Source organism: Simochromis diagramma, unplaced genomic scaffold (assembly GCF_900408965.1).
Source record: "Simochromis diagramma unplaced genomic scaffold, fSimDia1.1 OVJJ01000387.1, whole genome shotgun sequence".
In the NCBI taxonomy this organism is placed as follows: domain Eukaryota; kingdom Metazoa; phylum Chordata; class Actinopteri; order Cichliformes; family Cichlidae; genus Simochromis; species Simochromis diagramma.
This window is the reverse complement of record NW_024387152.1, coordinates 9294567-9438745: the sequence shown is the minus strand read 5'-3', so window position 1 is coordinate 9438745 and position 144179 is coordinate 9294567. Positions and strand designations below refer to the sequence as shown.

General features: G+C 39.9%; 1 protein-coding gene across 1 annotated transcript; it reads left to right on the top strand.

Moving 5' to 3' along the window:
• The first annotated feature begins 65981 nt into the window (after positions 1-65981).
• On the top strand, positions 65982-117023 carry ajap1 (adherens junctions associated protein 1). Its single transcript, XM_040047618.1, has 7 exons — positions 65982-66708; positions 66891-67013; positions 95522-96264; positions 108578-108665; positions 108798-109040; positions 110382-110514; positions 111432-117023. The coding sequence occupies exons 2-6, from the start codon at positions 66985-66987 to the stop codon at positions 110452-110454; spliced, it is 1176 nt and encodes a 391-aa protein (XP_039903552.1). The 5' UTR covers positions 65982-66708; positions 66891-66984; the 3' UTR covers positions 110455-110514; positions 111432-117023.
• Positions 117024-144179: the final 27156 nt, after the last annotated feature.

Genomic DNA, 144179 nt, shown 5'->3' with positions numbered 1-144179 from the left:
ACGTGGATGTGCATTGATATAGAGCCATTAGTCAGGCCTCTCTTGAGAATTCTCACTTAAATATAAAGCAGCCTATGTGACAAGCGACCGCAACAGCATGAACTCCCCCTTCAAAGCTGATGTGTCTCTTGTGATACACAACGCCCACCGTTTCTCAGCAGAATGTGGGGAAAACGGCAGGTCCTATGGGTTCCTGCAATTTGTCCTAATGGTTTTACATACCTCATTCAGTGAAACAGTCACTTTGATTTACCTGAGCAGAGCCGGCAGCTGGGAGGACATTGAGATTTCAGCGGATGGGTGCCTTGTACGACAGCGATAAATAATCCAGAGGGTGTGTTTAACAGATAAATGGCTTTTTGCTTAAGTGCTATCCCTCCTGTGTAGACTGTGTGGGCCTGAAAGGGCTGCCGTGATGCCGTCCTACTCTGCGCACTGTTCATTCTCACCGCCTGCAGCTTTAATGCTCAGCTGCTTTGCTTTCTTATTCCTCTCCTGAGACCATTCAGGCACATACTAAGAAAAGTCCAACCTCCCAAACAACACACATAGTTAATAAAACTTTCAACACTTCATGTGCTGAACACTTGGCGCCTAATAGCTCTTTCACAGTGCTTTGACAAAATTTGTTTTGCCCCAAAATGCATCTCCCCTGGGATGAATTCTAATTTTCACACCAGGCAAGAAATGACATCAATTAAAGTTTTATTTCCCTATTGATGACTTTTGAAACTAAATGAAAAAAAAAAAAAGCAATTTCACTGTTTTTTTCTTCATGATCAGAAATGACACTTCTTGGGGGTAATTTTTATATATTAATCCATAAAATAGTACTTCCTTTAAGAAGTTCATCAAAGTCAGTTTTAGCCACAGTAATCCCCTCAGGGTATACTAATTCTCACAGAAAGCTAGAAAGAAAAATATTCTCATTTAAATAAGTGACTGTTTCTCACATTCTTAGTTTAATCAACTGATAAATCATTTTATTAAACTTGTACTAGCCCCTTTAGAGTAGACTTCACCTGGTAATAAATCTTTCAGACTTAATCAAGATTAATCTTTGAGAAAAAGGCGAAACTATGTGGTTGTCCCTTTGGTAAACAGTTAGCTTAAATGATATCTATAGCGTGCACAGCTTATGAGGGGTCATTTTACAGCTTATGTCTCAGAGATTTCAGCCATGCTAGTAGTTATATGAAGTTGTAATTCACTTAGGCATGTAAGCATTCACACTTAGCTACATGCTAAGTGTATGACATAAAAGACAAAATCCTGAGAGCAGCTTGGGCTAAGAAAATTTCTTATGAGGGCAAAACTATCACATTTACACACGACTTACCGACTGAGATTAACAACAAGCTCAAAGAATACAAGATCCTCAAAGAACAAAAAATAAGTTTCCAGACACCATACCCAGCTAAAATAAGAATTCATTGGGAGAGCGGTCCACGCCTGTACAAGAGTGCATCAGAAGTGGCAGAGGATATGAAGAAGCGGGGTTACGCTGTGGAGTTGCCACGCTGCGGGGACGTCAACTGGGAACAGGTTCTCACCCGAAGCACACACTGGGAGAAAACTGGTAGCTCACTCTCCGAACGTGTCCTTGGAAGGCTTCGTGGATTTCTCAGACAACAAGTATAAACTATCTTGTGTTAAGCCTCACTGGACTAAGCGGCTAAAATACATGTTTTTGCTCTGTAAGTACTGTTTCCTAATCTCAGTTTATTATAATAGAGGAAGAGGTGTTTAGCCCTTCTAATTGCGTCTTATTTAAGATTTATAAAGAAATGCCTCTACCATATGCTGGCATTGTACGCATTGCTCCCGTGACGTTTTTACTTTATACCATTTTTTTTGTGTTAGACCTGTGTCATGTAAAACAGACTATGTTGATCAGGACTGAGAGAGAGATACTTAAAATGTTCAGAGACAAGAGAAAGCTGCTGGATGCAGCGATGGAGCTCCTACATATGGTAGGATTTTTTCTCCAATATTGTAAGAATGGACACTATAGAATGACAGGGCACTATAAAGCCCCAGGAGTGGAAGTCAAGGTAACATATGTTCAGTTTTTGTGGTTATTTTGTTCTTATAGTTCAATGTTCAGAGCGTTGATGTAAGTGGTTGGAAATACCGGTATGAGTAACTGTGACTGTAGAGCAGCTTCATGGAATGTCAATGGACTTAATAACCCTGTTAAGAAGAGTAGAGTCATGTCTAAGATAAAGCGGGAAATATAAACAGATTGTGTTTCTCCAAGAAACTCATTCACAAGTACATTTTACAGCTCTTTTAAAACAGGTAACAAAAGAGGAGTTGTGGTATTGTTACACAACTCCCTACATTTTGAACTTACCAGATAAGTAAAGGATAATGAAGGCAGATATGTGTTAATTCAAGGTAAAATAGAGGGCAAAATGGTAACTCTTCTTTCAGTCTACCTTGAAAATACACTAAAAGATTTAGAAAACAGACACAAAAAGACTCAATCTGACCAGACCTTGAAACAAATTCAGAAAATTAAAAAACAAATTCTTGATATATATCAGGAAGAAGAAGAGAAAAAAATACAAATTTTTGAGACAATCATATTATGAAACGGGGCCAAGGGCAACAAAATTACTTGCTAGAAAACTTCGTAAAAAGAAAATGACGCATTCTTTATGCTCAGTCCTTGATCCCCAAACTGGGAATTACAAAGTGACCTGGAGGGAATTGACTTGGCATTCCAAACCTATTACAAAATGCTATACACAAAACCTGCACAAGCCAATACAGAAGATATAAAAATGTTTCTTAACTCATTAGATTTGCCATCAATTGGTGAGTGTCAAAAATGAATGCCTAACCAAACAGATTCAGAAAGAAGAATTGGAAATGGCCTTAAAGAAACTAAAAAATAACAAAACACCAGGTACAGACGGCCTGCCGGCTGAGTGGTATAAGGCATTTGAGGTGGAGGTGCTTCCAGTTTTGCTAAGGTCATTGAACTGGACATTAGAGAATATGTCCACCCCCCCATCATGGTCTGAGACAATCATAACAATTATACCTAAAGACGGTAAGAACAAAATGCTGTGCAGCTCATATAGGCCGATATCAGTCCTAAACCAAGATTATAAGCTTTACGCCTCAATTATATCTAATAGGCTAAACTCGTTCATCCCAGATTTGATTGATGAAGATCAAACTGGATTTGTTGGGGGCCGGCAAACCCAAGACAACATAAGACCCTCTCTCCACATAATAATATAAGAGAAAATAATCATAAAGCGGTACTAATTAGTCTGGATGCCGAAAAGGGCTTTGATTGCGTCAGCTGGACGTATTTGTTTTTGGTCCTAGAAAGATTTGGTTTTGCTGAAAACTCCATTAACAGTATTAAGACATTATATTCAATGCCTACCGCGAGAGTCTAGATAAATGGACGAGTCACGGACCGTATAAAGTTGGAAAGATCGTCCCTTGTCTCCGACTCTTTTCGCTCTTTACATTGAACCTTTAGCACAGGCAATAAGAGAAAATATTAGTATTCATAAAATGATGCTGATGATGTTCTTTTGTACTTGTCGAATCCAGACCAGTCCATCCGGACCCTTTTAGATTTGCTGGGAAGGTTTGGGATGTATTCTGGTTACAAACTCAACATGGGAAAAACACAAATTTTAAGTTTTAACTATAGCCCGTTGAGTAAGGTTAAAAAAATAATTCTGTTGATTGGTCTCTGAAAGCAATTAGATATTTATGAGTATGGCTGACTAAATCGTTAGATGACTTGTATAAAAAAAACCTTTGAGCCCGTGAACCAAAAGATTTAAGAGGATCTCACTCAATGGTCAACACTTGTTTTTGATTTTAGTGCGAGAATGGAGGTCATTAAAATGTCTCTACCTACCCAGACTACTGTATCTGTTTATGTCTCTACCTATCAAAACCCCCAAATCTCAGTTTCATGACTGGGACAAACAAATATCTCGATTTATTTGGAGGGGGTGGAAACCTAGAATTAATAGCACATTATTAATCCATAAAGATAAAGGCGGCTTCTCCCTCCCAAGTCTCTGAGATTACTACCTTGCTGCTCAACTCAAAATAATTATACAATGGTGTGATGACACTTATGGGGCCCGATGGAAAGACATTGAGAATATGTGTGGGGTCATTCCAATACAGGCCTTGATAGGAGATCAGAAGCTGGCCTACCAGAAAGAACTGAACCCTTTCGCATCTTTTACATTGCTTATCTGGTTTGAGTTAGTGAAAGAACTAAATCTAAGGAACCACATTCAAGTACTTAAATGGGTGGCTTATGACTCTGAGTTTAAACCAAACCAATTGGATTTACAATTTAAGAACTGGTCACATAAAGGCATTAATGTGTACTGTAAAATACTGGATAAGAATGGCCTGCAAAGTTTTCAAACATTACAAGAAAAATATGAGCTAGGAAAAAGTGATTTTTTCAGATACCTACAATTACGGCAATATTCGTCCTCAAAAGTGACTAAAGAAATTAATACACAACCCAATGAAATAATTAATCTGATTTCACAAACATACTTTAAGGGATGTAAGTCAGTTATCTCTAAACTCTACCAGGGCATATTGAAAAGTAGGGGAACCTCAACAGCTTATATAAAGGAAAGATGGGGGAGAGAGTTGTCCTCAGTTATAACGTCTGAGCAATGGGACAATATGTGTGAGACTGCTATTTCAACCTCATCCTCTGCATACTGGCGAGAATTTCGTTGGAAAAACTTGGTACGATTTTTCATAACACCAAAACAACAAACACTGGGAAATTCTTCATGCTGGAGGAGCTGTGGGCAAACTGTTGCAAACCATATCCACATATTCTGGTCTTGTCGAAAACTTTCTAAATTTTGGGAAGATGTTATATCCAAGATAGAACAGACTATAGGCTTTAAATCAAAACAACGGCCTGTCATAACATTTTATTTAGGAGACTCACCCGAAGAATTAACAAGCAATGACAAATATCTCCTGAAGATTCTTACTGCTGCAGCAAAAAAAGCAATTACTCGTAAGTGGCTCTGTACTGACCCCCCTGTTCTGGACGACTGGTTGAGCGTTGTTGAGGAGATTCATAAAATGGAAAAACTTACCTTTTTGTTAAGGCTGCAAGCTAATATTTATACCACAAGATGGGACAAGTGGTTGAAATATATCCGAAATTAGAATGTTTTTATTTATTTATTTTTTCTTTCTCCTGTTTGTGCCTACCCACATCTATATAAACTTCTGCATGCCTCTCCTAGGCTGCTCTTACACCTGTAGATGTGCTGTCAATTCATGAATATAAAGTCATGTTCTCACTGCCAGAATTGCTTTGTGGGAAAAAGCTGTGCTTTTCAGTCGACTGCTCGTTTTGTTATTGTTGTTTTTGGTTGTTTGTTGTTTTCCTTTTCTGTTGTAAAAAATATGTAAAACCTTTATTAAAAACTAAGCAATAATAAAATAAAAAATGTAGTAACATGCTGCATCAAAAACTTAAAATAACACAATGAAAAGCTTAGAGACGTGTTTTGATACAATATTAGAGAGAATTTTAAATTTTGTAACATGACATTAACTAATAAACTACTGCTTTGGAAATATGAAAACAAATTTAATTTTAATTCAGTTTCTCCAGCTGTCCTTTTTTGTGATAGTAACTGTATAGTATACTCTTTGCAAAAGACTAGATTCGTCATCTGAAAACGTCTGCTTAGCTTCTGCGTCCAAGCTGTAGAGACAGTTGTCATTTCTACTAATGATCCTCATCATCAGACAGGTCAGTTTGACACTGAAGTTGGTGTTTACTGTGTGTCCATGGAGAAATCACAGAGTCACATTTTGATGACTTGAATCCAAAGTAACAACTGTACTAGAAATGGTCCAGAGGTGCAGAAGAAGATGATCTTGAAGCAGAAATTGGTCATATATAAGTCACATATATTACAGGCCCAGAACTAAATATCCCATTGAGGACACTTATGGCACATGTTTTTTAAATGAACTTTCTAATACAATTTTAACAGCTTCAGATAACTATAGCGGCGTCTGACTTGACCTGCTTTCACCAGTATGACATATGACTTTAGTTGACTTGCATACCTCTGCTTTCCTTTATACTGCCAGTGACAACAGGGTGCAGGTACAGTATGCACACTGTTATTTTAAGTATAGGCTAAGATCCAAAATTTAGCTTTCCAAACAAGTAGAGAAAGAAGGCCAAATTGTGTTGCTGCTCTCCTCTGTTTTGGGATGCAATATGTGGTTTGTTGGACAGCTCCTGGAGCACAGATTAGGCTTATGCTCCAAAATCCTGTCAGTAAAATGGTCTGCCTTCACAGCACAGTGCTGAGGTACAGACTGCAGATAGGATTTGTGGGGTTATGAGGAATCACATCAATAGTCTTTTTTCACTCTGAATATGAATCAGACTTTTTTTTTAAAAACTCTGAAGGTGTTTGGCAGCATGTGGATTTTGCTGTGGCTGGACAAATACTGTACCACAGGAACAGTAATTGTAATGTGATTAATAAAGTAGTTGACCTACAGCATTTTATTTTAAGCTTCATTTGTGCCTTCATTCTTTACTTTATGAAACTTCAACAACTGCTATAATGGCTGCAAGGAAGAAACAGGGGGAGAAAGCACAAACAGGAACTAATCAGTGCACCGTGTCATAGTAAAGGATAGTAAAGCTACAGCTTTCGTTTTTAAATTAAAAATAAACTACAGTATTTCCCAGCAAACATCAATGTGTGCATTTATTTTTGAATTGCAAAAGTCTGTTCCATAAGGAGCTCTTTTAACCCGATTAATGTGTTTTATGAGTTTCATTGACAGAAATATCATGCAAAAAAAGTGAAAGGATCCATGTGTTGCTAGCATAATGGTACCTAGCCAAAACCATCCAATCAACAAATATTAACAAAAGACAAGAAATGAACACCAACACAGTATTTTAATTTATTCCTGTAGAACTGGAACATTCATAAATTTCCTTTGAAGGTCAGTGAATAGGAGACGTTATCATTAATCACTCTTACTTCCTAGTTTTAAATGATTCTGCTAAAGAACATTGGGCCCATTTTTTCTTTTTTCTTTCTTCTTTTTTTTTTTGAACAAAAATGTAAAATTGGGCACATAAAGACACTTAAATATTTGGAGTTGTTCAAAGGTCAAAGCTGCTCTGGCTGCATGCTATCTTTGGACGACAACATGCCCCGAGCCTCGAACGAAACTGATCTTATGCGACTCATACAAAACACACAATGGTTCCAATATGTTGGGCTGTGAAATTATTAATGGAGTTGATCTTCTTGATCAAAAAATTCACGGTCAAATATAATCAGTGGGCCTTCTAAGCTATTAGCTTATCCTGCCTGCCATCCACTTTCTCATTCAAGTTTCTATTAATGGTGAAATGATGTTCAGTGAACCTGCATATTAAAAGTCTCCTTGTCGTTAATTACTATGCAGGGGGAGATCAATCCAAACTACAGTCAGTTTAATGAGGGATTGCTGTTTGGACTGTAGTAAAACAAATTTATTTTGGAATAGCTTCAACAGCCACTTATTGATGAGGGCTTGTTGTTTTCATAGAGGAGTGACTGCCTTGTTAAGCGCTATGGGAGATGTCGGGCTGGAGAAGCAGATTGTGTTTCAGTCACTCAAATCAAGGCTTCATTTGTACAATGATCATGTGGCCATCAGCTTGTTAAAGCGGACCTCTCTCAGACCCCTGAACAAAAGGGGTTTCGCCGATAACAGTGAAAGGCGCAGGGTCTCTGAATCATCGGATTACTTTGACATCACGGCTGCTGTCTTTTCGTTTCTTCCAACAGATGCGACTAATGCATTTTCTCACCTATGCTTGATACATTTTCTAATGGCCTCAGACTGCCCCATTTCTTTTGGTGTGCTTTTACTTTCTTCCTGTTCAGGCAGTAATGAGAAAAAATAGCTCCTGCAGCACTGCCCCAATGACTGTGAATAGGAAAAGATGGAAAGGTGACTATAAGAGAGCACCGCAAGTAAATTCAGTTGGGGATAATGGGTCCATTTTTCTCCGTGGGATTATCCGTCTTTATAAAATAAAGTTTATTTCTCGTGAAAATAACAGCCAAGAATCAAGCAAACAAAAGGTTCAATAGATTAGCGCAGCCCTGTCAGTGTTGGTGATACAGCTCCAGGTTGCACATTGTATACTTTGCAAGATTAAGTCTTTGTGTGATGCCTAGCTGTGGGCAAGTTTTAACTGCAGTCCCATTTCATTCTCACAGCACTGAACAGCTCATAGTATGAACACAGTTCCTCAAACTTCCGCCCTAAATTTTCAAAGCAATAACTAAGTTGGAGCTAGCGCACGTCCGACGCAATGGAAGGAAAACAATCACTTGACGGAGGCCAAGCGCATCGATGGGTTTCTCTACAGAGCAGCTTTTTCAATATGTAAAGCTCATGTAAATGTAGGATTTGTCACTAGTCATTTGAGGGCGAGCAAGAGTATCGACAGAGTGGCTTTCTGCATCTGCTGGAGCTCCTCTCATTCTGTTAGAGCTTTAGTTTGGTGGAAGTCAGACAGACAGACTTTTTTTCTGTTATCAGCTGGCACTGATATTATTTATTCCCCTCATTTAATTTCCACCCACCCACACACTGTGAATAGGATAAAGCCCACACGCATCAAGCACAAATGGATACATGGAAACCTTCAACCAAAATCCAACAATTTGCAGTGAAACTGCGAGGATTCATAATTAATTTTACACCAAATTGTTTTCTAATGTGCACTAAGGTATTTTCCTTCTGGTAATGCAACAGATGAATGCTCTCAATCTTCCATCCAAAGCCTCCAGCTGCAGATTAGGATTTAGCAAAGCACTGCCGGTGAAACCCAAGTGCCTTCTGGTGGGGGGAGGGGGACAGGGACACTCATAACATCAATTTTCATTTCTACCTTTTTTATCCAAACAACACCTGTCATTGCATAATGCTCAGCTGGAGAGATATTACACAAACACTGGTGTTATAGAGTTTCTTTTTCCAATTATGAGAGGAGGACTTGGTTTAACTGTCCTCTATTTCTATCTGAGGTGGAGAAACATCATTTAGAGAACGGATCCAAATAATTATCCTACAGCTAAACATCTCCAGAGAGTGCGTGCTGGATGAGCAGAAGCATGAAATAATTTTTAAAGACTTAAAATATCGGCACAGGATGGATCCACAAAATTCAATTTATTACTAAAAAGTGAACACCATAGTAATTACCCATAACAAGTAGGCTCATTTTTACAATTACTCAAGCAAACATGCAAAAGCAGGCGACTGAAAAAATTCATACAAGAACAACAAAGATAAACTCTGCGTGCATAAACCATTTAAAAATACAGTACTCTATTCATGTACAATAACTTTAACAATATTATATATAATATAAGCTAGAAATGGCAAGTTCATGTCCCGCGGTGTTCTGTGGAGCATTGTAGTGCAGAACTATGACTGTCCAGCACATCGTGGAGTGGGTGTGAAGGATTGTTTAATATTGCCCATAACTTGCACAGCATCTTTCTTTCTGCCACCGCTGTCTGATTGATATATTAAACAATAGTAGGTAATCAGGCAAACTGGTAAAAATATGTGCCAGTTTTAGTCTGATACTGGTTCTCTGACTTTAAGTAGTTTAAATCAGCAAAAAACCACATTCCTGTCAAGCATTTGTCCATGACACTTTAGTCTCAAATAGGTTGTTTTAGGTTTTTTTTTTAATCTTCTAAGCATGTTGAGGCTGAAGCTGTTGGTTGGTTTTGTGGATCATTGGTATTCTCATTAGCCATTAGGACAAAATGCTGGCCCCTGGGCCATGTGGCAGCAGCGTCGTAGTAGGACTGTCCTCAGTAACTGCAATTATTTCTTGGAATTTAGGAGTTTATCATATAATAATTATAAATCAAAATGAATACATTAAAAAATAAGAACAGATTTTTTGATTTTTAAGCCAAGTTTCCACTGCAACTTAACAAGCATGTAGCTAGCTTGGCTATTAAGAACATGCTGTAATTTTGGGCTTATGAAAAAGAGAGTTTTGGAGTCACTGTGCGGCTCTACACAGTGTAAAAAAAAAGCATATTGGAGTATTTTGTTAATTACATAATGACAAAAGAATAAAATATCGAGGGTGTCATGGTGGCACTGTCGTCCTGGGTTCAAATCCACTATCTGACTGTGAGGAGTTTACATGTTCTCCACATGTTTGTGTTGGTTCTCTCTGGTACTCTAGTTTCCTCCAACAGGAAATGCCTCCAATTCTAAACTGGCCATAGGTTTAATGAACCCCCCTCGATAAATGTGAATTTATGTATATTTATGTGACCTAATTTATATAAGAATTTACCCTTAGTTGTGAAACTAACAATGGGACTCTGGTGCATCTTAATTCTAGCCCCTACTTGTTTTGAAGCTTAACTGGAGTCCACCTGTGCATAATTAAATCCACATTATCAGATATTGGGACAAGCAGTTCTCTTTAGTGCCGGAACAATTTAAGATTCAAAATAACAGTAAAGTTCACAACATGATGTTTCCCAGTGTGACATGAACTACGCTTTCTTGGCACCAGTGCCAAATAACACCTTGTGTGGATATTTGCATCATTAGTGGTAATGACAGAATTACAATGTTTGAGGATCTAGAATGAGAAGGTGTTGATCACTCAGCCATTTGGGATGAAGGGCCTTAGCCCAAGAGATACCTATTAATCCAAAGGTCACTATGAATGAGTTTTTTTGTTACATGAATCCACCAATCTGGGCTATTTGATCGAGTGGATAAACGTCACTAAAAAGCACACTGTATTTGTCAAGAGGAACCTAATTATATTTCAGATGATGAGATGTACAGTAAAGTCTCAGGTTGATGGAAGTAACTCTGAACAATTTGGCCACAGTTCCCAAAACAGTGTGTGTAGGAAACGAGGTGTGGATAATCGCCTCATTAATACCCAGACACAGTGGTGGAAGCATCATGCTGCGGGAATGTGTTTCTGCAGCAGAGCTGCAGAGACTAGTCCGGAGAGGGAAAGATTGATGCAGAAAATAAAGAGTAATTCTGAATCGCTTCCAAAGTGTTCGGTGTCCTCGGGAGAGGGGTGAAGATTTAAATCTAAACAAAAAGGTGACCAAAAGAACACAGCTAAAGAAGACGAGTGGCTTTAGGAAACAACTGTTGAGGACTTGTGGTGGGCCAGAGGTACAAAATACTTAATTTAGTTTAATTCAGTTCAATGTAATTTAATTTATTTTTTGCAAATTCTCATCAGACACACTGGCAAATAGTTAAACTGAAAGGCTCATAGTGAAAGTTGTCGAATGCATCATTTTTATTATAGTTTCAAACGCTAATTATGTTCCCCTGGGTATTATTTGACGATAGACTTAAAAGTTGACTATGAATCACTTTAAGATTTGAAAGACTTTAAAGGTAAAATGAAAATTGGTCTCTGGAGAAGTCTTGATACCATTAGAGGTTGCACAGAATCATGGATGACTGGCTCTCCCTTTTTCTTAATGTCAAAGTTTCACTCTTGTGAAGGGGTTTGCAGAGTCATTCTCTGATCCTAATGCCATTATGGTCAAGATGAAAAATAGATTCTTAAATACAGATTACAGAGGCACTGTGATAAATCCCAGGCCAGAATTCAGCTGGGAAACTTTCACCTCTATGTAACCTGCACCTAAGTGGGGAACATTGATTTGCTATAAAAAGCTTCACATACTCTCTCCAACTCTTTTTCCCACTGAGCAGGCTGCAACATGTGCAAGAGATTGGTTTTTTTCAGGTTCACTAGACAAATCCATGGATGTTTGACAAGTCAGTATTCTTTGGCTGTCCTGCTGGAGACAAGGTGGCTTTTATCCTTTCTGCTATTGGCAGGTTGGTTGAATGGGGATGTCAGTATCTTCATTTCACCAGCACTTCTGTTCACAACTTGACATCTCATGCTCCAGCTCAAAGAAGTTTTTGATATCTGAAGTGTGTGGCGGTCTTAAAGCTCTGTATTTGTGACCATCACAGAATAATCTTCGTAGTGTTAATGACCTTTGTAAGTTAATACTTTAATTCATGGAGACAGATATTAAAAGCTAGGAATATGTGATATGGATTTCATTTATTGGGGATAATCATTGTCCTCAGATGATGAATCCTAATGATGTGTTAGCCCTGTTCTGGTCAAACAATGGACAGTCAGTCGATCAGTTTTGAGGAATCATAGCATTTCTACAGTTACACTAAAATAATAATTGATAAGAAATAATGTGAAAATAATCTAAAATAACTTTTAAATGAGTGATATTTTAATACTATTACCTACTATAAATTCTGCTTGGGACAGTGCCATGAAAAAGCATTTGCCCTCTAGTAGTTTTTACCCATTTTTTTAGGGGGTGGAATCAATTTCACTAGCCACACTCAAGCCTGATTACTGCAAGATCTGTTGAATCAAGAAATCACTTAAACAGAACCCGTGTGACAAAGTAAAGTAGATTAATAGATCTCAAAAAACAACAGCACACCATGCCATGAAAAATGGCATCCATGGAAGATTTCCAAGGAGAAAAGCACTGCTGACCAAAAAAACACAACGGCTTGTATTGGACTTATATTTGTCAGAAACATCTTGAGGATCTTAAAGACTTTTGTGAAAATAATGTATGGACTGCTGAGACAAAAAGTTAAACTTTCTGGAAGGTTTGACTCTGTTACATCTGGTATAGAACTAATACAGAATTTCATAAAAAGAACAGCGTACCAACAGCCAAACAGTGTGATGGTTTGGGGCTGCTTTGCTGTTTCAGGATGATTTGGTGGAACCATGAATTTTCCTCTCTATCAGAAAATCCTGAAGGAGACTGTCTGGCCATCACCTTGAGCCCTGAAGCTCAAACAAACTCAGGTTATGCAGGATGAGAATGTTCTGAAAAACAGCAGCAAGTTCATGTTTGAATGCCTAAAAAATTTAAACAATAAATGAAGGTTTCGGAGTGGTTTTGTCAAATCAAGTCAGATCCTATTGAAGCTTGCCGTGACCTAAACAGACTCTCCAAAGTGGATGAATTAAAACTATTCAGTAAACAAAAATGGACCAAAATTCCTCCCTAGTGATAAGAAAAAGAAAGAAAAAGGTCTTGTTCTCATAGCTGGCAAAACCTGTTAAATCATCATTTATTTCTATTAAGAATTAAAAAACATTTTATTTTCCTATATATTTTTGCCTAACCCTTAAACAACTGTACTGACAACAAGTTTCTATAATAATTTTACATTAAATTTTGGTTTAGTGAGGGACACAAACCCCAGTCTTTGGGTGAGTATTTGACCCTTTCATTCTCTACTCTATGTGGGCTTTACGCTTCTTTAACTCTAAGTTGCAAGGCTGTGACATCTCAATATTTTGATATCATAATTTCACACCAAAATTCATCATAAATAAATAACTTGATGTCACGACTGCTAGCCCTAGCTGTACATCATTTTGAATGAAGTCTGCTTCTGTGGGCTGTTTTATGGAAGAGGTAATAATCTAAATTCTCGATTTGGAAAACTTCTGAAGTCTCGTTTTAGTTTTTTAGGTTTAGTTTCAATTTGTGGAATCCTGAGAGCCAAGAAAAATCCCCTCTAGTTACCATATGATACCAACATAATCATAATGAGAAAACATCTAAATTGCCAGATTGGGATTCTCTCACTTTCACTTTACTTCTGCTTCAGCCTTGGGGTCCTCTGCGATATTAGTTGGAAGAAATGAATTTCCAACAAAAACGGTTTTGTTACAATATGCTGAATGAAAATATAAAAAGTTTAACAATCCCCCCCAAAAGAGCATTTTGAATATTTAATGGCTCAAAAGCAATTTGAGATGCACAGTGGAAGTATTAGCTGAAAGTTGTAGAGGATGCATTTGTGCAGATATTAGGGTCATAAAAATACCAGACTCCGGGACATAAAGGGCAGCATCTAAAACAGCTCACTATTGTGCACAATCAAATTTAAGCATTTAATTGTGTCTTAAATAATGCAGTTAAGCTGCATAACCCTCCACTGTGGATAAAATGATTTGTTCAATTCTTTATGAGCAATGGGAGAGTGAAAGTAGACTGCTGGAGACTATAGGTGTATGATAAATGAAATAAGCTGACTGCATTTCCATTTAGAGCAGACAGAGATTCAAAAAGACAATTCAATAAAACTGACCCTTAGAGACTGGCTTCAGTGAAAAGGAGTCACCATTAATAGGAGAGGTTAACGTTCTCCAAGCAATTATAAGGAAACACAATTGCCGTGGTCGTACCTAAACATTGCAAAGCGATAAGGAGATGTGGGATATGCTGATGGAAAGTACATTTTCAAGGTTACAAGAGAACGTCAGGCAAAAGCCTGAAGGGAGGATATAGGGGAAAAAACATAACCAAATGGACTTCAAAGGAGTCAAAGATTATCAAGGTGAAATCCCCGTGCAGGGAGCGAGATATAATTGCTTGTCATTAAAATACAAATTGCCACCAAGAAAGAAGCAAGAATTTTGATAAGTGAACTTTATCTGTGTGGCCTTGTTTAATGGATCCTGTGGCACTGATAAAAATGTATGTTGCTCATGAAGAATTAATTTCCACCAAAAGCTGAAAAGGCCATGTTGGAGGGAGTGTGGGAAGGGGGGGTGCAATTGTGCCTTTCCTTGGTTGGAGAGTGTTTACAGTGTTTAAAAAGAATCACACTTTTAACAGCAGCTTTCCTTATGTGGAGTTTGTCACTTCATTAGCCACTGCCCTGCACCACAAAAGAGAGACTCCTCAAGGGCACTGGTCTCCAGTGTGTAGCAATAAATTAAAGAATCCTGACAATTGGTATGAAGTACTATTTTTCTTATACGCCTTTTTAAAACCTCACACATGGTCTAAAATACATCCTTTTAGCAGAGGAAGGCAGCTACCGTCACAGAACAGAATCATGGCAGAAAAATATGTCAGCATGTCCAAACACACTGCCTGAATCTTAATAACCCGCCACTGCTGATCTGGATGTTTTGGTCGGTGGCAGGTTGATGTGGCGCTTCACGCTGTTGCCTCACAGTAAGAAGGCCCTGGGTTCAAATCCAGTCTGGGGAGTTTGCATATTCTCTGCATGGTGTCTGTGTAGATTTTCTTTGGGTACTCCTGCTTTCTCCCAAATAAATGCATGGGGATTAATTGATGATTCTAAACTGGCCATTGGTGTCAATGTGAATGGTTGTGTGTGTTTGTGAGTTGGTCTTGTGACAGATTGGTAATCACCAGTGCTGCACCAACATTGATCAAATCATTTTATTTTCCCCCCAACCCTGGATTGGATAAGTGGAAGAAAATGGATGGGTGGATGGGTGGATGATAGCATCCCTATAATCAATGGAACAGACTCTCTTCTCTTGGAGGACTCTTGGTAACATAATAATGACGTTCAGGTACAAACCAGCAGGTGCTTTCTGCTGGCGTTAACTCTGTTTATCTCCAACCACGTTTTTTTGCCTGCTGCACCACATGCTTCGTTCTGTGTTAAGAATCATTTAAATCCAAACCATCTTAAGTTTAGACAATTAAACCCCAATCACTTGTCCAAATAATGCAAAAGGTGCATATTGGGCAGTAATGCATTACTAGTAAAATGATAGGATGACTGCAACTCCAAGCAGTCATTTTAAAAGTCTTGCTAACTTTAGCCACGGGTACTTGTGCATTCTGGAGTCATCTAGATTCATTTAGAGATAAATGGTGTTTAAACTCCACAGTTGGGGTCAAAACATCTGGAGGGTAACATCCTATCACTGAAGTAAAGCTGCTGCTAAATGGTCAGTAAATCCCTCCAAAGTGTGGTTGTGATTGCTTGTTGGACCACCGCGTTTTACTTTTTATTTCTTGACATTTCAAATTCAAGATAGTGGAGACTTTAATGTAATGTAATAAATGATTGATTACTGTGTTATTGATTCTAGTGATTTGTCCAACACTGGTAGGTCAGACCAGTTTACTTTTTCTCTACCAGACCTGTGTGGAGGGAAGGGAGCAAACTGCAGAATTTGAAATTGAAAATAAATAAATAATGATATAAAAATCATTGTTTGCTGTAATATTGCTGTAACAGTATCTGCAGTTAAATGGAAAGTAGGTCCAACCAAACTAATTCTGATAAGAGTTTCTAACTATACTGTTTAAATTGGGCCAGATAATACAGTCTCTAATCTCCTACATGCATACTGTGAGAGGAGAAGAAACCTTTTTCTTTTACTTATTAGAAATGAAATACCCCACAAATACCTATACACAATTTATTTAGAGTCAAATCAGCCATGCTGGATCATGATGTTGTGTCTAGGTTGGATGTCAGTTTATGCCAGTTTCATTAAACTTCTGAAGTCAGATGCACCGACATGTCCAAATCACATGACCGATTTAAGACGAGGTAAAAGTGCTTATATACCAGTTTTTATTCCTAACAGTGCAGCTCATGTGGATTTTATTGACAGTTTGATGCACATAAGTCCTACATCACAAAAATAGATTGAAGCCAACAAAATAACCATGCTTACATTGTCTATGTTGTGGACACGATGTTGTAAATAACATAATACAGTGCATATTAATAACACTGAAGGTTTTTTTTTTTTTACATATTTTATGATGTGATAGCAATGCTTTTAAACTATGTAAAATAAAACATACAAAGTCGGATTACAGTTAGTGTTACATTTTAGATCTCAGTAGATATTTGAGATACAGGTATTTGTTTTACTTTGTTATTGCAATGCACCATTTGCCAGCAATGGTTGATGCAGTTCTCCCAAAGTGCAACGTAAGATTAGGCTTAGGGTTAGCAGATATGATGCTTAGACTAGCGGTCCCCAACCCCCAGGCCATGGACCGGTACCGGTCCGTGAGCCGTTTGGTACCGGGCTGCTATAGTTGAGGCTCGGATGTGAAATTTATGGCTTTTAGGGTTTATATTGTTAACTCGGTTTCCCTGGGTCTTTTCTCGTGTTGTAGTTGTGTGTCTTATTTTGAAAGAAATAGTTACGTGTTACCATAGCAACCAGAGAGCATTAAGGGGCAGATAGGAGGATGGTACTCTTAATGTTGTTAGTGCATTTCAAGAGGATGCTGCTAATAAAGTTACACAATTACACAATGAATTTGCATTTATTATTATATTTACAAAATACCACAGTTTTTATCTTGGTCGTATCATTTTATTTTGTTGTATTTACCCTCGACACTTTAAAGGCTGGTCCGTGAAAACATTATCTGACGTTAAACTGGTCCGTGGCCCAAAAAAGGTTGGGGACCCCTGTCTTAGACTTCAGAAAGGGTTAATCAGAATATCATGACATGTAGATAGGTGGGTTAGGTGTTTGCATGTTATTATCTTTACCTGTGAGGGTTCTCTCCAGATACTTCCTCCAACACTCCACCAACATGCACATTAGGTTAAATGGTAATTCTAAATAGACCATATTAATGAATATAAGTGTGGATGGTTGTTGGTTTCTATTTGTCAGCCCTGCGACAGCAACCAGGCAAAAATAAAACAGATGGAAGGATGAAGATATACTGATTTTGTCTGCATTTTTTATGGATGTCTTCATAGGTAACCATATTTAATTCTTTAACAGTGTGGGGCACTAGTGCGGGATATGTAAAGGTTCTATGCATTTCATTGGTGTAACTTATGTATGATATTTTAATGTGCTTTGAAGCATTGCAACTTTACTTTGCAGCATTACTGTATTTCATGCCATAATAAAGGTCAAATCCAAAGTCACAGTAGGTCAAAGATGTCACAAGATTTGAAATTTCCCAATTGCAGATTATATTTGATGCAATTCTAAGTCAGATAAGTCCAGTTTCATAACCTGGATGAATAGTTCACAAAGAGTTTCCATCTGAAATTTAGATGGACAATTTGGACCATTGTTGTCAAAATTCAGGGGTCAAAATGTATTTTAGTCATGTCTTGTTTCGGTTAAGAACCAAGTAGTATACCACGAAATGTAGAAGCAAGCAACAATGTTAAGAATCACTTTAAGTTTCAGTGACCAGAAGTTATTAAAAGTTTGCATCTGTTTCAGACGCATTTGGCTGTAGAGCAGTTAGATCCAGTCCATAGAAGAAAATGATGAACATGGACTCAGATTGAGTCATTGGAACAATATTTGGGTTTTGGCTGAGCTTTCTAATTAAGCAGCAATCTCTGCAGAACATACTCCTGCAATTTTTTGAAACAAGGGGAGAGTGCAAGAGGGTCGTTGCAGCTCATTAAGAATGGTTAATGTGGTGGCCCTTTTGGTGCTGAAGACCAGTAGCCAGTGGAAAAAAACCCTGATGCATGAGAACAGTTCTCTCCCTGACCCTGGAAGAGAGTTGCTCCCACACCATTTATTGTTTAGGATTTGCTCTAAAATTTCCCCCTCACTGTGTTTGAAATCACTACTGGGAAGGTATACAGCCCAAGAGCAGGTGGCCATAAGAACTATATATCTACCTTAAATAAATGGAAATACTCTGTAAAACAGAAAAAGGTGAAGAATATAGGATTCTCTAAATACACTGCAATATATGAATAAATAAATACATGAAAAAACAGGAAAACATATTTTCATGTGGTTTGAGCCATTGCATCCTTCAGAAGTTAATTTCTCCAGTCCATCAGGTGAGTGCAAAGACTCCGTAGGCCACAGGTGTCGAACTCCAGGCCTCGAGGGCCGGTGTCCTGCAGGTTTTAGATGTGTCCTTAATCCAACACAGCTCATTTAAATGGCTAAATTACCTCCTCAACATGTCTTGGGGTTCTCCAGAAGCCTGTTAATGAACTAATCATTTGATTCAGGTGTGTTGACCCAGGGTGATATCTAAAACCTGCAGGACACCAGCGCTCGAGGACTGGAGTTCAACACCCCTGCTGTAGAACTTAAAGCACAGGTGTCGAACTCCAGGCCTCGAGTGCCGGTGTCCTGCAGGTGTTAGATGTGTCCTTGATCCAACACAGCTGATTTAAAGGCTAAATGGCTCCTCAGCATATCTTGAAGTTCTCCAGAGGCCTGGTAATGAGCTAATCATTTGATTCAGGTGTGTTGACCCAGGGTGAGATCTAAAACCTGCAGGACACCGGCCCTCGAGGCCTGGAGTTCGACACCCCTGCCTTAAAGATACAGCAAGTAATTTTTTTGAGATTATTTAATAGAGTATCTTGGACTTAATTCATTAAAAATACACAGGAGTGAGCTGGTTTGTGGAAGCTGCCATGTTGCCCCGCCATCATAAAGTGGCCAAGATAGACAGCCATCTGCCTAATTGGGTTTTATGTATATAGCTAGAAAAGGATCACATACATAGCACCCCTTATAAGTTACTTTAATTTTAAAGATCACAAATACCTCTTTCAAAGTACATATGACCTTTAACTTTTAATATATGTATATTTTCATCATCTGTTTCAGGGCTCCAACACACAAAAACGTGCACAAACATGCTTTTCTATTTCAGATATTGTTGCAATTACTTTTGAGCAGATTGGACATGCGACCCTCCCGCATGACAATAACCCTTTGACAAACAGTTTGATTACATTCTCACATCATGAGAGTTTATTCACTAAGAGCCAGACTTCAGTAAAGTTTGATCCACTTCAAAAGAAGTTTGGCCAACGAAAGCCAAACAGCAGCGCTTACCTACCGAAAACTTCAGGATAGCTTCAACAACTCACCTCAGTTTTTCTGTCATTAGAGAGATGTGAGCTTCACTGACTCATGCACTCATATTGGACTACTTCCACAAAGTTTTGCAGCCTCCTCCAGAGTATATAGACATGAACACCTGGGATAATGACAGCCAAGGTAAACAGCAGACTGACAGCCTACGCTCACTACAGATGACCAGAGTTGTCTGTCCTTCAGTTTGCTCTACAGCGGCCACCATAGCTAGGATTATGCACTTGAATTGGGAGGGGAAAGAAAATCTACTGAACTCTGCTATCGTATTTTACAATCTGTGCCTTTACAGTGTGGCCTCCTTCTGTGCTGCAAGCTGTAATCTCTGATAAATTCTCTTAGGAAGCCTTTTCTAACTGGTAAATGCTGCAGTTCCAACATTTAACTTTTAAGTACTTGGTTAGAATTTATAAAGAAGAAATAGTTACACGTTTTCCTGTTTAAGTGTCACAATTTAACATACTCAGTTAAAAGCAAACAGCCTAGATTCCATGTCTTACTTAAATAGAATTATTAGGCATTATCAGCAAAATCAATTAAAAAAAAAAGCAAGGTTCCTTTATTTTTGTATGTTATACAGCTGGATTACTATTATAGATTATTAACACATACAGTGCAGGTGCCCTTGAGCCAGGCCCTTTATCTCCCACTGGGCTGCTGACTTGTACTGGATAGCTTGCAGGTGCGTGTGTGACAGCACCTCTCTCTATATCTATAAAGACATTTTTGGCCAGCTGGCTCAGTAACTACAAATATGTTTAACAGCTTGCCTTAAATAAACACAAATTTAGGATTGTTTTAATTTTTTTTTAACTATAGAACGCTGCATATTTTCTGCTCATTTCATAAGTAGATACAACCATGTAGTAATGATTGTATCTTCTTTTCTTTTAATGGTAGAGTACAGCTCGGACAGGCTGCATTACAAGAAAAAAAATACTATATATAAAAACTTACATATTGTTCACCAGTTTCTGGAACATCAACTGTAAAATTCACACCTTGTTCCAGTTTGAGCTTTTTCAAAGGGCTCACCTGGTGCCAAGCCAGGAAAGGCTGTTGTTGAGGCTAAAATAAAGGGGAAATACTTAGCTGCGGTGTATTCGGTTACAGTGGGGCAAAAAAGTATTTAGTCAGCCACCGATTGTGCAAGTTCCCCCACTTAAAATGATGACAGAGGCGTAATTGCACCGAGGTACACTTCACTGTGAGACAGAATGTGAAAAAAAAACCAATGAATCCCACATGGTAGGATTTGAAGAATTTTTCGTCATCAGGTTGGAAATAGATTGGCTACAAAATACAACTCAATAGTACAAACCTTGTTGGCATACAGAGGTCAATCTATAGGTCTTTACAGGTTTTCACACACAGTAGTGTATTTTGGCCCTCCTCCATGCGATCTCTCGAGAGCAGTGATGTTTTGGGGCTGTCGCCGAGCAACACGGACTTTCAACTCCCGCCACAGATTTTCTATGGGGTTGAGGTCAGGAGACTGGCTAGGCCACTCCAGGACTGTCAAATGCTTCTTACGGAGCCACTCCTTTGTTGCCCGGGCGGTGTGTTTTGGATCATTGTCATGTTGGAAGACCCAGCCTCGTTTCATCTTCAAAGTTCTCACTGATGGAAGGAGGTTTTGGCTCAAAATCTCACGATACATGGCCCCATTCATTCTGTCCTTAACACGGATCAGTCGTCCTGTCCCCTTGGCAGAAAAACAGCCCCATAGCATGATGTTTCCACCCCCATGCTTCACAGTAGGTATGGTGTTCTTGGGATGCAACTCAGTATTCTTCTTCCTCCAAACACGACGAGTTGACGAGTGACCTTTGTTACTTTGGTCCCAGCTCTCTGCAGGTCATTCACCAGGTCCCCCCGTGTGGTTCTGGGATCTTTGCTCACCGTTCTCATGATCATTTTGACCCCACGGGATGAGTTCTTGCGTGGAGCCCCAGATCGAGGGAGATTATCAGTGGTCTTGTATGTCTTCCATTTTCTGATGATTGCTCCCACAGTTGATTTTTTCACACCAAGCTGCTTGCCTATTGTAGATTCACTCTTCCCAGTCTGGTGCAGGTCTACAATACTTTTCCTGGTGTCCTTCGAAAGCTCTTTGGTCTTGGCCATGGCGGAGTTTGGAGTCTGACTGTTTGAGGCTGTGGACAGGTGTCTTTTATACAGATGATGAGTTCAAACAGGTTCCATTCATACAGGTAACGAGTGGGGGACAGAAAAGCTTCTTACAGAAGACGTTACAGGTCTGTGAGAGCCAGAGATTTTCCTTGTTTGAGGTGACCAAATACTTATTTTCCACCCTAATTTACGAATAAATTCTTTACAAATCCTACCATGTGAATTCATGGATTTTTTTTTCACATTCTGTCTCTCACAGTTGAAGTGTACCTCTGGTGCAAATTACTGACCTCTGTCATCATTTTAAGTGGGGGAACTTGCACAATCGGTGGCTGACTAAATACTTTTTTGCCCCACTGTAACTCTGTCTCATATCCAAGTGAATTTCTGTTAACCTTGTAGACCCTTAAATTTGTTTTGCTGACTTGAGGCTTGACCTGTGTACTCTGTTATATTCCGGTTCTTTTGGATTCTTAGGGCCAAGAAAGACACTGCTCAAAAGTGGTCTTTTTACTTTAAAATAAAGTGGTCTCTTTATTTTACATATCTGGATATGGAGACCTTAGCACACAACACACAACCCAAGGTCTGAAGCACAAATGGAAGCCTAGTTATTTATATACTTGCTCTCTACGTCACACCACACTTTAAGTTTCGATCAAACAGCCTAGTTGGTTTCACTTTCACTTCATTCTAGCTGCAAAAGCACGCTTCTGCAAAAGCATGCAGTTTCCTGTCAGCACTTTTTGGCACAGAGTGTACTCAGAGTTAGGTCTTTCTTATATGAAGCAATATAATATAATCAGCACATAAACCTTTAAGATGATAAATTTAAACCTCAACAACTCAAGATAATAAGATGAAAAATAATGCGTAATAAAACAGCATTGAAAAAACACAAAAACCCCACCCACACACAAATAATTATTCCCTTTATTATAGTGGCTGAATAACATTAAAGGAGAGGACATCAATCTCCTAATTGTTGGTGACCCTGCTTACCAGCTTCTACTCGCAGATAAAGTTTACACAAGCTCCCCTCGCTTGTTTACACAGCAGGAGTCATTTAATGTGAACGTCGGCTCACTGAGGTTGGGATAAGTGACCTTCGGGATGCTGAAGTTGAGTTGGAGGGTATTTCTACAAAGACTTTAACTACACTTTGTGCCAGCCACTGTTACCGCATGCTGCACACTCCACAATTTCTGTCAGAAAGACGGAGATTATGTCAACAGGAGGCTGGCGACCATACTGCCATCTATTCTCAGCCTAGAAAGCCAGTCATTACCCCGTAGCCTTTGGTCGCAGTGCTCATCACATATATATCGCCAACCACTTTGCCCTCCACACAGGCCATCAGCTTTAACAGAATAGTGAATAATCAGAGTGAGAGAAGAAAAAAAAAAAAACGACTGAGAGATAAAGGAATGACAATAGGGCCTTTACAGGGAATGGGATACACAGCAATGCTGCAGTCTTCTTGGGTTGGAACAAAAAGGCTGGGGCTATAATGGTTGTCACCCATAACCCCTAAAACTCACTGACTTTGAACCACTTTTGTCACTGTGAGTTTTAGCCTTCGAATAGGCGGCCTTTGAACTTTTCCAGCAGTTTTTGAGTTGGTTGATGCTTCCATGAATTCTTGTTTCAGTTATGAAACAACTTTTAAACAACATTGTGGCTTTCTTTTAAGGTCTAGAAACATTTGCAAAAAGAACAGAGAAGTCTTAGCATTGAACTTGATTATCAGGTCCTTTTTTTGAAAATACAATTCTGATATACATAAAGAGGAGAATTTACCTTTTAAGCTTAAAGAGAAGCAAACAACACTACAGTGGAAAACATTTAATTGAGTATTAGAAGGATTAGTTGATATACTTAATTGTGAAATTCAGCAATATGCCCTAAATGCCTATGCATAATTAAACTCGTGTTAAAAAAAAGCTTAAGGGCATCTGATAAAAGTCTTTGTTTGCTACGGTTAAATGATGCTAAAGTGCTCTAACATACATGCATGCAGTAGAAATGGATCATGAGGTATAATAGATTATGTTCCATGCAATCAAGTCAAACAGAGAGAGACAGGCGCCAAAGCAGCTGAAAACAAGGACATCGCTGCACAGAGGGCGAATTCCTCCACAGTTGGCTGTTCCATGGCTCAGGGCACAGGCAAACATCTGTTGAACGTATTAAGATCTAAAACTGAGCCAATTACCAGAGAGAAACACAGCCCCTGGTCAGTCTGTCTCCGGCCCATTTCTGGTTAGCTGTTGATGAGTGCTGCTTCTACACCCCCCCCTCCACCTCCTGCAGGCGTGATTGGCTGAGTCTAGTCCAAGGACGGGGATGTAGAGAGCTGCAGCGGCAATAAAAAGCCAACCTGACTGACTCATGTTGTTTATAAAGGAATCCATGCGGGAGTGGGTGTGAGGAGGTGGACCTCTTTTGTTTATGTGTGCATGCGTGTGTCTGTGTGCGCGCTTTGTGTTTAATCTCTGGCAGCTATTTAACATCGATGTATTCATATTCAGAATGCGCTTCCAACCGCTGGGGAGTTTTAAGGCTCTTTTTCTCCATATAGGTGGCTTGATCTGAAAGGAGGAGGCAATTATTCTTGATTGGACACAGATAAAAGGCTTTGCTAAATGGGTATGTGCCAGGTCTGTTCTGCGCTGTAGCTCGTTGGATTAAAATGACAGTAGGACTTTAGATAAGAGATCCATTGTTCATGTGACACGTAAATATATGTATATGCGAAAATGCATATATGTATTATTTAAATGAAGAGAGAGAAACCGTGGCTCAGAGGCAATTTCACAGAGGCGTTATATAAGCCTAATGGTAAATGGACACCTTCTGATATAGCACCTCATTCAGCCATTCATGCATTCTCTGGACGCATCAGAGAGGAACTTTGGCACTTTGACATAGATGTATCTCATTCTTGATGGTTCTTCTTTGCCTTGAAAGTTGAATTTACTGTCATTTCTCCTCTTTTACGTTTGTGCCACACTGAGGCAAATCTTAACTTAATTTAAGAAATTCCAAACACATTTTACAGATTGTGAAGGAAATACTGATCACCGCTCCCAAGAGGATGGTAATGAGAACTTTTGGACATGGACTGTTCCATGATAGAGCCAAAAGGGGGGGAATGGGACTTATGTGAACCCTCCAACAAGGCAGTGATTACAACCCTTAATTACCCTCATTTGCAACTGACCAAAGCCCTTTGTTGCATGTCTTCCTCATTTCTATCCCATCATTTCCACGCATATGCTCTCTGTTTTTAATTTCATACAGGACATTACTCTGTTAACAACAGAGGTGGGAGGGATTTCAGTCAGTTTCGAAAACCGTGGTTGTTAATGCACTCTTTGATGTGCATTCTGCTGGTAAATTTAGCTAAAAATGATCATTTAAAGCTCTTAACCTCACTGTGAAAGTAACACGTATATCACCGCATCAAGTGCTATATAAAGGTGTCAAAGAATAGGTTGGATTGTAAATGTAACCCACATCTGGTCACCAGGAGCAGGTGTTTGATTAGCAGCTTTGTGTCCCTTCTAGTTAGTATCGTGTTGACAATTGTTAGCGCAGCAAACCTCCAGGTGGCTTTGAGTTGTATAAAGCGCTTTGAGTGCTCAGTGAGAGTAGAAAAGCGCTATATAAGAACCAGTACGTTTACCATTTACCATTTGTGCCTTACTCTATTTCAGTCTCCACAGGGTAGTCCATTATTATATAAGCGTAAACCCAGCCTCACAATCACGGGGATACACCAGCCTCATTCTTTGTTGCTGATATTACAATACAGTCTACTAAATTGTATGCTCTGAAAAATCTTAAAATCTAACAAAGAAAATCCAATATAAGCTTCACTCAGCCTCTAGCGTGAGCATGAAAGATGTGTTTGGGGCCAGATGAAGTATAACCTGGTACACGGTGCTTTCTTTGGCTCTTCTCTTTACACGAAGGCTTAACAAGGCCACCTTTTAAATTCCAAGAAAACTGACAAGGCCTTGAGCTCTGGGAGATTTAAAAGCCAGGAAACATCTGGCAGCAAAATAATTTAACGTACACATTTTACCTCTGCTCAACAAAGGATTCAGTAAACCCCCCCCCATAAGCGGGGAATGTTACTCCATTATTAAACATTTGTGAATTTCCCTAGTAAACCTGAAATACCCAAGAGGAGGGATTTTGTATTGTCTCTGAAGACTGTCTGAGCAGACAGTGCCCTGTCAAGCAAATGTTCAGACTGATTTAGTGCTCTAGGCCATAATCCAGTGCAAATAGGATGACATGTGCTAAAGCAGCAATTCAAGTGCAACTGGGTTTGTGTACAGGTCAGTGGATGTGTGGAAAAGGCCAACATGTAACCATTTTCTCTCATTGTCCTCGCTGACAGAAGACAGACATTTCTGTGTATCTGATGTGATTATCTTGGCAGGATTCCTACACAGTTGACACATGATGTATATAATGGATGGACACAGCCACTAAGATGCCACCCACCGGTTTCGCAATTACCATTTTTAAGAGTTACATTGAAGACTTTGAAAATCACCAACTTTTTAAAAAAAACTGGACATGACAAATGCTGACAAACCATTGGACACTGCACGCTCATTAGGTAGATCCTTGTCAGTCACAAAGTAGCCATCCCATAAATTACACCCATACACCCTGCCTTACAATCTGCTCTGCTCCATTTTGCCAAATGAAAACCAAGCTGTATTAAATACAATGTAAAGCTAAAAATTTAGACCATAAACTCATCAACTGTGCGTTTATTGAAGTCATAAATAAGAGCTTATGGACTCGGTCACTCATTTTGGGTCATGAATAAATAAATAAATAAATAAACATATAAATACAAAATGAAGTCTACTTTAAATTTAAGAATGGAAGATTATGAATCTGTACGTTGATTAGTTGTTAAGTTGTCAATCATAATATGTGAGCCAATGAACATGCGATGATGATGGACCAGTGGGTGATGTAACAGCAGAAGAAAACACAATATACGTTATATACTATTAATATACTTTTCTACTTTACTTGAAGGCTATGTCCATCTTTTCTATCTTTTGTAGCAACACCAACCAAATATCATCTTCTCAGCAAACATGCTATTATTATTATTGTTTCTGTTTTTGTTTCTATTATTATTAAAAGTGAACATAGTTTTAAGTATTATGACTTCACTGACTGAATACATGCGACTGGACAAATGAGGTTGAGGACGTGCCCGGGTGAGCAAGGCGTTGTTCGCCTCCCCGGGAATCCGCTGACATTTCTTTGTTTATGCTGGCCCAACACCGCTATCAAACTGCACATGCTGGTGTCTGTCAACCATATCAAACTCAGTTATACACTGCAAAGTCAGATACTTATGCTTCCACTGAAAAAGTAATTTCACACCAATTAAAAGCTGCAACAACAGAATTTACAATCCCGTATTGCAGGCCCCTTCCATCCTGCCTGGAGCACTGACAATGTGATACAATGAGGTCAGTCGTAAGCTGAGCATGATGATCATAATAGCTATTTTTTTCTTCTTCTTAGAGGGTGGAGTAATGAAATGGGAAGGTACAATCTCAAGAAATCAGCTATACATGATAGCGGGGTGTCTGTTCAGGAAAAAATGAGGCGAGGTGGGTTTCAGGAGATTAAAGAGCATTCCTTTAAGTGCAAAGTAAAATAAACACACAGCAGCTGTTGAAGGCTATCGTTGAGATAATTAAAACCTGCACAATACCTGTCTCTGCCCCATTGGGTTTTATAGCGGGTGTTAAACCGCCAGATTATATTTAATGGAAATTGGGTTGTCAGTGCAGCCTTGAAAGGTGAGGAAAAAATTAGCGCAGGTTTTCAAATCATCTTGTTGCTGTGTCATTGTTAAAGCCATTATTAAAAAAAACAGATGCGCATAGAAAGAAGGGTTATCTCCCCTGCATCCATCATGGACTCGAGCATGTATGATGCTGGACCCGTTGGACTCCAAAAATCCGTTTATTACAATATGCCAGCGGGACGCGGCCTCTTATCAAATCTCTTATCCTATTGGACCTGTTATGGGGGATTTTCTCTGTGGGAATCATATTATTGATGGTTTTCTCATTTGAATAATTTTGCAATAACAAGAAAATGAATTTCCTGTGTCCCTCGCCTGGTAGCATTCGTGCAGCTAAAAAGTGTATCAATGTTTTAATAGCTTGCCTGTGGTTGTTGTTGCAGCACTTTGAACACAGTGCAGGAAAACTATTTGAATGTTGTCTGCATGAAGATAATCTTCTGCTAATAAGGGTATTTGTCTGTCACAATGGTTTTATTTGCTCATTATTAAATGCATAGTTTTCAAACATTTACCCCATTCCACTAGTATAATTCCAGTGCCGTCTGCTTGAGGGGATTTAATGCAGAAAACACAGTCTCAGCTTTAATGCAAACACATAACATACATCTCGGCTGCTGGAAAAATAACACCATGAAGCAATTAGCATAAAGCAAACAAAACAGAAAAACACAGGAAGCTGGTGGTAGCGTGCAGATGTTCTCAATAAATATAGCAACACAAATTTAAAAGGATTCAAAAATCCAAACATCAGAAATAAAAAAAAAGAAGTCATGTGATTATATATGCTATGATTATACATGCTAATGTTAAAGTGCATGAATATAGAAGCACCATTTTTCACATAGTCATTATGGAGTTAGGGGTCTTTAGCAATTCATGAATTTTCTAACATGAAAAACAGAAAATACTGTGATTCTGCATGTAGAATCTGTCGCTACTTTTGGATCCGTCTGTGGAAGTTGGGTTAGGAAGACTTGCACGTGCACATCTGCAACTTCACTAAAGACCACTAACTTGCCCAGAAAGCAAAAATCAACTTCTCTATCATGCTGACCCGACTTTCTTGTTGTGAGACATCATCACGGCAGAAAAGTCAGCAAGCTGTGCCCTCTGAATTCACCCTTCAGAGTCATTACACACTGCGTGCGTTGCAATAAAGTGACGCAAAATTCTCCTCCTTTTTTTTTTTGAAGAAACCTGTCGTGTAGGCTATATACGTACTAAAAATCTTTGGTTTTTTTGCCAAAAAAAAAAAAAAAAAATCTTCATCAAAAAATACACAGTGGAAAAATGAAGTTGACATCAAGCAGCGGTGAGCTGGTCTTAAAGATTCTAAAGAAGAAAAGGAAGAAACAGTTCATTCCGTTGTCACAAGCAGGCAGCAGTAGGGAGAATTTCATGGTTTGATCCAGAAGTTGAAGTTCTATCATGTCCACTACCGTACATATTTGAGGTGGTCAGGGGGGCAGTTTGAGCTCTTGTTGGTGGAGTTGGGACCACATCTAAGGAGGTAGAGAGCTAACTAACCCAGAGCAGCATCTAGCTGTCTGTATGAGATTTTACATTCAGTACCGAAGCCCTTGCTGCCAATGCAGTGGTAAGATCTCTACATTTGGTTATGAAAAATCCAAACAAATAAACTGCACAAATTCATCCTGCTAAATTACGTGGCTGCTGTCAGCGGCTGCATTAAAAACAGGTGAGTTTAAAAAATATTGTTAATGCACATTTGCGTTAATGTGTAAAGACCTTTAGGCTGTCAGCAATTTCTACCATAATGTGATAAGACATCTGCAGAGGACCAACTCAAAGTATGGCATTTTAAGTTTATTATAGGTGGTTTCACAGAACCTCATTATCGCACTTTATATGTTCTCAAATGGAAAGATATCATTAAAAAGTGTAATTTAATTCAATCTTGTGCTTGATTACCATAAAAAACAATTAAAAACTCATTCTTTTTTATTATGCCTGTCAATATTAATGGAAACATCATGTATAAAAGTAAAAGCACCAACGTTCAACGTCTTACTCCCTCAAACAGAGTTTTTAAAAATAAATTCTTCAACTTTTACAAACCACTGAAAAACATAAAAAACAACCCCAGATGCAATAAATGACTGTTATAACAAACCCACTGTCTGATGTCTTTCCCTCTTTGTATTACTATGTCAACTGATCTTGGTGTTTTTTGAACAGAAAACAAATTCCCTTAATCAACCAGAGAAGAAATGTTGGTTTCCGAGTCCTGCGAGTGTCTTTGATCACTCGTTCCCTCGGTAACAGGTAGCTTTCGCGGATCTATATTAGCTAATTAGACCCCTCCACCCACCCACCCACCAAAAAGAAAAATAAAATTGAATAAAATAAATAAATAAAAAAACACAGGGAGGTTGTTAGCACATGTACAGGGTGTTCTCACACGCAGTCTGTTACTGACTCTGGTTTGGTGGAGATAATAAAAGAGAAATCATCTAAACAAGCAAAGAGCATCAAGAAACTTGACAAAAAGTAATTTCAGGTCCTGTCAACACGCCGACTTGCCCGAGACATCACTGCAAACAACAATGGGTATCAAGTCAGCAGAAAATGAGGGATAAGACTTTAGGTGTATTATCACAACCTTCTGTTTGCTGTATTCTCAGTGCTCAGCTGGCAGGAGAAACAGAGGGTACACAGAGATTTGTTGTCCGAGTGCTCACGTGTGCTATCGACAAAGCCGTTGATGACGGAGGTGTCCATTAAAACACCTCAGGCTGTGCTTCTGCCATCGTGGAAAGAGTCAAATAATTTGTCCCTCTGATGTGAAAAGAAGACTAAATCAATGTGGGAACAATGGACAGCAACAATAAACTGGAGGAATTACTGTTGTGCAACCTATGATATGTGGCAAGGGTTGAATAGAAATGGCTTTTCAGCAAAGTGCGGAGTGACGTCTTGCATTAGGGAAAATAGGGAAGATGATACGTTCATCGGCATGTGAATTTTAGAAAGTAGAAGAAAATGTTTGTATGAATTGGTGTGAGTGAATGAATGAGACATGTTGTATAAAGCGCTTTGAGTCCTCTAGTAGAAAAGCACTATGTAACAACCAGTCCCTTTACCAAATGTTTTGTACAGTGGTTTGTAGAGATGTCATCATAAATTAACTTTCATAGGACTTCCTGAGTTTTCATCAGACTTAAATAGCTGAATAACTCTTTTAGCACAGGGGTTTTGTTTAGCCTTCAATCCATTTCAGTCCATTAAACTCATGTTAATATTGATGCCTACATTGCAAAAGAAATTACCTCCACACTCATGAATATTCTAACAGGGTTAGTTAGAGGTTTTAGAGCTATCTTCGTCCAGATCTGACCGTTCTCGTCAGCCACACTCTGCAAAGATTACACACAACATCAGTCACTTTGGAAAAGAGAAGAAAAAGATAAAAATATAACTTCAGAGAGAGAGAGAGAGAGATGCTGCAATTCTTCTGTCAGCTAAGGATATCAACAATGCATGATACATTTTTCAAAGCTTTTTGTACGCACTCTCCTAAATGCATAGATGCTTTTTCATTGTAGCAACACAAAACCAGCTGAAGACACTTCAAAGCCAGAGTGACGAAAATCTGATAAAACTGAAGTTTTCTGTTGATTCAGACACATGTATGCATCTCTGCAAAATTTGGGAAACTTGTGAGTCCACAAAACAGCACAAAGGGAGCTGGTCAGAATACCACAACTGCCATTACATGATTTTGTGTCGCAAGCTGTTAATAAATGATAGCAACGTATAGCTATGAAAGGAAGATGACACCTAGATTGATGTATTATTGTAGATAAGAAGAAACAAAAACAAAATGATGTGAACAGCATTTACAACAATAATTCATCAAATGACTTCACGCAGATCAACAAAGAGTCAGCCCTGTGGCAAATTCCTAGCATATTACACCTTATCCATTTAGTCCAGCTTAATTAATTGGTTTAGAGGCTTCAGGTGGCTGCTTTCATCTTTGAAACCTCTAAAAATACCCCACACAACTGTGAAAACTGTGCAACATTTAACAAATAAGCAACAGATGCTTGCCTCGGGACATGATGGAAAAAATCGAACGGAAAACTCGCACAACTTGGATTTGTAATAACACTTTATCAGATGGGCAGAAATCTATACAGATGCTAATGTTGCTCTGAACATGTTGAGTGTAAACCAAATCTTCTGATATTGTGGTAACAGCATTTTTCCTGTTAACGCGCACGTTTAAGTACACTCTAGTTGTAATTGGGATACTAGATAATAAATCTATTGTGAAAGTAAATCTTATCCAATTTAAAGCTGCGCACATTTACACCAAAGACCAAAAAGAGTCCCCAAAGCAAATAAAAAACAATTCAAAGTCATTTAATGTATGCTAGCTTACAAATCTATAACACTGATAAAGGTTGCTAGCAATGGTAAGAGTATCCATGCTATTAATGCTCTTAAAAATATGGATTGGTATCAAATGTTATCCTCTTAGAATAAATTATGACTTGGCTTGACCATTTATTTAAGACAAAGCTCTTTAACAAGGTTCCCATCAATTTTCAAGATATTTGTTCTTAGCACTACTAACCAAATGCTAACATGCGTCACCACGTTAGTTTGCTAACAAACTATCATGGTGAACTATGCAAAAAGGTATTGTAAATGCATTTTTAATGTTTCCTCACACTACTAGTGAGCCAAACTCACAGTATTGCAGAATGCTGAATGGTTGTTAATAACAAAATTATTTCTTATGTAACTCAAAGATAGCTGCCCACCAAAACATACAGATAACACCACGTATCTTTGCTATTTCTATCTTATGTCAAAGATAAAGCCACAAAGGAAGCCTTATTTCTTGCGATTACAGCATGACTAAAGACCATCATGTATCTTCATCAGGACTGGTTCATAAATTGCTGTGCGGTAATTTATCAGTAATCACGAAGCAATAACTTGTAGTAATAAAGGTCTAGTTACACGAGGTTCTTATTTCATAGATTTATAGGCAGGTACAGGCTTTACAGTTCACAGCTGCTCGATAGAACAGGCTGAAATTAAATGAGATGGAAACATCATAGTCCCATTCAAAGCTCTGGAAATAAATGTCGTGCATAAACACGTAAAGTGGAAGCTAAATTATCTGTTAGTAATACATGAATCTCCATCCATAACAAGTTAAGTTGTTGACAATGAATATAGAAATCAGCTCATATTGTTACCCAACTAGTCACTGAATTGAATCAAACAACAAAATAAAGTGTTGCTTCATATACTGCTGTGCTACAGAGCAGTTAGTCCAAGTTTGTGCCGGTCACTTTAGTCTTTTTATTTCTTTGTTTATTTAAAAAAATATGTTTTTTTACATTGTTAAACAGTCTTTGCTCGAAGGTTTAAGAGAAGAAATTCAACAGCCAATAAACCTTTATTAATACAAGGTGGCATTTAAGTTGGCAATCTGTGTACAAAAGCATTAAAGCTGAAGTATTACTGCAAAACAGACTTTTATTGATTGAGAGAAGATGTTGGTAGTTCTTGTTTATGACTCCGTGGAGAGAAGCTGAAAGCAGCGTTGGCAGAATTTCTCAAGGTGTGGGAATATCCAGCTGCTCTGAACCAGAAATCTGCTATTTCAGTCAGGCTGAATGTTTTCTTGCAAGCTGCTGAGCTCTGTATCACACTGGCAGTATGCAAAGAGCAACTCAACCAATTCCACCCGAGACGAGACAACTCTTACTCTGATAACGCAGGAGATTGATTATTGAACCGAGCTCATGCTGCATATCTCATGCTGCGGTAGGTCAGACATTCCCAGCCGATGGCTTTAACCTCAGTGTCGCTGGAGAAGTGAGAAAATGAGATACAGATAAATAGAGACGTGGACTGACGAGGGAATGAGGCGGGTGATTATTGCATATGGACGAGACCTGAGTTAAACACGCTGTGGCACCGACAATAAAGATGGGATTAACCTCTTATTGTTAAACAGCATTTGAGTCGTACAGCATTCGATAAATCCAAAGGCCTCTTGTCACAATAAAACATTTTGTGTTGACTCCATAATCAGTATAATAATGATTTGTGGGCCCCTTCATGAAGGTCACAGTGCTGATACATTTGCTAGTGAGCTGCAGAAGTGATATCTGTAGATATGCAGGTGCTTTTCAAAACCTGTGGATTAAAAACGCACGGGAATGTTTCCCACTGGAATTAAAAGTCTGAAGTAGACGTTGGTATTTCATATTTAGTGTGTGATCTGACAAGATTGGGCAAGTGTATTCCTAAAACAATTCTGTATGCCAGTGTTTGAAACAGCTAGCATAGCTATTTCAAAAATAAAAGATTTTTTATTACAACTCGGGGCTCATTCTGTTGTCGTTCCGGCCATTAATCTTATCGACAATGACTGCACCGAACAAGTTAAAGGGACTCTGTGGAGCACTCTGCCTCTCACAGAGCAGTGACTTTTACAGGTCGGTCCCCATTTTGCTTTCTATTACAAGAGGGGGGCATCCTACTGTCGTGTGGTGTGAACACAATTTTGGATGAACAGTGAACGATCATTTACCAACACTTGACTTGGCCATGAGTTTGTTGTAGCAAAGTGCACTTTGTCTCTGGTCAGTTTTTTAATGACTACATTATTCTAAAAAAAAACCCCCACTATGTTCTCAAATTCTAAAAAAGATGGGACACAAAGTAACATTTTATTGTTACTTTACTAGAGCTTGGTCATTCAGCTGCATTCACTGTATTTTGGCGATAACCATTGGCCAGTAAGATCACTGGTTCTAACCCCAATAGACTATTTCTTAAGGAGAGGGTGTACATGAGAAAGCCCTGCACAGCTGTGGAGCTCAAGCAAAGCATCTGTTGAAGTCTGTGGCCAATCCAGCTGATATGCTAAGCCACAATGTGTTTGGATTAACAGAGAGAAAGCCCACCAATGTTCTCTTTGTGGTGATGGTTATTGGATCTAACTTCTGAAATTGACAGCCCCTTTACACCTGTCCACACTGGGATTAGTTACAGAGATGAAAGTGAGAAATGAGCCAGTGTATGGTGCTTGCTATTTCTCTTAAATTACACAAATATTACTGTCATTTTGAGCACATTATAGTGGCACAAGTATGAATAGCAGGATTTGTTTTGTTCCTTAAGAAGGCAGAGCCAGTTGTTGCTAACAATGCAACACAATTCTTGTTTTTGCACTTAAACACCGCCGCACACGTTCATAGTTGGTACTCTGCGTACAGCTTATTTAGCCAGTCACACACATCTAAACTATACTGCATTTGCACATTTTGCATCTTGCACATATCTTTGTCATGTCTTATCTATAATATCCTGACAATAACTTGAACCTGGTATTCAATACCACTGCACAATCCACTTTGTATTTTCTCTGTCCTGTCCTCATTTATCGTACAGTTAGTATTGTATAGTAAGTAATTAGTACCCTTTATCCCTTAATTTTACCGAAATTTAGCACATTATTTATTTATTAATTTCTAGTTTTATATCACTTGGAGATATATATTTTATGTACTTATAAATGCACCATGAGGGGGGGTTTGGGGTGAAACAGAATTTCGGTACACTGTATACTGCAGCGGTCCCCAACCCCCGGGCCTCGGACCGGTACCGGTCCGTGAGTTGTTTGGTACCGGGCCGCGAGAGTTGAGACTCAGGTGTGAAATGTATGGTTTTCAGGGTTTTTATCGGTTTTCAGCGTTATTTTGTTATCGTTTTTATCGTTAACTCGGTTTTCCTGGGTCTTTTCACGTGTGTTATGAATAAATCTTCTTTTTTTCGGTACCGGTACTGTTTTTATTTTGTTGTATTTATCCGCAACACCTTAAAGGCCGGTCCATGAAAATATTGTCAGGGCATAAACCGGTCCGTGGCGCAAAAAAGGTTGGAGACCGCTGGTATACTGTTTATACTGTGTATTGACAATAAAGCTCTTGAATCTTAAATACACGACAGCAATCAGACAGTTTACAAGTTTTAGAGTTTTACTAATGTTTATGTACACTGGCACCATCTTGGATTGTTCCTGAGTCGGAACGCTACACTCCATTTGCCTCAGAAGTCAAATGTTGGTTTTCGGAGATGGAATTGGAAGTCTGACTTCAGGGAAAGTTCTAATTCTTCCAGTTGAATATTCGACTTGAAATGGAGTGCACCATATGAATGTCTTCAGGAAGAATTTCCCATTTCCACAATGGTCGCCTTTTACCCCTTCTTTCATTACCAGTTGGAATAACCCTTTTAATTTGGTGACTGGGTTAATGGGGTAACCAATATGACACTACTTGTTTTACAGCGTAAGGCAGTCCTTGCTCTTGGCTGACACGGGGCGTAACTTGCAAATCATAAGCATCACATTTCTATCACATAGTCCAGGAAATACCCTAAAGACGTGTTTTCTCACTTTATTAATTAAAGCATTTGCAGCTATATATGGCAATCGCTTTCTGTCTTTCTTCATTTAGAATTTCATTCACAGCCAGAGCTGACAGTGTGGAAAACTCACTTCTGTATTCTATGTCCGCCTCGTGGTGTAGGCAAAAAAGCATATCCAATTAAAGTGAAACACAGATGACAAGTGCATCACTGTGGCCCTGTGAAACTTAATCAACTAACGTCCATTAAAAGCAGCCGGTAAGTGTAACAGCAGTCCAGTCCACTATCGCCCTTGTTGGGCCTAGTGGCTCTTCTTCTTCTTCCTTAAGAATCTGCACCATTACTTAAAAGGCTGGCACAGGCTGAGTGTTCTTCTAATATGCTTTTGATCCTGTGCCCCTCAAGAAAGTCTTTACAATTCTGAAAGTGGGCAAATGGTGATGTCTTTCCTCCTCTTAATGAGCGCGCCACAGACATTATTCTCTTATGAATATTGCTCTCAGGCTGTCTGACCTGTGCAAAATATCGTTGTGGTACTAAGTCACACGGTGAGTGGTAATGAGCGAATTTAATCACAGCTTTCGGCCTCTCGCACAACACGATATGAATTTCAAAATGAGCCATTGCCACAGCCCCGGAGGAAGCACAAGGACTTTAAGTGGAATACCACAAAACTGAAATCATATTCTGATGGCTTCTGGGCGCCCAATCAGTATTTGTAAGCATAACTCAACAACTTCCCTGTAACTAGAAAATAAAAGAATAAACCTCTGACGTGCGTCATGCCAATGTACAACCTACTGCTGCTCAGCAGACAATAAACAGATTTTTATATCACACCTAAGGCCACACAGCTTACCTACCCTGTGGTTCGTGTTAGAGAGGTACACAAGGCTCTCTAACATGAACAATGTTTAAGCCTCTTATTTAAAACAATGTTTAACAGCAGGCAAAATTCTTCGTGTACAAGCTTTCTCTTGTTTTACTGCCCCTTTGAAAACATTTATTAGTGACTGTAGCAGAATGAATATCTTCTTTAGTGTTGTGCCACTTTTAATTGCTCGAGCAGTAATCAATCACCTTATACGGCACATTATTAAAGGAGGGTATCTGCTCTCTCTTGGTTTCCTGTGTCCTGCTCACCTCTGAGACATTGGTGCCGATTGGTGGTTTTGCGGAAGCCACCTGCGGATTTTCATTTCCTCAGAAGTCTCCACTTCAGTTTACAAGTTATTCATTCTCTTGCACACCAAGGTTAATAATTTCACATGTAGTAAACGGGTGTTTCATCGTAGACTGCCGCTGCATAAGCCCCAAATAGACCACATCCTCTCGGAAACAGAAGATCTCATCTCATTGGTATGTAATGTTAGCTTTTTGTGATGCTACAGGATGGAGCTGAAGGGACGTTAACCCATTTGGTGGCTAATATCCTTACACTGAAGCCACTGCTGCTACTCTGGCCTAGATTGTGTTTCTTTTGATGTTGCTGGCTTTGCCTGTCCTTCTTGCGTTACTATTTGTGTTGCATATTCTGTTGCTTTTGCTCTGCCTTTGCTTTGTTCTTTTGTTTCAGCTTGCATTGTTTCTGTATTTGCATTTGGGTTGCGTTCTCTAAAACAATCTTTTTCATTTCTACTAATTGGCTGGGCTGGGCTTTTTGCTTCACACGCAGCTGGCTCCTATTTAAGCGGTGAATTTGTAACAGTTTGTTAGATTTGTTGTAATTTGTTGGGTCTTCAAGGCCTTTAAAATGAAATGTGTGCTGTGTGTACTGTGTGTCTGTGAAAGGTGGAAGGAGGCCCCCTTTTATAGCTGTGGATTACTAGTGTGTTTTAACAGCAGCATTAAATACAGTACAGTTAAATCTGATTGTTTTCTTGCTCATGTTTTAGACATACTTCTTTATCTTTGCCTCATTCAGACGTTGAGGCCCTAAAGGGGCAGCAGCTGGGCACCTTGGTTTTGGTTGTGGTCGTCTATGCCAGCGGTCCCCAACCCCCCGGGCCTCGGACCGGTACCGGGCCGCGAGAGTTGAGGCTCAGGTGTGAAATGTATGGTTTTCAGGGTTTTTATCGGTTTTCAGCGTTATTTTGTTATCGTTTTGATCGTTAACTCGGTTTTCCTGGGTCTTTTCACGTGTGTTATGAATAAATCTTCTTTTTTTCGGTACCGGTACCAGTTTTATTTTGTTGTATTTATCCGCGACACATTAAAGGCCGGTCCGTGAAAATATTGTCGGGCATAAACCGGTCCGTGGCGCAATAAAGGTTGGAGACCGCTGGTCTATGCCATAAGTCGAACTAGACTTTAGTGTGTGGATATGAGACGCACAAAGTGATCCTTTTGGAACTCCTTTATCCCATCCACCCACTGCGGAGCCACAGCTCTGAACTGACGTTTGAAAGCATCCATGTGAATGGACTGATGGCTTTAATAAGGAAACTTCTTAATGGGCTGAACCACTTTTCTGTTCATTAAGTATAATGGACCTGAATGGACCTGAATGAAGTTTTGGTGTTGCTGGGAGTATTTGAGTAAATACTCCCTGTGACAAATTCCCAGGGTGGAGTTGTCAGTTTTTTACTTAAAGAATTAAAGCTGTCGAGTTCTCTGTCTGTTTCTTCTATCACCACACAAAAGTATATAGAAGTAAACAAATGTTCCAGGTTACAGAACTTTAACGAATTAATCATATCATTAAAAAAAACAAGCCTTTCTGTCACTGATCAAAACAAAGGCATTTATTGACAAGAGTTGCCGTTAACCCCGCCTCTGTGTTTATCAGGTTTAATCAGCCACTTGTCCGACTACATGTTTATTGCTAAACCTTCTTTTTTATATTCAGGTAAAATAACGTTAAATTGGACAGTTTCTCGCTGTGAGCTTGGACCTTTCAATGAGTAGGCGTCTTTGTTTTCTCTTTACATTTTAATTGATGGGAAGAAGTTCTGAATAAACGATATGATGTGTGATTCAAATATTGTCTTTCAGGTTTCTCTCTTTGTAAGTCCATTTATTTTTTGCATATTTGATTTGTCTCTGGAAACTTGATTAGATGTTTCTCAGACATTTCGGTTCTGCTACAGCCAGACAACAGCCAAAATAGCTCAAATAAAATGAATACATAGTAAAACAGAGCATTGCCTTCCTGTGGGAACACATTCAGTTGGAGGCATATTAGAGGCATTTTTTTCTGCCCTCACCAACTATGAGAAATTCTTGCCCACTTGTTTACAGCCTGTCAAAACATTCACGTTTCAACTTGTTAGGCACAGTTATAGTGATGTTGTTGTGCCATGTTTTTCAGATATGTTATCATAAATCTGTGTGTGAAGTGGAATTGTTTCAGTCATGAAAACGTGGAATTTGAAAATCGCAGAATTTGAAAATCGCAGAATTTGGAAATCGTGTTTTTCTGACCTGAAAAAGTGTTGTAAGAATAAATCACAGAAATTTCCAAAGAGTTTAACTGATTTCCTTAACACTGTTTAGTCCTCTGCATACAATAACATCAGTTTCTGACCTGAGTTACTGCTCTCACTTGAGAAAGAGGAAGCACTAGCTGTCTGTGGTGGAGGTGTGTTCCCTTGCTCAGCTGCAGCCGAGGGGCGGTGCAGTGAGCTCAATGGGGCAGCACCGCGGAGGCAAGTGAGGCCACAGGTTGTGATCATCTGACTAATGAAGAGTCTCCTTTTTTATAGTGAAACCTGAGACCGGAGCGATAGGAGTGTGTGTGCTGAGACCGGCTGCAAAGTTGGTGAATCGGGTGTTGAACCGAGCGACACTGTATGTGGGAAACCGCAATAAACACTCCTCAATGGTAACACAACAACAGTGTGTTGGGTCTGTCTTTACACTATCCATGCTGGGCACTAACTATCAACTTGCTGCTGTGTGCAAATTGTATATATGATGAGTGAATCAAGGATGAATCACCCATGCTCCTCCATACATTTTACAATTCCACTTTTATGCACAAATAGGAATGAAATGAATTCATTCTTATTATTTATGTTTATTAAGAACATTTTATATTTTTAATAAATGTAAATGTAAATGTACGACTATACATAGGACTGTATAGGTTCACTACACTCATTTGACTTATATAATGACTGAAGTTGCACAACTGTAAAACTGTCTTAGACAATGTTAAGTGTAACATATAAAAGTGCTGTAATCACATTATATTTTTAAATAACACAGCACTAACTCTACTGATTCTAGTAAGAACATTAAAGTTACAATTATATCAGTACTTGTGTTAAAAAACCTTCAGTTATCTGCACGCAGGGTGGATACAATGGAAAGGAAAATTACTTCAACTTGCTTTTTTCTGAGTGCATGCCAGCCCAAACTCAGCAGCCAGAGCTTAATCTTCAACAGGTAACCAAAGCAGTGATGAGCAGTCAAGCTGACAGCCTGTGTTTCTACCTGTTCATATTTCTAAAGTAGAATCACTGTGGCTTTTGAGTCTTTTTGGGCTAATTTTCATTTTTGTCTTGTGTTGCCAATTTTGTGTTCTTACGTAAAAACTAAAAGAAACATTGTATGTCCTCATTAAGGCAGAGGTTTGTGTTGGTGTGTCAAATTAATTCAGTTTAACTGAATTCAGTTTTATTTACATAGCGCCAAATCACAACAGTCACCTCAGGGTGCTTTACTGTAAGGTAAAGACCCTCCAGTAATACAGAAAAACCCCAAGAATCCGTTTCCCCCCCTATGAGTAAGCACTTTGGCGACAGTGGCAAGGGAAAACTCAGTTTTAACAAGAAACCTCCGGCAGAACCAGGTTCAGGGAGGGGCAGCCAACATGCGGGAGGGGTTGGGAGTTAGCGGAGGGCAATAAGACAAAAGACATGCTGTGAAAGAGAGCCAGAGATTTTTTTTTAGCTGGTCAATTTACAGAGTAACATGAAAGTAATGTAACCAGTAGTGTAACAAATTACTTTCTCTAATGAGTGATTAAGTAATGTACTGCATTACTTTTAAGAAAAGTATAACGACCCTAGCACTTGTCTTAGCCACCGTGCGTGTTAATAGTGCTATGTCACAATCACATACTGCGGTAAATATTTTTAAAAACTCTCAGTCTCACTCTTTACACCCCATAATTATGATATCTGTGTTGAGGAGGAACTAATTATAAAATCAGTTGTATAGCTAATCAGTGTAATTACAAGATAAAAGTCTTGTAATTGCATTTTTTTGTCAGAGCCAGGAATGATTCTGCCCGTTTAAATTCATTTCCTATTTGTAAGCTGTGCACCACCATGCTTCTGCACCATATGTACTACGAGGACGCCGCGGGAAAAAAAATCTCGCAGAGCCCAAAGTCAATATATCACTGATGCACAGAGTTATAAAGAAGCAGCTGTGGTGCTCTTTTGTTAATTGGGCCTTAAATCAAAGGCCTAGTGAATAAAACTACATATCAAGAGGGTGGATAAGTAAAATGATTCAACAGAGCAACAATAAATACACACCATAAAAGTGGCAGAAAACCGCAAGGCTCCAGCCAATTTGAATGATGGGAGTAACATGAGAACAGGGACTATTGGAGCAAGCTGTGACAGTTCACACTTACTTTGCTTCACAGTGTTGTATTTCAAGATAATTTCCACCTCTCTCCCTTCAGCCCATCAGCACATTTGCATATCCTATTGCAAAACTTTGGCAGCCAGTGGCAGGCTTCTAATTCTGTTGTGAAACATCACTGTCTGAATCAAATGTGTGTTTTCTCCATGCTGAGCCCTGGCACATCACGCTGTAAGTGGGAGACTGGCTCTTATATCACCAAGTAACACTGACATTGACTCATATGCAGAATGATCAATACCAGTCATTGCGAAGATTAAAACAGAATGGCGATATACTGAATACAGTGTCTTGTACTGAGCGATCGGTGTGCAAGTGGTCAATAGATGAGCTTGTCCTCATTAAGAGAGCAGATTAGAATAAAAGGGCTGGATTTTCAGCTCTGACACCTAAAGAGATCAGCCCAATAAATTCCGTACCAATGTTTAACTCGTATTTACTGACATTTTATTTTATCTGTGCAAAACTGGAAATTTATCAGTGGCTCTTCCTGTAAGAGCTGCCAGTGAAGTGTTTCTGAATGCGTTAATTGCTGCAAAGATTGAAAACTTTCTGAACAGTCGGCAGCTTTTTCCAAAAGCAGCTTGGAAACTGAAGTACACATTATTATAGTAAAGCAGATAGTTAGGGCCTGATCAGGTAACCATGAGTGCATGAGCATTATAGGTTTAGGCGGCTGGGGGCTTCCCATGATGCATCTCTTTTCACTCTCTTTGTGTTTTTAAACCCCTCTGCATTTAATTATTACTTATTATTAATTGCTGGCTCTCTTCCACAGTGTGCATTAAATCCTGTCTTCACGGCAGATGGCCTCCCCTCTCCGAGCCTGGTTCTACCGAAGGTTTCTTCCTAAGAGAGAGTTTTTCCTTCCCACTGTCGCCAAGTGCCTCCTGGATATTCCTGGATACCCTGGTTTCCCGGTTGGGAATGCAATCTTTACTTTGCAAACAAATGATCTTAATCAACAATTTCATGATTAGTATATAATAATGAATTATTATTACACAGTTTATAAAGGAAATATAAAAATACGAATCTGTCTATGCTGCTATTTATTTGGCAGACTTTTGTCAGGCGTGCTAGTACCTTCTCACCAAAATCACATCTGCAAGTGCAAAAGATTTGGCATTTGTAAATTGTACATTAAGTGATTTTTTTTAAAGGCAACTAATACAAATGCTTAAGTGTGTTTAAAAATGAATCCTGGTCCTCAGGTCTGCAGGCGCTGGAAGAAATTCACATTTCGTTAGCTAGGGAGTTCACACCTGAGATTTGATTGATATGGTTAGGACCAAGGAAGACAACAGCCCATTGTTGCTTTATAAAAAATGATTGGATAGCTTTGGTGAGAGGCCAGTATATCCAGCTGTTTGACTTAGAGCTAGAAAATCGGTTTTATTTTGACAACCAATTAATCGTTTCACATATTTCACAAGTAATTGATGATTAATGCAAGACACAATAACGCCGGTGTTTTTAAAAGGCAAACCTTTTTTAAAAATGTTTTTGCCTGAAGAATCCAAAAATTATGAAAACAGAAACAACACTCACGTGTAATATAAATTTTATATATCGGAATTTAATATCCATTTTAAAAAGCTGCTAAAGGAGTATAGGACTATACAACCAAAAGAGCCTGACCAAGTTCCAGTGTGGGGAGTGAGAACAGGTTGATTGCAGACATGTCTGCAGCAGCATCATGAAGTGCTCTCAGCACATTTTCCTCGATTTTTCAGGGTCAGTGTGGTGATGTGCTCTGCAACACTGGACTGTGCTGCCAGACAACAAAGTGACTGTGTGAAATACCCAGCGCAACCCTGACGATGTGAGTCATCCAAGGTAAAGAGCCTGAGTGAGGTTGAACAGTATAACATACCTGACTACTCTGAACTCACAGGAATCCCACTAAACAATGACATATCTATCAAGAGTAAATAACTACAAACATTTTGGGGATTTTTAATAGCTGGTCAGACTTCCAAATGTTATTGTGTGGCATATAGTCTTTTTTTAAACAGAAAAATCTAAATATTATTTAAGAAAACAACAATCAGATGTATTTAAAATCGTTGTTTGGAGCTGTACGCTTGACCCAGGGTTCAATATGATCATTTCTCAAGAGGAAAAGAAACACAAGGCAGTTTAATAAAAAAGAACTAAATCCATTCAGGTTATATTTTGAGCCTTTCCACAAGACCAGAACCACTAGCCTGAGATGAAAGATCCGACATAGTTTGTAATGTACTGCAGTCGAACAAATTTCTAAGCAGTGAACAAAGAATCAAGTTACATAGACACAAATTGCACAGAGGGAGCCTTGTCCTTGCCTCTGTCTGGGGTGATGCAGCACTTCATGGGGAAATCATATCCTGTGGCTCTTTTCTGGTTATGCTGCGCTTTCCTGCGCGTGGTTATGTGTGTCGTCACAGGTAGCTCACATGATAATATCAGCAAAACAAGTCGAGCACATGTCCCCTAAGAGAGGAGGATGGCTACATTTTGGGAGGATAGTTGCTGTGTGGTTTTAGAGCGTTTTCTGATGAAACTATATGAAGAAGGACACAAGGTCGACAAACCTCTGATTGAGCTTCTTTTTTAACTTTCCTGTTTATCAGGGACAAAACCTGAATTCAGTTGTACAGATGTGTTACCATGGTTACATTTTAAAATATTTTTTTATATGCTATCCGTCCTTTCATCGGGACACTGCTCTTTGTAACAGTTCAAGATCGGCAGATGGGTTTAATAGTGGTTATAGCAATGCTCTTGCACAACGCTGCTGTTGGTCTCCTTTTCCATAACACCACAGACGAACAGGGTTAAACTGATGCTGCTTTTTTCAGGTCGTCCCGATCCGGTTGTTTGGGATACGCCAACGTGTGATTGATGGCTTTCACACCAGGCTAAAAGAACAGCTCCAAATAAGAAAAATGCATCAGGGTTTTGTTGTGTCCAGCAGCTTAGGTGTGAAAGCATTCTAAAGGATCGCACATCTCACATTGTCATCGCTGAGAGAAAAATTAATTCAGATATAAAACAAAGCACAACTGCACACACGTAGAAAGTGTCATTTTTCTGGTGAGCAAAAATGAAAACGGATTTTCTGTATATCTTTTCAGATTCAAAGCTATCGGTTCTTGTCCCCGGAGGGCTATTAAAGCTTTGAAAATTGGATTGAATTGATCACTGGTCCTGTGTGGCATCACTTAAATCAGAGGCGGGGGAACTCCAGGCCTCGAGGGCCGGTGTCCTGCAGGTTTTAGATGTGTCCTTGATCCAACACAGCAGATTCAAATGGCTAAATTACCTCCTCAACATGTCTTGAAGTTCTCCAGAGGCCTGGCAATGAACTAATCATTTGATTCAGGTGTGTTTACCCAGGGCGATATAATCTACAGGACACCGGCCCTTGAGGCCTGGAGTTCCCCACCCCTGACTTAAATGTTAACATGTCCTACAACTAGTGACAGTCTGTCATCAAAGTGTCTTATCTCAATGTGGAAAAAAGGGGAAAAAAATGTTTTTGTTGTGTCTGATGGTGTGTTTCTCAAGCTGATGGAGTGAACTGTGTGTGGATGTGCACAGGATGTGTCTGTCTGCTGCGTTGACTAATTATGTAGATTAAATGTTTAGTTCATCAGAAGTTCGACTTCAGTTGGCAGGGGAGGATGGGATAATTTGTGAAATCTTTCATTTTATCAGCTGTTTGCGGCTCATTTTAAGGTTTCTGACGTGACCCCATGGTTCCCCCGCCGCTGAATAAAATCATGATTCATTTACAATTCCGGGCTAAATTTACCTGCTGTTAAATCACTCTTGCGTATGTGCAATGTGCTATATTAAAGGCATTTTTGTACATGTTTAGCCAACATTAGATTCATGCATTCTTGCTTTGTTGATGCTAAAATGTTTGATCAAGGCTTTAAGGCGTCTTTGCGACGGTCCAGAATCTCCAAATAGACAACAAGGCAAAGATACGTACACCAAACATATTAGTTGCATTTGCATTTGTTTGGACATAATTATAACTGATTGAACCCAAAGAGAAATGACATCAACCACAGCAGCTGACGTGTTTAATATTGCTTCAGTTCCAGGGTGACACCACGGATCCACAATTCATTCATAAAGTACATGTCCGTGTCATGTCAGTTGACTCTAAGTTCTGGCACAATGCAGCTGTGTAATTTAAACAAATGGTACAAGGTGCCATCAATTGAGCATCATGGGGGCTTGAAAAGTCATGTATTTACCCTAATATTTCACTTTTGCGCTGCGCTCAATCAACCGTCTCCGAGCGTGGTGGGAAAAAGAGCGAGTGAGGAAATTGAAGGTAAAGGCTGTTATATGTAAGAATCCCCGCACCACACTTCCTGATTTATTTTATTTGCACTCCCCTGACTCTTTTCCCTCGCTTACCTCTCTCTTTCATGCTTACTCGTTCCACCTCTCTCAATGTCTTTCTCGCTCTCCCTTCACAATTATCTGTTATAGCCTGTGAGGTGATTAATGGGTTTCATTTGACGGCCTCTCCTACCCTTCACAGAGCACCAACAAATAAAACCAGGGCCCAACACACAAATTGACCCTCAAAAGAGCAGTAAAACTGGGGAAAATACGGGGGCAGCAAAGACAATGAAGCAGAGAGATCTGGCCTTTGGAAAGAAAAACATTTGCAGAGGATCGGCCTGGAACGATTTCCTCTGTAGTCTCTCTCCCAAGAGAAATCCCCCTACTGCTAATCTACAGTTATTGCTATTGCCAACGGCAGTCTCCAAATTAAAGAAGGGAGGGGGATAAAAAACACTTAGACCTTATCGTCTCTTTACTACTTGTTATAAACACTCTCTGTGTTTCTGAATGAGAATATGGCATTTCTATATAGCTTTCTTGACATTTTTGTCCCAGGTATCTGAAGGACCGTTTAAAATTTGAGGATTCGTACCACTTACTGGCATCTTAATTTGTAAGGCTGTAGCAATCCAGGCATGTGGTAAATGTATCATAATCCCCAGAGATCTCAGTTATTGACAGGAGACTAGCCAGGATCTTAACCCTGTAATTCCTCTCAGAGCAGTTAATGTTAATAGGGACATGTCACTTTATGTCAATACATGGCAGACACGTAAAAGACAAAAATTTCAGTATGTATGCAAGACTTGTGCTATATCAGCAAAATATATAGAGACATATCTAAATACGGGCTCTTGGTCACAGAGATGCTTTCAGCATGATACACATCTTGGATCCAGATGGCTTACTAGCTACTTTACTCTTCTTTTAAGAGCCACAGCCATCTACAAACCTTCTCTGCTTAGCGGTTTTGTGCATGGATCTTCTCCTCTCTCCTGCTATGCCCAGTAAGCTGAGGGCTTTAAACAGGAATCCAACAGCAAACGAGACATTTTGCTCTCCAAATGGCTCGCTGACACCCACTAACCAGTCCCTTGAGCTTTGTGAGCTTCTTTTCAAAAGCCTCTTCCATGCATTCGAACTGTCAGTGCTGACAAGTCCACTTTAGTGCACAGGTATCAAGGTAGTTGTCACAATGTATGTGGGAAACTTCATTCGGTGCTCAAGATCTACTAATAGCTGCTGGTCTCTTACGGAGATGGTTTTTCAGTCCGTCTCAGCTGTTTGCTAGCTCTGATTGACGTAATAGTTTGTTTGGATGGCTGCAACATTTCTCTGGCTCTTGTCAGTCTATGAGAACATGAATGGCAGTTGTAGCTTTTTGCCCTGAAGACAGTGCCTTGAAGTCTCATCCACTGTGTCAGGCTGATGACCTTCCTGTCCAAGATCTCAACTTTGGAGACGGGCTCTTCATACATGGTGAGTTGTCAAAGGTTTCAGGGAAGAGTGCCATACTGGTACAACCATGCTTTGAACGTCTCTAGCTGGCCAGAGTGGTCAAATGGCAAGCCAAATATCCAGCTCAGTGCAGACTGAATGGATGGGAAGTATATCCTATAGGATTACTTGCCTAACCTCTTAAATAGATTTTCCATGATGATTGACGCTGTTGCACCTGAAGCACTGAACTAAGGCTTTTTTCTCTTCTGAGCACCTTTGATCTTGACTTGGCTTACTTGAAATGCATCTGGGTTTGCTCCGCAAGCTTTTTGAGATCCTGCAGAATCTACTGACAGCCGTGAACTGAATCTGCGGTAACTGTGATAGCATCCATAAATGCTCTGATAGGTTGCTGCTGTTGAACTGGTTTCCTTTGCACTCTGGTTCAGTAGGTCACTGAGATCATGAACACATCCCATGGTAATTCTCAGTCTTGTGCTACTTCACTTCTTTCATTTATCTTCTCCTGAAGAGACTCTAGTCAAAAGAAGGTCTCTATTTCTGCTGGTGACCTGATGTTTGTCATTGTGCTCTGCACCCATATTATCTATCCATTCCTAACTTGTCCCTTTCATGTTTATATGTTATCATAAATGCCTTAGTTAATTTTCCTGTAAAAAGCTCATGTTGCCACATTCACATTGCTATGAATTGTAACGATAAAAGTTAAAAATGATGTAGTCTGCCCCTAAAGGTTACTTATAGACATGATGAATTTCGTTTAGAGAGACCTGTGGCACTCTGGACTTCAGATATACACCCCAGTTTGATAAATCTGATGTGATGGACAATTTCACAACAAGGTCACAGCTTCATTAATCTATCCATCTACCTGCCGACCTAAAGTAACATTTTGCTTCAAATATTTTTTTCTTTTATTGCCATTTTATAGGAATGTATCACTATCTCGTGTAATTAATAAGTATGCAGTCGCTGCCAAAAACATATCACTTCATGCACTGTTACAGTGAGGAGGGCCTCTCGTTTTTGCTCCAGGCCATTTTCAGTAGTCTTATCCATGAGGCATGGTGGAAAATGCCAGCCAATGACATTCAGCTCTGTAAAGGGTACATCATTCCATCTGCTTTGCAGTTCGCAGCTGTCTGACCACTTACCAAACCCTGTCTAGGAATCATTACCATATGTTCGACGTCCTTCTGACAAGTGGACCCTATGTGAGGCAAATATAAAGGGAGCCCTGGGGTCATCCAAGTACCTGAGAGCAAAAGGACAGCAGTAATGTGTGTTCAACGCTTTCTACTGTAGCTATCGGAGAGATAAAAGTGTCCAGACATGCCGTAATTCATTGTTTTCAGTCATGGGTCTGGCTCTGGGAGCTAGAGGGTAAAACATTATTTCAGTGTGGAAGCTAACTCTCGAAACTCAACAGAACTGCACCGAAAAACCTGTCAGTCTGTTTTATGCCACAAATATTTAGATTACCTCCAAAAAAAGCAAACAAATTATGTTTTGATCACTCTGGGAGCATTGACTGTAATATTTCAATCACTAAAAAAAAACAACGTCACCATACCAGAGCTGCACTTTGTCAATAGGTTTCTTCAAGGATTCATTCCCCTTACACTGTCACCAGGATGCAAACGTATAAACTATAGAAGAAGATGTGTGTAGTGGGTCTAGGCGGGTGAATAATGATGCAATGTGGATGAGAAATTCTGTACTGTCAAACCAGTGGCGAGTTTAGATAATGTACCAATTCCTACCTAACAGCGTTGCAGGATCTCCGTAGACAGAGTTTTAAGGAAGTAGTGAGAAGATACTGTTTTTTGGATTAAAAATATTCCCTAACATAAATCTAATTGAAACCTATCTGTGTTGCCTCTTTAAAACACTCTTTGACTGCTTGTGTTGCAAAAGAAGAGAAAATGGTGCAGCTGGCCAATAAATGATGCTTGTTTTTTTCATTTTGGTGGTGGTTCCTATAGCGATATGACATTAGCTATGAATAGCATCAGTAGATAAAAAGATTAACTTCTAATGAGCACTGACGACCTTTAAAAGTAATTCCATGGCATACCCCTCTTTGTAGGCATTCATATAATGTTTGTTCTTAAGGATTTCCACATATAGAATATACAGATTTAGAGTTTATTCCTCAGACAGTGAGGATGTAGTCTTTTTAAAGTTTGCAGATACTCAATTGCCATTTAACTGTAAATAGTAAACTGTAACCCACATACACTGCCCAGCATAGGTTTTCCAGCAAAAGAGGCTCTCCAATAGGCAAATTGCCACAGTACACCACAGTGTTACAAGGAAACTGAAGCAATGAGTAAGTGAAGGGGAGCTATAAATCTTTCAAATCACCCATCTTGAAACATAGAAGGAATTTATCGCCAAGCGTGGAATGGGATGGTAGCGTTGGCAATGTGGGAGAGGCAGCAGGAGTGTCTCAGTGCTTTACAAACCTCTCAATAAACATATGAATAATTTTGAGAGTCATCATTAGCGGCCCACTCTTGGTCCTAAATCGATACATTGTGGATAAATTAAAGCCACCGAGGGAGGAAGGAGTGAGCGATGAACGGAGAGCCAAACTCAAGCAATATTACAAGGTGATTAAAACAGCCTCTGTGTAAACTGATATGCCGGGAGGCTAGTGCACAATGAGGAATAAGGGTGTGTAAGACAGGCATCTTTTAGGCCGATTTGTTGAAGGCAGCATCTGTTGAAAAGCGTTGCTCGTGCCAGAGGGCTTGTGTGTCAGCACAATCCCGACTCTTAACTGGTTTCTTTGAACGCGCCGCTCCAGCGTTCACGAGAAAAAGCAAAAAGGTGAGTGCTAAACAGTGCCTAAAACCAGAGCACATATTGCTTCAGTGTCTGAAAACATATCGCAACGTACTACTACACACTCTGCAGCAAGCTGTCATGAAGTGCTGTCATTGTTTTGTCTGGATTCCGATGCTCCGTGTTGACAGGAAGTACATTTGGCCCCTGCTTTACACAAGATTAATCTAATCTGATTTGAGCCTGCGATGAATCTTATTGGATTTGTGACCCTCATTTCTCCGGCGATGTGGCATAACCCACACAGGCAGGGGAGTAGTAAGGAGGAACGCAGGTGTGGAGATGAGAGGTAAGACGAGATCAAACAAATAACCCCAATCTTAAATGCCTCTCTTCACATCCAGGATGTTTGAACGTGCGTTATGTCTGCATTTACTTAGAGGACAGAACGGCAGGGACATTAGGACAGAAAAAGGCAAATTATTTTGTTTGTACAGCAAAATCCTTTGAATTGCAGATGAAAGCAAGTAAAACCTATTAACTGCCTCATAATATGCTGGTGGCACACAGGCTCTTATCAAAACACACTATTATTCAGCCCCTGGCAGACAATAGCTCTGGTGTAGTATGGCCGGATATGTTACAAAGATGATTGCTGCTTTTGCTTCAAGGGTCCTGTTCTTTCCAAATGTCATATTTGCGTAGCTTGAGAAGAGAAAAGAAAAGTTCATAGCCAGAGTGTCTTTAATCCACTGGCTGACATTTTTTTCTTTTTCGTTTTTCTTTTAATTTTTTTTATTGCTCGGCTCCAAAGTGATTTATGCCGTCCCACTAGTGCAGCCGGAGGAATAATACCATCAATTTGCCCTAATTCAGTTTCAGTGACAAACCTCTCACACTGGGTAAACCTATTCCCCCAATCACCTCAACTGCTTAAGTGGCCGGCAGTTAAAAGCAGAAGTTTGCAGCACAAAGCCCAGCATCCCCCGCCATCACGGCAGCGATTTTTGAAGTCAGATTACTGTCACAGCCGGAGCTATCCCGCCAACAAGCGAGACAATATTGGGCATCATAGATGCGTGAAGGACTTAGAAATCTCACACGTTTAAATCAGCAAATGTAATGCAGTCTATGCTGGCTTAAAAGTCTGGACTTATTACTTGGATCTGCGACACAGTAGCAGAGAGCGCTGCCTCACCCCGAGTTCCAGTTAGTAGCCGTTCCAAAGCTTCTGATTGCATAATCCTTATCAGCAAATACAAGCACACAAGTATAGTACTACAACTGTGCTACAACAACACACTGCTACTGAAGAGCATAAGATTTGATTAAAAAAACAAAAGCAAAAACTCTCTGGAATACTTCACTGATTTAATGTAGAATTCCTTGTTATTAGATTTCTGTTCACTTGTATCAATAAAAAAAAGGTCCTCAGCAAGAAACATTGTTGCAGTTTGGTGGCTTTTTTTAAATGAACGCTTTTGTATATGAGAATGATCGTTTGCGACAACTTTGATCAAAGTTCTTGAGGCTTTAACGTGTGCCAGTGGATTCCTGTAAACGTAGATGAAATCTCTCAGCTCTCAGAATTATTTTTTTGGAAACTGAACGTAGTCCTTTATCGTTTTTTCTCCGGGAAAGCCGAAAGCTGGTGCTCTTTTGCTCTGTCCACTCTTGCTACCCCTATTTCTCCATCCGCAGATATCCCGTCCTACTTAATACTAAAGCCAACCATGTGTGATATTGGTTGTGCTGGCTTTCCAAATGGCCACAATCCATCCATTGCACTCCAGCCGTGTGTTGCTTCACCAATGGCTAGCAAACTGTGGCTACTGGAGCTAAAATATTCTTACACCAGGAGAGCATTTTTCTAGGTGACGGAGGCTGAGAAGTGACTTGAAATACATCACATTAACCTTTGTGGTCACACAAGTCATCGCGCCATTTGTCAGATGGTAAAGAGCTCGGCTCGCTGACCCGCGGAGATCTTGGCGGGTCCTGCTTTACTTTGTTCAGACTCATTTTCTCAACAAGATGTTCAGATTCCCAGTGAAGCAGATGTTACACTCTTAGAAGTGTTTTTTTTTTTTTTTCTATCCCTGCGGGTGCACATCAATCAAATAAGAGACCATTCTGCCTGGGCTGAATTTGTTGTGGACATCTAAACTCTAGCTTGACGCTTCTTCCCTCGGGCTTTTCTCTCGTACAACACTATTACCAACAACTTTTTTTTCTGCCTAGACACTGAGGAGAGAAAAAAAAAGTGCTGCACAAGTGTGACCTGGGAGAAATGGAACGAAGGATTTCTCTGCACCATCCCTATCAACCAATCAATTAGAGCATTCTTTCTGCCACAGTGCAGTTTCTGCTTCTGGTTATGCCCCGCGTACGCCTCTTTTCTGGTGTTGTTATCCTTGTTTCCATAGCGATGACTCTGGTTGCTCCCACACTCGACTTCCAGGTAGGCTCTGCTGGGGTGACAATGCTTCACTGAAGAATTTCTCATCGTTACAGCTCCTCTGCTAGACTGAAGAGAGGTATTCTAGCAGTAAGTCAATTGTCCTTGAGTGTGCTCCAATAAATTTCCATTGATGTTTCGTTGAAAGGCTCAGGCGTTAACGTTCGACATAACAGAGGGGCTTCATAAAACACTTTACACTCTGTGTTAAACTGAATTAAAAGGGTCACAGAAAACGAGACGGCGGTGGCTCTTTTTTTTTTAAATCAACACATCATAGATATCAAGCTCAAATAGGAATGATATAATCGATGCCTTCAGGCATTACGTTCCTATGCAGAGCAGCCAAATGCTTTTGTATCATTTTCTAATTGTTTTCATTCAGGGCAACAAACTTTCACATTATGCTCCTGGATATTTTTGGCCTCCTCTGTGCTCGGAGAATGCACAGCCTAACTGGAATTTAGCCCGCACCGCTAACAAATACGGTATTCTTCTTCAAGGTCAGCCCCCCCCCCCACCTCACATTTCACATCACTACACCCACCCCCTCTCCCCCTTCATCAGGCCCTGCTGACGTTGCTCAAATTCTGATTTATCTTAGCTGCCTTTGTATGATTCAACAAAATGACAAAAAAAAAGTAAGCGCTGAAGCAGGAGAGACGCATGTGCTGCAGCACATAACAGTCTTCCAGAGCCATGAAGGGATATTGCCTGTGTGATGGAGAAGGAGGATTTTTTTTTTTTTGGATAGCCATTTTCATTTAAGCATGGAAAATACTTGAAGCCAGAATGCGCAGGGATAAGGGTCTCACAGCCAGTCAATTAGTAAATCAAGCCTGATTTAATGTTCCCTCCACCATCTAATCATATAAAACACTCGAGCTCTGTGGTGATTTATCATGTGCCAGTCCTTCCCATTTCCAGAAAGGACCACACGGGCAGGGAATCACATAATCACGTTGCTTTTTCTTTAAAATCTGTTCACTTATCACAGGTAAGTGAAGGAATCCACTGCCATCCATGAGGTGCCAAATGAAAGAAGCCCATGTAGCATGAACTAGTGAAAATCACTCTTCCTTATTATATACTCAGTTGCAGTTTACTTCTTTTCAGCTTTGACTTTTCTTTCCCCAATAAAATGTCATTGTGTATTTGATTGCACTCAGAGAAATAAGCTTAATTCTGAGGAGCCTCATTGTAGTATCAAAGTCAGCGCTCACGAGCGGCGGTGCAAACTTGTTTTCTTTCAGGCCGACAAGTGAAAAGTCAGTGTGACTTCACTGCAGCTGTGTGAAAGCACACTAAAGAGTTGAAAGCACTGAATCAAGTAGACGCTCGCCGTTACAGGCAGGCAGAGCGCATTCTATGTGCAGCACAACATAAACACATTTTGTTTTCCTTTCCACACCAAAGACTACATGTAAATGAAAAGGTGAATGTGAGTTGAACCGTCACCGCTGCTTGTCTTTGAACTGAGAAGATATGACATTTCCCTGAAAATAGTTCAGTGGCCCTGGGCACCAGCCCAGTGTGCTGACAGGGTGTGTGTATGTGTGTGTGTGTGTGTGTGTGTGTGAGGGGAGGGTGTGTTTAACAATTTAACAAGAGACAGATAAAGCGAACGTCCATCTTGACACTATAGAGTCTTGCAGGCAGCGTGTCGGGTATCACAGCCTTGGATGGCAGGAGATCAATGGAGATGGCTCGTCTCCGCACTCAAACAGCCGCCCTGCTCGCACTTACTCATACTTTTATTGGTTTCACAGACCCTGTTAGGAAGAAGTCACCGAAATTATGTCAGATAAATCTCAATCAGCAAAAAACGTCTGGAAAAAAAGTCAGGTAGATGCAACAGAATGAAATATTAGTTCTCCAAATCTTTTTTTCTCTTCTGCTTGAATTCTGGTCCAATATTATTGGAAATTCTCACAATTTATAGTCATTTCTTTGCCATCATAACAGAATGCATGGGTATTTTCAATTTGCAATGGTACTACAGCAGTTTTACATGGCTGCCGAATTTGATAAATAAATAGTCCAAAATGAGCAGACCCAGATTAATCATTGTTCATAATGTAACCTGTACCCCAGTAACCAAGTGTAGTGTAAGACGGTGGAAAACAGTGACCAGAGTGACACATAACGCACAGTGGAGCTCCAAAAGCACCCTGCAACAAGACGTACTCCGGGAGCCCAAACCTCCACAAGGCAGCCCACTGTCTGGGCAGCATTTACTTTTAATGGAATAGAGTATAGTTCTTTTTAAACACACAGTGGGATGTTTGTAGTGTAGAAAAAATAAATCTGAAACGTATAAGTGAGCTCAGAGGTCAAATGTGACATGATATTTGGATTTGAACTATAATGCAATATTTAAAATCCCCATATACCAGTATCATTTTCCAAATGTTCCCAATAGAAACAAAGGCAGTTAAATTTAGGAACATTTCTTAAGGCAAAAGATCAGTGTTGGGGAGTAACTTAATACATGTACCGGCGTTGCGTATTTAAAATACAAAATATGAGTAACTGTACTCCGTTACAGTTACAGTTTAAAAAGGTGGTATTCAGAATACAGTTACTTTGTTGAAATAAATGGATTACACTTCTTTTCCTGTTTCATACGTTAGGCTATGCCCTCTTTTGAAACCTGAACAAAACACGCATTAAGATGCTCTAATGCCTGTGTCGCAATGTCACCTCGACTTGCGGCCGCATAATGACGTGAAGAAATATTTTTAAAAAGTATTATTCAAAAAAGTATTTAATATGAAGGAAATAAGGCAGAGTGTTACATGCATTGCATGTATGAAGCATGTAAATATAATAATAACCACTGCAGCCAAAAAGAGTGCCTGACGAGCCCAGTTGTAAGTAAGCTATTAAGACTCGCCTGTACACTGTCTTCATGTTTCAATGCCTCTCTCTGTCTCTCGCTAGCAAAGTTGATCCAGACAACAAAGTAAAGCTAGTTTTCAGCTACGAGCCCGACACGGAACCCGACGCATTAGCCAGAGGTCCCTTTACTACGGTTTGGAGCCGCGGACCTGTTTTATATACGCGCGGAATAGTTTTCCATACGAGATCGCTGCAAAAAGTGCAGCCTTACCTAATGTCCACCCTACTGTTACTTATTTTATATTAAGATTTAAAAATCTAGTTGGTATTGGTATGGCGAGTAACCTTCAGTAATAGTAATAAATCACACAGCAATAGTACATTCATGTAGTTGTAAAAAGCATGATAATATATTAAGTAATCCAAAGTATTCAGAATACGTTACTCTCATTGAGTAACGTAACGGAATATGTTACAAAATACATTTTGGGGCATGTATTCTGTATTATGTAGTGGAATACATTTTAAAAGTAACTTTCCCAACACTGCCAAAGATATTTGAACGTTTGACCTTATTTGACCTTCAAGAAAAGGTTAGAGGTCATATTTAGAATTCCCATATACCTTCCTTATATGCCAGGAGCACACAGGAATATATATTCTATTATCTATTCTCATCAGTATAACGTTATAGCAGTAAGAGAAATAGTTTAGTATCACTTAGACCTTCTATTGACCTGGTATGAGAGGTGTGACATATTTTAAATCTTTATATGGTGCTTTCTACGTGTCCACTACACACACCGCATGTGTAAGAATCATAGTTTTTGCATTATAAGGCTTTTTGACCAATAAATCGTTAAGCTGACATTAATGATCTTGGTGGATGTAAAACAAATTTGAATGGATTGCTAACACGACCCCACTCTACACTCACACAAAGTTTTATCAGAATTCATTCAAAACTTTTCGAGCTGTCGTGTTTACAGACGGAGTGACGGCACTACTAAAAAAGTAACCTCCTTGGTGGAGGTAATAACTCTTCGAATGGCCATGTGTTGATGAGTTCAAAACAACATCCAGGGGAAATTTGTGTGCACGGGGCGCTAGCAGACAAACACGGATGGAAAACGAATCTCCCGTAAGCATAAACTCAGTGAGCAAATAACTATGCAATGGCTAAGCTATTTGTGTTCATCATATCGAAGCTGCTGCTTGCTGATCATCCTACCCTTAGTCCCTTTCACTCCCCTTTGTTACTCGTGTAAGACCAGTGAGTAAAAGGCCTTTTACATAACTTGACCTGCTCAGCCAGCTGAGTTTGTTTTTAGTGCAAACATTATCCACTGACATGAAATAACTCCTAAATAACACAGCTGTTGCCAGTCGTTCATTATTTAACGAAGCAAAGGAAGTTCGGCAGATGAAATTCTGACACTCTATCTCAACACTGCTTCTCTTTCACTCTTGAAAGCCAAAGACGTATATCCAGCTGTTCACAGTCATACTGCACAGCGTCAGAGCCACTATAATCAACATAAATCCTGAAATATAGGTTTGCTGTTGCAAAGCTGCCTTGTACATTGTTTGCTCAACTACTCCTTGAATGCAAATATTTTATTCTGATGTTGTTCTTATAATGCATAAAGGGGTGCACAGAATTCTAATCCAGCAAACACCAAAGGAACGCTCTTCCTTTACAGGCCACAAGTTTGTGATGTGGTAATGGATAACACATACATTGCAAGGTATTATTAAACCCTCCCACATATGTTGCTTGATCCCCACTAACAGCCCACGCATGCCCTTCATGTAGGCAGAGTCAGAAGACATAGAAGACGAATTCAAGGAGATGAACTGAAATGTGAAGTCACATGTTGGGTGTCTTGATGTGAAAATCAATCAAGCTCATATCGGGGAGTTTAAAAAGTGCCAAAAAAGAAAGTGACTGGTCAGTTAGCAGTTGTTTACTCTGGCATCAATGACTCAATTTCAAAGTAGGAGATGCTTTCTTGCACCTCTTCTTGGACGATAATGACTTTTCTTTGCATTTTGTGTTGGCAATTTCACACTGCTTTCCTCTGGACAAGACTGAAATGCAGCACACCTCCTCACTCTGTTTTCTGTGCCGTGACTTAATTTAATGTGGTGTGGATAATTCAATTCACAATGAAAAACCGAAATGTTTTTTGAGTTATTAAAGACAACGGCTTGATTCATTGTCCTTCCCAACACGTGTTTTTTTCATTCATTAGTCATTAGCATGCCAAATGTTCCATACACAAAGAGTACATTGATCAGTTGTGTCTCCTTTAGTTGAATTGTGCTCTAAGAGGAAGTGGATGAGAACTATGGATGGCCTGGAGTCAAGGAGCAATATATATCAATAAATATGTAACATAAAGTAGTCTTTCTGAGTAGACTGTAAGCGAGCTTCACTTAGCTTCTCTTATAGTCCAGTGAGTGTGCACTACATAATCCAGGCAATACCTTCTGTTATTTATAGGAAAACTCAACCCCTGCTTTCAATTGAAATATTCTAATTAAAGTATTACATGTTTTATGTCTCAGACTGAATACTAAAAAAAAGTGGAGTGGACAGTTTCCACCAATCCAATCATAGCAGAGTGCCAAATCGGATTCCTTGGCCACTCCGCATGTGGCTCAGAGTTAATGCCTAAGAGCTGAGGAGAAGCAGGACTATATTGCTGCCCTTTAACAACCGGTCTATTTATAGATTTACAGACTAATGTTAAAGAATAACAAGCAGCATTTAAAAAAATGTTCTTTTTATTTGGCATTGTTTCTTATTTGTCAGCACAAAAATATGATCTCTGGTAAGTTAGACTGTTAATCCCAGCTGCCACTAAAATGTTCATCCAAATGATGTTGCCATAGTAACATCAGCTTTAGTCTCAGTCGAGCCTGCACATATTTGACCCACGAGATGCTGTGATTGTTAGATGTATGGTTGACATGCTAAAGAGTAGCTTGTGGATGTGTGTGCAGCTTATCAGAGTAAGGAGACAACACGTTAATGTGGGTTCAGCTCTGCATGTCCTCCATCCCTGAGAACTGAAGGTGGGCAACATAGCCACTCAGTGTACTGCCATCTACAAAATAATAATAATAATGATATTAAAATAAAACATTAAATGTAAACCTTCAAATGTCATCTCTTTGTCTTGATGTATTTTGGCAACATTTAAAGAACAATTTTCACTCCCGAGTGCACCTTTTATTCAGAACACTGGACATAATTAAAGTTGTAACATAGGAAAAGTATATCTACACCAATATCATAGCTTACACAGCATTTTGCGATTAAAAGAAGCCAGTACAACCTTTGTGATGTAAAAAGTTGCTTGAAGAAATCCAGAGACTCCCCTGATAGTAACTCTTTTCCTCACAGTCTTTTGGGCTATTCTGGGAGACATGTCTGCCGGCTGATTCTGATTGGCACTACTTTGCCTACTAGTAGCATGAAGAGGAAAGTAAAAAGTGCCTATGTTGCAGCACTTGCAATATATTTTATCTGTGCTTGTGATTTCAGTTTGAAATTCCCACTAGCAAAGACGTTGACAGGAGAACCTGAGATGAAATTTTTTTCTCTCTTTGATTCATAACGTTCTGTCATACAATGGAAGATTTAGAGTGTTGTGCCAGGATTTGTGGGGTATTATACATATATAGTTGTTTCATACAGATGTTTTTAACTTGATTTTCTTTCTTGAATAATTTTCAGCTGCAACAAAAAGGTGAAAACTTGATTTATATATCAAACTGTTAGATTATTAGATCACATTTTTAAAAGTAGTTACATATAATGTGATCATTTCAAATGTAAATGATTAGAAATGTAATTGGATCTGTCTGTGATTCCCTATTTAAAACATGAGCACTTTGATATTGATGAAAGGGATTGATGCTTAGTTAAATGTGGCTTTGAAGATGCAATGAATAAAGAAATACATAAATGAAAAGTTGCCCAACAAAAGTAGGTGACTAGTCTCTTCTTTTAACATTAGGAATGTTGGGACAGATACCTTATAATTTTGCTTGATAAAAATGTGTTATCTTCTCAGTCTTCTGTGTAACTCAGTGATATAACCTCTGTCCACGAACATAGTCCCACGTGAAATGTGAAAAGGTTTTATTCTTGATTTAAAAAAAAAAAAACCAAACCTCTGTATTATACAGCTATACAGCCACACTAACATTAGCATGGTGGTTCAGTTGCTAGCACTGTTGCCTCACACCCAAGAGGTCTGGGGCCTTTCTGTGTGGCGTTTGCATGTTTTCCCCATTCTTGGGTTCCCTCCAAGTACTCTGGCTTCCTTCCAGAGTCCCACATGAATGGGTTAGGTTCACTGATTATTCTAAATTGGTTGTAGGCATGAATGCGATAGTGAGTAGTTGGTTTACGAGCGCTCTGTTTAAGCCCTGTGACTGACCGGATGTCCAGGATGTAACCCACTTCTCACCCTATGGCAGCTGGAATGGGCTCTAGCCCCCTTGCAACCTTGAGCCTGATAAGTGGAAGAAAATGGACAGATGGACAGGCATCTTGCTTGGTGCTTGGCCTCAGCGTTAGAGCACCACTGAAGACTCCTATTCCCAATCAAAATCGCAATCATCAACTTGTGCCTGGATCTGATCCTCTGGCCCAAGGCAGCATGTCCTCACTGTTGAGCCGACAGCCCCATGGGAGGAGGTCCTCCATGAGGAATATCAAGGGAACTATTATATGCACACTTGGCAGCTGTGGCAAAGGTGTGGGGCTGGAAGGTGAAGGTGTGGCCAGTGGACGTTAGCTGGAGAGGCTAACTAGAAGACTGCTGAAGGAAGTCCACATCAGAGGACAGACCCATCAGAAGGCAATTAAGGAACTTGACACTGTCACCGACATAAGCACGTGGCGGACCTGCCTTGCCCGAGGATGTCATGTAATCAAAGGCTCGAACACCCAGTGTGGCTGGTGTATGCAACTGAAGATGTATTGCAGTGGTAGTAACTACATGAAAGGGTCAGGAGGATCTTTCCAGCATCACTCAAAGCAAGTGCTGTGATGAATTTTCAGGGACTGTGACACCAGGTCAGATCAAGCAAAGTTATATAAAAACAGGACCAAAAATCTCTATATGTTTAACACTGAAATAACATAATGCAGTAATGTTAAAGCAACTTGGAAACTCTTTCTTTTTTCCTTAGTGCTTCCAACAATAACTCTAATAAATGCAAACATTGAAGAGCAGCTAATTAAATAAAAAAATTTCTTGTCTACCTTTCCCATCTGTAGCTCAAAACAGAGAACAGAAACAAAAAAGTCAAGACGGTAAGCAACAAAAACTAGTAAAGTTTACTGGCTGACAGTCACTCACAATAACTCATGCTGATGAGAGGGGATTTGCTCCATGTGGTCAAGCTCTGAAACAGATTACTCAGCAGGTTTTGGGACTCTGGATAGGGGTTTCGATTTGTGAGGGAGAGTTAAAGTTATTTGACTTCCTGATTTAAGGGGCAGTGGTGGAGCATCAGAGATACAAGCTGTAATTAACATATCGCTGAAATGTTTGCTTTGTACTGATAATCAAACCAAAATGACTAATGATGACTGAATGATGAATATTTCCCTGTTTAAGGAAGGAAGAAAAGTGTGCACACTTACAATATAGTTAAGCTTTTAATTTGACTAACTTGTGGAACAGAGTCTTTTAGCCAGAGCCGAATAGCATTTTACTCACTATTTCATGTTTCCTCATAGCAGAAGGAGTTACATCACATTTCCCTGCATGTGCATCCTTTAATAGTATATTTACATCCTGTATACAGACACAGTTTCATACAACTCATTTTTGAAAAGCTCATTGTGAGAAATAAGTGAAATAAGTGTAACGTTTACCGAAGACGGTTGTCTTGCTTTAATCTTTGTAAACTGATGTTTGTGAGCTCTGCTTCATACTTGGATTTGTTTTTTTCTTTTAGTAAGTTTACAGTTTGGAAAGTAGAGGACGCCGTCCCCTGCAGCACCAGATTCTGTTTGTGAAAAAACAAGTGAGGGGCAACCAATCAGAAGAAAGCCTACAGAGACTGTAGCTTTAAATTGAGACACTTGTTTCAGACAGGGTATTAACTGAGCACCCGGCGTAAGATAAATGAGGATTAGTTTGAACTATGAGTCATGTAAAATTATTCCAGTGGAGTCCAAGAATAAAAATACGGAGACAGCACAATAGGTCTACTTCACTTTGTGAGCCTCTGTGCGCTTTCCGCTTCTGCTTCCAGTCACAGGAAACTTCTATTAAAGACAGAGCGAGTTAACTAATACATTATAAATAAACTGTACATAATTATTATCGTTCACTGGAAAACCAAATCCATATGTGTGCTTACAAGCTCTTTTCATATTCTCTTAAACATCTGTGCTTGTGGCCGTTTGTATAAACCTCTTAAGATTTCACTTTAGATTAAAGCCTTGGGCAGTTCAATTCAGTTTTATTTGTATAGCACCAAATCACAACAGATCTGGCTCAAGTCGTCTCAAGGCGCTTTGCACAGTAAGGACAAGCCTTCACAATATTATAGAGAGAAACCAAACAATTCCCTTTGAGCAAGGACTTGGCAGCAGTAGGGAGTAAAAAAAACAACAACTCCCTTTTAACAGGAAGAAACCTCAGGCAGAATCAGACTCGGGGAGGGCGGCCATCTGCCTCAACCGGTTGGGGTGAGGGAAGAGTGAAGAGCGCAAAGAAGAGCACTGAGAAGCAACAAACAACAAATACTCACCAGGTTGCTGAGGCCAGTAACAGATCAGAGACATGAGTCGGAAATACCCGCAGAAAGGTATGGGGGGGGCACAGGAGAGAGAAGACACAAGAGACATAAATGGCCTCTTCCTCGGGGAGAGACTGCATGTTCTCTGCGTGTACCCCCAGCAACACCACAGCTTTAAACTTCTGCAGCATCAATTTCACCCTTGCACACTTAACTGTACCCACAACTGCTGTTCAGAGTGACTCAGTCCAGCTTAGCAGACACACAGCAATACCCAAATCCCTCTTCCTTTTAATTCGCACTCTCTTGGCGGGGTGTTAATGGCTTACACAACAGATGTTTAGTATGCTGCGTTTAGGTCCATGTGAGCCCAAGCCACCCGCAGCCTTATATATGACAACCTGTGACTCTTATCTCGGAGGCAAAATAAGCCCGTTAACACTTTACTGCACATATGCTGCTCGCATGAAGTAACAAAGGCAAAGGCACGTGCGAGTGCGCACACAAACAGGAAAGGGAGGAAGACGGCATGCAGAAACAGCGAGTGTGGGATATGGAGTGTGAATGAGAAGGGATGAGATGGAGGAAGTGACAGAGAGAAAAAGAGTGATGACAGCTTCCATCTGCTGCGGAGCCACGGACCGCTTCCTCAGACAGAGATACCCACTTGGATCAGTACGTACGTATACACAGTAATGGAGTAATGAGGGTATTTGACAGAAGTGTGCTTTATAGCAACAATTAGTGGGGGAGGAAAGTCGCATCTTCGCGTATAGAGCAGTCACTGTTCTGAAACAGCTGCAGTTCTGATTGGGAGATGAGTGACTTTCTTCATAACTAGATGCTGATCTAGGCAACCCCAGACAGGCACGCCAGAGGCAAAGTCGGACTCGGGTTTAGACACTGACAATTGGAGTGCAAAGCAAATTTAAATTCAGTAAATACAATGGCTATACATGCTTTTTTCTTCTTTTCCAGGAAATTCTAGAGCGGCTGCAAAGGCTAAAAAACAGGTGTGATGCGTTCACCAGTTTGACACGTTGACCCCGAGGTGTACAAGAAAGGCCGGCACATCCCCTCTTTCTCTCACGCAAGAGCTGGTCTTGTCATGGGTAATATTTTCACCTATCTCGCTGTGCGGTCACATGAGCACAATGATTCTAATGAAATTGGATTTTGCCTACCGCTGATATCTTGTAGTACAGGTGTGCAAAAAGCCCCCAGGTTGACAGTTTAATGCTGCATTCGTGTCATATGGGAACGATGGTAGATATAAGCCCCTCACTAGAGAATACCTGTCGCTTTAGCTTCAGCACTCAGCTAGCAAATGTTACAAGGAAAGAACATTTAACCTCAGATTGTGGAGCTATTCCAAAGCTCGGGTGATGTGATTGATCCTGATGTTCAGAGCACTTCCTGATATCTGACATCTCATTGTAGCCATCTCTGTTTATACTGTGTATTGTACACTATGGACCTTTTTGACTTGTGGGGCAGGGAGTGTGAAAAGCACTGACAACATCAATCACAGGTGAAAAACACATGATAATCAATTTGATTACATTGAATGATGGATGAGACCCCACATTTCTAATGACAAACTGATCTAACAGAATACAGAAATGTGTCTTTTTTTCTGTCTCCTTTGAGCCTTTTAAAACAGTTAAAGTGTTACAGACTTAACTGTAACTCTACTCACGTGTTACAGAGTAGGGGACCCTTAAAGTCTTACTTCTTTGGCATACAGTGAAATAATCCCTGCTCATTGCCTGCTGTTGCCATGCTTTCCTTAAACAGAAACTGGTTCTCTGGTGAAGGACCATGTCCTAGTGGCATCAACAGGAACTACACATTCTGGATCATGACACCTGTACCAAGGAATATAGGAAGTATGAGCCAACACCAAACTGAAAAAGGATGGGAGGTGGAATACAAATTATGAATAATGGTATAAAAACGTATTTCAGTCAGGCAAGTTCTAGTTTGCTTAATACCACTTTCTTACAAAAGTAAGAAAGTGGTTCCATTATTCGTTCATTCCATTATTTGTTCCATTATTTGTTCCAGTTCTTTGGTCAATTTACACCACCAAAATAAATCAAATGAAAAAGGTTTGAAACTTCAATTTTCCATTTTTTGATTACTTCACAAATGGGCTTGTCCGTGCCTCTGGTTAAAATGTTAATGTTTCATATTGGGCTGTTGCTTCAGAATTGGATTTTTGAACAAAAAAAGGGACTCTTTTTAATTTTCCGGGCACTCCTTTGTGGTTGGACTGGATCATTAGAGCATTCGCAGAGTCTAGAGCCAGTTTAGAGTCTACAGTCAGCAATAGACCCTGTAATACAATTGCAGTATGTATCATATAGGCCAATATTACCTTGGCTAATTTATTATCACACTGTGTTAGACATGCATAAAATGTCTTCAGCCACAGGTCAATGTATTGTTGTATTATACCTTACATGTGCTGTAGTAGACTGTGTCCTTGATTGGCTACATATTTATTAATCATTTTTATTTATTTCCCAGAGATTTTTTAATCCAAAAATATTGCTTCAAAAATTTATAAAGCAAATAAGAAAAAAACAACTTCTTATCTAAACTGAACAACAAGTTTTGCGGCTTCAACGAAAGACTGTATATAAAAAATGTATCTAGTTACTGTGATGCCATCTATTTCAGCTTTTTGAAACCAGATGCTGAAGAGTATATGTGATTAAATCAGCAATCCCGCTCCATCACAATTCACAGGTTATTGCTATAAAAAAACAACAACAACAAATGCGACGTTGAACACGAACACAGTTGGGGTGAAGACCCATTAGGCAATCATCGTGTATAAGTTTCAATAAAATCTCCTTTCAGAGTAAAATCTATTCTGAAGGGAGTAGCAAGTCTTGTAAAAATTGCCCATAAAACAATAAATATGATTTTGACCTTGACAATTCAGATGGCTACTCATTAGATAATCATTGTGTAAGTTTGATTAAATTCTGATCAGTAGTATAGGAGGAAGATTAGAGGAGAGAGGGTGATTTTGACAACCTCCTTTTGCAGCCAGAGGCATTTATGCTTATTGATGTCCTTGTTGTGTCCATCTTTTATATACAGTCTATGGCTTAAAAAAATGCTATACAAAGAATAACAAGCAGTTTGTGAGCAAGCTGATATTGAGCAGTGTTGTCGATCTCTTATGCCTGGCAGAACATAGCAACACCCAGGCTAAATGAACTGGGTCGTTTCTATTTTATGTGTCTCATATCATATAAAATATAAATTATTTTATGATATGCTATCTTACAGGCTACAAGGTTATTTGGCACAGCGATTCCCTTAGCTGGCTACAAAAGTGCAGATACGTAATGGTCTCACTGTTATATGGTCTTCCAACCATAGTGTGCAGCTCTGCACACTTCTGTACTCTACTGGATTTGTCATACCCAGTCTTGCAGTCATGAATGTGCACCCATATGACGTGAGACACTCCAGCACATGACATATTTGGCTTTAAAATGACGTCACGGCAGCGTGGGGCTCAGCAGGCAGATCGTTCGTCAGTCTGAGAGAAGAGGAGCAGCAGGAGGAGACGTGCCGGTCTCCTCTCCGCTGTAATGACAAGCCCTCACAGCCACTCTCTCCAACTCCTCTGAAACAACCCTCAGCCTCCAGGATTTTCCTCCGCCGCTTCCCCTCTTCCTTTTTCTTTTCAGTTGCACCTTATTTCATTTTACTTTCATTTATTTTACTTTATCTAACCTCTCAACCACCCCCCTCCACAGAGATGTCAACAGATAATGAAGACCCCCTGCCTCTGGTGACTTGAATCCTCCCTGCTTCAGAGAACTGAACATTCTCATCTTCCGCCCCCCATTTTTTTTTTCCAATTTTCTTTTTTGGACGTTCATCTGCCGTTCAGCAATGTAGGAGAAGTGACGGCGTCATTTCAGCAATGAGGATGCCAACTGCATGCCCCGATTTCGGCTCTCGGCATCTTGCATCTTTGCCTTTTCTGCTGGGGCGACTGAAAAATGAACGATTTGCGTGAAGGCAAAGTTTGAGGGTACCTCTTTCGGTTTCCCGCTCACCTGTCCGCCTGCACGCGCCTACCCCCTCTCTCTCCTCTCGGCTGGTGAGCAGGGAGAGCAAATCATCGCCAACAGAAGAACTGACGGACAACTTCAAAGAGACCCGACAATTGTTCTGGTATTTTTAGTGGAATTTTTTTTGTTTGTTTTTTTCGGCAGTGTTTTTTTCCTCCTTTTTTCCCCCCTGTCCTTTTTTTTGGGAGGAATTTGATGTGCGCAACGTAGAAGGATATGGCTTAAATGATGTTTGCGTTGACAGCTGGAGTAAGGTCCGTAACTTGAGTGCTTTCTTCTCATCAGCAATTGCCGACTTTGGTGGAAAAACCCATCCAAATGGGAGGATACCTGGAGGACTGAGTCGGTTTTCGACAGTCGAGAGAGAGAGAGAGAAAAAATGTGGATAAAACGGAGTGTCGCGCGCAGGTAAGGCACAAATTATTTTGTTCAGTAATTACTTTGTACTTAAATTCTTGAATGATTAGGGGGGGAAATGTAGACTGTGACTGTGCATTGTAATTTCTCTTCAACAGCGTGTCTCAATTTTTTCTTTTAAATCTACGCCACTGCAAGTTATTAGAGTCTGCTGGAATTGATGAACGAATAACGTAGATCAATTGGACTGTGAAAAGCGCGAGGCTGTGGCTGCCGCTGTGTCAGAGTTATACACATATTAGCTGCTTTAGTGTTGGTAATAAAGAATATCCGGGTACAGGCTTTCTATAGATATGTTTTGTGATTTTTAAAAAAAATTTTAAGGAAGAAAATAATTGGAAAATTTCACATCCTGTACGCTGGGGGTCGCCAACAGTACGGCGCAAGCGACGCACATACATTCGCAGATAACAGACGCGTGCTCAAAGCGACACGTGTGTAGACACACGCGCGCGTGCGCGTGCACAGTCTCAAGGTTAGGTCTGTCAATTCCTCCCCACTTGTGAGAATAAACGCGTCCAGGTGAGCTCTACGTGCAATTCGTTGGCATAAAGTGAAGGTAAAATGATGAAATGAAGCTTTGCCCCCAAAATATTAAAGCACTTGGTGTTCTGATGAGTGCGTATCCAAGCACAAGGAGAGGATGGCATACAAAATATCTGTGCGCAGGGGTCAGCTTGATCACACTGAACAACACCTCCCTTATCTTTTTAGGCTACATTAAAGTCTTTTTGCCAGAGAAATTGTTTTTTAAAATGATAGATATGATAGAACTACATCCCTAAAGTGAAGATATAGAAAGTAGGCTTCAGACTCCAACTGATGAGTGAGGAAGTCCAAACAAAAGCCCTAAGTGAGATCATTCATTTGCCCCAAAGTGGGTTTATAGGTAATGACACACTGCAAAATGAGACCAAGTCTGTTTTCTTGCCACCTGCTGGATCCCATTCCCACCGGCAGCTCATATTCCTGCCCAGTTGCAGCCGTACATTTGTTATGCATGACACACGCTGTACATCTTTAGGGCTGACCTCGCAGGGTAATGGCAATGCACGTCTTAGACAGTGCAGTTGTGTGAGATGATGAAATGAAATGCCATGCCTTTAGATGGATCGGCAAGGGGCACAGAGAAACCAATTTCCATCATCGGGAATTTCCTTGTCACTTGCTCACACAAACTGGAATGTCCAAATGGGACATTGGACGATCTGCAGCCGCTGTTATGGACTGAAGTCGCTTGTTATTAGCAGTAATGTACCCTGTTTTGTAGTCAGGTATTTTTACTGGCTTGGGCCTTTTCAGGGCGCAGAAGTTATTGTGCACACAGGAATCTGTGCACATGCATTAAAGGCAATAAAGTTGTTTATGTGACAGAGATCTGTCCATTTTTCTTTAAGTTAAACCCCAATTAACAAAACTCGTTAAAGAATATTAAAATGCTCTCGGTAGTTCAGTAGCTGTAGCCGAAGCATCTTCATGAGGTGCCCACGGTTACTCTGTGCATGAGAAACCCCGCCACAGTCTAAAGTTTTGCAATGCTGTCGCTGATTATCAGACATTGATAGCAGCAGTTGGTGGCGGGGCTTTTATTGGAGTGATTTCTTTCCCTGCAGTATGGGTGGTGAAAATATTTGTTTTCCTTTGTTTGAAAAAAAAAAGGATGGATGAACTGAATGTGTACAGAGAAAGCCACTGTACCTGTTGGAAGAGACAAAGAACAAACCACCTACAGAAAGTAAATATGTGGGCGTAAATGCAACCGCACTGGCTTCAGTAGACCAGGAGAAAAAAAAGGGCTGATGGAGAGTTACAGATACAATTTTAAAAAACAAGGCTTCTAGAGATGACTACAGTAGTTACTCATCGTTCTGGGCAAACCGTCTCATTAAGACAGCCTGTGGGCTAAGGCTGGGCTTTAGTGATTATCACTATTATTTATAGACTTACTAAAAAGACTGTAAAGATGTGATGATAACATGGGAATGAATTGTAATTTGGTTCTTATTAAAGTAGCCATCCCAAATTGTAAACCAGCTGTTTGTTGGTGTGCATTCAGTTTTTCTCGTAAATGGATAACAATGAACGCTCGTGACCTGCGACATGCTTCACTGTCTGTGATGTGTGAAATCTTCCAGTCAAAGCTAAATGCTGGTAATTTGCAGCGTTATAACGAGCTTGAACCAGAGAGCATCTGACTCGAGGGTTAACCAGCGGGGATTCGGCTCTCACACACTCGGGATCTCTGGGCTGAGCCTTTCATGGATGTCACACAGTTTCAGGTCCCCCATGGCGAGCTCTTGTACAGCTGAGGCACCGGAGATGCTATCAAGCCTCGGCACACTGCGGCAGTAAAAAGCGTTGCTGACTGAGACACCAGTTGCCTTTTACGAAGGCTTTATTTGTCTTGTTTCACTTGCCTGACGGAGGATTGTAAAGCATAGATGGCTGTGTCTTTGTATGTTTAGCCTTTTCTGCTCAATAGGCATACATCGAGTGATCAAGAGTGATACATCGAGTGAATTTGACAGTAGTGATTCAGATATGCACTAAAAAAGAAAAGAGAGTGGTTTTAATGAGCTGTGAGCTGCCTAATATTGCTACACCTGGTGATAATTTCTTTGGTATTTTGCGAGTTACTCCTGTGTGAAAAAGAAAACTGTTATAATAGTCTAATTCTGATTAATATCACTGGCTTAATGAGAAGGGTTCCTCATGTATTACAGTTTGCAGTGAGGTGTTTTTTTCTTCCCCAATGAGAAAAAGTTGCACAGCATCATCAGTCTGCAGCTGGTTATATGACAAGCCGTGGTTCTCTTAGCGAGCCCTACTAAGAACTCCAGGGCTAAACATGGCATTACTGTGTTAGGGGCCATCAGATATTCAGATATTCCTATGATTTAGGTGCCATCTTAATAGCCTCTATGAGGGTTATTAACTGGGCCTCTCTGGAGCGTGATTAACCTAATTTGCAGTGAAATAGGCTGTGTTGCTTCTTGGAGATCCTATCCTCTGGAGGCGTGTGTGTCTGTGTGTATGTGAGAGTGTGTCTGCATGTGTGTCATTAGCACCCTGTGCTCAGCAGGAATCTGTTAGATCCAGAAGGACCGGTACAGGTTGTCCCTTTCTAATGACATAAAAGACAAAAAAGGCATGGACGCTGTCCATCTAAACCTTCTGGAAATACCTCTGAGAAAGAAAGAGAACAAGAGAGAGGCTAGCTGTTGTTGAAGATGTGGGTGAAACATGAACGACCTGTCACCGACTGGCATAGCAATTAGCAGAGAGGAGTCAAAGGCAGAATGGGACCGTAACTGCTACTGTGCTTTAATTTCTTACTGCAACACATGAGTGCATATCGGAAGCTTGAAATGAGAAGCCTGGAGTTTAGCTCATTAAGTTTTTTCTTTCTTTTTTTTTTTGAAAACCGAACACTTAAAATACTTGAATTTATGCGCTGGTGATCAAAAAAAAAAAAAAAAAAAATCAATAGCAATCAGAATAAGTGTTTTGCTTTGTGGAACCGGCTGTAGACCGCCAAATGACAGTAAACCTCAGAATAAAACCTCCATATTCAGATCTCATGAATTTATAGTCCGTGTTCTAACTTTATTGGCAGCAACCTTCAGCCTGATTGTGTTTAATCACCGGCTTGTCCGCTTTGTGCTACATGAAAAAAGTGTGCGTGTTTCTATCGCACTGGAGCACAACCATCCACAAAGTAAAGGAACTAACAGCACAGAACTCATACTTGATTCATGTAGTGAGCTTTTGCTGGATCAATACTGCCTCTACAAAGGATCAGACTTATCCGTCATGGCCCTTCCCACTAACTGGCCTTCTCCAGGCACTGGGGTGCCTCTCAGAGGGCCATTTTCTACTCCTCCTCCTCCACCAAAACCCCAAACTGCCACCTGCTTTATTTTGTGTTTAGCTACTTAGTGGTATTTGCTGTCAAGTTTGTCACAAGAGACAAACAAGACTTAAAGACAGTAAAGGGCTGATATGACCGAAGCATTGTCCTGTTATTTCCTTTTTCCACCATGTTTCTTTACAGCCCTGCTTATCTTTCTGAGCATGTGGGTCATGTACACTCTACTGCAGGACATTGTGCAGTGGGAGTAATTAATGGGATGATGCAACACTCTTGGCTGTTGCGCCTTAGACCCCCCATTTACACACATATACACACTCTGCCCCACCCATTTTCTCTTTTGTTTGTTTTCCTCGATGAATTATGTTCTGACCTCAGCAATGCAGCAATGTTTCTTACACTACGGCCATAGTAGCAGCTGCTGCAGCTCAGCCTTTCAGGCATGGATGGAGTCTTATTTGTGTGCATATCTTTTTGTGTGTGTGTGTGTGTGTGTGCGTTGCACACTACCAAAACATTTGGAAGATTTCATACAATATTTGCCTCCCAGAGGCCTGCTGCACCGAGGCAATCCATAAATCTCTGGAACTCTTTGGAAAGCCAACTGTGGTATTTATCTCCCTAATACTGGATATCTACTGAGGACAGCTTAACTCCTACACCTCGGAGCCTGCATTTTTACGAGCAATGCAAACACATGCCGCTGAGATCCCTAAAAATAAAATAGCTAAATAAATAAATATAAACACAGCAAGCATCTAGAGATAATCATAAACAGTACATTTTGATTTATGATGAGAAGAGCTAGGATTTATTTTAGAAGTAGAGTGGGGAAATAAGGGATGCACTGAGGCATTCGGGCATCATCCAAAGTAAAAGGTCATAACAGAAGTTCATGTTTCTACACAGATGATCAGTATCTTCCTACCAATGTTTCTGACCTTTCAATTTGATGTTCAAGATATTCTGGAACAAAGCTCTCATGTATTACAGATAACATGGAAAGGTACTGTATGTTCACTATCAGTAACTAAGGAGGGTCGCTCTGTATTTCTGGTAATTTGGAAAAAGGACAAAACATTTAGTTTCCTCAGAGTCAAGATGAAAGCCGGGCCACTGTGGAAGGGAAATTGTTTGCATAACCTGCATCAAAGCAGACAACTTGAGTGATATGCCTTTTTTCTTTTATTGCTGATCAGTGGGATATGTCAGCGGGGATTGTAAACATCTGGCAAGTCTCAAAGCTAATCACATTCATTTGATACTAGAGGCATGTTACTTGGTTAGAGTGGCATTGAGGAGGATTTAGCCACCACAGTCAACAAATTAGAAACACAACGTAGTGGGAATAAGCGATTTGGTTCCTGTGTATCTTGGCAATTGTGCTTGCCAATACAGAGCCATTTCCATGTAGGTATGTTAGTGTGTGTGAGTGCGAGTGTGTGTATACATGCTGGGTTATATTTGCCCCATCACTTAGTGTGAGAGCTGAGAGCTTGAGCACACAGCCCTTTTCACTTTCCAACAAAGGCGTGATTGCATATTCAACAGGCTGCAAATACAGACTCAGGGTATCACGGCTCTTCCTTTAAGTGGACAGAGGATGAACCCCCTCAGGTCTTCTTGATGAAATGCAAATGCTTCTGCAATTGAAATGCAAACAACGACCAACAACCATGGTCTGATTGTCAGTTTAAGTATGTGGTGTAAAGCTGAACGGGAGGGTTAGAAAATGTGCAGTACATAAATACACAGGTCAACTAATTAAGGTAGGCTAAGCTATCATATGAATCCAACTGTAAATCAATTCTCCCCTTCTGTTATAGTTACATTTTACTTCCATATTCCACTTCCCAGTGTCTCTCTGTCTCTGCCTTCTCTCCTCCTGTGTGCACATACGCAGTCTTGCTGTTCTGTCTGTTCCACCACACAATTAGTGATTAGCGCTACAGCAGGTAGCTAGTGCTGCAAAAATCAAGTGCAACATAAAATTTTACCCACCCTCTCCAGTCACATCTAATCACATTTATATGAAAAACGTGATGCTCTTCTTTCATGTTTCTGCACTTATGTCTTCAAAATAAATGACTAAATAATACAACTGTTATTGTGGGTGTTGATTTTTATTCCACATATTAATTTATAACATTTATATGTGGAATATTTTAACTATAATACATTAGAAATACTAATTTTATACATTTAGAGCCATAATTTGTTTGTAAATTAGACCATTTCTGTAATTCTGTAACAAGGGATTTTCTATCAAACAATCAAGATGTGATTGAAGTTAAAAAGAGGCTATAAATTAATTGGAAAAACTAATCTGATTTTTACATATAACGACTGTATTTATTACTTGGATTCTTTGACTGACTTGGCCATTGAAGAGTCCTAATTTTCTTTATCTCGACAAACTTCATTTGCACTGTTATGTACCATCTAATCAATTTTGAAGCATTCGAAAATCTGAACAGAATATATACTTCACATTTCTTCCTGCTACTTCTGTCAACAGTCACATCATCAATAAACAGTGGCGCCCCGGTACCCCTGGCAGCCATACAGCCACATCCTGTCACATTGCCTCCATCATGTTTCACAGATAACGTGGTATGTTTAGGATCATGAATTGTTTCTTTCCTTTTCCAAAGTTTTCTCTTCCCATCATTATGGCAAACAGTTTTCTTGGTTTCTTCCATTTTTCTTTGTTTTTAGAAGTTGCACAGGCTCTTTTAGATGTTTTCTGGCAAAGTCTGACCTGGCCTTCCTGTTCTTGAGTGTAACCAGAGGTTTGCACCTTGTTGTAAATAAACACTGTAATATTTTAAGAATGAATCAGACTGTTAATGTTGCCACTCCTAAAAGTTTTGCTGTCCCTGTGACAGGTGTGCTCTGTTTTTCAATGTCATGACGTCTTCTGTCCCTTGGACTAACATCTTGTGGAGCATATATTTAAAATGACAGCGAAAAGCTATAAAATACACATCCAACACTGTGAATCGACTTCACACATTCTGATTGTTTTGTCATGAAATAACAAGAGAGCACAGACTAGACCTGGCCATGAAACTTCCTGGCCAGTTAATGTTGAAGCTGTAAAACTTTCTGAAATAAAGCTGAAAGTATGAACTTCAATTATATTTGATTATTTGTGTGTGGTGTGGGGCGATAACTACAAAAACAGGTTTTGTTCAAAATTTATGACTCTTCCTGTAAATGCAAAAATCTAATAAAACAAACCTATAGGCATGAAAAAACAAAACAAATAAGAAAATCTCTGACAGCAAATAAACCACAGTTATTAAGAGTGAAATGGTACTTAAACATAAATACTGTTAAATATGTGTAACATTGGGGGATGAAAAATAAAAACGGAAAACATGATGTTCATTATGAGGATTGCTTGTAGTTAAATGTATAAAGATGCAAAAACTCCCGTCCCACTAATATTCCCTCAGAAATAAAAAGGCCATTGGAGTCTTTTCCCTGAAAAGTTCTCTGCACATTGGGAGATAGTGGAGGGAAAAAAAGTGCCAAGCAAAGGGAAAAATGAAAAGTGAGCAGAAATGGATTAAAATAACAATAGAGCATTTTGCTAATAGTCCATTTTGAGCTGTTGCCACAATGTAATACTGTCTGTGAGAATTATGGTGGATAAGAAAGGTGCTGATGTCTCTAGAGACATACTAATGCTTTGCATGCCTTACTTTGCGAGAATGTTAGTGTTTGATAATGGATAATGCTGACTGTCATTCTTTCTCTAAGACACGTTGCCTATTAGCACATATTAAATCCTGCAGACAGTTTTAGTAAATGAGGCTTTGCTTTCTATTAGAAAATAATTAACTTTTGTATTTGATAAAAATCTAAAGCACTATTTCAACAGTGTCTCAAAGTTCAGTGCCATAAAATGTTTCCATTGTGTCTGGGTCTGTGGGCCAGGTGCCAGTTAAAATGAGTTTTAAATGGAATAATGGAACGAACTGTGTAGCCTCATAATTCACAAATATCCTGTATGCAGCACCATTCATCAAAGCTGCAGAGAACTCCTTTCAGCATTTTGTATACCTTCTGACATTTTCAATTTGCATTATCATTAGCAGTCTATTGTGTTTATTGAACTGGAAAAGCAGGCCTGCCATATTTTTCACATGAATAACATTCATTTCTCTGAGAAGTTCAGCCTTTTAAATGGTCGTATATTTTCTTAAATGACAACTGGGTGTTTCTTTCAGGCTGTACGCATGATTACACACTGTTCTGCAGATTTTTGTTTCTTTTTCAAGAGATGATCCCAGTCAATTTAGGCATTATCTCCCTGGAGACACATTAGGCTCTTTCAGATATGCACTTCTTTGCAGCGATGACACTGCGCCTGAACTTGTCGACTTCATCCTTGCACTCTGGTCATGTGTCCATAAAAGCGATGGTGGCAGTATTACTAAATCGGATGTAGTAACTATAAAGATGACACAGTATAGTATTGGCATATTTTGCAGTATTGTACACTAAATATTAATAATTTCTTAAATAAATTAAAAATACTATGAACACAAGGTCTCATCTCTCTGATGCCAACATGTTGCCATCAGTCTGAATGAGTTTTTGTCAGGGAACACAACTCAAGGAAACTCGACTCAATTGGTTGTCAGTTGGTTGTTTACTGGTTATATTATATTCATATAGAACAGGATAACCATCCTGTTCTGCTGAGCACAGGTGTAATAATTAAATGTGAATTTCTGTCTATAAAGAAAGAGATATGCAATTTTGATTTATTACAGTTAATTGCTGGATAATAAAAAATGGATTGAATGTAATTGCCAATCTTTAATTGGCATTCAGTTGCAGACTGATTGCAGTCTGACTCTGTCTTAGGGCAACATCTATGGCAGGTTTAAATGACAGTCTTGGTGTGCTTGACAGTCATTTTGCAACGAAAAAGACATAACAAAAAATTCTGAAGGGATTTGATAACCTTTTCTTATTGGATAAAACAGACATTGATATGGTTTAATTTTAAGGACATAATTTGCAGTTAAAAACAAGGTCCCACCTCTTGTAGTAACTATACTGCATGCATTACTTTAAACACAATAAGTTTGAATACTTGCACTTGCACTAAAGAGCAGGCATGCACAGGGCATGTAACGTGTGCTGCATGTGCTCATAGTTTCTCAGTTTGATAAAGTTGTTTTGGAATAGCATTAAATACTATTAAGATTATAAACTATCTGTCTGGGAAACATATTCTTCTGCCATTTTTTTAGTAAGAAAAAAAAATCATTTATTGGAGCACACATGTACTGACCAATCATGCATGTACTGTAGCTCTCTCCATCTTATCTGTCATGAGCAACATTAACATAAAAGAAAGCCCACTTTCACAGACTTTCACAGACTGATGAAGCCTGCAATATTATAGTATCAGCTGTATTAAAGTAACCCATGTCTGAAAAGGGCAGTAGATTACACCCGACTCTAGCTCTGATCTGCCTGTCAGGTTTAAGTGATCAGTGTACTGAGGTGAGATCAGGGTAGGCTCATAGAATACTGTGGCTACGAGTAACCGCTAGTTGCAGTGATATGACATAAATATTTTAGCTGTTAATGGCTTCACATTTTTACTAATGATGCCCTCATAATAGTAGATTTTGAATTGATAGAGACTGCTTATTTTACTTATAGAATGTGGTAGATTTAACTGACAGATAAGCAAGCTACAATACTGGTTAAATGAGATGTAAGTCAAATTCATCCAAACCTTTATCTTAGTCCATCAAACAGTTATAAAGGAAACTGAGTCTGGACTAACATGGTGGGCTGAACAACACACCAGTATGTGCTTATTAAAATAACAGATGCAGATTTAAAAGCAGTGACCAGGCTTATTGCCAGAAAGCAGTCTTTGTGTGATCAGTAGCAAAAGCACATTAACTGAGTAGTCTGTACGATAGGTCAGCTCTTCATGTAAATGGATAGGAGGATGAAAGCAAATAGCTGGGGGGGGAACAAAGGTGGTGTTATTTCTACCATAAATAAAGAACAGCAGATTTCATTCTTTTTTTTCTTTTTTTTTTTTTAAAGGCAGAGCTAGTTTGATTCCACCCAGAATCGTGTGTTTTCTCCATTGTGTGGAGAAAACAGTGTGAGAGGAGAAAGAAAGCCTGAGAGACAGGTGTATTAAGGGCAGCAGAGTGGTCAGAGAGTGTATTTGAGTAAGTGTGTTTCTGGACCTTGTTGCGGTGAAGCTCCCACATATTCCCTCAGTCCCCCTGAGAGTTGTGCACTGTGTGAGCGCTGTGCAAAAAAACAGCCTCACTTTTGTTCTATAACCTAAATGTCCCAAAGGTCTGCAGCCCTATCATCTGCTTCCCACCCCACACGCACACAGATGATGAAGCAGCAGTTTGAAATTAAACCTGTCTGAATACATTTAGTCTGCATCAGATTTATTCATGCACATAAAACGTCTGCTTTTATATATTCTAGATCTTGAGTCTATTTGCTCACAGTACACAGTAGAGGTTGGGCATGATTTTCTCAAAATGATATTACAATATTTCAAGGAATTTTGTGATAACGATATTTATGATGATACAGAAAAAAAATACTGAAGTGTATTTTCCACCATTCTTTTCAAATGAGCTCGTTTATGACACACTAACTGATTCAAAGTGAGAATCTTGTGCCTTCAGTTGTCAGCAGGAGCAGATTATATTGCATTACTAGTGACATAGGAGTATATATAGCAACACAGGAAAGCCACAAAAGTAGCCAAGGAAATGTTATGTAAAAGTAAAACATAAATGCTTATCACTTTAGTTTAACAATAGCTAAAGAAACTTTACCTTTTAACTCTTCGGGAGTCTGGGATGTTGAGCTTTTTAACCAGCTGCTTAAAGTCCTGTTTTACCACCATGAAACCACATCAGTAATTTTCCTTTACCTTTCACACAACTGGCAGATGTTCCGGCGTCGTCCAATCGAGTCATTTGTTAAAGCTCGGGTCACACGTGTACTTGATGGTTTGTTTGTAGTGGTGAGCCAAGTTTGTTTTTTCCACTTCGGTGTTCCTGCATTGTAGTGTCTCCACCTTACAAAATAAAGTGTCTTAATTGACTGTTATTGTGATTTTGTATAAAAAAAATTATATTGAACTGAATTGAATTGAATGTTTTGCAAAGTACTGTGTTTGGTTGAAGTGACTTCTTTACTAAACATCAATGGAGGCTGACACATGGCCTTTGCTGTCAGACAAATTTGGCCTTGTTCTGTGTGCTAGGGAATATCATTGTATCATTGATAGTGTGATACCACTACAACACAGTTTATCACAGAAAGAGTTGCATACATACAGTAAAGTATGTAAAAAATAGAAGCAAGTTTTGAAAAATAAAAGCAAGTTTTGATGCATGAAATACATTTTTAATCTTTGTTTGCAGTCGATTTCTCTGTACATCATTTTAATCATCATTTCAAACCCAAACATATTCTGTGAGTAGTTTTTGGTTACAGCTGATCAAGTTTAGTCCATTGTAAAATTGTTGATTTGTTTACCAAACACAGATGAACTCATTTCTACACCGCCACATTTTCTAACCAGCAGTCTCTGAATATAAACTAGTACTACTATATGCACAATATTATCATCATCAGTGCCGTCATACCATGACTGACTGAGATTGACCAAGGCTTGGATGTTGGCATGCCTCAAACTAGCAATAAAAGCACCATCTCTGATCTTACTGAACTTGGTGGAAATCTGACTGGACAGAGGTACTGAGATCAGGTGTTCTAACCTGAACTTGTGGCATTCTTGCAGCAGCAGTCCACCTTTCAGCTATTTCAACAGAAGACTGCTTGTTGCTACACTGCCAGAGTACACAGCAGGGCTTTCTGGATCCCAAGCATATCCAGACACTTCCTTGGCCAGCTTTTATTTATGTCTGCTATTGAACATGCCTAGGACATGCTGGGTTGACATGTTCATCAGAAGCAGCTACAAACAATGACCACTACACAGCTGCAACGACAGACACTTGTGCAGTCTGTGCGCAGATGGGTGTCAACTTGCATAACGTCCAAGACCTCGTATTAAACATCTTTTAGTCCAAGCTTTATCAAGCTAGTATCTATAATATCTATTTAAAATACAAATTTCTGTTTCTGTTTTTGACTTGCTTATACACATACATGGAAACAACTGTTTTTAATCATGATCTACTGTATTTGTAGTCACTTGTCAATAATCACTAGTTGACATGGTTATTTACCAAAAAATAGCCAAAACAGAACATTTGTTATTATTTATGATACCAGGTCTGTTAAGATATTTTACTTTAAAATCCAGGTATGGACAATCATCGTAGCACAAATATATTGTAAATGTGTGAAGAGTCAAGTTGGTAGCAACTAAAAGTGAGAATCACCTGACACCCCATGGTATAAAATTATCACAATACTTGGCAAGATACCACATTATACCAATTTTAACATTTTCCAATATTCTATATATAGTATTGCAATAACATTCATTTAGATTTATTAGCTTTTCTAAACTGCAAATTTTGTCCTCATAGTTAAACTTGGTCAGTGTCTGTTTTATCCACTAATAAACTGATGTTATTTCACTCCAGTTTGACAGGCTACTAACACTATTACTTAAACCTGTCAGAAATGTTGCCTTAAGTTGGAGTCAGTTTGCAACTGAATGGGGTATAATTGGAACTTACATGCAATCTTTTTCCAATAATACACCAGTTAACCGTGATAAACCATCAAAAGTCACATATCTGTTGCAATCTACAGAAATTCACATTTAACTACCACATTTGTGCTCAACAACCTTCCTGTTCTATAGGAATATAACCAGAATACAGCGATGTGACAGCCAGTTGAATTGATTCCTGTAAGTTTTGCTCATAGACAAAGACTCATTCATACTGATGTTTATGTGTTGCCAATCTGTGGATTTATAAATTAGACAACAATTATTTGTAAATTGTCAACAAGCTCTCTGAGGCTGATTGCAGTCGGTCCAACTTCATCAAGCTAAGCGTGTCCACTGTCGGATGGATTTTCCGTTGAGTTGACTTAATGCAAGTTTTCTCAGCAAACATTATCTCAGGATGGTGATGCATGAGACGAGGCCTCTTGTTTGTTGTATTTTATTGCATTGAATAAAATATCGATATTTGGTGTCCTTTTATCAATAAAATCTCACCACGCAAAATACGGCAATATTATGCCTTCATTTTTTACTCACCACTAGTAGTGCTTCGGCAGTTCCACCAATGATTCAAAAAAGCCTCAAACATTAGAAGCTTAATTTTATCAGTGGGGAATATGAAGGTTTGAGAGCCTCTTTATTACACACATGGATCAAAACAAAATTTAAAAAGGTTCATAATTTTACATGAAACTGGCTTTGTAATCATTCAACCTTTCCTTTTATCTTCCACCTGCTGCTGATGTGAGCCTGTCTGCTCTGGGTCTTCTGCTGGGAGAGAGCAGGATTTGATTCAAGTTCTACATAAAAAGCCAACTGTATGTCTGGTTATAAGTCAAAGCAACATGTTAAATCTTTCATGCACTTTTATTAATCTGTCTAAAATGAGCCAAAAAAAATTATCACAGGATGTGTTTTAACCCTGTCAGATTGTCTTCCTGGAGCATTTGGAATTTTCAGGAAACTTACAGCTAACAGGAAACATTTTATAAATTTGATTGTAGGGTTTAGAAAAAATAAAAGCTTAGCTGACTAAACTGTTTCCACTCCAAACTTCCTTTGCTTTCTTGAAGTGGGATTGTATAAGGTACTTATCCATAGTCAGAATATTACCTACTGTTGGCATGCCCTCAAACAGATATGGAGATAAAGCAAGGTATTGATGTAAGCGTGTATTTTAGCCACCCACTTACAGAAATCAATATTAGATTAGGCTTAGGCTATATTTAAAACAGGCTGTAAAACATTTTTCTGCCTTGCCGTCAGATGACCATTTCACAATCGGTGTAATCGCCTTCTAAAGTCACTGGACTTTGTCAACACAGTAATTTTACCTCGGAGAATGCTGCATTTGCAGGTCAACTGCTGCCTCAAGTGATTAGCTTATTTTTCTTATTTTCTGATCACACAGTGGTGGTCCAGCAATCCAGTGCTCTGCATGGTAAAATTGCAGTTTGTGTCAACGGAGCCTGTTGACTTTGAATCAGCAAACTTTGATTGTAAGATTAACTCTGTAAGCCTCCCAACTTTGAAATATTATTTATTCTTGGACGAGTGCCGTGAGAGCAGCCAGACATTCATGTTTCATACCCCAACGTCAGAATATGTCATTGTCAGCTGTAATTTCTTATCTTGTATCTCCCTTAAAAATCTCACCTTGACAGGGGAAGTGTATAACATTGATCATATTGATAAATATTAAAGTAAATACCCCAGAGTGCGATGCTGCCAAACCTTTGGTCCTGGCATTCATGTGGATAAAATTTCACAGTTTCAAGTTTAAAAAAACTTTGCTTGATTTTTTTTATCATCTTATCTTAGCAAGCTTTCCATGATGACTCCCCCCTCATTGTTGTCGGATTATACTCCTAATGATTGGACTTTATGTTTGATTCTTCAGTAAAACTGTGAGAAATTCTGAAATACAACACTAAAAATATTTGTAAGTTTGTTTTGATCATGTGTGGTGTCTTCTCCAGTAGCGCCTTTGTTTTACAGAGAGAGCCAGTTGTTTTGAGCCTCCCAACTTGAGGCGGTTTCAGCTGCACAGGACATCTCTGCTGACCTCCTCTTGAACACAGTGATTATTCTGGGTCAGACTCTTTTAAAGCTACATGCTGGAATTAATGGAACTGGGAAGGGCAAATAGGGAATGTTATTGTGCCCTTGTTTCTCAGTGCGCTGCAGCTAAAAAAAAAAGACATGTTTTACCTCGCTAATCCTAGAGGGGTCAGTCATTTCCATTCATTGTAAATTTGTGTTTTCTGTAGGAAAGCACGTCAATTCCCAGTGTGAGAGTGATGGAGTTATTTAATGTGTGTCGGCATTGTTTTTCATGTTCTAGAGGTCAGAATTGAGTCTTTGGGGAGATTAAGCAGCACTTTAGCTCCCCAGGGCTTCATCCACTTGTGGTTTTTATTGTGAGGCTAAAATGACATTAATCCTCTTATTACTACTACTGAAACTGGAGGTCTGTTAGCATAATGTGACAGTGCATGATACATTTTATGTTATACATTTCTATCAGTCCTACCTGGCCAGTGATCTCTGTGGCAAAGGATTGTTTGATGTTTGGTGACTATAGACAAGTTAAGTTCACTACCAAGATAGTGATATTGTGTTGTGAGGTCAGCAGTGACCAAAACAATAATAACAACCAATTCTAATTACCACATAAAGATTTTAGGTTAACTGAGCCACAATGCAATGCCAATATGCCAATAACATGTTCATGTAAATCTAGAATTTATCAATATTCAGTTTGCAAGTAAATAAGGCCCTGTTGTAATCTGATACAGCAGTCAAATGCAGCTAGCTTTGCCAGTGCATCCAGTCTGCAAACCTATGTGCATTGCCCTTAGAGTAAGTCGTCCTTGTTCTGTGGCCTGGATGTTATCAGAGAGTTTTTACCCCCAGAGGGGTAAGACTACCACACAGCTCCTTCCCTGTTCTCTCCTTTCTTTCTCCATCTCTGTCACTCTCTTAGGGTAATTCAAATGCATACTCCATATACTCCCATCTCTATTTTAAGAATCTTCTCTCTCGTGTGGACATGCTGTGCTTGGGGCTGGTCGAATTGGGGAAGGTTGAATGACTGGAAACAGACTGTATGAGCGCTCACAAGCATCCCACTGTCTTTGGTGTGTTCTCAATCCATAATCCTTTAAAGTTGTTCAATCTAGCAACATAGCCACTGGAGCGACTTAATAGTTGCCCCAAAGTGTATGACTTTTAAGATATGAACCATCCACAAATCCCCTGCAGGCTTTTGCAAAAAGCCATGACCGTGTAATGTTTTTCAGACAACTTGGTTATAAATAATGTTAAAGGACTCAATACCAGAATTAATGCTTCTAAGGGAAAAAGTTAATTGCACAGACATAAGATATTAATTCACTGACTGATAATAACCTGGTGTTACTCTGCAAACATTACAGTAGCTATTATAACAGTGTTGGGAGAATGAGTATATGACCATGAATAATAAATGTGTCAACAAATACCTCCTTTTTGTTGATACATTTAATGTAAACAGGAAACCCTTAGGGACCTCCATCGAAACCCGAATAAGCGATCAGTGTAAACACAGTCTACAAACTTGACATGCTGACTAATCTGCATTGTGCTGTTATGCTCAGTTCTATTGTTTGCTTTAGCCTAGAAGCTGAAGTATCTGAAAGTGGTTAGAATACAGCAGTTTAACACAAAGCATAAATCATGGATAAAGAGGTGCCTTTTTATGTAAATGTTTTAGCTCAAGGCAAAAAAAAAACAAAAACCTTTTCACCAAAGAAAATATTTAACAGTTGGAAATGGCCTATGACAGATGTCACCTACAATCCAGTTTTGAGATCCCTTTCCAGGGCCTTAACACCCACTCACATGCGTTCAGTTGAGCTCAGTAGGTCTCATGATATAGTGAGGCAAGGTCTCATAATAGTTTCACCTGAAAACTCTGGTGATAATGACCCACACCCTTTTCCACACCTTGGCTCATGTGTTGAGGCACACAATCAATCGTTGGTCAATGACCCTCTTAATGGAAAGCTCTCAGTAGGACTTAAATACCTTTTCTTTACAAGCTCCTTAGTTAAACGAAGTTGTTATATTACTTTGCGTATTCCACAGATTCATTTGAGGTAATATTGAATTTTTTTAAAATAAGGCTTAACAAGAAAACATTTATGGCAAAATGATGTCTTTACATAAGAGATATAAACTACAACTGAGAAGCAAATGTTTGTGGATATCCATAACTGAATACAAATTGCGATCAAAAACTTAGCCATGGAAACAAAAATGAGACGTGATACGATGATACACAAATGATTAAACGTTGCCAGTTTCCCCATGGTGCAGCATGTTGTTGTGGTGGGTAGCACCATCACCTCACAGCAGTCCTGGGTTCAAATTTGCTTGCCAGCTTGGGCCTTTCTGTGTGCAGTTTCCATGTTCTCTACTTGGCTTCACTCTGGGTATTCTGGCTTCCTCCCAAAACATGCATGTTACATTAATTGGTGATTCTTAGCTGGCATGATGTGAAGGTGTGTGATTGGCTTTATGATAGCGCTGCAGTAGATCGGTGACCTGTTCAGGATGTACCCTATGACAACTGGGATAGGCTCCAGCCACACCACTCAGGTTCATAGAAGAAAACAGATGGATATCATCTTGATAAATACTATCAAATACGAAATTGTGTTACAAGCTGAAAACTTGAAGGTGTGGCGTATCCTCGGAGTGATGATAGTTGGGTGTTTATGTACAGCTCAACTTCAGTATTCATCAGATACTTTACTATTATATTTGTCCCCAAGGGTCAAACTGCCAGTGTGTAGTTCTACTGTACCATGCTGAGACCAGAAAGCACAATAAAAGTACAAAAATCAAAGTCTTTGACCAAGATACAGTGGTCGGGAAAGTCAGCAGAGGAGGCTGCTGACTTAACAAGATTGAAAATATATCTTATTGTATGTTATTACCAAATTTATGTGCAGTGTTTACATGTTTCACTGTAGCTGTATGTAGGACTCTGCTGCGTTCTGCTGACATTTATTCTAGTTTCTCTGCCCGCTACTTTTTTAAAAATTTTTGTGTGTTACAGATCCATAATCAGACAATTTGAGATTACTGAAGATGACCACAACCTTAAGTGCAATATAATCTCCCTAAAATCCTTGAGCTAATGGTACTGAATACCTTATTCAGCGATATTAGGTATACTTTATTGATTTTCTGTTACAGCTTCTGCTCTCTACAAACATTATTTTTATGTTTTTTTTTAAAGAAACCAATAAAAAAAAGGCACACACAACCTCCACTACTACCCCGAATCCCTCTGCCCAGCCAAAGGGTTCTGTCTCGGGGAACAATGTGAAAAAAGAAAAGTCAAGTTAGTTAAAAACAAGTATGATGCTGAGATGTTGTCCTCCAGTTTATGCTCATAGTCTCATTTTAACCTCTTGCTGCGCCTGCTTGGTCCAACCAGGGAAAACCACCCACTGCATTGTGAAACTTTCTGAACTGTAGCTGGTGAACCTTTTCCCCAGTGTATATATATATATATATATATATATATATATGTGTATATGTGTGTGTGTGTGTGTGTGTGTGTGTATTTACAGGTGCTGTTTTTAGAAGTGTGTGGGAGACACATGAATACCATAGTTCAACGTGTAAATACTCTATAAATTGCTCATGCTACCCTGTATAACACCAGTTACTTTTTGTACTCTTGAGATTGTTCACAAAAGGCTGAATTGGAGCACTTTTCCTGGGGCATGCAAAGCCCCACTGAGAGGTTATAAAAAAGGAAAGGAAACCACTGGTTCAGTCTAAATCTTGTCTGGCATATAGCGTCTGCCATTCCACCCAGATTTTCAGCAGAGGTGGAGTCACCTTCAATAAGGCACCTTTCAATGGCCAGCCAAGAAAATTATGTGTACTCAGTGGCAGGGCTGTCAAGACCATGCTGATCAAATTTCTATGGATGGCAGCCTGGGGATCCAGGTTGAAGGGATTGAAGAAGGCATGCCTTTTTCACCTCCCTCAGGTGGGAAGCCCATCTGCTGAGGCCTCAGATCTGCAAACTCCCAACAAGTTCTAATTAAGACCTACTTCGCACAAGTGATCACAGTGTGATGATGAACCAAGAAATGGGCCAGAGATAGTGCGTAGAGACAATTAGGTGCAATATCTGATTAGCTTCAGAGATAATAGTTTTGTTTTACTGGGTCTAACAGGGTGAAAAGGATGAGTTCAAAGAGTCAGATAATCCTTTACTAGGCCCTTGTACTCTCATGACGATAATTTAAGTACACTATAAGGAAGAAATTTTCCTCTAAATTTAGACTTTTTAAAATAGTCTGTGTGTAGTATCACTTTAATGTATTCTTAACTGTTTTATCACTCTCTGTTAAGCTTGACTTCTTCTGATTACTAAAACATCGAGGCTCTGTGAAGCATTATAAAAAGGCTTCAGAAGAGCCTTTAAAGTTGGCCTCATTCACAGATGCTGTTTCCTGCCCTTTGTTTCTTTGCTTATCCGTGTCCCACTGGCAAATGGTTTGCAGAATTGCTGCGCATAATAGCCTACACAGCACTCAACTACTTTGATCTTTTCTAGGGAAAGAGCGGAATCATCAGGCACCGGGCACTGCTCTCCTTTTTCAAGATGCTTGACATGTTGCAAGCCGTAAGGATGTGATGAGTTTCCTCTTCACTCGGATAAAATGGTGGTTGTAACCGGCCCAAAAACCGTCACGATGCTGACTGTCACGATTAGATTATTTATTTAGATTGTGGTCGTTTGACATATTTAATACAGCAAATCTGGCATTGCATTGAAATCCTTAAAAGAATTTGACAAAATAATACTGCAAATATGAAGAAGATAATGATGATGCACAGACTGACTTACAGTTTAATGTTATAAAAAAACCCTCTAAAAATGCAAGCTCCTTCCATCATTTATGTATTTATTGACCTCATTATGTGCACACGTCTATTAAAATTTTAATAATGTACCAGTTCAATTATTAAGCTTTCAGATTTGCTTTCCACCCAGTTTATACTGTTTTTATCAGCTGAGTTGGTTATTAGTGCCTGTGTGGGTTCTCATTCATCCAGGTCATGGTAGTCTAGGGTCTCACCTCTTAGTGGGAAAAGTTTGTCTTGTGCCAATTCAAGTGAGTCGACAGAAAAAACAAAATATGCAACTAACCTGACGTTTGAAATAAGCCTGTGAGTTGGTGCAAATTAAATATATTTCGGGTTTTTTTTGGTTTTTATGTTTTTTTTTACCATTGATGGAATTTGAAAGTGTGACTTTGGATTGAGATGCTTATAAACCAAAGAATTAAGCTAAGTGTTTTTAATATATACAGTGGCTTGCAAAAGTATTCGGCCCCCTTGAACTTTTCCACATTTTGTCACATTACAGCCACAAACATGAATCAATTTTATTGGAATTCCACGTGAAAGACCAATACAAAGTGGTGTACACGTGAGAAGTGGAATGAAAATCATACGTGATTCCGAACATTTTTTACAAATAAATAACTGCAAAGTGGGGTGTGCGTAATTATTCAGCCCCCTTTGGTCTGAGTGCAGTCAGTTGCCCATAGACATTGCCTGATGAGTACTAATGACTAAATAGAGTGCACCTGTGTGTAATCTAATGTCAGTACAAATACAGCTGCTCTGTGACGGCCTCAGAGGTTGTCTAAGAGAATATTGGGAGCAACAACACCACGAAGTCCAAAGAACACACCACACAGGTCAGGGATAAAGTTATTGAGAAATTTAAAGCAGGCTTAGGCTACAAAAAGATTTCCCAAGCCTTGAACATCCCACGGAGCACTGTTCAAGCGATCATTCAGAAATGGAAGGAGTATGGCACAACTGTAAACCTACCGAGACAAGGCCGTCCACCTAAACTCACAGGCCCAACAAGGAGAGCGCTGATCAGAAATGCAGCCAAGAGGCCCATGGTGACTCTGGACGAGCTGCAGAGATCTGCACCTCAGGTGGGGGAATCTGTCCATAGGACAACTATTAGTCGTGCACTGCACAAAGTTGGCCTTTATGGAAGAGTGGCAAGAAGAAAGCCATTGTTAACAGAAAACCTTAAGAAGTCCCGTTTACAGTTTGCCACAAGCCATGTGGGGGACACAGCAAACATGTGGAAGAAGGTGCTCTGGTCAGATGAGACCAAAATGGAAATTTTTGGCCAAAATGCAAAACACTATGTGTGGCGGAAAACTAACACTGCACATCACTCTGAACACATCATCCCCACTGTCAAATATGGTGGTGGCAGCATCATGCTCTTGGGGGGCTTCTCTTCAGCAGGGACAGGGAAGCTGGTCAGAGTTGATGGGAAAATGGATGGAGCCAAATACAGGGCAATCTTGGAAGAAAACCTCTTGGAGTCTGCAAAAGACTTGAGACTGGGGCGGAGGTTCACCTTCCAGCAGGACAACGACCCTAAACATAAAGCCAGGGCAACAATGGAATGGTTTAAAACAAAACATATCCATGTGTTAGAATGGCCCAGTCAAAGTCCAGATCTAAATCCAATCGAGAATCTGTGGCAAGATCTGAAAACTGCTGTTCACAAACGCTGTCCATCTAATCTGACTGAGCTGGAGCTGGTTTGCAAAGAAGAATGGGCAAGAATTTCAGTCTCTAGATGTGCAAAGCTGGTAGAGACATACCCTAAAAGACTGGCAGCTGTAATTGCAGCAAAATGTGGTTCTACAAAGTATTGACTAAGGGGGCTGAATAATTACGCACACCCCACTTTGCAGTTATTTATTTGTAAAAAATGTTTGGAATCATGTATGATTTTCGTTCCACTTCTCACGTGTACACCACTTTGTATTGGTCTTTCACGTGGAATTCCAATAAAATTGATTCATGTTTGTGGCTGTAATGTGACAAAATGTGGAAAAGTTCGAGGGGGCCGAATACTTTTGCAAGCCACTGTATATACATATATACGGTACATATACTACACCATTTCATGATCTTTGAAGCATTTTCAGTGTTGGTAATGCAGACTACTGGTGCAGAGAGTGTAACAGAATTTTAAACAGCATGATAAATCTAACATTTGCATAAATTCAGTTTAACACAGACCTGCTTAAGCATCTCTATATGATGCTTCAGCTAAGCCCACATAACATATGCTTGTATAAGAGGAAAGGAAATGTAATTACTTTAGAGTGCCATAGTCTCTGTGCTGCTGAAAGCAAGAATCCGCAAGCGCTGCTCTGCCTGAGTTCACAGACCATGAAAGAGTAAAAAACAATAGGCGGGAAAACCAGTGGTCAAGCACACACCACAGCAGTCCACTTTTCATGTCAACAATCTGACATATAGGATGCAGACGCTGTGTCTGCGAGGCATAATGGCCTGTATGAATGGTCTTTTTTTATTAACCACTCACACCCTTTGCTCAAGCATTTGATTCAGGATTATGCCGTGAATCTTTTTCACAGACTTCAAAGGCTACTCTTCATTCATTTTGGTCTTTTGATGGTATTATGTTGGTTAAGCGAGGTTTCCAGTTTCAAGGACAGGTAAATGGTATTAAGTGCTGTACGCTATGGATTACTCTCTGTAATGTTTTCCTGTTTTGCGCAACAGCACTGCATTGGCTTTTGAAGAAGAAAGTGACAGAAAATCGGAAAAGAATAACGAAAAATTCATTTTAGTTCCAGTGTTAGTGAGACAGTCACGCTGTGTGCTGAAATTCTGCTGGCAAAGTCTTCACTTTGACATTTATTGTTAGATTTCGGATGACCTTTTTGGCATTTGCACATTGGAAGCTTATGTATGGTTTACTAATAATATATTTGTGGCTGACTGTGATTTTGTCCTTATAGATCATGTGTTTAATTTGGCGTGCCTGTCAAAGAGTAATCCCCCCCTCACACACACACACACACACACACACACACACACACACACACACACACACACACACACACACACCACCCCCCCGACTGTGGCATTTGTAAAAAGCTGCAGAATAAGTTGGAAGTAGATTTACTGAATATAGTACGGCTTAAACTGGCAACGAGCAGAGTGAGAAGTCAAGCTTGGTGAACCTTCCTCCAGCGCTTTTTCATATTTGGTAATCTAAATATATTGCTCCAAAATATCACATCTTACATACACTGTTACATCACAGAGTTTCTGTTGAAATCCTACATCACTTGAGTTTGGTTAAGGATGACAGAGGCTTGACACGCACACACACACACACACACACACACACACACACACACACACACACACACACACACACACACACGTTCCTTCCATTTCTTGCATTTTAGTGTAATTAGAGTCCACACATATAGCAAGAACCACGGTTGCTGGATTGATAAGGTACAAGAAGCAGTGAAGGATAGCAGCAAATATGTTGTTTACAAAACATATTGTGCTTTATGTGTAATATAATGGTAGAAACTCCTGGAATGTGTCTACGTGCTATGCACAGCAATTTTGTTTTGCCTGATATGTCTGCGAACAGAATCCCAAGGTACCTCTTTCATCTGCTGTCTGTCAAGTCTTGGTTAAAATCATCATTCCAGCAAGTCTTTCGCTGACCTTCAAACCTGAGTCCTCCAGGCCAGCAGACATGCTAATTAACGGATTGGTCCGTAACTTCACAAAGCAATTTCATTCCCTGTATGTCTGGGTTCAAAAATGGGCCTGGCATACTGAGATTCAGGACGAAAAAGTATCCTGTAGGGTCACTGAATGATGCCTGAATAATGCATTTAAATTGGCTTTCGGTTAACTTCACCAAGTCTCCAGTAAACATGTGCATGAGATACTCCTTCTTGTGCAAAGACTGCATGTAAGAAGGGGCCCGAGAAACTCATTAGAGAGTCATTAGATGTCACAAGCTCTACTAAAGGGATTTCCTGCCATATCAGCAAGGCTTACCTATATTCTGAAGTTAGCATTGACAGTATGATAGAGCATGTGCTCATAAAATAGGACACCAGACACACAATCCAACCAGAAAGCAATCTGGTATGTTCATGCTGTGAAAACTGCAATTATTCTGCCATCTGTGCGGTATACTTGTAGATTATATTTTCATTATGCAGGATGTCAAAGAGTATTAGCAATTCTGAAATTATGCAAGTGCTGTTCTTAGAAAACATCGGTTGAAGGAAATTTATCTGTAGCATGTGTTGTTCTTGCTGTAACTTTTTTTTCCTTTTCTGTCTAATTCAACACCAATATCAACACATTGCTTCACGGTGTAGAAGGTATGTGAATGAAAGGCAAGTGAAAATACATCAGCATGTTAGTGAATCAAGTTTATGAACACTGCTTAATTTTAGATAAATTTTAGAGCAGTAATAACAGTATTTTTTAAAGATCTCTCATTATAGCTACTTTATATAAAACACTGGCCGTGACTTTTTTAAAAAGTTATGGTTTTGCTTCTTAATATTGATCAGACAGTTTAGTCAAAATAGGCTAATAAAACATAAACCTTGAAGTCCACAATGAAGTTAATCAGCCTATAGTTGACTTCTTATAGGTGCTCCTCCTTATGGTTCAAAGCATTTTGGTAATACATAATGCTCTCCTCTTTTTTCAAAGTAATTAAGAATGATTAAGCGAACCTACTGGACAACTCGGGGTTTAGTATCTTATCCAAGAATACTTAAACATGCAGGCTGGAGGAGCTAAGGATCGAACTGCCAGCCTAATGATTAGCAGATGACCCGCTCTAGCGCCTGAGCCACAGCTGTGATACTAAAGATGGTGCAGGCACAGAAAGAAGTTCCTTTTATTTTAGGAATAATGTTTGCATCTGTGCTCTCAATGTTCAGTTGACAATGAATAACATACAAAAGTTACCTACCACTCCCTAATGAATGAAGTTCAATACACAGCATGAGCTCAGTATTTGTTGTCTGTGGTTGTTATTCACTTATGTACCGCTGGCAAAAAAGAACAACACTTCCATCTTACTCAATCATATCAGAGACTTGCGTGACTGAGATCATAAAAGTCCTCTCTGCTGCCTTTTGTAGGCATCTCTCCTCAGGGTTATTTTTGCTTACATTGTTCTGATCATGTTTGAGGTACAGCAAACAAACATGGTCAAAAAATGTTTACACTGCATTTTTCCCTGCCGTAAAATAATAATATTCCTGACAGCCATTTTCCTTATCAAGTATTGCCATAATTTGGATTGGAGTGTTAAAATTTACTCACCTGAAGTGTGCAGGTTGAGCAGGTGCCAAGATCTCAGTCTGAGGTCAAGGCCAAAACACTCACAAGACAAATTATTATCCATATTTTTAACTGTCAAAAATCAAATGACCTTGTCACAGCTCTTTCCTGACCACATCAGTCAGCATTTACAGCTCAATTAAGATGTCACTCTAAATTATTTATCAGTTAGTGGTCGGCTGGTCTCTCACACCTTAAAAAATGGAACGCTGGTGATAATAAAAGCCTGTTGTCACTCTTCATGGGCAGCCTGTCTACATAATAATTGTAAAGGTCTCTAGTTAGCATGCTGGATTACCTTTGAATTATAATTGAACAAGTTCAAAAAGTGTGAAGCTCACCTCAAGTGACAAGCAGTGTTATAATATTACTGCCAGGCAGCAACAGTTTTATCTTTTAATATGTTTTTATGCCACTGAAGCGCTTTGAACCTTGTTTATAGCTCAAATCCAAAAACCACATTTTCTCTTCTTGTTTTTTACATTCGAGGCAACAATCTATGCAGAGGGTCAGGCGGAGATTAAATGTATGGGGACTGACATATGTACCGTCGCCTGTGAAATATACATTTAATTTGCTTTTGAAAATTGGTATTCTTAGTGAGTAGAAATGATTTAGCAAGGCTCTTGGCACGCTGTACTTATTTTGGCCTATTTGTGTACATGTGCTTGTAAGAAGCATTGTTTATGATCAAAGCAATTGTAGATACAACCTTAAAAAGTTTAGTTTGTCTCATCAAATGTCACCGTAGTATAGTTAGTAGGGTCATCATGATACTAGAACTTTGCACTCAACAAATACTCAATACCATTTTCCATCAGTGGGTAGAAAATTAAGAGTTAGGCAGAAATAGATTAAAACAATATTGTTATGTGCAAATGTATTTATCTACATCCCAGTTCATTCTTTTTTTCTGCTGGTGACTTAGCACCCTATTTTCATTGCTTATCAAATGCAGTTGGTGAGGTAGGCTGCCACTGTTTCTGTCAAGCTGTTAGTAGACTTTTCTCTGCTTTGATCTGGGACTTAAAGGGAACCTTAACACTTAAAGTATAAATAACTGTGTTATACTATTCAACAAGCACTGCCTAGCTCCCACATTAATGTCACTTTGTTATTATTGGATTTAGCTAGACACTGTTTTGATAATGGTTTTGGATTCAGGAGACAGACACTATCTCTACTGTTAAGATTAGGGTTAAAACTTTCCTTTTTGCTAAAGCATATAGTTGGGGCAGGATCAGGTGACCCTAAATCCTCCTTTAGTTATGCTGCAATAAGTGTAGGCTGCAGGGGGATTCCTGTGATGCACTGAGTATTTCATTTTCAGTCACCTTTCTCACTCAACATGTGTTAATAGACCTCTCTGCATTGAATCATACTTGTTATTGATCTCTCGCATCTTCCACAGCATGTCTTTTATCCTATAAACACATCTTCTCTCACCCCAACCGGTCGCAGCAGATGGCCGCCCCTCCCTGAGCCTGCTTCTGCTGGAGGTTTCTCCCAGTTAAAAGGGAGTTTTTCCTTCCCACTGTCACCAAAGTGCTTGCTCATAGGGGGTCATATGAATGTTGGGGTTTTCTCTGTATGTATTATTACCTTACTGTTGTTGTGATTTGGCGCTAGATAAATAAAATTGAATTACATTGAACCGAATTGAATAATAAACCATGGCTTATGTGGCTGTCGCATAATAGTTAAATGGCTTAAGGTAAAGTTGTGTGTCAACTGGAGGAGGCAAAGATGGTACTGTCTGTATTGAGACTGTTGCAAATGAGTATCTAATCCGGTAGTAGTTTTTGTATCGATTAGTAGCTGAGTGTTGATTATTTGGACAACTGTAATAGAAACATGATAGAGACTTTATGATTATATGATCAAAAGATGTCTAATGCTGCTTCTGACTGTTGACAGACCCGTTCAAACTTTCCCACCCATCATTACTTCTCCACAAAAGTCCTCCGTATGGGTTTAAATTGGCCAAGGACAGCAGAGATGAAAGCTGCCCATAATGAGGTTCCTCCCTTAGGATTCAATGTGTAGCTTTGTCCCAGGGGCTCCTGAAGGTTGTCTGTAGAATCAGTCTGCTATGGGGTGCAAGCCCGAACAGCCAGCTTGTCTGTCACCTTGCCATGCAGTTAATGTTGTCTAGAGGTGAAGTTTACTTAGGGACAAAATATATTTTTGGACATCATAAAATATGAAAAAAATGTACGCACATGTGATATAAGTGAAGCTTTCTGCAACGTAGTCATCATGCCTCATCTTAAAATATTGCACCGTGATCCACACTTTTAATTTGCGCCCTTGTTCATAACTTCTTCATTTAACTTCACCCAAGTTTGTCACCGTGGCTTTTTCCGCAGTGTTCACAAATGTGAAACAATAAGGCCCTTCATTTTTGTTGTCATGAAAAGACTGCCATGACACCTCGCCTTATAGGCGATCACTGTTCATTCTGACAACAAATGATAAAGAAAAGCTGCCTTGTATTAAACTGTCTGCTCCAGCTCCTCTCCTCTCTGACTAGAAGTAGGTTTTTGAGTTCACCGGGCATTGAGCTGCTGCACTAGGAAGTAACCTGCTAACTTCTCCCCAAAGCTAGCATAACTTGATTCCTCACGTAATTTTTTTCCAGATGCGTTATCGGCATCAACAGTCAGTGAAAACATTAACATATTCTCACGGACATTTTACAGAGAGCAAGTAAAATAAGGTAAATTATATAACTAAAATGCAATAACATTTAAGTCTTGAAAAGACAATAAAGCATGTAAAAAGACACAGACATAGTAATTCACTGTTCTGTATAAGAGGGCAAGGTAAGTAAAAGTTAATGTCACTAGATATCATATTGTAAGCAGTACTCAACCTCAACAAAGCTAAAATACAACATCAAACTTCAGTGATTCGATTTTATAATCCAGCCGCAAACTACGGAGACACCTGCGAGTCAAAGTGCACAGTGGTGCATATTAAAGCAGGACCCAGCGGGAGTTCACAGTGCCCAAAGCAGCAGAGAGGAGCGAAGGAATCTACGACTGAAAATAACAGCATGTACACGCCGAAACAGACCTGTTATATGTGAAGCTCACTTGTGCATTCCTATTATTGTTACACTAAACCTCCTTAGATGTTTCTCTGCACGACCAGATTTCCCTTTTGGGAATCAGATGACTTTGTGTTTTGGAGGAGATAATGCTGAAAATGATGATGATGATCAGTTAAACGAGGACTGACCTTGTGTGTTGTTGTTATCGTCACTGGGTTGATGTGAATCTGCAGCTTCGCCCTCCCTGCTTGTTACAGTTGAGAGTGAAAAGAGCAACTCCAGAATCTTTCCCATGTTCTGCAACGTTTACCCTGCGTCTGACCTTTATGTTGTTATTGAAGAATCACTTTGCGAGGCTAATTATTATCGTAGTGTAATTGGGTGTGTTTTCCAGAACTTGGAGTTGAGCTTTGCTAAGTGTGTAAATAGGGGATAATTACTGCTGTGCATCTTGACAAAAGAGCTAAAACTTGGTAGGATGGGAGACGGAGAAAATTTGATTTGTATGTTTTTAACATTTAGTGCTAAATCTAAAACGGTGCCTCTCATTTACTCTCTCTTTGCAGTCCGTCTGCTTTGAAGCCAGGCAGCTGTGTGGGGCATCGGGTGTGGATCCTGCTAGCCATGACTCACCTTACCTTGGACTTCTCTGTGTGCAGCCCTCTCAGTCAAGGTCTGGGGATCAAACTCACGCCTAAACCGGTGCCTCGCTCACGGCCTCGCTTGCAGCCCCTCTGGGATAAGCCTAACATGCTTCACTGGAGAACAGTGAGCCCGTTAGCCCACCGGCTCCTCAGCCCTGTTCCTCCGCCCCAAGACAGCAGGGCAGGAATAGTGCCAAAAGTTAAAGGTCAAAAGCATTGGAAGCCAGCACACAAAGGACAAGCAGCGTGCAAGAATTGCCGGCTGAGATACTCTCAAAAAGAGACGGGCGATCCTTTGGCTGTAATAGCAAAAGCTCCAGTGGCTTTATCAAGCGGGAGGTTGTTAATTAGAACCAGGAGGCAGCTCAAATGGGACAGCTATGACAAGTCTCAGGAGGGCCGGACTACAACAGTGGCTGGATTTATTGACTGGGGACCCACGGGGACTGATAGCATAGATGAGGATGGCAAAATGGAGCCAAACTTAACGTCCACCAGGGCTGCAACTACTACAGTGGCCACAACCACTAGCACTACAACCAGGCTCTCCCAAAGGACGTTCACTGTGGTGACCACAACAGAGTCCAAGAGCACCACCAAGTCCTCTATGAGCAACACGGAGTCTGTCAAACCACCAAAGCTAGACCCACCAGGGGACACACCAGGTAAGAGATATAAGATATATATAGAGATATGTTTTTTTTCTCTCAGTAACTGTTAAACAGACAAACAGAGTGCTGTGAAGGTAATTCTTCAAGTCAGCAGTGTCCAAACATGCTACTTAGATTTTCCTTTGCAGGTTGTCTTTTTAATAAAACATTTCTCAAGGGAACCTTAAGCGGATAAAGGTAACACATTTGTTAAATCAGCTCTGAAAACATTATAAATAAATTATGAATTGGCTTTTCTCTGCAGAGCTTTATTTTGTGATATGACAAGTTTTCCACAGTTGTGTTTACAGGTATATATACACGCAAAACAGGTTCTATAGGAATGAAACGTATGTTAATGACATTTCCTAACAAATTCATAATCTGTTTAAGCCCCAATGGATCTATGGATAATTGGCCACTCTCTGACAAAGAGTTACTCAGTGCTGTTCAATATATCTATATCACTAAAGCACTTCTGGATGGATGCAAACTGCATTTCGTTGCCCTGTACCTGTACCTGTGCATGTGCAATGACAATAAAGTTGAATTCTATTCTATTCTAAACTGAAAATCAAATGAATCTGAAATATACAGCTTTGCTTTTACACTGAAAAGGGGTTAAATGTGTGACTATCACACATTTACCACCCTTACTGGTCTAGCCAGTAACGGTCCTGGCTAGACCCCCCATGCTTAAAACCAAGCCCTGGAATGGCGCGGCTATGTCTGCAGCCTGTCCGCAGCTCGGACGCAAGAATTTCACTACATGTTGTACCCTGTTTAATTGTGTATGTGATAAATAAAGGTTGTTGTTTGTTTGATTATAAGCCTCTATAATCACCTTTTCACTGTACATCTGATGATCTGCTTTCATGACTATAATATTGCAGCTTAGAGATATAGGCGCTGATACTGACAGACTATGCCCTCGACTATATTGTAGCCCTCAGGTCTGAAATACCGGTGGTGGGCATTTTATGGGCAAGGATTTTTATGGGCAGTTCTTCTGTAATGTGGAAACACAATCCTCTCCTGCCGGGCTTATTAGATTTAGTATGTCATTATGTCTATGAGGAACATGTTTTTTTTATTAAAATGACCTATGTAAGTTATGTTTTAACAACTTAGGAACAATAACTGTGGTAAATTAAGTTTTCCCATTTAGTGCAGTAGCAAAAATGTCATAAAAGTATGCAAAGATAAGGAAGGACTTACTCAGTTTCAATGATAAATGTTAGAGGAATCAAGAAAAGTTCATCCTGCAGTGGGAGTATTCAGATAATGAACACTTTGAACTATTTGCTGTTACTCAGTGCTGTTCAAGCTCTATACTGGAACAACGATGCCTCCCAAAACAGCCTTGAGTGTTAGTGGCATATATATAAGTTGCACTGTGATTGAACTGTATATAGCACATGCAAAATGAAATGGCAGGACATAATTATCTTGTCAGTGTTGTTGTGATCTCTTCATTTTCTCTTGATTGGGAGGTAAGTGTGAGACCACCTGTGATTCAGATGATGGCTTGTATCCTGGAGGAAATCAGTCACCACAGCTAACTGAGAGCTGATAAGAAAGGAGAGTTGAGACTTTTTCTCCCTCCAACTGGTTGAATATTATTGTATCAATAAGCACATTGTGTCTGATCAGAGCAGATGAAGAGAATCATGTTTCAGAGCGAAGAGTGGGTGTGTAATCGCAGCAGAAATTTTCCCTCTGCCTTCACAACACGTTAACCCTCTGCCTCATATTAGCCCCAAGGCAAGATGTAATTACCACACGAGCAGTGCAGCATTGGATTGCTGATGAATTGAAAGCATTGCAGATGGAGAGGCGCTTCACTGTATGCCTGTCTCTTACTCTCATATCTCTAAATTGTTGTAGTGGATGCATACAAAATTTCTTAGTCATGATTGATGAAACTTGCAGTGGGATAACCTCTCACTTGCAAACTTAAACTGATTCTGTTAAAGTGGGCAAAGTGTTAATAAAATTTATTTTAATTTATCTAGGTTTCTCCTTCTCTCTTACCACTATCCCTCACGGGAAATCCTTTCACAGAAGGTTAAGACTTATGACTGCACTTCCGGATGTCTACTGTGTCTAACCTGCCCGCTGCACGCAATGTTTTTTTACTTTAACAGGCAGATGAGTTGACATTATCTGACAGCAATGCTAACAACAGCATCTAATCTGTCAGTGCCTAAGACATAAGGCTGCTTTGTCACAAAATAACTGCTGAAATTAGGGCTGTTCGATATAACAATATATATCGGATGACGATATAAAAACGTCTATCGTTTCATTTTACGCTATCGTTTGTTTCGTGGTGTCGCAAAATAAACTGTTTACAGCAATATTTTTTCATCGTTTTGATGGTCACTGTAGTGGCTATATTAATTTCGTAAAGTTTTCTCTTTCGCTTATATTTTATATAACCACACTATGGACGGACAAGCGCCTGTTTTTATGCGTTGTGGTTAGCAACAACGACGGTAACAGCATCGCGTGTCCGCTTGTTTATGTTCCACATAAACCTTTCACAATAAAGCTCAAGATGCTGTTGAGACTTTTCAAAATAAACTGAATCACGTGAAAGAGCAGATTATTTATGGATGAGAATTAAAAAAGAGCCGCCAGGTGCTAAAAAATAAACCTTAGACTCAAACGTTAGAACAGGCTTTTCCCCGCAGCACGCCGTGTAATAAATACTCACAAAGAAAACGGCGGCCTTTACAACTTATGTCTAAAAATGTATAGTTTCATGCATCGGTTAAAACACTCGACTCCAGCTACATGACGCGCAGCTGGAAACACTTCCCGCAAGACGAGCTGCCCGAGATTCACAGAATTTACAGAAAATGTTACATTTTTGTGATTTATATCGTTATCGGGACGATGGAATTCTTATATCGGGATATGAGATTATAGTCATATCGCACAGCCCTAGCTGAAAGTTATTTTTCGTACAAGACCAAACCAAATGTCAGTGCTTAAACAGAGCTGTGTCGAAGTCCATTTAAAGTTAGTAGTGAGTAGGAGAGAAGCTGGTGCACATGCATGCAATGTAGATACATTGCTCTGAAAAATGCATAACCAGTGCAAAAGACTGTGCATACATCATGCATGCATGCAGAGAGTTCAAGCGCATTTGGCACCCAGCTGGTATCTACTGAATGTACTTTTCGCTCCGTGGTTGTGCCTTGCCATCCTCCAAGCTTTCACTCACTCTGCTAAGTTAACTGTGGCAGTTATTTCAGGTGAATGATACAATATTTTCATGTACATGGAAGTGCCGCCACATTTCAGTTCACATTCAAAACATGGTCAAGTCATCTGCAGCCAGTATGAGAAGAACCTAAGAGACTATTAGTTTCGATGTTATGAGGATTTAAACAACTTATGCTATTTACTAACCAAGTTATTCTAGTCACAGTATCAATAAGCATGTATAACCCCAATTCTGAAAAATGTTGGGATGCCGTGTAAAATGGAAAAAAAATTAAGGTTTAAATTGAGAAAATGTGCCCTTTATTTATTGAAGAAAAAATATTAGCTCATTTTGAGTTTGATGGCAGCTCTTCTTAAAAAAAATTGGGAGAGGGCCACGTTTTCCACTGTGCAGCACCAAGGGCACTCAAAAGTAACTGCATTCTTAAAGTATCGATGGAGAATGACAGTTAGCTCATAGCATGCATTCTGGATTCTGGGGTTCTGCCATCCATCCATCCAGCCATCCATCCCTCCATCTTCATCGATATATACAATTTAGGGTCACGGACATTCTATAAAAAAATCACAATTATTAAAAATGCCAGAAGTGTTATTTCAAGTTGGATGATTAATTACAAAAATGGTTTCTGCAATGCTCTGAAGAAGCTGCAAAATAGCTGAAAAAGATGTCTAGAAATTATGTATTTAACAGAGCCAGTTATTGACTAATTAAATATTCATTTGTTTGGTACATTCATCCTTGCACTTACTTTCAGTACCTTCTTCTTCTCTTCATCTATAGTGTTGATGCAGTCTATAGACTTTCTAAGGCAAAAAGGTCCTCGCAGCATGGGCTGGTAGCACGTTTCCTAAAATAATTAGATACATATTCAGATCAAAAATGAACTTCCTTATACTAAATCACTTAGCTGCTTTAGCTCAGCAGCTCAGAAAATGTCTATATCTTTGCTGCTTAGGCACTCACTGACTATGAGACCACAGTACAAGTAGAGACATGCAGCCGTGCAATAAATGCACATTATGACTCATGAATATTGTATGCTCGCACAAACGCAAGTCGTGAATGTACTTGGTGTCATCCCATATGGCGTGTGTGTAACATGACTGTAATCATTTCAGAGTGTAATCGCTGTCAAACATGAATGCAAAGAGCAGAGAGTGGCAGAGAGTAGAGGAAGCTACTTTCGACTGCTCTCTTATTCACAAGGATTTGCCAGTGATAGAGGAAGTATCCAAAAAGCCTTTTTTTTTAATCAAAAAAGAAAGAAAATAGAAGTAATGTAGATTTTTTTCCGACAGTAGTCTGAATGTTACATTCTGTTGCTTGACTGTGCTCCGATAAAATCATTAATACTTCAGGTGACGGTGAATTTCTGAATGCATGTTGCACCTGTATGACCACAAGGATAGAAAAAAATGTAGAAAAGCAAGCTCCACAGCACTTTGAAAACCAGGTTTAGTCTGTCATTAGCGGAAATGTCTTCAGATATTTAAAAAAATTCCAACTTAACCCCAGGCTAAATCAAACCTAAGACTGCCATTACCATGGCAACAGGCAGTTACACCTGTGTTGACTCGAGTCAAAAAAGGAGGAAAACAGAGCTCATATTTGTGCTTTTCTAACATTGATTTTGGTAGCACAAAGCGAAAGGAAACTGTCCTGATCCCGACTGCAGAATTCACAGAACTATACTGAAACCTGAAAATAATCCCACCTATGCCACAGGATTGCACTGTGCTGAGCTTTTATGCAGCAGAAAGTTTTCTGTAGTGTTTGCACCGTTGACTGTTGCTGTCAATTTTTCCCATATTTTTTTGTCAAAATCTTTTCTGGATTTTCTGGAAGTCCTTATTATTCTTGAGAGACTGCAGCTCATTTGGATCCAACTAAGATTGTTTCTTTCTATATTTATGTCAGTGTCCAGAAATGAACATTTGAGCTGTATTTCCTCACGCCTGCCGTGGGATCCAGTCAGTTACTCTGACATTTCTCCAACCAGTTTGGGTTGGTAGAAAAACCAGCTACGTAGTGACACAGGGAAAGTACACGACAGCTTGCCGCAGCTTGACTGAGTTGCACTTGTTGAATACAGGCTATGTGTCTTAACTCCCACTCGCTGTTGGCGTGGATGCACAGGACAACAAAAGGGATGGTTCTTTCTGGCACTGGTGAAAATCCAAATTGTTTAGACCGAGATAAAGAAGTGAATGTTGCCCTTAATCTGTGTGAAGGAAGTAGCTTTCGCATGCCTTCTGTCTCATTAACAGAGTTTGAACTATTCTCATGCATGTCATCTGTCAGGGCATCCGTTTAACACCTGTGAAGTTTTATTGCCTTGCAGCCGTAGGTTTTTATGATTATGTAATTAAATGCTTTCTCACAGTATTATAACCTTTGTGGTTAATCACCAACATGCAATCTGTAGTTTCTTGTATTGAGACAATATGCCAGCATTGTGCATGTTACACATTTTACTTTGTTTGGATTGGAGTTTTTCGGGATACTGTAAGCAAACAGGCTCCTGTTGATCCTGCTCTCTCTGGCCATCATAGAGGAGCTGAGGGTAGGGAGCGGAGGCGGGTGGAGGGGGGGTGTTATAGCTGTGGAGCCTCCAGATGCTCACTGATTGTTCCTGTTGTTTGTGCTGCTAGCAACTTCAACCCCCCTCTATTCCACGCAGATGGAGCTGTCAGCTCCATTATGGATATGAGATGATTAAAACTCCAGTCAGCAAAGCCACTACTGATAACTTGGGCCTTGTTAGATGATCTGAGGGTTGCAAGGTTAAATGTTGCAGTGTTATGTAGGGCCATCGAACGCCACCACGTGTTCCCGAACGGTCCCGTTGAGCCGTGCGGACCTGTCGGTTGCTTGTAGAGGATGTTTAAAATGCACAGAACAGCATTCAGCGTATGAATTCGAGGTATTTAAACTAAACGGATCCATGTGGTAACAAATCACGTCACGCTATCAAGTTTGTGATGGACGTGTGGGTAAAGTGGATGGAGTTTACATCCACTACGGAGCAAAGTGAGAGCATGTAAAATGTACGTTAAGCGTCCCAGCAATCTATTTTTAAAGAAGGCAGCGCGGCGAGCATTGTAATGCAGATTTTTGACCTGTGCACACCCATATAGGCGTACAATGCAGCCTCTTCAACAATGAGAGATACACATAGAGACAGAGAGAAATCACTTCTCCCAACAGTTACCATGGCAATCCAATAAGGTTGCCTTTACTCTCTGTATTGACTCTCAATAAAGTGAGTAAAAATGAATCTCCTTTTCTCAAGCATTAAATCTGGACTTAAATGCTGATGCCCGGCGACAGGCGTGCAGAGTCAAACCCCCCTGTTCCTGATTTACAGAAATCTCAGCCAAGAGGAGCTGAGCGGGCTTCACTGAGCAGATGCTGTTTCACTTTCTGTTTTCTCCAGCTCTTTCTCCGTGGCTTGACACGTCCGCCTCAAGGAAGAAGACTACAGATGTTGACCGAGACACTGTTTTGGCTATGTTAGATTGTTCTGTCAATCAAAAGTGCTTAGGGAGAATTTTTAATATGACTTCTCCAAACTCTTATTTGTTTTATTTTTGGAGGTTTTGTTGGAAAAATAAGAGAGAGTGAGAGAGAGAGATATTGTATTGCCTGGCAGTTTTAGGTCCAATCGCCTGGTCAACAGTTCAGCTAAGCTTTTTGTTTGGTTTACAAAAATGCCTCCTGTCACCAGCATGATAGTACACAGATTTTTCAGAAGGTTGTTTGAAACCGCCTCAGTAGCAATGCCATTTTACACCCTCCTGAAAATTGCAGTAATTTTCATTTGTTTGTTGTAGGATGAGCTCTTGTGTGCTCCCTGCTGTTTCTAATACAGAGAAGGACAGAAGAGGAGCGCATGTTTGTGGGAAAAAAGGCCTTACTGGAGCAATAGACTCTAGCTACTTTTTTTTTTTGGCAATGGATTGTTGCATTTGCCATTGAGCTTGACTTATGCAGCAATGCTTTTGACATTGAGAGAAAAGATCTGTAGACTAATTGTTTCCGATCTTTAGCTTTCTTCCTCTCCCCCTCTCGCTCTCTTTCTTCCTCTCCCTGCTCCTCATTCGGCTCTCTTGTCCTCTTCTTCAGTGAGCATTTTAGATTGCTCGGTGACTCTGTGGAAATCAGCCCTAGACTGACACTTTGACACCAGCATTAATCGGCAGTTTCTAGCTATCAGTAGCCAAACCTTTGATGGAAGCCCTCTCCTAACCTGTTTTGCTCAGTCTTGGAGGGTTTATATAGGCATGTATTGGGTATGCCAGAACAAACACACATTGCTCTCTGTGGGAATGAGGTTGCTCAACCTCTATAAGCTAAAAGTCTGGTTTACAAATGAGGACCCTTTCCTACATTTTTCAGGTGCTTTTAAGCAAATACTGCGTGGGCTTTGGTGCCATTACCTCTAAATCACTTTGCGAATAATGCCTAAACCCACTACATGTAGACGATGCAGTATACACACACACACTCACACTAACACAATAACTCATACATATGCACAGTGATTAAATATTGATTTTCTTTGTAGCACCATCACCATTGAGTTGTTGCATCATTCTAATTTACGAATGAAACAGCAGACAGACAGATCTTGCATCTCAACTACTGTTTAGAAAGGCTAAAGTAGATTCCTTGTGCATGGAGACGATTTGAATGATGTTTGCACAAGAAGAAATTTTGATATGCCACTGAACAAATAAAATGACTACTGCTAATTATATGAAAATAAATGATGTCCCTGTAGCTTGCAGTCAGCATTTGCCTAGGTTGAGCCAATCCCAGGGCAGCTGTTTCATGTCAACATGTCGTTTTCTTGCTACACTTTCAGGTCTGACTTAACTGCCACTATTCAAAGGCTAAAAATAAATCTAATCTCATTTAATAACCCGTTAGCTATAAGGGAAAATAACAATTTGTGTGCATAACATTTTAAGCCAAAGTGATATTTCAAGACACCGACGGCTGAGGAGTTTTACCCATAAAAATCATACTGGATTTTTAGAGAGAACTGTTGTGACTGTATTTTCCTTCATAAAAACAGCCATAATCATCACTCCACAACTCAAGAAATTGGTGACTTATAAATAAAAATTAGTAAATCTTCTGATTAGAGATGTGATTCTGCAACAGTGTAAAAACTGGATGTTTTTCCACTTGGAGGCAGCAGAGTAAACACAACACCAAATTTTTTATACAGTTGTAATGGCACACATGTCAATAAAATGTTTTTGCTTGACACTTTGAGCAGACTGAAAGTCCCATATTCACTGGTATTAGTTTTGTGTCCACTAAGAAATGTCCTGAGAGAAATGCCTGGCTGTTTAGCTGTTGACTGTGGCTGCTGTTTGGTGCAAAACAGGTAGGAAAAGCTGCCTACGGCATCCAGAATTACAGAAGATAAACTGTGTACATAAAGAGAAAGGTTGATGGTTTAAAACTAGAAGAGAACCTGGACTGCACAATCCCCTATCAGTTATCTTGCACTTTTAAAGAAGGCAATCTAGAGCTGCACCGACATAGGCGAAGTTTTCTTTTTCCAATGCTCCACCGCTCTGTAAAGGTGGGGCTGTTAATTTTTGGTGTACATATATCTGTAAAAATGTTACTGTGTTTTTGTTCTTTTGACCTTTTTGCTTTGCTGAGACAGATATTTGTCTTCCATGCATTAACGTTACATTAATTGACTCCCCAGAGTTTTTGTGTCTAAGCTGTCGCTCTTTTATTAAAAATAGGTGGCAAGGGGAAATTTAATTTAACTGCACTTCTTTTTGTTGACATGTTCATCAAACTGTCATAGCAATGAAGGTGAAAAATCTCATTTATTCCTTGCTGGGAGCATTGATGGGAGCTCCACAGAGGTTACAGGCCAGCAGTCCCTTCCCTTTTGTATCACTTCATGTCCCTATTTCCTCTTCCTTCCTCCCTCTGCCTGTGTGACTCTGGGCTGCTCTTTGTTTGGCAGTGATTTGACCAAACAAAACCTAACTGGGTATCTCTAAAGCAAGGTGACTGCCAAAGGTGATTTTTCAAGCTGACTGCCAGGACACAATGAGTTTTAGATAGAGAGGCCAAATTTCCCTCCCTCCAACTGGCAGTCGTGGATTAAAATAGAACTAGCCTCTGCACTCAGATTTGTCACCCGTGTCATTATCTGCTCCATTATTCCCACAGCCTTAAATGTACTGCCCTGAAAATTAAGATGCAATAGACTTAATGTTGTGTTTGTGTTGCTGGACCTCACATTCTTGGGTACAGTTGTTTCATTAAAGGACGTGCGATGAAACTGTGCTTGTTTTGGCTCCGAATGGCTGCTGGAAGTAACTTTGATTTAACCCTCTCAGGCTCAAATTAAGTTTTTGTTGCTAATGCACAAAAGAATACCTGCAGTGGTACTTCTGAGTAAAAAAAACTCATAAAATATGTATGTGGGGTAATCAGGTTGTTAGCTTTTACTTGTTGCAAATCTGCAACGCCTGCCTTGAGAGGGTTAAATACCATTAAAAAATAGCAATAAGATGTAAAGCCGCATCAGTAAGCCCTGCACAGCATGTGAATGTTTGCCTAGCGTAGCCAATCACATTCCCCTCATACAAAATTATAGAATTCTGAACATGTTTACAGACATCAATCATCATATTTGTCAGTTAATGGCAGTTTGTAATTTACTAATTGAAGTTCCACTTGTTTCCTGAGCTGAGGAGTGTCCATAGGAGGCTGGAAAGGAACACAGCCTAATTCTGTCCCATAATGGGATTTAATCAGTAATGGTTTTACAAATCAAATTAGTGCAGCTTTTGATTTTAAAATCTACTGACTGGAAAGTCCCCCTCTTTCAGTCTGACATCGATATAAAATGAAGCAATCCTCAGTGGACAACTCAACTATCGATCAAGGTCAGGTTGGAGCTGTATTGTGCCTGAATTTGGACAGATGTTAATTTACAACTGAACACTTTCAACTTAACAGCTTCAGCATAAGCCTGGCACAGGCAGAGAGGGGGGTTAGAGGATACAGAGGGGATATGAGGCAAATGCAAATGACTTGCCAGATAAGTTAATGTGCCTTTGCCATGGCAAGGGACCCTGATTGCACTGGGAAGGTAAGGCTTCCCTGAGCCAGCCGGAGAAATCATTAATCCAAGGTTGACCTGGTATGTCTTTTGCATGGTCCTGCCCATCTAAGTTTATTGTCTAAGAAGAGGCTGTTTAGACAGTTGGAAGGCAGAGGAGACGTTGTGTGCTTTCTAAAATGACCGAGCAGCACTTCCTTTTGAGCGTTTCCCGAAGACAAATTGGCTTGGATCAGCAGCCAGGCAGCTGGCTGATGGAGAGGTGAGATGTATAAGGCCCACGTGGGCATTTTCATCATGACGGCTTTTCTTTCCCTTTTTTCCCTTTTTTTGGCTTCCTGCTGCAGTGTGTCATTGTGTCCTAGTCTCTCTCATGCTGTATCACTCACCCACACAGATACACACTAACCTTACAGTACAATGCAATAGGCTTGCACTAATCCTTACTTTAGACATGTCCTGGGCTGTTTTGTTTGGATTACTCTCCTCTGGCACCAGTGAGAGATCAGCACACATGAGTCTGAAGTCTTTAAATAATAAAAGCGCTTTTATGCTTTAGTCATACAGAACATACAAATGTGGGCTTCATATATATGTGGAAGCTGATTAAGATGTCCTGCATAAACAAAAGGCTGAATACTTGTATGGCTTGGCACTGTCCAGAAAGCTTAGCAAACAATCGTAGTGATTGTGTGAATTTACAATGATATGGTTGCCACCGGGTTGACTTGTGATTATACAGAGATTTGCGGGTTTTATAATCCTCCTTAGATCAAATAATAACAAGCAGTGATTCATACAAAAGTGTTCTGTTCTAAATTGACCACTAAAGACTCAGTCCATATGAGTTATCATTTTGCCAGCTAGCAACCACTCTTTCCTTCTGATAGCCCTATAATTGGGGTTTAATTTTTTCCAATAATGATTTTCTAAGAGCAGGGAGACACGTCCAAATAGATCTTACTCAGCCCAGAGTATCATGAATATTAACAGTGAGTGGATAGGAATGTGACCTCAGAAGTCCTTGCAGTGACTGAGTCAGTGTTTACTGTGGTTCAAATTTTGACTTTATCAGTAAAGAAGTTAAGTACCACAGAAATGCAGGAGTATATATAACCTCAGTCACTGTATGCTACCTGCCCAGCACCAGACAGCTAACAAACATAGTTAGCAGCTAGTTGGAGAAATAGTGGTATATGTGACACCAAACTTTAATTTAAGGTTTCCAAAAACACCTTAAATGTGGAAAAATGTTTCAGTTTACACAACAAACCAAACATTCAAGTGAATGCAATCTTTCCTAGGCGGGTCATGACTAGTTTGCCATCTTAAAGTGGTAGTACTTTTCTGCGAATTATATATGGTCATGTCTTGTTGCCCCAAATCAATTAATGATTCACATAATGTGCGTGTGTGTGTTTGTATGTATGTGTGTAAGTGGCCTTGGTTGTTAGCTGTGCAATGGCATGCCTCCCTTTAGAGTGTTCAGACTGCAGATCATCTTTCGATCTGTTTTTTTTTTTTTCATGCATAAAAATATACATATATAACATATCAACTTGTTTGCTCTCATTTAATGTTTAAATAAAAGCCTTGGGGCAGTATCTACAAAGACAGCGTTATGGAAAAACATGTCAGTTCTTTTTTGTAGAGCTACTGATTGTGAGTTTGGTGACATAATATAAAGTTACGATCTGCAGATTAGAAAACTCACTTACCCATTCGAGTGGACTGTACTGTAATAGAATAATTTCTAATTCTCAAACTCAGTCAGTGTCACCAGTACTTGTTGCAGCTTGTTATCCTCTACATTTTAAGAGGACTGGCCTCGAAACTTTGTCAAGTGCAGCAAGTTTGTGCAGTTCAAAAAACAAAACAGAAGTGAAGTGCTTGGCCGTGTGCTGTGAACAACAGGGGAATCCATTTTCTATACAAATGATTGTAATTCTCTGCTCTCCTGCACATTTCTGCCCTTTTTACAGGTTTGGCAGTTCACCAGATAATCACAATCACTGTGTCTCTCATTATGGTTATCGCGGCCTTGATCACAACACTCGTCCTTAAAAACTGGTAGGAAAGATTCCTTTACTTTTTGCTTCACGACACGTCAGCCCCGTTCCTTTTCAGAAACCCTAATAGATGAACGAAGGTACAAGGTATGATTTTATGTTTGTTTCTTGTCTTTGGTGCGTGTTTTTGTAGCTGTGCGCAGTCTGGAAATGGTCGCCACAATAGCCATCAGCGAAAGATCCACCAGCAAGAAGAAAGCTGCCAAAACCTGACAGACTTCACCCCAGCTCGGGTGCCCAGCAAGGTGGACATATTCACTGCCTACAACGACAGCCTGCAGTGCTCGCACGAGTGTGTTCGGACTGCCGTACCCATCTACACTGATGAGATGATCCAGCAGACGCCTGTCTACAAGACTGCTTATAACGGAAACAGGTACTGACTGTATGACAGGTGGATGCACGCTTCTCAGTCATTCAGCACTTGGAAATCCACAGTGTGAATGTTATTAGCACGTGGCTTATATTTTATGAAGCTCCGTGCTGAGCAGCAAGGCTTGATCGGTTTAAAATAGGTTAAGAAATGTTCCAGTAACTCGTGCTCAGGATTAAGAAGCATTAAGCAGAAACAGATGAGAATAAGAGCGTTGAAATGTCGACCACGAATCCTCACATTCGTCTCCAAGCTCGTGTTTTTACCCCGCAGCCACAGTCAGCTTCAGTCGGTATTTTGCTCGAGCAAATCTACACATAAATTGGCGGACTGCTTCCCATCACCTCATCCATCTGCCGCATGCCTCAGCATGTTCAGGCTGCACACACACAAAAAATAACATGTTCTACTGATTTCTATTGGTGTAATGAGTCAGCTGATAGATGTCTTTACTGTGTCGTTTTGTGTCTGTCTCTTCATCTTCATGGGAGTATTAAACGTTGGCACAAAGGTGTACGCTTTGAACTTCAATACCTGCAAGTTATGTAATATCAGTAAATACACTTTACATGCCCAAGTTTACTGAGCATGTAAAGTGTTATATATACAGAGAAACATTAGGCGAGAGATGTGTCTTTGGTGAGTCGTTGGTGCATTTGCATTCCGCTTTGCGATTTAACTGGACAGGTAGGTTTCACATCAAAATCGCACACACTTTGCATTGCCACGCCGACAATAAGTTGGTGGAGTATTGACAGTGTTTGCTGTCTGAGTGGATAACATAGTCATCTAAGCCGCAGGGCCAGCAAAGATGGTCACACTTACTCAGTGAATCCAAACCCTGTAACAGATTCATTATGTTGGCAAGGATGGCGGGATAATTCATCTGCTGTAAATAGTCTGCTTTTAAATTACACAGGGATGGTTAGGTTTTTATAGCTTGTTTTTCACAGGTTAACCAACAGCACTGCTGAAAAATCTAGGATTTTTTTATTTTTATTTTTGCAGAGCAGCCGTCTGAGGCTGACATAGACCTTCACCCAGTGCAGGTCTCTGTCACCCCGCTTGTGTACGTGACAGTGGTACCGTGTTGATTTTGGCACTTAAGGCTACCAAGAGACATAATTAGGCCTTGTAGTGTGTGCAGCATAAAAAAAGAAGAAGTCTTATGAGAAAAAGACGCTGCTCACCAATGATAATTTTAGAATCAATTATAGGTTTACTATCAACTAATATGTTGTGATGGTATCTAATATAAAAATGTAACCAGTCTGATTACATCATTTATATTCACAAGTTAACTTCTTGCAGTTTGACTCTGACTTCTTGCGTTTTGCCTAACAGGCCCTCACCAACTGAAAGACAACTGATTCCTGTGGCCTTTGTGTCAGAGAAGTGGTTTGAGATCTCATGTTGACGAGCTGAAGGCCTTGTTCATGTTCTGTGGGTGGAAGAGACTTCATGAATTCACGCTTTGGTGGGTACTGCAGCACTTTATCCCCTTGCAAATAATCATCTGAGCCTTCGATCCCCATGGTGATGCTGCCCCACTTTGGGAATAAAAGGGGAACTTGGCATATGTTTGTTATTTGTGACATGATTATGCTCCCTTTCCATCTTGTTCCCTTTTGATATAAAAAAAACCAGGAGGAATCCGGTTCAATGCAGTAGCCGGGGTCTTTAGCTGAGATAAGAGACTAATTATGTGAATATCAGTACTATGGTCACTGTTAATTATTTCTCCTCTCACATCTGAAACATTTTCATTGATATTTTTGGTGCCGCTTTCATTCTTACACCAAAGGTGCATTGTTTGGCGCATTTCAAGGAGTAAGGGGCACTTTTGCTTGACTTGTGACACATTTTTATGCGTGGCTAAAATATGCCAGAATGGGCCAGCATTTGAAATTCAAAGCGTGAATGTTAAACACATGGTCTAGCCCCACAGTGTTGCTGGAAGGTCAAGAAGCGGTGTAATGTTTGCTATTGACCCAGATTTTTAAGAGGAATAGATTGCCAGCAGGTAACACAGAGAGGCAGGGACAGGGACCCTGGGTTATCTGGACACACATTAGTGTCACTCAGCTTAGCTTTCCACAGCTTGCTCCCTGTGCTGGAGTCATAAAAGACATAAGATCCCTTTTTATCTTTGCAAATCTTGTGTATTTTTTAGGCTTAAGTGTATGCAACGATAGACCTTAACTGTACTGATTTTTAATACAACACTGCCCTTTCATATCATGTAAAAAAGGCACTGGAGTCACATGTTTTTTGAGACAAACCCATATTCTCCCTACAATAAGTCAGAAGCAGGCTATCTTTGTGTGTGTGTTTAATTTTGCACTGGCAACATAATGAGAAGTAACTGGGGTTGTGTTCTCTGCATCTCCACAGGATCCAGTTGGAAACAAGAAACACAAAAAAACAGCTTCTTTTGTAAAATAGCGTGATCTTTGGACACTGGTGAAGATATTTATTTTTCTAGAGTTGACAAGCAGCAGCCATAACGCTGCGAAAACCATATTTCCAAGAACCTATGGTCATTTAGATATAGATTATATATAAATATATTTACAGGATGTATGGAACTAGACTGTGGACGTCGCGGATGTCTCAAGGAAAACATTAGCCCTATCACAGAGGAACTCAAGGAGCTTCTTCGGGAGGAAGATGAACTGTATTTCTGAACAATGTGCCAATAATGCCACTATGTGCCACAACCTGGATGGACAGAAGTTTCAACAACGACTGATGGACTAAAAAACAAGCCGACAAAAAAAGAGCGTTATATTAACCCTGTATCAACTGCAGTTACATTTTTTTCTTTTGGTTTTTGGTTTTTAAAGAAATATGAAAGTACAAAAAAATGCTAAATGTATTTGAATATGTTATGAAATAGTTTTAAGAAATGTGTTACAAAAGAGTCTAAAAGATATTTATATGAAGCACTATTCTATTAGCTGGGGAAGAGAGATGATGGAAAACGGTATATGCTTTATTGGACGGTTAATTTAAGAAAAAAAAGAAGAAAAAAAGTTGTTTCTACCGGTCCCATTTTAAAATCAGAATAGTCGTGTCTATTTTTTTACACACAAGAGTCTGCCACAGCCCTAACGGGGGAAGTCAGAAGCGCTTGGAACCACTTTTTAAATACTCCCACCTAAGCTGAGGTAATATCAAAGACAACCATCTGAACACATCTGGTCCAAGCCAGTACAGCGCCCACCTCGACTGCTTATTATGTAAGATTTGCATCTGATTTAGGAAAATGGAAAAATACACAAAAGGCTTCTGTGGCGCAGGCGTGTGTCCTCGTTAGATCCCACAGCGGCACATTCACGAGTGAGTACAGCCACAGACTGCATGGAGCTTGACAGGACATTCATTCTGCCTCAGGTCTGTCTAGCTTTCTCGCACACCTCGTATCAGTCTCTTTTCTCAGCAGCTGTCTGGGATAAATCTAACGGTTTCGATTTTGATCCGAGCTCCAAATTAAAGGGTAGAAGAGATTTAATCTGAACCTCCTGTGTTCAAATAAATTGTGGTCATTTGCATAAACAGCAAAGTTGAAAAACGGATAGTAATTGAACATCCCCACCCAACTCCCAACTCTCGACCGGTTTGACAAATTAGTTGTTGAGCCTGAAACTCTTAAATTATAGGCGAAAGTCTATGTAATTCCATCGTCAACCGATTTGTTCAAGGTGGAATTAAACAGAAGAAATGGGAAGCTAAAAATGTGGTGTCCCTCAGGATCAAAATGCATGGTTTGTTTAACTGTGGAATGTAAGCAGGAAGGAATCCCCCATCAAACACAGTAGGTTTTTTAAGGGTTCGCTCTCTCCAGACCCAAATAAACTCTTGAGGACAATGTTTAAATCATTCAGTAGTTAAGCTATCACAGCCAGGATGTTTGGGGTTACTCTCGGATAATTTGTTTTAATTTGTGCCGTAGAAAGCTGAGCAAAAAGGGGAAAAAAAGGACAGAATTAAGAGGAAAAAATTCTATTTTGTACTTTCAAAGGCCTAAAAACACTCCCTCTGTGTTTTGTTGTAGTAAGGGGATTAAGACAAACCAATCTGCTGCTGCCAAATTGGTTTAAACTTCTGGTGAGGAAGGACAGTAAAGCTCTCCTGAGAGCTTCCTAGCACCAATACTTTTTATTATCATCTTCAAGCTCCTGAAACAGATTAGCTTTGTGCTACGAAGCTTTCGAGAAAGTTGTCTGTTAATCTACCTTTTTATTTTGCTGTGGGTTTGTACAAAGCACAACTACAATTCTGCAATTGTAAATGTTTCTGGCTATAGACAGCAATATGTACAGATATAAATGATGGGTTTTACTGGGTATAGACGGTCGATCTCCAGTACTTCACTTGGTAGGTTTTCGGACTTGTACTCACTTCCTTAAAGGATTCAAGACAACAGGTTGTCCCAGTGATCAGTATCGGTACGTGGGAGCCATTCAGGAGGTGTCGAGATGGCTTGGGATAAACACTGTGGTGCAAAACTCCTGCTCTGGCCAATTCACAACATGAAACTCATCTCATGAATGACACATACCAGTGCAGCCTCACGACAGGCTGCGTTGCTTCTTTGACATAACATATATTTTTTTGAATGAACAGTGATATCTTACTAGTAAGAAGGTTATGAAACTTGCTGTAAATTATACACGTGTAAATGTATTTTCTATATATTTGCTTCTATTTGTGTACAGGTGTGTTCTATTTTTCAAGACCTCTCCCATTTTTTGGGAAGGTTTCAGCTAGGTCGGGGATAGTGTCTTTGTTTACATGTGTAACTATGGTATTTCTTTCAAAACACAAAAACTAACCTTGTGCCAAGCTTCTTACCTGCACTTTCAAGCAGTTACTTGTATTATATCTTTAGCTAACCAGTATAATACTTCAGTAGACGCTGCAATAGCTCAGAGACTGAAGAGTGATTTCCAGGTGGAAAGTAAAAACAGTACCGAGTGGTTTTAAACGGTGTTGTGATCATATCTTGGTTTCAGCTGTATCCATGGTTGGCTGGGAAACCAATGACTTGCTCTTCTTAACTATCATTTCTGCATCGATTTTAATAGACAGTGTATCATCACATGAATTAAAAAAAAAAACAAAAAAAAAACCTGTTAATCCAACAGTAGCTGCCAAGAAACTAACTAAACTTGATCTAGACTGGATTGCAATCATTTGTCACCATCCTCATTTTGTATTTGTATATACATACTGCTACAACTGCCCCAGAAATTGTTATTTACTGTAATGAAAATAAACCAATATCAGCATTTATTCAGCATAAGAAAAAATCAGGGAAAGACATCTAAAGGAAAACTTTTGAAAGGAGGATCGTTCGTGAAGTACACTGTCTGTATTTTCCTTTTTGATGTGACTGCTAAATAGTCAGGGTTAAAAATACAAAAAGCCAACTTTAGCGTTGATAGGCAACGTTTTCATTTTCAAACTTTTTCAGTAATCCTGTTTTTATTCCAGCTTTGGCCTTCAGCTATAATCCCGGCATGGCTATGGCAGTGTTGGTTTCAGTCAGTATGCTAGGTGTACCTAGCATGCTAACACACTGAACTAGGCCAGTGAATATGACAAACCTTACACCTGCTCAACATTAGCATGTTAGCACTGTCTGTTTACGCGCTGATGTTTTAGCTGAAATCACAGCTGCTGTGCTTCAGTGCGGCCTCACAGGGCTGCTAGTTTGGTTGCAAATTCTTCTGCTTCTTTAGCTTTGGCCAAAATTTCTGCTGTTTATAATGACAATGTACTAAACAAGTAATTTGCCAAAAACTGTGGGAGCGCAGTCATTTTGCCTAATCAAGCCAGGTTATCAAATCAATTCAAACTCCAACTGTACAGAGAAAACCTCAATAATCAGACGGCCCCATTGAGCAAGCGCTTGGCAACAGTGGGAAGGGAAAACTCCCTGTTAACAGGAAGAAACCTCCAACAGAACCTCAGGGAGAGGCGCCCATCTGCCTCTCCCTGAGCCCAAATGAGGCTGAGGGGAGGGAGCCAACAACAACAGGACAATGAACCTTCAAAGTGGAAAGTTTGTGAGATCATTTTATAATTTCCCCAGTTCTTTCTCTTTTAAATGGCTGCCTGATGTAAACAATTTCCCAGTTACTCTGTTGAATACAGTATATTAATATTATTGAATGCAGTGATGGCCAAATCTATGTAAAAATCCCCCCCCCCCTAATTTCTAGCTGTGCTAAAGTTGACTGTCGTTTTAAGATTACATGCTACATATAAGAGACCTACACAGAAATTTGAACAACTTCTATTTTAGTCTCACAACTTTAAAACATTTGGCTGATTGACATTTGATGTAAACAGTTTCATCTGTTAACAACACCATATCTGATGATTGTGGAATATCAATGCAACTAGCTAGAATTTGCTGAAAATGTCAGCTGAGATTATACCGATATTGTGGGAAAGACTCTGGATTCCTTGGAATATACTAAATGCTATAATTGAACAACAGGAAACTTTGACTTTCTGAAGTTCTTTGTGTTTTAATACTTTGGGGAAAAAAGTTTTTGAGCTTTTTTTTCTTTTCAGGCATTAGGCGTGTTTCGGGCAGATCTATAAAGACTTGAAAAGCTTGATTTTAATGTTAGTATTTCTCTTTGAAATCATGAGGAGCTGCTAAAAGGAATTCTCTTTGCATTCCTGAAGGACGTTTAGACAAAGAAAAATGTAACCAGCAGCTGTGATCTATATTTTAAACAGTCGCGGATGTCTGGAGACATCAGCATACAGCACGCTTCCCCCATTTACCGCTGTCTGAAATCAAACTGATACGTAAGGAAGCGTCTTACTGCTTTCTTGCGTTTTCAGTTTACATTTCAGTATAGCAGATGAGTTTAGTTTATTATAGCTAAGAGGCAGGAAAGTAATTCCACTCGGCCCAGTCAGATTTGATTGAAGAAATATTGTGTTGTTGTGTTAGGTGTGGGGGTGGGGGTTACTCGACATGCCTTTTTTTTCACAGCAAATGAATATTTTGCGGTTCTCGTTTTTGTTTCTTCAGCAGCCCATAAAACCTGTGCTCTCCTCGACATAAACAAGCTATCAATCAGCGAGGCTTTTCCTGTCAAGATGAACGATGTGCCACATTTACAGAGACTGTGATTCCTCTTTGCATGTCAGAAACTCAGAGTGGAAGTTATTGACATGTGTTTTGTTTGAATGACATGCTAGCTGAAGGACAAAGTTGTTTTCTTTCCACATATTAATGGAAGCATTCATACCAGAGGAACGGTCAGAGGAATCCGTGTATTGGCTATATTGTGGACTTATTAGCACACTGTGTGATAACAAAAATATCTTGTGGACGCTTTATCAATGAAAACAAAAAGAGACGTTTAATTAAAAGGTGAGAGGACAAACTGAGAGGAAAGGATAAAGTTTATCTTTACAGAATGATATATATCCATCCTCGGCCGGTGTTTTGGCCTTTTGTGAAATAGTGACAAAATATAGTCCACTCGTGCACGGACACATCTTTTCTCAGTCAGCAAGATTTTCAGACTAATGCTAGTGGACGTGTTTCTTTTGAAACTGTCCTCTGACAGGCAACTTAGAAAATTGGATATTTCCTAAACATATTGACAAAAAGTGTTTTGATCCAAATCGTGAGTTTTTTTTCTGAACCAAAGAAACCAAAATCAGCAAGTCGACAGAAAAGAAAAAATATATAAAGAAGGTGTAGACAAGTCTTTGGTGAAGGTCTGTTGATGCGTAATGTGTTGCTTTTTCAAAATGAAGCACAAAAATCAACCGTGACACAGCTCTTTTCTGCCTGAGAACATCAATAAAAGTGATTATATTGTTGTGACTATTTCACAAACTGCCCCGAGACTGTGGAGGTATCTCACTGGATCCATTTATTTCTTTTTTTCACTCCCAGTAAACTGTAGCTCCTCACTCCTCGCTTTTCCGCATCTTTTCAAAAAACTAAAAAAACTAAAAATCACGTACTGTGCGCTTACTGTATTTTAAGCGGAGGGCTGCGACTCTCCTCTCGGGTCATGTTTTTACTTTTTCTATTCACAAGAGCTAAAGCACTGTCACTGTCAGTGATTATCAGTGCAGTCAGACTTGAAAAAGACTTGGAGAAAAAAAAAAAACGACTTTGTTTGCAACATCTCAATTCTCTTATAATCCCTCTGCTAGAATGAGACTAGCAGCGTGACCCAAATCTGCTGTCGTGTCAGCTAATTCATGCAGATGGCCTCTAGCCCTGGTTCATGCCTTCGCGAGCTAAGTGCAGGCCTGAAACGAGTGACACAGCGAGGGAATTCGGAATAGCAGGAGAATGGGATAGCCTGCGATTGCATGTTCTGCGAGAGCTGATCAAAGTAGATGGAGCAAAAACAGCAACAAAACTAAATATGAAGTACAGTAAAAGTTCAAAGGTCAAGTCAAAGGTCAAGGGGTGAGGAGCTTGTATAGATTCTTTTCTCTCTGGGGCAGGGGGGAGGGAAGGGCTTTTCACACACTGGGCGGGGGCCACTCTGCCCCCCGCCCAGTTCATTGAGGCTGACTTACAATCATGATTCATACCTACCATGAAGGAACCTGACTCAAGTTGTGTTGTCGCCATAAAAATGAAGAGTTTGTACTTTGTGACTCAAACTTTTATATTTGTGTTTAATATATCAATGAGTACCTCTGTTAACTTTTGTATAAGACCTATGACTATAGTATATACAAACACACTCACACACACAAAACACACCTCCACGAAAAGGGACTCTAGTCTGTCTCTGTGACGGCTAAATGTTGTATAACTTTTATTTTGTGTCTTATGAACCACATCTCTTCCTTTTGTAGTTATTGGTAAATGTTACGATTTCCAGGTGACTTTGATTTGGTTACTCTTGTACTACTAAGCTCTGTATTTGCAAGCACTGTAAATGCGATTCTCATTGGACTCGTCCTCTGTACATTTAGTACTCTGATGTTGCTATTAATAAAATGTAAAACAACACGAGCACGTGCTATAGGGAGTTTGTTGGAATGAATCTGGGGGAGGGCAGCGATCTGGGCAAATGGCAGCTGAGCAGCTAAATTCTCAGCATTTTAATGAATAAACATGAGTTATCATGTCAAATGTGATACATGAGCATTAATAATGCTAACAAATGAGACCAGCACTCACATCCACCAGCATTTACACTATGTGGTATCAAGGGCTCAGGGTTCTTCCAGTAACCACAGTGGTAACAATGACTCATGCGTCGCTTTAAAAGCATAAAGATGACATCGTTGGAGAAATATATTAAACATGGTGAATATAATATGCGGAACTCAAACAGCTCTAATATTCTAGACAGAACATGAAAAGTATCATAAGGGAAAAACAAGAAACCTCCAGCAAGGCAGCACAATTCCAGGGTAGTATTTACTTTAAAAAAAACTAGAACTGTATTTTGGGGGGTGAAACATAAAAGGGAGGTTAGGGGTCAAATTTGGATGCAGACTATAATGTGAAATCTCCATATACCGGGATCATCATATCAACTCAAATTTGATATGAACACAGTCCTCTGCAAAAAAGAGTATATAGACTTTAAAGAACATTTTATGTATGTTTTATTGTTGATTTTCTTTTATTTGGTGTTACACTGTTTTTTCGATCAAGAATAGAAACTCCCTCAGCAGTATTGTTAACACCTGCTCCAAAATCACGGGGGTCAGGCAGAGAGGTTTGTGTTCACTATGGGAAAACCAGGTGGCAACAAAGGCAAAAATCATTAATATCCATCCTGAACATGTTTTGTCATCTGAGTTCAGGAAGTTGCACACAGGTTACCTTTTACCCCAGAGTAACACAAACAGAAACTTAAAAGCCTTCATTCCCTCAGCCATTAGATTACTTAACACTGTCACAGCTCATTTAGACTAATTTTTCTGTGATTGTTTATTTTTAGATATTTGTGAGTTTGACCATGAAATATCTATCTTGATCATCCCAGATATGAAGCATCGATTTTTTAATCGATCTATTCGTTTATTTTTTGCTGTTTCCCTTGTAAACTCGTCATTCTTTCCATTTCACAGCCTTTTGGCGGTAGGGTGTTACGGTGGTTAGCATTATTGTTTCAAAGCAAGAAGGGCCATTGATTCAAATCCACTGGCCTGGTAGGAGTTTACATGTTCTCCATGTGCCTGCGTGGGTTCCTTCTTGATTCTCCAGCTTCCTCCCACTGCCCAGAGACATGCACATTAGGTCCACTGCTGATTCTAAATCGGCTGTGAATGTGAATGGTTCTCTTTCTAGCCTCCAGCCTGACTGTGACCAGCGACCTCGATGAGCAGAAGAGTCTAAATGGATGACCGCATTTGTGATTGGGTACATTATACATGCAGGATTATCTTCATAATATTAAATTAATAAATTGGACTCTATTTTACGTTAATGACACAGGAAAAAAATGCAGTATTTATTTATATTAAAGGAAAGTTAATGGAAAATTGAAACTTATGAATATCACACTATGTCACTGTTATAATACTAAGGTCAAGAAGCTCTCTTCATTGGCTCCAGTCAACAATTTCTTGTAAAATGACAAAAATAACTAATAATAACGTCCTTCGTGGCTTGCCTGGATAAAAGCCTCCAGAATGAGTAGTGACATATTTGCAGGGAAAGCTGTAAGCGCTCCAGTGGTTGTTTTTCCACCTGATTAAGGTGCGAAATGTCTTCTCGGCTCGCGTTTCCTCCTATCTAAACCACTCAATCATTAATAATAGCAATGATTAAAGCTTTGCGAGCGCGGGCCCGGTTTGTTCAGTATGCGCCACACAATGGTTTTTGAAGGCTTAGTGGAGAATCCCACTTAACACTGGCCCAAAGTTACAACCAGCTCACATGAAAAAGCAACTGACACCAAGCAACTTCGCACCAAGTGGTAATTATTATATATCCTTCATATTCAGATTCAATAATCAGTTACTCATCTTATTTGTGATAAAACTAAAGCAATTTAGTATAATTTGTGAGCCATAACTTATGTATATGTTCTTAAATATCTTAACAACTACTGAATGGATTGCCTTTAATTTAAAGAAAATTCATATTTCTTCCACTTCAGTCATTCTTCCACTTCAGCCGCACTTCAAAAAGGTCTAGGTTGACATATTGTATCTGTCATATGCATCTTTCCTCTTTGACAAAATTCACAGTGTGACAATAAATGGTAATTTATCTAAGCATTGTGATACTGCTCCTCGGTTTAACAGCATATCTTGTTGATCAGAGGCTTCTCTTTAGTCCTTGCTTTCTCACCCACGCTGTGCTTTTGAGATCACCTGGAGATACGGTTCTCCTCTCATGTTTGACGAATCGGCATGGGCAGAATGAGTCCTCCTCTGTACTCCCTAAAGCCAGACTCTGTCCTCGGGGAGGCCTGCCAGGCCGCATTAGCATGAGGCCAGTTGGATCAGTCTACACTGACTGTGACAGGAACGGAGCCCCTCTCGCTCCTCATACATTAAATAGAATTATGCAGCCCTGCCTGCACAGACGGACACGATCAATGGAGTGGACGGCACATGCCAACAGCTGCCAGGAGATACTTCAGCACGGTGAGATTAATCCCAGTTGCAAACCTGCACCCTTCAAAGAGTCTCCTGCCGCCTTGCCCAGACAGGGGAGTCAAAGTTGATTAGCTCCTTAGTTGTCCAGTGGGGAGTGAAACATCCAGACCACCTCTGAATGGCAGCTAAGATAGTGTAGGACAGGGCTGAGAAGGCTACTAAACTAGTCTACTCACTTTTTCAATTGACATTTTAGAGCCTTTAGAGGTGATTGGCTTTGTCTACCGGGGTCAAGCCTTGTCAGTGTGAGTGCTTTTCCAAACCCATCTCATATTTTCCATATTTCTTGAAGAGACAGAATGTCTATTGTGCTGGAAAGAAGAGCCACACATTTGTGCCATAAAGTAGTCTTCTCTGTAGGAAAGAAGCAGTTCTTGTTGCCAGTTCTTTGGGCTCCATATGAAATATGTCTCGACAGACTGTTATGCTCATGTTTCCTCCTTTGGCAGCTGGTTGGGAGCATGTTGAATAAAATCCGACAGTTTAGCAACACAATAAAGAAATTCAAAATGGTATGCCTCAGGCAACTTGATAAGTCATAGCTGCAGGTGATATAAGGCTGCCACTGTCTTGGTCTTGGCCTTAAAACAGTGGCTGCAGTACTTGAGAGCTAGGGGACAAAATGAGCCACTCCTGCAGGTCTCCAACCAATTGGAGGATCTGTGCTTATTCGACAACATGCAGTGGCAAATGACTCCTTTTGATAAGCTTACCACTTGTGCAGTATGTAAGGTTAGCTATATGGTGCACTACTTTATGCGCAAACACTACACTGTCTGCCAGACAGTATTGCCTAGCTACTAGGTTTCTGCACTGAACGCCTGAAAGCAGTTTTCTGTTACTGCTGCCCTAGCATTGAAGTCTGTGGAACTAGATTGGAGTCAGCTTAGAGTTTATGACCTGAGTAGAACTTTCTAAACTCTACTCCCATTCAATGCCATCTTGTGGATAGTGATGGTTTAAACAGACACCAGCAAGAGTAGAAAAATAAACAGAGGGATCAACATTGGTTATCGTTTCTTTTAAATGTTAAAACTTACACACATACATATTGCATAATTATATTAGCTACAGTAGTAGCTTGTGAGGCAGTTTTTCAGTGTCTGCCTGAGTTTACTCAGATCTTCTTTGTTTATAAAAGAACTGAATCGCACTGAATCAATATTAAGGTCGTGTCTCAGTCCAACCAGAGTGCGGAACACTGATTAACACCTCACAAGACAAAATCATCAACTAATTTGCCTGAGCAAAATACAAATAAATGAATCCATCTAGTTCTTTTGTATTTTCATTCCCCAAATTTATTTATTTATTTGTTTTTACACCGTTTTACTGTAGGGGGTTATGTTCACTGGCAACATTATTGGAAAAAAAGAAAAAAAGGAGGGCATCCTTCAAAGGCAGTGAAAAAATTTATATGTGTAATAGAGAGTGTCTAGCCAAAAAATGAATGCAACCATCAGCCATTTCTACAGATCCCAGCAAATAACATTTGTTTACTATCAAGTAAACTCCCTTGAAGCCACAGTAATAATGAGTTATCTGTCAGGAAGGGGAAAGAATGTTATTACGAAGCCAAAAATTCGACAGAGAAAATCTTATTGGATAGCTAGCAAAAACAAACATTGAACTTTAACTGAAGATATTGCTATTTCCCATTTCCTAATAACAGGTGACACTGCTTTCTTTCCCCACCGACACCCATTCCCATTTTAACAGCGGTAAATGCACAGTGTAGATTGCAAAACGCTCATCTATTTTACCTCAAACCATGATCTTCTCTCTGCATGTGTGCCTATGCCTAAGCAAACCTTGGCAAAATGATGTCTGCTCATAAATTGGCCTTCATAAATATTCAGTGTAACACTGCATACATTTTCTACAGAAAACATTTTGTAAGCCACATTAGTCATGCATGCACATAGCTTTTACATGACGAAGATGAAAAATATCAGGATGTGTTAATAATACTTATGCGTTGTGACATTTGGAGCACAAAACTTTTTAACAGTTGGTCAGATTTAGTATAAATGGGCTGCAAGGTAAACAAAGTTCTGAAAGCCAGTCATTATTTGTGACAAAGGGACCTGAGTGACAGACGTCTGCAGGGTGGCTGCTGTTTGCACATCACTTATCAGCACAATCCAGAACCCTTTGTTTGACCAGTCTGCGTTTTACTTGTTCAAGAATTGTCAGGCCAAATCCAGGTTTCACGGTTCCTATGGTGACATGAGCAATCTTAATCCTTTTTTTCCCATCAAAAATTTACAATTGATGCTGAGACTGAAATGATTTTACAGCTTTATTTATGAGTTAAACAAAACAAAACAAGAAGCTCATCAAGAGTGCAAACCTGTGTCAAGGCAGCTCACGCTTTACTTTCAGTGTATTGACCTTGAATGACAGGTCTGAGGTCAAATGTGACATGATATTTTAGTCTTTATATGGGAATTTCTATATGATGACTATACACACCATACTTGTAGGAATCATAGTTTCTAAGTTCTAATGCTTTTAGTCAAATGTCTACCAAAAAATCATTAAGTTGACCTTGAAGACCCTGGTGGATGCAAGCCAATTTTTAATGGATTTTATAACCTGACCCTGCTCTACACTCCTGCAAAGTTTGATCAGAATTTTGTGAACTATTGTGTTACAAACAAAGGAATGACATGCATAGATGCAAGGGATACCAAAAACATAACAGAACAGTACTCAAATATCATGATCTAGAGAAAATGTAGAGAAGCTATGAATCTTTATCATTATTTCAGCAAACTTGAAATTAGAAGTAAGCACAGTAATGATGACTGAATTTCTCGTGCAACGGGGAGAAACACTCGCAAACAGGCTAAAACCCGGAGCCTGGAGTTGCCAGAGGTGATGTGTGGTGATGTCACCAGGCTAAAATAGCTCCTCATTAGCACCTCTGAAGCAGGTCGTATGATTAATCGTCACCAAAGATTTACAATCCAATTAATGAGTGTCTGAGCGTGGAACAAATGACTCACCTTTGAGGGAAACACATCAATGAACAGATCCAAATGGGCTTTTTTGGGGGGTGAATTTTTGGGCCTCGGGCTGATTGATGCTGAAGTAGATGGGCAGTGTCTCCAGGTTGGTAGATGCTTGTGACATCCAAGAGTCCATCACTCACTGGGCGCCTCGTCATTGAAACTCTTTGGTGAAGTGTTTTTCTTTCATACTGTGTTCTGTGAGAGTCCAACAACAAAAACTTGGTCTCTGTTTTAGCAATTATGAGTGCACATACACACATTTCTGCAAATGCATTTTGCTGGGAATGCCTAATTTAGCAGTGAGCGCTTCCCCGTTACCAGCCTGGCCTCAAGTTTTAATCCCCACATTTGCATAGCTAAACATAGATCAGCCTCCACACTGGATATCGACTCGAGGAATATAAATGCTTGTTTTGACTGCACGTTGAAAATGTTGATTAAACATTCATGAGCTCACTCCTTCTCTGTCTCTGCGGCAAGCCTGTAAAACGCTACCTGTACATGATACAGTGAGACAGTATATATGCAAAAGTTCCCAAGTGAAGTGAAACAGCTCCACTTTTTTTCCCCTTTAATCCTTGGTGGTGCCAGGCCACTCTGTGTTCCAAAGACTGATTCAATTCCTCGCAAATGGCTTCTCCAAGAGTTTCTTTGCTGAGTTTAAGGAGGGAGCTCACAGATGCGGAACGGAGGCAATAACTGCCGACTTGCTGGCTGATAGGACAGCTTTATCACACACTACTTGCACTGCTGAGCTGGGGGTATTCTGTCTTGCTGGTACTTGCACACACAGAGAAAAATGCACAAACACACAGAAGTACTAAATAAGAAACAGTCACGTACAGTACATGACAAAGAAAATGCTGGCAGTTTGTAGCCACTGTCTTACATAAAGCCACAGTATATTGATATTGATTTCCATTTAATGAACCATGAATAGAACTGTGTGTATTGTACTGTGTGACTGTTAATTGTAGCAGACACTGAACGCATCTAGGCAGCTGTCCGGTCCGCCTGTTTGGCAGAGCTTTTAATCTGACAGCGCCTCAGTTCCTGGACAGCTGCCTCATGGAACAAAACAAAAAACAAAAAAAACACTTGTTGGTGCAAATAAATTGCTTTATGGATCGCTAATCAAATCAGTGATCACTAATCAATTCTTTTTCATTTGAGGCATGAGCAGAGATATACACCGATCAGCCATAATATTATGGGAGGTGAAGGGAATAACACTGATTATCTCTACAGGGTGGGCCATTTATATGGATACACCGTAATAACATGGGAATGGTTGGTGATATTAAAGTCCTGTTTGTGGCACATTAGTATATGTGAGGGGGCAAACTCCTCAAGATGGGTGGTGACCATGGTGGCCATTTAGAAGTCGGCCATCTTGGATACAACTTTTGTTTTTTCAATAGGAAGAGGGCCATGTGACACATCAAACTTTATTCACAAGAAAAACAATGGTGTGCTTGGTTTCAACGTAACTTTATTCTCTCACGAGTTATTTACAAGTTTCTAACCACTTATAAAATGTGATCAATGTGCTGCCCATTGTGTTGGATTGTCAATGCAACCCTCTTCTCCCACTCTTCACACACTGATAGCAACACCGCAGGAGAAATGCCAGCACAGGCATCCAGTATCCGTAGTTTCAGGTGCTGCACATCTCGTATCTTCACACCATAGACAATTGCCTCCAGATGACCCCAAAGATAAAAGTCTAAGGGGGTCAGATCGGGAGACCTTGGGGGCCATTCAACTGGCCCACGACGACCAATCCACTTTCCAGGAAACTGTTCATCTAGGAATGCTCGGACCTGGCACCCATAATATGGTGGTGCACCATCTTGCTGGAAAAACTCAGGGAACGTGCCAGCTTCAGTGCATAAAGAGGGAAACACATCATCATGTAGCAATTTCAAATATCCAGTGGCCTTGAGGTTTCCATTGATGAAGAATGGACCCACTATTGTTGTACCGATAGTGGGTCCATTAGTTGTACCGACTAATGCCACTCTCCAGTGACAGGCAGCGAGTGCTACGCTGTGGGCTCTTGCTGAATGAAGCTAGGACTGATGTTTCTTCATTAGTGACAGTTTTCTTGCGTCCACATTTTGGCAAATCCAATACTGAACCAGTTTCACAAAACTTAGCAAGCAGTTTGCTAACTGTAGCATGGGAGATGGGTGGTCACGTAGGGTGTCTTGCATTGAAATCTGCTGCAATGACCCGGTTACTGCGTTCACCAGATATCAACACAATTTCAATCCGCTCCTCACGTGTTAACCTCTTTGACATGTAAATGGCTGTGAACAAAGAGAAACTTTTAATGAGATGATGATGAGATAGCCTTTATTTGTCAGTTGCAGGTCTTTTGCCCACAACCGAGATGACAGACCTTGCCGACCGTACTGTACATACAATACACAAACATCACATTGGGGAGACAGGTCAGGCTAGGTAGCGAGGAAAAAAACATCGAAATGTATAACACAAAAGGATAATACATGAATGCACAGATATCAACACACCATAGCACAATAAACACAGACAAGCAACATGGGAAAGTGTTCCAGTGTGTACATCTGATCTGGGACCGCTGCAATCTTCGACTGCGCCTCCAGCTGACCTGATGTCCACATCAGAGGGGAGGTAAGCGTTGGAGGTGGCGTTGGATCCGGGGTAGGGAGGGTGAAGCGTCAGTGAGTGCTTGTCAGTATCAGTATATGCATGTGTGTGCGTGTCCATAGTTCATCTGAGACAGTGTCCTTCGCCCTGCCAGGCTAAGTAAACAGTCTTCCAGCCAACCCAGGTGGCCTTGCATGGAATGGGAAGGAACAGTCTAAACACAGTCGTTATCAGGGAGTTTTTGTTCGGTTTTGATTTTGAGGGTAATTTGTCTTTTGCAACAACTCATGAGAATTTCAAAGCTGTTCTTTAACACTCCGACACTGGTCTCTCAATCTCCCGTTGGAGAACTGCGAGCTTCCCCATGATGGTATCAAACTTGCGTTCCGTGGTGTTGTCATTCTTTTGCTCAGAGAGCCGATTCTGAGAACTCACGACTGCAGTCAGCTGTTCCACGATGTGATCCAACTTTCGCTCAAAGATGTTATTCTGAGCAGGCCTCTCCTTGATGTAACCCAATATACGCTCAGAGGTGTTATTCTAAGTATTCACGGCAGCTGTAAGCATCTCCAAGGTCTGAACCATGCTGCTCTCAATGATCCCATTCTGAGAAGTCGCGCCTCGTCCCATCGTTTCAATCCCAGCGGGCAGCCTTGGGGGGGTTTGAACAGCCATTTCCGCTTTCTTAATTCTCCTATAAGCCAGGGCCAAGCCGGCACCGATCAGCAAGAACCCTGTTATCATGGTTTCGAATAGGTAGATATCTTCAGCGTCCTCGATCGACAGTCCCGCCAGGCACACGACCCTCCATTCCTGCCACCCGTCCATCGTGTATCCGGCAGGGAAAGTCCCTCCAGGGCACTCGGGCTCTCCCGAGCCCAGACTTCTTGTTGAGAAAAGGGTGTCAATAGCATTCAGAGACCAGTTGATCAAATCCATAATTCTCTTTAGGTTTTAGAAACAGACTGTGAGAGAGTGTTCCAGGGAAAAGTAATACAAAAAAACACGAGACTAGACAAGGACATAAGAACTAAGCAGGGAAGATAAGGGAGAGGAGAGCCAAAAGGAAAAACTAACTCATGACAGAATAAAGTTATGTTGAAACCAAGCCCACCATTGTTTTTCTTGTGACATTACCAATAAGTTTGATGTGTCACATGGCCCTCTTCCTATTGAAAAAACAAAAGTTGTATCCAAGATGGCCGACTTCTAAATGGCCACCATGGTCACCACCCATCTTGAGGAGTTTGCCCCCTCACATATACTAATGTGCCACAAACAGGACTTTAATATCACCAACCATTCCCATGTTATTACGATGTATCCATATAAATGGCCCACGCTGTACATCATGGCACCTGTTAGTGGGTGGGATATATCAGAGTGCAAGTGAACATTTTGTCCTGAAAGTTGATGTGTTACAAGCAGGAAAAATGGGCATAGGTAAGGATTTCAGAGAGTTTGATTACATGATTTTGATATGGGCACTAGACCACTGGGTCAGAACATCTCCAAAACTGCAGCTATTGTGGGGTATTTCCGGTCTGCAGTGATCAGTATCTATGAAAAGTGGTCCAAGGAAGGAACAGTGGTAAACCAACAAAAGGGTCATGGGCAGTCAAGGCTCACTGATGCACGTGGGGACTAACCCATGTGGTCCAATCCAACAGATGAGCTACTGTAGCTAAAATTGCCAAAAACTTAATGCTGGTTCTGATATAAAGGTGTCAGAATACAAAGTGCATTACAGGTCTCCATCATCCAGGTCATGGTAGTTCAAGGAGCTTTGAAAGAAAGTGACTAGACTTCTTGCATCGTGTGTGCATCACTTACCTGAGGAACATCTACTATAGGAAGAAAGCAAACTGGTGGAGGCACTGTGATGCTTTGGACAGTGTTCTGCTGGGAAACCATGGATCCTGCCATCCATGTGTGTGGTGTTCTTTGACATGCACCACCTACCTGAGCATTACTGCAGACCATGTACACCCTTTCACGGAAACAGTATTCCCTGACGACTGTGGCCTCTTTCAGCAGGATAATTTGAGGAACACAACAAATGAGGTGTTGAATTGTGAAATATGTCCGATATACATGTCCGATCCATGTACGGCCGCACCTCACAACTTACAGGACTTAAACATCTTGGTGCCAATTTACCACAGCACACTTACAGGGATCTAGTGGTCTCCATGTCTGGCGATGGGTCAAGGCTTAATAAAAATGTATCAAAACTTAAAAAATACTTTAAAAACAAGACCATGACAGTCATTTGTCAAAATTCGCTAACAGTGAAATGTAAAAATTCAATTAAACATTAAAAGAATTAAAACAATGGTCATGTATTGTACATTCTGGTTTAAATATATATCTTACACAATACATTCTACTTGATATAAAGGAAACACATCATGACAAAAGATGTAAATGTTTAATTAAACAAATAGCTCATATATTTATTAAACAAGGCACATCTCGACACAAATACCAATAGAAATGCGGCTTCTGTAATTATTAATTATATGGTTTTATAATTTTCATCTAAATGTCAAACCCCAAATACTGTCTAATCAAGTCAAAACACACACACTATATTGCTAAAAGTATTGACTCACTTATCCAAATCATTTAATTCAGGTTTTCCAATCACTTCCATGGCCATGGGTGTGGAAGAACTTGACTGGCCTGCGCAGAGTCCTGACCGTAACACCTTTGGGATGAATCAGAGCAGAGACTGCCATCAGTGTCTAACACTGGAATGTCACTCAAGCCTATATGCCTGTGAAGGCAGAGGGGCGAATACTAGTGTATGTGTCTTGAAAAAACTTTCTCTCTCTGAGAGATGTTGTACCAAGGGCACAGTGTTTGGTTTTTAAAGTGTTCCTGTAAATTCTTCTACTAACTCTCTCTTCGTCCACTGACATTAAGAAGTCCCCTTTAAATAATCTAATACTCAGGCTGTGTAAACGCCAAGTAAAATTCAATAGAGGCCTTCAAAAAAATGTCTCTTGACATTTAGAAGTGGTCTTGCACATAGACTGAAGTGATGTTGGGTTGATATAGGAAAATAAATTCGCCTTGAATTTCCAAAAGCTGATATTTGACCATAGCCTTCACAAGGTTTATTTTACTGAACCTGTCAGCAGTGGCAGGATTTCCAGTTGGGATGAGAGGAACGTGTCTGTCTCCCTTTTATTGTTTCATGTTGATTTTTCTTTCTGAAACCTCTTTGAAACTTTCCTTCTTACCACCAGCCACAATAACACATATGAAAGATGTGATGAGAGAATCTTGATGCATTCATCTTACTGGCCTTCAGTAATTACTGCGCACTCAAAATAATGAGCTGAAATAGCAGGAGCAAGAAGTGTGCTACTTCTAAACTGCTGGGCGTGTTGAGTCTAAGAAATGGAGTACAGTCATGTGAAAAAGTGTAAATTGATTTATTATTTTTGACATTATTTGATTCTCTTTGAAAAATTGCCTAGTAATACAAGTTACTCCAAAAAAAGTCCTGATGATCTCTTAGCTAAATACACGTGTGGTTTCATTTAGATCGAAAAAGAAAGCTTGTGAATGCCTATAAATGATGCAACTAGTCATGGTTTGTGGTGGTTTGGGGTTCTTTTACTGTTTCAAGGGTAGCTGCAGTTATCAGCTCAAGCTGAGCCATTTGAGTAAACGTGAAGTGGCACAATCTAACAAGAACTAGCTCAAAAAGAAATGAATTTATAAAATGAAGCATTTCAGTAAAAAAATGAAATAAAGAAAAAGTAAATTATTATTAATCCTTTATTTATCCAGGTAAAAATCTCATTGAGATTAAAAATCTCATTTCCAAGAGAGACCTGGCATCATGGCAACAAAAGTCACATACCACATAGGTATATAACATTTAAAACAAATACAATATCCCATACAAACATGTGTAAAATATACAATAACAGATCAAATTAAGGTAAATGGTAAATGGTAAAAGCAAATGAATATATCTCATTGAAACCGAGCATAGATACAAGAAAATTTTCTAACATCTTGCAAAAAATATCAAATAAATAAATGCCGCTATACTCAACTATCATGTTTCTTATATGATTATATTGTTCCCACAACATATCATATAAAAAAAAATCAAAATGACTACTTGGTATTCTGAGGAAGAGCTGCAGCTTAAATCAGAATTGCACCGTCCCCTTGATCTTCCCTGTCATACCCCCTTCTGTGCTTGTGGTCCCACCTCAGTCAGGTTCAGTCACGTTCATGGTGAGTCACCAAAATTCCAAAAATGCACACTAAAAAAGAACAGACTTTGTCAGACTGTCCTTGATAAAAATACCGCATTTCCTCCAGCTTCACAGATGCACAGCACCAGCACGAATTCCATGTATACCATAGAAAAACAGAACAGATTCTGTTCTTATGTGTACAGCCAAGTTGGCAGCAGCTATAGGCTCATGAAATCCAAATGTGCACCTTGCTCACTCAATCAAAATTTAATGTTATGATTTGTTTAAGCCAGTAGAAAACAGCACACAGGCTACAGCCTACCTCCAAAATTGCCCGCTGCCCACTTTCTCTTCTCATCATCTTGAAGAAATAAAGTTTCCAAGAAGACTGATGGGTCAGATCATATAATGTGTGGATGTTCTATCAGTCGGTGGTTGCTGGTGTACTTTTCTATGCTGTGGTGTGCTGGGGGAGCAGTGCAGCAAAGAGAGACTCATCCAGGCTGGAAAAACTACTCAGCAAGGCATGAAACTGGACACTCTGGCTACAGTGGCAAAGAAGAGGACATTTAAAAAACTGCTAGACATTATGGACAATGCTGGGCATCCTCTGCATATGATCATAAATAACCAGAGGAGTCTGCTTAGCGACAGGTTGCTTCTCCCCAGGTCTAGGACCAACAGACCTAAAAACTCCTTTGACCCACATGTCATCAAACTGTTGGGGGCAAGAGGAGGGCAAAGGAGGGCGGGGACAACTAAACTGTAGTGTTTGCACAAACTAAACACTAAATAAGAACTAATCTATCTATCTATCTATCTATCTATCTATCTATCTATCTATAACAAACAAAAAACAAAGGGGACATTTTTCTTATTTTCCACTGAGTTATTAGCTGTGACACTAGTTAGTTAAAATAAACTAATGTAATCCTCTTTCTTATGACTGTACTGTTGCCCACTGCTATTGTTTCTACAAATCCTCAATATAAGCACAGCCCTTCTGCACAGGCAACATATAGTGATTAAGTAAATTCAGTTACAGCTAATGATGGCTTTCTACAAAAAGTAATAAAGCTACAAAGTATTTCTGAGTCTGAGCATGGAAATTTCAGTTGTTTTGCAAGTATTTGGTCATAAATCAAAGAAACTGACAAAGTGCAATTCTGACCTGGTAATGAATCTTGATGAAAAGTTACAGGCTCATCAGTGTCGTTAAAAAGTTACGCTGAGCAGGAGAAGAATGTCTGAATAAATTGGCAAGTCACTCAGCTGTGAAGACATCACACTCTCATCTAAAATGCCAACCTGTTGGTGGCACTAGATGAAAAGTCAGAGGCTCAGCAATGTAGACTATCACTTGAAACCTCATGTTAAGTATTATTTCATAAAGATTATTCAACAGAGCTGGAGATGTTTTGGGGGAAATTTTGAAATGCTTATCTGTTATTCATAATTTCATGCCATTAATCATTGTCAATGCTCCGCCCTCATTTGGGTAATGCAAAATTCACAGAGAGAAAATCAGTAAATATTATTGAATGTCTTGTTTTCTTATATGCACATAAAATAAAAGCATATACTTGGGCATTCTTTTAAACATCAGTGTTGGAATATGCCGTAATAAATCTAATCTATGCATTCCACTGGTATTCCCATGCTGCTACCACCTGTTCATCCACACTCTTAAACATGTTCCTAGCAGTTAGCGGCAGCTCATAGTAACAGAGGGAAGTCACCTCCTGTGGGTATTGATTTTTCTCTCTGTGAATGTTAAATGTTTATTAAAAGGCTTGAGCAGTGACAGAAAAGGCAGAATGGCCTGAGGTGATATCCTCTTCCCTCCCTGAGAACGCCTCCCCCTCCACTCTCTCCTCTTGAGCGAACACAGATTGACTTCAGGACAGCCCAGATCCGCCTTTTCCTATCTGTCTCCGGGGCACAGCCCACTTTCCTAACTGCCCCGATGTCCCTCTTCTCTCGTCCACGCGCAGCCTTGATTGCCTTCTCACAGCCCAGTGCCTCTGAATGCCAGAACCACGGGTAAGGAATCCTGCTAACAACACAGGCAGCAGGGAAGAATAGGGCCGACTGAGAGAGCTCCCGCTATAGTCATTGTCTGCCATCTGTGACTCGTTTTCTTTCAGCTGATAGAAGATGACTTCTTTTACTCTGGCTGAATTCTCTTTCAGTCTTGCAGGTGAATAATCAAAGAGGTAGGAGTGACAGCAAGAATGAAATCACTTGAAATAGACTTAAAAAGTTTGCACTGTACACATTTAACACGTTTAATTTTTCTCTGTTACCCAAGCAGACAGGTTAGGGTCACAGGTTTGCTATCTATGTAATTGTGTTACCTATATTGTACCGAAAGGTTGCCTTTACAAATCAGTAAAACTTAAACCCCCGCCAACTATAAAACTGCGGCGGTCATTCATTTTAAAAAAGAAACAAAAAAACATCCAAGTAGTACACATGTGACCTCAATTTCAAATTAAAGGGGTTAAACAAGATCAAAGCTGATTCTGATGTTAATATTTTAGTGACAGAGGAAAAGAAAAGTTGCACTTTGCTAGGAGCCAAAAGCCTTCCTGTCAGTTTTATTCACTGTAACATTACCTCCTGATGAGAGTCACAGCCACTGAGGGGATGATGGAATTAAGCAAACTGAATTTATGCACACTACCGCAAGAAATCCATAAGGCTGCATTTGTGCATAAGGAAGGCTGTAAGTGGATGAGTCAAGCAAACAGGAAGTCATGTAAACATGCAGATAATGTAAGTGTGTTTGTAAAATCCGTTTTTTTCGTATTATAAATGACTCTGATGTTTTATACAGCTTCATGGGGATGAACATGACAAGCAGTGAAAAGACAAAACAAATCTCCCTGTCTGTCAGCTGCATGTGTGAGTGTAAGTATTTCCATTATTCAAGTATTATGTTCCATTATGAGATTAATTTGCGCCATCTGACATATTCCCATCCAGATGCTAATTGCCTCCAGGCCACAGATGAGGTGGCACACTGTGATTATAATCACAGATAAGTTGGAGATTTTCATATTTTGTAGACAGAGTCCCGCCAGCTTGACCTTTGAGTTGTTTTCATGGGACTTTTCTGCGTGTGATCAATACAGCAGCAGCCCTCCTGAGGATCAGGCCCAGCGCTCAGAATTTTTCATTTCTTTCACAGCCTCAGTTCTGCTGTTATTGTGCATCATTGCAGCGATGATAATCTTCCAGCCGAGTGTGTGTGTCTGAAAATGCTATGCTTTTTAATATTTTCTTTTTTTGGTATAGTGTTGCATCTAAACAGTTTCACGGCTATGTGACTGCTCGGACCGGCTGGGTACCAACTAAGATCAGCTAATTATTATAGAAGCCTTGATAAAAAATGAAATAAAATGAAATGATTCCAAATGTCTGATTTCCACCGTCCGTCCTGGACAGGTTTAGGGTGGTGTATATTCACACATTTTCATGTGGAAGCATCTATTTTTGAGGTTCAAACATATCATAATGACCAGCAAAATCATCATGTTAGTCCTCCCCCTACTGCTGTGCTATAAGAATTCATTTTTTCAGACCTAGCAAACAGCAACAATTGGGTACAGTATGTGTAAAGTATGTAGCTTCAACACAAAGTCTGACAATGAAATAGCCATTTTAACCCAAACCACAAGGTTTCCTAAACTGAAGCATTTTATTTTTGTGCCGCGTTGTGTTCTTAGCATTGGTGCCATAAACACACATGAAAATAAATAAACAGTAATGTTTTGAATGATTCCATTTGACGAGAGAATAATTGAAAGAATCGAACATACTTTAGTTTGAATAACAAATTCTTTGGTGATAATAACAAAGTGGACTATATACGCTGGTGGTGGCTGAGATGAACCAGGTGGATGTCATGATGAGGGGGAGTTGGCGAGGTGGAGGTCACACAAATGAGAGTCTGAAAGGCAGAATGACAGAAGAGCAGTGAGATTTAAACCACACACACAAAACGGCTGATTGGCTTGCGGAAGGCAGGCAAGGAAATTATAAGCATAGCATTTTCCTGATGAGGAAATAGTTCAATGTGTTGATCTGAGGAGCAGTTATTTCTCTTTTATTTTGAGAGAAGGAAAAGCACAATGTTGCTTCACAGCCCGAGGCTTTAGCTGGTGCTACAAGGTGGGATCTGGGGTTTGGGGGGAAACTTCTTCGCCATGGTGCACATGACGTGCTGCTGAGCAGGTTATAGTGGAAATAACAAGTGCTTCAAAATACCAAATAGTGATCTAACCAATCAATTCTCATAGAAAATACAGGTAATAGATGTCTATACGATCCCATTTAGCTAACTGTGAGCCTGGTAGACACTGTGCAGTGTTGTTCCTAATATGAACTATAACCAAAACCATAAAGGAGTCATAGAACTGAAGTTGGATGCTGTAACAGCTTTACAACCAAAGATGGTGTAGCGTGTCAGTGTACACTGATTGCTGCAACATTTATTAACTAATCAAAGGGAATGCAGCATGAACTGGCAGAGTGGTCAGCATGACATCAACACTAAATGATAAATAAATAAAACGCATTCAAACAGACTAGATGGAGATAAAATGTGCAAAGGTATGTGTCTGTTGTCATGACAACACCAAGGAGGATGTAACATGGAAAAAGTTATGGGGGAATAGCATCTGTGTGTCCTAAGCCAGGATCAGAACTCAGCTGAATTTTGGTACGTAAAATTTATTAGATCCATGAGGGGTTACGATGAATGTATAAAACTGCTGAAATCCCACAGTGTGTGGGCGCCTTCAGGAGGGCAAGATTCCTCTGAAACCCTTTGGCTTTCTCTTTCAGACATTTATAAGACATGTAGCTTCTCAGTTGTTTAGGCCTTCGATACCTGTATGATCTCAGTGCTGATTAAAGCCTTAAAGCCTCGTAACTTGTTGACCTTACAAGATCTGCAAGTAAGCCTACTCATGACAACCCACTCTCATTTTGGCACGGGATATTGCACGATTACTGCGGTAGCCTGGAACTATTCTCTAATTCCAGTTCTTCTATCCACCAACCAGTTTAGTTCATTAAGAATCCACCACAGCTTTTCTACCTCCCTAAATATATTAATATGAAAATCAAAATAGTGAAAATGTGACTTTAATTGTAATTATTACACACTGCCAAAATGAAATAACGCCTCTGAAAGTCTAACATTTCTTACTTAAGGTGAACCACTCCTACCGTCGACTGCCCCAGTTTCTGTGTTGATTGAAAATGATGGAAGAATAAAGAATCATCCACTGATTCTTTATTCTATGGGTCAGCAAAACAAAGAGTTTTTTATATTTACTGAATGACTTTGGCTTTGGTCTATCCATCAACCCATCCATTTTCTTCTACTTATCTAATTCAGGATTGCAGGGGGACTGGCACCTATACAGGTACCTTAAATGCAGGTTACACCGTGGATAGGTCGCCAAGAGAATTGCCTAACCTAATCCCACTAACTGCATGTCTTTGGACTGTGGTAAGAAGCCAAAGTACCTCGGAAGGAACCCAGACACAGGGAGAACATGGAAATTCCACACGGAAAGGCTCTGGCCAGATGGTGGAGTCAAAGTCAGGACCTTCTGACTGTGACACAACATCACTAACCTGGTCTTTGGTATTTCTTCTATTTACTGAGTGAGTCCAAACCAGTATCTCACCTTGAGCCACAACTCCAAAACCTGCATTTTATACAGTTTTGAAGGTTAAAAAAATGTTCTCTGAAGTAATCAAGAAACAAGTGAGAAGTGTTTGTAGTTTACTCTCACTTGCATGAATATAATGAAATGCAGTGAACTGCTGTTCCCAATAAACATCAGTTTAAATCAGTTGAGAAAAAGAGGGAAAAAAGCAGCACTTTTGGAGTCCAAAAGCACAGGATTAACATAAAGTCGTGATGGCAGAGAGAACAGTACCGTCCCAGTATGAGAAATACTGGAAGCTCTGGCATCAGTGTAGCTGGAAAGTTTGAGCTTTCAAAGTCATTTCAGGAGGTTTCATCAGCGGCAGCCGGCGAGAACATTAATTGCCAATCAGTTGATCCTAGCAGTTTGCAGGGGTTAAGACCACCTCATCTACTTAATGTCATCCACTGCCTCTCCCTATTCACACTGATCGAATGTTGTTTAATTAGCAGCCAACTGTAGAGACTCAATGAACTATTAAATAACTTAATGATTTGGCACTTTCCCCCCAATAGCTTGGATCCAGTGAAGCGGCTCCCTGCTCATAATGTACAAATGATTACTGACAGAGGTGTATCAGCTTTGTGCGCCTGTACTATACCAAACGCATTGTAATTTAGTTGCTGTGAACCACAGAGACTATGTGAGCACCCCAGAGATCAAAAACACTGCAGAGAAAATTGTTATCCTAGATTTGCTCTTTAAGGGGCTTTGAAAACACAAATAAGTAATTTAGTTCTTTGGTGGTAACGCCATCCCTTGAGCCTGTAACACTGAACCTTTTAAATTCACCTGCACTAACATCTCCCTGAGAGGTACTGCATCACCTAAGTGAATGGGAGCATTTCAAGCTTTATGGATTGGTTATGAGATGACTGCCATTGAGCCCACTGTGTCAACACGTACAGAGCAGGATTTGCAGGGCTGTTTCCGAGCTACCGCTTTTTCTTGCAGCTTAAGTGTTAAACTGAAAGTTGTGGATTATTAAAGGCAGCTAAAAGGCAGCTGTAGTAAGTCTGCACCACTGGAGAGATGTCAACCCAATCTACACACTGGCCGAAGGCAGCTTTCATCTTACTCAAGATTCTTTTTAGCGCTTATCAGCCTGGAACCTAGACAGCTCGCACTGTACGGTATACAGCTCACCCACGATCCTTCCTGCATCACCACTCAATGCAAATGCACGAACATCTCTACATAAATAATTTAAACACCTCTCTGATCTGAGCAAGAGCCAAAAGAGAATGTACAATGTACACAACTGGTCAGTTTGCAATATTATAAAGCTGCTTTTTTTCCCCTTCTTTTTTTTTAAAAGCACATTAATAATATCCTCAGAGAGAAGGGAGTGTTTGCAATACTTTACTGTCGGGAGTTTGAGTTTTTGCTGAATACCACCCTTTTTAATCTGAAGCATGACCTCATTTAAACTATACTGTCAAAGCTTTCTTAATACTTGCTCTCTGAATTTGAATCTCACAGGCAGTAAAAGCAATGTGTTGGCTTTAAAAAAAATAAGTGACTTCTGAAAGCACAGTGCTTAGAGTGCTTTATATATGATTGGGCTCCTTGCTCCTGTAACGTCAAGTCTGATGCCAACTCTCTTTTCTTCTCTTTTATAATCAGTTCTCTCCAGAAACTGCAAAGATATTTTCTAGATCTCTGCAGTGGAAGTCCTGTCATGTCGGGATGCTTGGTGTCCACTGAATAAATCTTCCAGCCAAATTGGTTGTCTTCACTTGCCTTTGTACAAAGGTAAAAGCTGCTGATTTTGGCTTGTCCAGACATGCTTGGCCTGCCTGTCCTGAAGTCCACACACAGAGATGGTGGGTCATCGATCGTCAGCCCTTTCTTTCATTCCGTGCCACAGAATGACCGTCCATCCATCCATCCATCCATCCATCCTCTTTGCAGCACAGAAAAGTTATCTGTTCACCCTTGGTATGCTTCAGCATGACCGCTCATCCATCTTTAGCCACGTTTAACAAACCGTCAGCATTAAAGTAACATACACTTCGCAAAGAAAAGCAAAGAAATCTGCAGTTTTGGAAATGTTACGAATTCAGTCCCATGTATTTCAAAAGACAGTTACACTTAGCTACTGCAAGTTCTTCAAAGAAAATTTAAGAGTGGAAAGAACTATTCAGAGCACAGTGTGGGAAATAAAAGAAATGATTCTATTGGAAATTTAGGGCTCTAATGCTTGATGTGCAGCGTACTGCATATCCAAAGCATGTAATTCAGCAGTGAGGGACTGAAGATATGCTGAATGAGATTTCAGATGTACAGTCTTAAGTGGGAGGTAATTGCTGAGTGAAAAGTCCAGAACTGCCAGTGCACTTTGCATCTACAGGTGTATGTAAATATTTGTGTTTGTCTATATCATTAGCATTTATGTATGCTTGTGTTTAAAATGCACAGCGGTGCACCCTCCTGGAACTACCGCATGCACCCCCCCCCTCTCCATGCTCACCTCTGTAATAACAGACTTTGCATCTGCAGGCAATGAAGAGGTTTGCACATGTAGTTATTAATGCTGCTGCAGAAACTACAAAAGCAAAGTTCACTTTTATCAAGGCTCTGATATTACTCCTCCATGCTACACATCTACAGTACAGTCTCTTATTGTTATCTGATTACTAAAATAAACTGAATAGCTTCTATTGAGTAAAAGTCAATATTTAAGTTATATTAAAAAAAATCTTCAAATTCATTACTGGAAGGATAGAAAAATACATATCATTATCACGATGCTGGGATTTGTAGTTAAGTGAAATGTCCAGTAACCACTGGACTGTATCTACTGGACTGTCATGCCTGTCTTTAACTGTAATCACTTTTCATCCAGCATCATCAGTTTTCCCCTTTAGCTTCAGCATTTCTTTGTCTTTACAGCTAATTAGCAAATGTTAACATGGTGATGAACTAAAACCGCTAAATGTCACCATGTCAGGATTGTCATAGTGAGCATATTGCATGCTAATGTGAGAACTGAGCTCTATAGCAATGGTTACACAACTGCATTAGCATGGCAATAGTCACGCTGTTCTGTCTGGATCTCGTAATAGAATTTTACTCAGAGACCAATGTTTTCATATTTTCACATCCTGTATTGAAATGTATAAAACCATCCAGTTCTGGGTGGTATGATTAAGCCATCATTTTATGGTTATGGAATGTGGCCGGAAATTTATGGAATATTGCTTTCAGGAACTTTTGGCCTTCTATTTGACAGGAACAGTGAAATATAGGAGTGGAGTGAAGGGGAGTGACATTTGACTTATAAATCTATAAAATGTAAAGTTTGTGATTGGCACGGTTAAAAGTTTGGTTCATGGTCACCAACACCATCAACAGCCTCTTCTGTTTCTCAGTAGTGAAGTATTTGAACTAGGTCAGTCATAGTGTGCAGAGAGGGCACAGAATGACCATACAGCTTGATGAAAACACTTGAAATCAGCCCAGAGGGCAGCAGGTTTGTTGAAGAGAAAAGAACCATCAGGTGCCTTTATTGAGGATTTATCCTATGGTTTTGTTTACTAGCTTGCAGAGAACAAGGCTTAGAGCCAATAACACGCAGTTTTGAAAAGTGAACAAATTGCTTCAAGGAAGAAAAGCAACTTCATCTCTGTCCTAAATTACTGAAATGTGTCTCCTTTTGTACACTCTCAGTTTTTGTGTCATCTTCACTTCAAAGCTGCCAGTGTGCTAGACAGGGATAGACAAGACCTTTTGCCTCCGAATGACACAAGCGCAGGTACAAGTAATTAAAAAAAAAAAAAACCTGGTTCTTCAGCACATAAAAATTTAGGATTACCAAAGCAGCATTTTCTCCCAGACATTGTTCCCTAAAGATGTCCTGGTAGTGCCTGCGCACCCTCCCTCATCATCCTCTTCCCCTGACTCCCGGCCTTTTGCTATTGTAATGCAGAGAGAGAGTAAAAGCGATTGAAAGCCTTGTTTTCAGCAGCTGCTGTGTGTGTCTCTGTTGAGCTTTTCCTAATTACCTCCCAAAGGAGCCTTACTGCTGTCAGACAGAGAGAGAGGAGGGTGAGAGGAAGCCAGTTAGATGTGGGGTGACGATATAGGGGATAGGACGGGAAGAAAGACAGAATGTCGACAGCAACAGGAAGACAGCAATACACAGTGAAATGAAACAAGTAGAAGGAAAAAGAAAAAGCTTGCATGCAGTCCTCCATTTAGCCTCGCACTTGCATGCTGACTGTCACTTCGGCTCTGGAGAACAGGTAGGAAGCCTGCATCTCCAGTACAGGGTACACTGGTACACTCTGTCTGATAAAACTGTAACCCTCCATGTGGATACATATACTGATCAGAACATACCACCTTCCTTCCTAATATTCTGTTGGTCCTAATGCTGCCAAATCTGCCCTGACCCATGATTGAACTGAGATCTGGGGAATTTGGCAGGTAGGTCAACACCTCAAAGTCATTGCTGTGCTCCTCTTTAAACCATTTTTATGATAGGGAACAGTATCCTGCTGAATGAGGCCACAGTGCTGTTTCCATGGACTGCAACAGTCCTTAGGTAGGTGGTGCATGTGAAAGTGACATCCTCTTGGATGACAGGATCTTCCCAGGAGAACAGTGCCCTAAGCATCACACTGCCTCTGTCAGCTTGGCTTCTTCCCATAGTGCATCCTGGTGCCAGGTGTTCACCAGGTAAGCACCTCACACATATGGGCATCCATGTAATGTAAAAGAAAACAAGATTCAAACCAGGGCACCTTCTGCCATTGTCTCCAGTTCTGATGCTCATGATTATTAGCATTTTTGGTGGTGGACAGAGGTCAGCATGGGCACCCTGTTTGATGTGTAGTTATGCAGGAGTTGTCCCTTAAGACTATTGATCAAGTATCTCACCACATGGGCCAAGGTGTGAAGCTGAAGATGGTTTTAGAACTGAAGAAGCTTCTCAGATAAGAGCTGAAATGTCTTGAAGAAACTTAAAGAACTCCAGCTCCTTTCTTTCCAAGCTCCTTGAACTACCATGACCTGGATGATGGAGAACCTACACAGACATGTGATGCACTGTGTATCCTGACACCTATAGATTATATTTACCTTTAACTTTTTTTTGGCAATTTGAGCTCTAGTTGCTCATCTGTTGGATCGGACCACACGGGCTAGTCTTTGCTCCATCATGTACATCACTGAATCGTGGCCGCTCATGACTCTCTCACTGTTTCACCACTGTACCTTCCATGGACTGCAGACTGCAGACTGTGAACTCCCTACAAGAGCTGCAGTTTTGTAGATGCCATCAGAGTTTGCCCCTTGTCAAATTCCCTCAAATCTTTACACTTGCCCATTTTCCTTATTTCTAACATATCAACTTTGAGGACAAAATCCCTAATGTATCCACCCACTAACAGGTGCCATGATGAAAAGAGTGTTATTCACGTCACCTGTCAGTGCTTGTAATGTTATGTAACTGGTATATATAGCTTTATGGTCTGGTCTGACTTATCCACAGGCTAAAAAATATTTGCCTTCAAAAATAGCAAGTACAGTTAAATGACAAATTGAATTTCTAAAGACTGAGGTTAGTGGTTATCTCATAAATGTATACCTGCTTACTAGTCACCCAGAACACCCTTACACGACTCAACTCCTTGGTATTCCTCAAGCTATCTGTGTGTAGCATTGAAATAATGTTAAAATGCCAAAAACTGCATGAATATGAACCTCTAGCTCGGAGGATAAACAGGAAACAAAACTGTGTGCGATGATCAGTCAAGATACTTACAGCTAGCAGTGCCGAATCAGGTCAGACTGATGTAAACACTTTACTTTTTGTTTGAATCTGCAATGTATGCCATCAAAAATAATTAGAAGGTATAATACAGACATAGGTTAATATCTAATCTTTTTAAAAAGTCAATTCTAAAGAGCAAACACATGGCAAATCCTAATAATGACAGTAACAGGATGTTTTTCAAACCACATTTAATCTTTCAGTTGAAATTTAGTGTCACATATGTGGTTAAGACCTTTGAAGCTGACATAAACCAACGGTTGGATATAAAACAAACATAAAAGAACATAATTGCAAGTTCAACAGGTTGTTTAATTTGACCTAGCAATCATAATTGTCAGTCTGTGACAGTGGTACAACAGTGAAAACAGTTTGTGTGCCTCAAGTGTTAATGAGCTGAAACATGTTTCCTCTGATGAGAATTCTCCGGGCGATTTTGTCCCATTTATTCACCCAAAGCCAAGTTACTGGAGTAAGCGGTTCAACAACATAGTTCTCCTTCCTTAACAGAATTGAGGCTACTGATGAAAAGCTTTAGTTTTAATGTTTATAGTGATACAGATTTATTTTGTATTCTTCTTTTAATGTCATTGGAGCAACTCCAATTTTAATATTAATATTAGCACATAACATTAACACAGCCCAGACCCATTTTTACTGCCAGGAAAACTATGGGAGAGTCAGTGTTAAAACTTTAACAGGAACTTTCCTCAAAAACGTTTCTTCAACATTTCAAAATTTCACAAGCAGTTCTTCCTCCCTGAGATTCTCACACACCGCTACACACAGTGGGCTCATACAGGCGTTCAGTTCATGCTCTCTTTCTCTCTCTTTCTTTTTTTTCTAAATCAGGGGATAGTCTAATTGACAGTAGTCTGTAAATATTGCTCCAGAGGGCCGTATTAAAACTTATTTCCCTTGTGGTAATGTGATGGCTGTGAAAGTAAAGAGCTATTACTGAATTATATTTGAGAAACGAAAACGATTTTTGGTGACCAGAATCAAGAGACTTTCCTGTTAAATTGCATTTATTTACCTAATTGCCCCTCAGTGTTACCTAGCTTAATGTTAGTGTTCTGAAATGGTTCAGGTTCATAAGTATTTAGCCACTGTCACAGGTTTTCAAATTTTGCACTGTCACAGCAGAGGGATTAAAGAAAATCTTATATTAATGGAATTGGAATGACAGCCACTTTTATACATGGGTGCTCATTTTCAGAGGCTAAGAAATAATGGCAGAATTTAAAAGTATTCTCATGCTCATGTGAGATCGAGGCTATACAGACCAGACAGAAAACTTTCTTTGGAAAGATGAAACCAAAACTCAGAATCATTGGAAGTACAGATGAGAAAAAAGTTAGCTCATGATTCTTACCAAGGTACAACACCTTCTTACTACCTAAATACCAATTACCTGCCTCTCCACAACATGTATGCTCCTCTCAATCATCATAGCAACCAAGCTGAGTATTAGGCACATGGATGATGCTCAGAATGGCATTAGAAACAACACCACTGGGCCAAAGCACCAGCTACTGGATAACAGAGCTGTAGACCAAGACTATAAGACCAGGAAGGCCAACCTGAGCACTGCTTGGATTGACTGCTAGAAAGCCTATGACTCCACACATGGATACTGGAGCACTTGAAACTATACAAGGCAAAAAGTGCACTGATAACCTTCATCAAGGGGACTGTGGAAGACAGGACTCAAGTGCAGACTATATCACAGTATATTCTGCACCATCATCTGCAGAAGATACAAATGTGATGCATAGTCTTCAGCTCCCTCAGCAAGCAAAAAGAGCAGATATGGAAACCGATTCCGCTGTGAGGTGACCATCAGCCATCTGCTGTACACAGATAACATCAAACTACCCCAGGAAGGAGAAAGAGGTTAACTCACCTGACCAGGAAGTACAGCAAGGACACCTGGGTGTCACTGAGACTGGATAGGTATGGTTGAGTGGTGGCAAAAAGAGGGAAGGTGGATTCATGAGAAGACAGAGCAGTAGACAAACAGGGCAGTCACAAGTATTTTGGTATTTCCCCATGTACAAATATCTCAGCAATAAAAGACAGGTGCCAGCTCATAGGTCAGAATATAATGCAAGCCACCAATA

Excerpts from the sequence above, each read along its gene's own strand:
- ajap1 (XM_040047618.1), top strand. The coding sequence starts at position 66,985 with ATGTGGATAAAACGGAGTGTCGCGCGCAG. Across the intron at positions 67,014-95,521 it reads AAACGGAGTGTCGCGCGCAG|TCCGTCTGCTTTGAAGCCAG; the intron begins GTAAGGCACAAA and ends CTCTCTTTGCAG. Across the intron at positions 108,666-108,797 it reads ACACTCGTCCTTAAAAACTG|CTGTGCGCAGTCTGGAAATG; the intron begins GTAGGAAAGATT and ends GTGTTTTTGTAG.